Source organism: Sphaeramia orbicularis, chromosome 3, assembly GCF_902148855.1.
Source record: "Sphaeramia orbicularis chromosome 3, fSphaOr1.1, whole genome shotgun sequence".
Lineage (NCBI taxonomy): Eukaryota > Metazoa > Chordata > Actinopteri > Kurtiformes > Apogonidae > Sphaeramia > Sphaeramia orbicularis.
In genome coordinates this window covers 19,822,166-19,966,344 of record NC_043959.1, presented here as the reverse complement: position 1 = coordinate 19,966,344, position 144,179 = coordinate 19,822,166, and the positions used below count along the sequence as shown (strand labels likewise).

The following is a 144,179-nucleotide window of genomic DNA, read 5'->3' as shown; positions in this document are numbered from 1 at the left end:
CTGGTTTTATGAGGATTCTTTAAAAGGAATATAATTTGCGTGTTTTCCTCAAGATTTTAAAACAATGATGAGCTGGAGCAAGACAAAGATCATCTCTGGGGCAGATGGACATTCAAATAAATAAATAAATAAAAAATCCAAATTTCAGAAGGAGAAACTCACCGACTGTTAAAGACTGTTTTTTCCGGAAGATGTTTGTTAGGGAAAAAATGGTGTTTGAGTTTGAACAGCTGCATGTGAACAGGAATATTTATTTTTGTTGGCCATGTTAAGAGTTTATTTGGATTTTTTTCTGGAAATAGGGAAAAAACAAACATTAGTGTCTAAATACAAATATAATCAGTGATTCATCAGCCTCAGACTCCATCTATTTTACATCATGGATTGTGTTTTTAATGCTGATTTATCATTGCTCTGTCTGTCATTTTACCTTTTTATGCCTTTTTAACCCAGATCTACACTCACCATATGCCTTTTCTCTTTAAAACCTGTGACTTTTGGATCACATGAAAGGTCAAAATATAGAAATTGGCTCAGAGATGTTCAATGGAAGCATTTTATGCCTTTTCTTCTGTTCTGCTGATGCATAAAATCTGTCTTAACCTCCTCCGACTGATCCTTCTGTTCTGCTTCTGGATGCTTTTCCTTATCATGTGCTCCTGCATAAAGTTCATCCTTATCCTGTCTGTGAAAAGAAATAATAAACCATACGCTGCTTTATTCATGTAAAGGAGAGGTGTCAAATATGTGACCCACGGTCCAAAACCAGTCCACCAAAAGGTCCAATCCAGCCCATGTAGTGCAAAAATTACACTAAAGATAAAAACGGTCAGGGGTGTTGAAGTGGTTTTAGTTCAGGTTCCACATACAGAAAAATATGGAATAAAATAATAATATAATAACCTATAAATAATGACTCAAAATTTTCTTCTTGATTTAATGTGAAAAAATATTTACATTATACCTATAAATAATGACACCTCAAATCTTTCTCTTTATTAAATTATGAAGATTTTTACATTTACAAACTATCCTTTAACAATAAAATGTGAATAAACTGATTAAATATGAACGACCTGAAATGTGTAATTTTAACAATATTCTGCCCGTTATTAAAAGTTTTGTGTCTTTGTAGATCTGATCTGTAATGCACATGTATAAACGACAAGTTGAGACACAATATGGTTAAAATTGCACTTATTTTTCTTAAGAAATTTCAGTTTTTTCAGGTTATTCACATTTGTTTGTGAAAAAATGTTTTGTAAATGTAAATATTTTCATAATTCATACATTTTTAACAGTGGTGGCTGCTCGTCTTTCAGACAGGGGAAGCTCATTGTCGGCTTACATTAAAAAAATAAAAAAAAAGAATTAAGAAAATGCTCAGTGATCTTATCGTACCAAGTAGGCGTCTTTTTCAGGGACTGGACCAGTGTCCTCTCAATATCCATCAGAGCTAGGCTGCTTGGCCCAGTGTGTTGTGGGTGTAAGACCTCAGCCTTTATAAACAGATGCTCCTTTCACTCCGACCTAGCCGACAGTTTGATTGATTTAACTATCTACAAAACGATATTAAACTCGAACAAGAAATGATTAAATTATGTAACTGAAACAAGAAAACGCTGAAATTATGTTAAATTGAAACAAGGAAGTACAATGAGTGGGTTTTATTTACAGTGCAAGAAATGAACGAGTAATTTTGTAGTGGTTTCTCTCTTGATTTCACAGCAGAATGCGCGGCGGTATTAAACTGAACTGTGTCAGTGAAGAAGCAGATCTGAAAACAGCTGTCAATCAAACGGGATTCAGCCTTTTGACTGATCCTCCAATCAGCATTTGGGATTCTGGCGTCCAGCCCGGCCGAGCTCCGCCCACAGCTCCATTCACCCGCAGAGACGCCTGGCGTCCGGGGGCGGGTCAACATCGTGGCATTTATCCAATTACTGTCCAGTTTTGAGGCAATGAAAAAAACTGTTCCACTCAGTCCCATTGAAGCCCAGAGACGCCCGCAGTCTACGGACAAATGCACTGAGCAGAGATGGATGAGAAAACAGCGCAACGGGAATGGAGGAGAAGTGAACAACATCGTGTCCGTTGGTTTGTGATAAAGCTGATTCTGAACGAACTCATCTGTGAGATGAACGTGTTCTAACACATTTGTAGTCAATGAAATGTCAACACAGCCGAACATATTTAACCATTTAATTTTTATAATTTTAGGGGAAGCCGGGCTTCCCTTGCAGTCTATGAGAAATCGCCACTAATTTTTAAGTAATTCATCCGGGTTTTGTTGCTCTAAAAAAAAAGAAAATAATTTGGAGTTGTCATTATTTATAGGCTATTGTATTATTATTTTACTACTTTGACCCACTTGAGATTAAATTGAGCTGAATGTGGAACCTGAAGTAAAATGACTTGGACGTCCCTGCATGTATAGCATCTGTATGTTGAGCTCAGGGTGTTTTTGCTGTTCTTGTTACGGTGTCTGATCTCCATTTTGCAGCGAAAAAATGCATTCAGGGCTGAATACATATTCATGAGTTCATGGTTTGTCATATAAATTTGCAGAATTCTGATGACAGACAGAAATACATGTGCATACACAGAATTTGAGGCAGTCTCACGGGTAAACGGTTTGTTGTAATTAGTCACATGTGGAGGAACAGAGAGTCGTCGAACATCCAGAGGCAGGTGAACATTCAGTTACTGGTTTCATCCATATAGACTCAGTGGTACTTAAGTGTCAGTTCCCAGATGATTTTTTTTTCTCTATTTGAGCTTTCTTAAGTGACTTATCACCATTTATTGAAATATTATCCTTTGATTTAGCATTTTTTTTCCAATGAAAATCAGGTATGTAGAAGCCAATAATGTAATCAATAACGTAATAACGGCCGATAACATAATACATTTGCCATTTTTAAAACATAATAGGCCAGTAACGTAATATCTGGCCAACAATGTAATAAAAGTCCTGAACTGATAACGTAATAAGTGTTGGCCAATAACGCTATAACTTATTGGCTGGTTATTACGTTATTGGCCCAGTAAAAAAAATTATTTGTAAATGTAATAACTGAGCCAATAACGTGATAAGTTATTTATAGTAGAGTTACATTATTGGCCAAAAGCTATTACATTATCAGTTTAGGACTTTTATTACATTATTGGCCAGATATTACGTTATTAGCTTATTACATATTAAAAATGGCAAATTTATTACGTTATCGGCTGTTATTACGTTATTGGCTTCTACAAGGTATTTTCCTATATTTAATTTACTGATCATGTCCTTTAAGCATCATACTGAGATTACAATTGGGGGTTATTATATCAAAAACAAAGAAAACTTAAGAAAAAGTTACTTTTTCAGTCACTTATATCATTACCTGAACATAAACCCAGTGTCTCCATCCACTGTCATTGATCCAACTCCATGGGTTTTACTGGTGAATCAATGTTGTAGAAGATGGCGGTGTTTCCACAGTAACTACGGAGCCTCTGAGCGTCCAAATGGGTCATATCTGATGACTGTGAAAAGATGACAAACTGTATTTTACACTAATTATTTACCTGTATTGATAGGATTAGTGCACAGGTGTCAAACATGCGGCCCAGGGGCCAAATCTGGCCCGCCAAAGGGTCCAGTCTGGCCCCTGGAATGAATTTGTGAAATGCAAAAATTACACTGACGACATTAATCATTTTAGTTCAGGTTCCACATACAGACCAATTTAATCTCCAGTGGGTCGGATCAATAAATTACTATCATAGTAACATATAAATACTCACAACTCCAAATTTTTGTCCTTGTAAATGTAAACAATTTCATGTCATTTTACTGTATTTACACTAAAACAAACTAACACTTCACAAAAACATGAATAACCTCAACAAATATGAACATTTTAAAATGTCTGAAGTGTAATTTTAACAATATTCTGCTTGTTATTAAATCTTTTGTGTATTTGTTGATCCACTGTGATATATAAGTTATAATTTACACGTTTAAATGATAAACCGAGAGAGAATATTGTTAAAATTGCACTTAGGTTTCTTCATTTCAGTTTGTTCTGTTATTTACATTGTTTTAAAGGATAGCTGGCAGATGTAAACATTTTCATTGCATAATTGAACTATTTTCACTCTAAAACATAGAGGAAAGTTTAGAGATGACATTATTTATAGATTATTCTGTTATTATTTTACTGGTCCGGCCCACTGCAGATCAAATCTGGCTGAATGTGGCCCCTGAACTAAAATGAGTTTGACACTCCTGGATTAGTGGATCAACAGGTATTAAACAGTTTAGATCAGTAGATGGTTTTGGTCTCTGATGGTGCTTGAGTCTTTATGGGTAAAATGTGAAAACTTGTTGTTTTCAATGACCTAAAATGTTATTTTTGTTCATTATTTGCATATTTTATTCTTATTTAAAGCTTATTGTTCAGTTTTTTCTTTCTAAATTGCTTGACTGTGACATTAAGGTTAAAGAAAATGAGAAATTAAAGAAGATTTTTTTTTTTTTTGCAACTTATGACTTGTAGATATTATATTAAGAGGTTGATTTCACAATTCTGTTTGAAATTACAACTGTACGAAAAAAAAAACTGTACGACTGGAGAAAATATAAGACCGTTTGTCTTTCTGCTGCTTTTTCTTCTTCATTTGGTCAATTTGCTGACATGTAAAAGCAGATTTTCTTTTTCCGTGTCTTTATTTTATCTCATGACTGAAATAAATAAACTAAACTTAGTTTCCGACTGTCATGTTGGTGTACTTCTAGTCTTCGACCCGACACAGAAAACCACATCCTATCGTGTCCAGATCCGCCTCGGTCTGTCCCATCATCCCTCTGGATTTCCTCCCGCTGCTCCGCCCTTCGTTTCCCATCATGCTCTGCTTTATCAGAGCTTTGATGCAGTTTCAGGCTGCCGCTGCTGCTGATGTGGCTTCTGTTTCCTCTGACGATCCTAAGAGGTTTAACTGCAGATTAAATAAGACTGAATGAGGATAGATAGACCCAGAGCTCCTGCACTGTAGGTGAACTATATCTGAGTCGGAGGCAATAAATCAATGCACTTCTGTCTCCACTGGTGTGCATCATCGACTGGTTTGGAGAGAATCATGTTTAGACCTGGTGAGAGCCAACACAGGCCCAGATACCGCAACCGTAACTGCATTTTACCCTTTATTAACCCATCATTTCCTGGTTAAAACAAGTTAAAATGAACAGATGCTACTGAAGCAACAACAGATACAGTATCCGGTAAGAATATTAGAACCCAAAATGACTACAACAGGCAAATCTAAAATTGTTTACTCAAATAATAAAATAAATGATGGAGCCCTGACCTTCAATTCAGCCCAAATATTCAACAAGAAAAAAGAGCAAGAACTAACTGTGGGACGACACTGGTGCATCATCTGCTGAATAATAAACCCACAAAAACATAAAACATCCACCGGCAACAAAAGGCATCTACTGATCAAAAATGTTTAAACATCTGTTGATCTACTGATAAAATGCAGTTCATCATCTTTTCATTGTCACATGTTTTAGTCCTGACTGAACATAGAAAACATCTTAAAACTGAGAAAACGAACAATTTTAAAGAAAAATGAGGATAAAATGTACAAAATGCTTGTAAAATGAAAAAAAAAAAAAAAAAATGATGAGAAAATGAGCAGAGTTTTTCATTTCAGATTAATAATCCAAATTAATAATCCAGATTGATAATACAGATTAATAATTCTGATTAATTATCCAGATTAATAAACCAAATAAATAACCCAGATTAATAACCAAGATTAATAACCCAGACTAATAATCCAGAATAATAACCCAGACTAATAATCCAGAATAATAACCCAAACTAATAATCCAGAATAATAACCCAAACTAATAATCCAGATTAATAACCCAGACTAATAACCCATATTAATAACCAAGATTAATAACCCAGACTAATTACCCATACTAATAATACAGATCAATTACCCAGACTAATAAACAAAATTAATAATCCAGATTAACAACCAAGATTAATAACCCAGACTAACAATACAGATTAATAACCCAGACTAATGACCCAAATTAATAACCCATATTAATAACCCACATTAATAAACAATATTTTTTTAATTAATAAACAAGATTAATAACCCAGACCAATAATCCAGATTAATAACCCAGATTAATAACCCACACCAATAACCCAGATTAATAACCCAGAATAATAATCCATATTAATAACTCATATTAATAACCCAGATTAATAACTCAGATTAATAAATCAGATTAATGATACATATTAATAACTCAGACTAATAACCCAGATTAATAATCCAGATTAATAATCCAGACCAATAACCTAGATCAGTAACTCAGATTAATAACCCAGATCAATAACCCAGATTAATAATCCATATTAATAATCCAGACCTATAATTTAGATTAATAATCCATATTAATAACTCAGATTAATAACCCAGATTAATTTTGATTTTGCGCATTAATATGAGTCGATACAGCAGATGAGTTGATAACGTTCCTTATTCTTCTCTGTCGGAAAAGGAAGAGTAATGATGTTGATTGGTCTTGTTCATTTTATTTTTAACCTTCTGAATCCCCTGTTCTCCAGGTTAGCACGCTAAGGCTAATTAGAAAGTCTCATAGCAACCAGAACAAAAGGGAGTGAACCTTCAGCCCTTTGAGCTCCTGTTCTGTTTCCTCCGCCTTCACTCCTTCGGTCATAACACCTGTAAAGCATTTGATTTGTGCATAAGTATAGATTTACCCTGTTCATGAATGTGTCTCCATCTTTTATGTCCGTCATCATCGCTGGCGCTGTAATTATTGAAGGTCTAATTAGTCAGAGAACAAAAGGAAAGTGACCTCGTCTGCAGGTTCAGGATCATCTGAGCTCCTCATACAGACAGTCAGCAGACTTTTTCTGAAATAAACCACAAGCTAAAAGACACATGAATAAGAAATGGAAAAAAACTAAAAATATAGACACGCACAGAAGGCTTTACCTTCACTAAGTGGACAAAAGTATGTGGACACACTGAATTTCGGTGTTTCTTTTCTAACAGGGGTCTGGGATACAAAACAATAATGACAATAATGACATTATTTAGCTTTATATTGGGATAAATATCATCCACATGATATAAATAATCCATAACAAGTAAAAAAAAACAAAAACAAATTCACAATGTTAGTGAAGAAAAAGAACATAAAACACATTTGAAGGAAGAAGTAGTAGAAGAAGAAGAAGAAGAAGAAGAAGAAGGAGGAGGAGGAGGAGAAAATTAGAGGAACAAGAAGAAAAAGGAGGGGGAGGAAAAAGAAAAAGAAGAAGAGGACAAAGAAAGAGAAAAAGAAGAGGAAGGAGAAGGAGAAGAAAAAGAGACAGGAGAAGAAGAACAAAAAGAAGAGGGAGGAGTAAGAAGAAAAAGAAGAGGAAGAAGAAGAAGAAGGAGGAGGAGGAGGAGGAGGAGGAGGAGGAGGAAGAAGAAGAGGAAGAAGAAAAAGAAGAAAAAAGGCATTATCTTTTTCATATAAACTAGTGTTTCGTCTCTTCCTTTACATATTTGTATTTCTTTATTCTCTCCTCCAGTTCCATCTTTCCTTTGCTTAAAAATGATATTTATATATGTACGTTTATTTTGTCCTTGATTGAAATTGTAATGATGAATGATGTAGAAACATGTACGAGTTGTAAAAAAAAAAAAAAAAAAAAAATAATAATAATAATAATAATAAGTAATAATAAATAAATAAATAAATAAATAAATAAATAAATAAATAAATAAATAAATAAAGGTGTTTCTGCCTTGTTCTTAACTGTCTTCGATGCAGAATTGCAGCAAAAGTATTTGGTTCTGTTCTAGAGCTTCATTCATAATCTAATCACGTTTTAATAATAATAATAATAATAATAATAATAATAATAGTAATCAGTATTTTGGTCCAAATCGTTACTTTAAACCCACTTCTTCCCTTTTTAACCAAAGACAGTTTGATGGAGGGTCACTTCCTGTTTCATGGTCACATGGTTTCTTCAAGCCCTGCCCCTTCAGGAGATCAGCTGACCCATGTCTAATTCATTCTAATGTGAGAAATGAATGTGATTTTACTGATTTCAACCATTTCTTTTGCCCCAAAGTCATTAAGGAAATATTACAGAAGAACACCACAGAGTCTCTCAATATAAATCTCATATTAGTGAGAAAAAAAATGAGCAAAAAAATAACAAGAATGATAATAAAGCGGATACTAATTATGATAAAATACTGTTAGTTTGTAGTAAATGATCAGATATAATAGTATCAGTGACAGAAGACTGACAGGGACCATCTGACTGACGTTTAACTTTCCTACATTTACTGACATAAGCTCTGAACTGGACTTCTACCTGCAGTCCAGGACTTCCAGTGTGTATGTTTTTCAGATGTAAAGGATCTGAACATTTTTTGCAGCTCTCAGAGGACGACTATCCTTCCATCTCCCTCATCGCACAAAGGCAGTAATTACCCAGAAGGCCATTCAATTAAAGGAGGCCGTGCACCTACATGGCTCGTCGCTGGAAAACACAGAATCGTGGCTAATTAAATGATTCAACCCTGGACTCAAGGCTGTGTGCCAAGACACAGCGCACGGGGGGGGGGGGGGGGGGGTTACAGCCAACCTTCAGCTACACAGCTATGAATAACAAAAAAAAAAGGAAAAAGAAGAAAACACTATTAATAGAGTTTTGTGACCAGAAAGTGACTTATACTTGTATTTACACTGGCTTTTATTACAACTGTGTGACTTTTACTTCTTTTATCTTCTGGTTGTGTTTTTATTTTTATTTATCCTGTTATTGTCCATCTGTTTTTATCAGTTTTAGCATATTTTGTCTTATATTTCTATATATTTTTGCTGGTTTTATCATATCTTGTATTTTTACCTTATCTTTCTACAGTGATTTGGACCCACTGCCTTGTTTTAAATGTTACATAGAAATAAAACTGACCTTGATCAACAGCTGGTTCATATGATCATTATAAAACATACTGTTGCTCTAAGAATGACCAATAAATGGAATCACAGGAGGTTTGATGTTGTAATAGAGGGTATGCACGTGACGTCACCGCTAGCGGAAGTCACCGCGGTTCCGCCCACTGAGTGGCAGAAAGAGGGAGATGAGTGACAGCGCTGGCTTCAATACTGTCTAAACGGAAGAACAATATTTAATAAAAAAATGGGGAAGAGGTGTTGTGCGATTGATTGTATGAACAGGTTTGAAAAGCAGTCGGAGCTGTCGTTTTACAGACACCAAAAGACAAAGAAAAGAGAAGTACAGTCTACTCTCGTTAAACCGCCCGCCGTTATACCGCCATTTTCGCTCACCGCCGACCAAAACCATTGCACAAAAATCCCCAATGCATTATTCCATTAGCTACCGCCATTTCCGCCTATCGCCATCCGCCAGCCCAGTTCCATGCACAAACAACACTTATACCATTGATTTCCCGACCGTTATACCGCCAGCGTGATTGCCATCGAGTACACATAAATTTTAACAATGCACTGAAACAAACGCGCCAGACGCTGATCGCGACAAGCTACGAGTAGGTCTACGGAACGGCCACCGTTCATTTATCGCAGAACACTCAGTAGGTCAGGATGTCGGGAAGAGGACGTGGGATTAAGCTAAAGCCTCAAGATGATGGGGTGTCATTTCCCGACACGGTATAATAATGCTTAAAATGTTTCCCCACTTTAAATGATCCCTTACAACATAACAGAATCAAGATTTATTTAGAAACGCAATTAGAACGGGTTAACGGAGGCAGCACAGACATCATATAGTAAAGACATGCACATTATGGACGCAACCCGTTGTAACGCCATTTTCGCTATACCGCCAATTTGGCTGTGAACGGAAGTTGGCGGTATAACGAGAGTAGACTGTAGATGGATCCACAAATCCAGGAAACCAACCCTAGATCTGTGGATCCTGTTTGGTGTCAGGTAACATTAATTTATGCTGTATTTTTGGGTCAAATCAGACCTGAAATGATGTATTGTTTTGGATAACGTTACTTCTTAGTAAAGCTCTTGGTTTCATGATCAGATCTTTCATGGTTTTTGTCTTCATTTTGTGATTCTGAACCTTGTGCTCCTACATGATTAGTAAACTAACTTAAACTGAGGCTAACCCAGTTTTTCAAATATGGGGGAAACTGGAGAATAAAGTTACGACGGAGTATTAGGGCCACATAAGAAAAAAAAAACACTTGTCACTACGAGTATAAAGTCATATAATATCAATATAAAACCCATAATTTTATGAGAATAAAGTCGAATACAAAAAGAATCACAATGTTATGAGAATAAAGTCGTAGTTATAAAAAAAGAAAACTCATAATTTAACAAAAATGTAATTTGTTTATGAGATTAAAGTCGTCATATTCCAACAATGAAGCCATAATATTAGCAGAATCCAGTGGTCCCCTGCTGGTCCACAGCAGTAGTATGTGTGTTGTATAAAGTACTTGATCTGAACTAGACTCAGTAAATCTCCTCAGTCCCAGTAGATCTGTGGATCCTGTTTGGTGTCAGGTAACAGTAATTTATGCTGTATTTTTGGGTAAAATCAAACCTTAAATGACGTATTGTTTTGGCTAATGTTACTTCTTAGTAAAGCTCTTGGTTTCATGATCAGATCTTTCATGGTTTTTGTCTTCATTTTGTGATTCTGAACCTTGTGCTCCTGACAGTGGGACACTGACAGTAAATATCCTGCATATATTCACTGGGGTCAGTACACGGTCTACTGTAAATGGACTGTGGATCAGCTGGTTCTGGGCCCTAGTTTTGGACCCTGGTTGTCAGTGATGATGAAACCATGTGTATTTGTTTCAGGTCATAATAGCGCTGATCCCCTCCACCCTGGATGTCAGGATCCTCCATTTCTGTCCACATGTCAGTGTTCATGGACCACTTGTTCTTTGGTAGCTCATACAGATCCATGTCCAGTCCAATTGTCCTTCATTTAATTTCATATTTCATATTTTCCCGCTCTGGCTGTGTTTACTGCTATACTCCGTCATGTTGAGCAGGTTGGTTTCTGCCCCTCAGTCTGACTTAGAGGGGCGTGGCCTGGGGGGGAAGTGACATATGTGCATACCCTCTATTGTCTATTCTGCAGCTGCAGATGATTTATTTCCTGTTCAGACTTCCACATTTCACTCATATATTTACTCCTGGTATTAAAATTGGATCTGTATCCAGTTAAAAACATGTTAATTCAAGGTGTAAATGTGTCATAATTGGATTTCCATCTGTAGAACACTGGTGGAAACTAGTTGTGATGAGTGTGTTTTACCCCCAGTTCTACAGTGTTGCTCTGCCTGACTTGATGAATGGACAGACAGACGGATAGGTAGATAGACGTTTCCATTACGTAAAAGTACCTGAAATCTTGTACCCGGACCCGGTACTATTTTTTAGTATCTGTTTGCTCAAGGTTCCAAAAAGGGGTTCAGAGATACTAAAATGTGACATGATAACACTGGAGGCCTCTGATTGGTCAGAGACTTGTCACTGTGTCATTGTGTCATCAATGCGCAGCCTTCCATTTTTAACCCTCCAGTTTGGGACGCTGACAGTAAATATACCGGTAGGTTAAATACATCCATGATGACGGCCCACAAAATGACACCGTGGTCGGTCACAGAGGTTCATACGTTTCTGTCCTTTGTGGACGATGAAAAAATTCACTGTGAGCTTAAAGGGGTTGAAGATGATGTCATGGAAGTCATGCACAGCGTCGCTATGACGACCAGGTACTCTAAAGTTGATACTGTCCTGTAATGGAAATGGCTTCCAGGAATAGTACCTGACACCTGAGTTCAGCTGGTACCATGTAGTGGAAACGCAGTGATGGATGGATGGATGGATAGATATGGATGGATAGATGCCTTTTTTCACAGGTTCTGTTCATCATCTTTCTGAACCTTACAGGTCCAGATGTGATGCACCCACAGACCATCAGTATGTGACAGAAAAACAGCTGATAAATAACATTTCAAGGCTGTTTTCTTCAGGCTCAGATGGTGAATATTCACATTTAAAGCCTGAACACAGACTTCAGACAGTTTCTCCGTCTGCTCAGATTCACCAGCGGCGTCGACAGCGTCTCCATAAACAACGGTGACATCAGGGTTATCAGACTCCATTAGGCGCTTATCGCACATATATGGGATATATCTGCTGTGGAGCGAAGGCCAACAGGCTGAGGTCGAGGCGGTGTCTGGAGTCGAGTGGTTGTTGTTGACTCCAGGACAAACAACCGCCGCTGCCGACAGCTGTGGAGCGTCTGACGGAGGAGGAAACGTCATCCATTAGAGAGAAGAGACAAACTGGAACCAAAGGAGATGAAAAAACACAACAACAGAGTCCAAAAATACAGGAAAAACACTGCACTGAGCCCATAATACTACTGGTACTACTAGTGGTAGTACTACTGTTAATGGTACTACTGATACTGGTACGACTAGTACTGGTACTACTGGTACTGGTACTACTACTACTGGTACTACTGGTACTACTACTGGTACTGGTAAGACTAGTACTAGTACTACTGGTACTGGTACTACTACTACTGGAACCACTGGTACTACTACTACTACTACTGGTACTGCTACTGGTACTACTGGTACTGGTACTTCTACTACTGGTACTGGTACTACTACTAGTGGTACTGGTACTACTACAACTGCTACTGGCACTACTATTACTGGTACTAATGGTAGTACTACTGGCACTACTACTATTATTACTGGTACTTCTACTGGTACTACTGGTACTACTACTGGTGCTACTGGTACTGGTACTACTACTACTGGTAATACTGACACTGTTAGTACTGGTTCTACTGATACTACTACTACTACTGGTACTAGTGGTACTGGTACTACTGATACTGGTACTACTACTACTGGCACTACTGGTAATACTGACACTGTTAGTACTGGTTCTACTGATACTACTACTACTGGTACTACTGGTACTGGAAGTACTGGTACTGGTACTACTGATACTGGTACTACTACTACTGGCACTACTGGTAATCCTGACACTGTTAGTACTGGTACTACTGATACTACTTTTAATATGATTTAAGACTGGACCATTAAATTTTACTCATTTATTAAAACATATTTATTAACATTAATATGAAAGTCCAGTGCTCAGTAGTAACTATATTGATATCTGTAACCATTTCCATGTCATCAACCATTAATATTATGGACCATTTGATGTAAAGGCACATTTTTTATATTTCAAAAATTCAGAAATCAAAATATCTGAAAACTGTGAATAAACTTTGTCGACATTGTCCCGAGGAATTTACAACTACAGTTTGAAATGAATCCGACCGGTAGTTTTGCCGGAGAAGATGTCAGACAGAATTGCAAACAGTTTGCTAACTTTTCATTCAGTGAATCTCAGAGTGCTACAGTAGAAAAGGACAGATCCTTAAAAACATAAACATCAACAATTATAAGTCTTTTTAAATAGGTATGTTTTCAGTCTAATTTTAAAAGTGTCCAGGTTCTGCAGTTCTTTCAGCTCCACCAGGAGGATGTTCCAAAGCAGAGGTGCAGCAGAAGAGAAAGAGAAAGAGAAAAACAAAAATAAAAAGATAAAGATAAAGAAAAAAAAGAAGAAAAAGAGAAAGATTAAAATAATGATAAAGAAAAAGATAAAGATAAAAATAAAGAAAAAGAAAAAGAGAAAGAGAAAGAGAAAGAAAAAGAGAAAGGAAAAGATAAAGATAAAAATAAAGATAAAAAGAAAAGAAAAGTTAAAGATAATGATAGCTTTCCAGCAGCTGGAGGGTTAACTGTTAGGGTCTAAATACACAAATAAATGAACTAAAAACTAATAAAAGTGGGTTCAACAAAATATGACCCCTTTAAGAAAGGTGAAAAATAGAGAAAAATTAACTTGGGAGCTGACACAAAAGTAACACTGGGTCTTTATGGGTTAAAACTGTTGATTTTTGCTAAACAACAGTAGTTTATGCCGAGTTTGGGACGACAACAGGTACCGTGTGTTTACAGCAGCGTCAAACTTCATTAACATGTTTATTTGTTTGACAGTCGTGAAAAGGTCGCAGCGTCGATGGATTTGTGTCGGATGTTGACAGTCAGCGGAGCGATGCTGTAGATTAGTGTTTAATGGGACGCCGGCGCCCAGTAACTGCAATTACGGTAATTTTCCAAACCGCAAACCAATAATCAATGAATAACGAACAATGCAACAAAAGAGAGCAGGAACCAGGAGGAGGAAAAGGTCTATAGAAAAATGTAGCTTTTGTGCATAAAGAAGCGGCGAGGTACCAATCATCAGCCGCCATTCAACCCATCCTCTTGTGATAATCACGTATTGTTCACGGGGTCAAAGGTCAGCCCACTTCTACACTGTAAAGGAATGGACGCATTCAGCCGCGGATCCGACAGGAAGTAATTAACGTGGAAAATAATTAGCAGAAGCTTCATTATGAACCAGTGAACTTTACACGTAATTTAATCAACTTTTACAATCTGAAGTGACTGAAATTAAAACCCAAGTGGATCCGACACGAGAACAAACACAGAGACTGGATTTAGATCAGATAAAAAAAAAACCACAGGGTCATTTTGTCCTCATTAACCATTCACCGTTCTCATTAAAGAGTCAAATAAACCAGTCAAATAATAGACTTTAATGTCATCACACTGAAAAAGGAATAGGAAACAAATAAGGATTACCTTGAAATACTCAGAATTAATAGTGATAAGTAAGAATTATTCTGTTGTCATATATGGAAACAGTTCCATCTGGAGAGTCCTGAGCATAGAAATACATATAATAAAATAAAATCAGTGTGTTTTTATGTTTTCTGTCAGAATAGTGACATATTCAACATTGAATACTTATTATTATGTATCCATGAACTGAGAAATGTGTTTTAAGAAGTGACAATGTGTGTAGAGTTTTCAAACAGTGTGTTACAGATGTGCAAAATGTGCAAAGTAGAGGAGTTTAAATTTAGGCAAAGGAGTGACATATGTGATGAATTTATGTTTATTTACTAGTGATGTCCCGAGCTGGATTTTTTTGCGTCCAATCTGATCCGATTTTTTTTTTTAACATTAGTTTTGCTGATACTGATCTGATATCGATCCGATTCCAATTTTTGACAATGAAATTTGGATTTAAATTTGGAGTCATTATTTATAGGTTATTATGCTATTATTTTACTTGAGATCACAGCTGGCCTGAACGTGGAATGTGGGTCGGGTTGGGGCGGGTCAAAAGAATGTCAGTTTATTTGGGGGTCAGGTTGGGTCGGGTCAAATAATTCCAAAAAAGCCCTGCGGGTTGAAAAAAAACGACTCGGGCGTCACTAGACCATAAAGTGAAAGTGAAACCTATAGGCATTTCAATTCCACTAAGCTTCCCGCTGTTGTATAGCTAAAGGCGGCCATACTCTGTGCGATTTTAGAGACGACTTCTCACTCGTGCGACTCTTTCTGAGATGTGCCTCTGATCGTGTGTGGTGCTTGGTGCAGTGTACATGGGGTAAGGAGAAGCCATTAACACCAGCTATCGTGTGTTCACAAGGAAAACGGAGCTGTTTGAAATCCTGCTCGCTCCTCGTGAGGGTATCGCACTGTCAAAGCAGTGCCACGAGCCCATGGGCCTCAAATTCTCACACTGTGCATGCGCGAATATAATAATAGCCAGCTACTGTAAGCTAATTCTAAGCTAACAGTAGCTGGCTGTTGGCCTAGTGCAGTTTAGCTTTTGCAGCTTACCTCTAGTTCCCTTTGCTGTAGGATGACAGCCCATACTGTCCACATCTGGACAACCAGTTCCTGCACCAAACACATCGTCGTCTTTTCTTCTTTTTTGATTCCTCGCAGATAATGGCACATATTACCAAAGCAGCTCATTGGTTTTTGTTTAACACTACCATTTTGTGACTCACACCAATACACAATCGTCTATGCACTTTTACGGATTCCTTGGTATTTTAACGTTGTATTTCCGGATACAACACTGGAACGTGCGGTGCGTCCTCTGGTGTATGGTCCTACAGTGTGAGCAGTCAGGTCGCATACGAGCATCGGTCCATACAGTGTGAGAACATGAATCGTGAGCCTGACTTTACGATTGATTCGCACAGTTTGAGATGGAGCTGCGTGCAGCGATCGAAATAAGCGCACAGTGTATGGCCGCCTTAAATTTCCTTTTCCCTACCTTCAGAAACCTTAATTTGAGGGAGCAGGACGTTAGTTTAACCCCCCCAGAACCGGGCCTGGGTCGGCCCAATCTCGTGACTAAATCCAATCCAATCTTCTAAAAAATGCTGGATCGGCCGCTGATACCAATCTTTAGATCAGATGGGGACATCCCTATTATTTACTGAATGATGAGTTCAAATGTTGCATCTGGTGATGGTGCATTTTGTACTCACTTAGTAGAAGGGTGTTAGTAGGAATTATAACCCTGAAATGGAGTTTAAGGGACATAATGGTTTTACCCCAAACACTGACGCCACTATCGGATATCCTTCGTATAAACACGATAGCTAGGACAGATTGGGTTGGATTTCTTCTCCTTGATAACCAACATAGTGGACCCCTAGTGGAAGAACCCTATGGATTTCAGCTTCTCTATCAGTATTATAAGTCATCCACATGGGGGCGCTTTAGTGGAAAATCAGTTTTTTTACCTCTGCCAAGGAGGTTGTGTTTTTACTGGCGTTGGTTTGTCTGTCTATCCGTGTGCAAGATAACTCAAAAAGTTATGGACGGATTTGGATGAAAATTTCAGGAAATGTTGATACTGGCACAAGGAACAAATGATTAAATTTTGGTGGTGATGGGGGGGGGCACTGATCTGCCTTGGCGGAGGTCTGCGCTCTCCAAGTGCTTTTCTAGTTGGACATAAATCAAGCAAAAATAGGCAGACTGAGATCAAATTTAGTTCATTTTCATCGTCTTCCAAATGTCCATGTTCTGTCCACCATCCAGAGTTCATATGGGCTCATTTTCATTCACTAGGTGGAGTTTTGTGGGAAAAATGGGTTCTCTGTCCATTATTCTTCTACTATCGGGTCCATGTAGCTCAAACTGAGTTCATATCGATTGTTGAACCGTTCTCTGTCTTCATGCCACGGCCTCGAGTTTACATGATGTCATATTTTGACACCAGGTGGTGTGTTTTTTCCAAATGGTTGGGGGAGCAGAGGATTGGGGGGATCTTGGGGATATACCCTTGCTGTCGGCCCCTGACAGGGTAAGGCTCGTTCTCTATTGTTTACAATGTTCTGATTTTAGTGGCTGGGGCAGAATTGTAAAACTCATGTAAAAATGAACAACTTTTGAATTCTCACCAAATACAAATTGTGGAAAATATGTTGTGTAGATTTGTTGCTGGTATTATTTGGGTGGTCATTGTTTATGATATTCTGTTCATGCTTTCTTGTCTTATATTCCTCATTTAATAGGTCTTATTTATTTTATTTTTTTGTAATTTTGTTTGTTTTTTTCTTTCTCTTCTGCCCAGTTTACTCAGTTCTGGTTCTAGTTATTGTTACCAGTATAATTATCACTATGGTTGTTATTATTTGTATTGTTGATGTTTTCTTGTGAGGGTCTTTGCCACCTTCTTCTTCCCTCCCATGTCAGGTCCAGCATCCAAATGTGGTTCAACAAAACTCATAATAAAGACAGTAGAATATCAAGGGGAGCCTCATATACTTTATGAAGTTTCCCTTGGCGAAGAAAATTTGTTCAGGACCAAAAGGTAGCCAGGCTACCATTCTGCTGTTATGATGTTAAAAAAAAAATTGTGGAAAATAATAGGATCTTTCATAACATGAAGTGTAAAGTGTGTATAATAGGCTCACCCAGATCCTGGATGGTTAATGCATGTGTTATTGTTCTCGTCAGAGCAGAAAAAAACAAGACCAGGACAAAGGAACCGTGGAACCTTCCATCCTTATTCTATTAAATCTCTCCTTCAAACCTGCTGTCATATAAACTGCAATAACAAAAATATTTAGTCTGAAACGATGCTAAGTGAGGCCACATGGGACAGAGAAGAGTCTGGAAAACATGAGTCTGGTTCAGAGGATTAGTTCACAGCAACTCGTCCTAATGAGCTCCAGATTACAATAATAATACTGTATAAACACAGCATGTAGGGGCGCTAAGCCACGCCTACCCCCTGACAGTGGGTGGGGCCTGACGCAGAAGGCCTTCACTGGGTCTGGATCCACCAGACGGACCAAGGAGAACCAGACCAACACCCCGTCAGACCCAAAACCACCTCCACCAAAGGGATGAAGATACACAACAATGAGCCATCACATTTTAAATGGTGTTAATGAGAGAAAGTATAAAACTCAGAGGAATGGGGTTAAAATAAAGAAATACAGGTACAGAACCGTGCAAAAGCCATATTCTATTTTTATCTTCCATCAATAACAGATGTAAACTGTGATAATGCACAGATTAATACAGATTTAATGCACATTTTTACATTTTGCATCCGAAAATGTTCATGGAAACAGTAAAACTAGGCAAAATTTACTGAATTTTGCAATAGTTTATAGTTTTTTCTCTTGCTTGAGGTTGTCTTTTACCCATAAAGGAAATGGAAACAACATTCTACATTAAATTATGACATCGTGAACATTTAAGTCATGTGATCAATTATTGTGTTATAAAACTATGATTATCTGCAACTATTCCATCTGAAATCCACCAAAATATTTCAAACTGCACCTTTAATATTAGACACAAGGTGGAAAATATAAAACATTTACAAATAACCAAAGAAACTAAAGTGAGTTCATCTAAACAAAGATGTGGAAACCAGAGTTTGCAAACAGAATGTTTTTTTGTTTTTTTTTGGCAGAAACCATAACCTGTTTATAAAGATGTGATTCCTTTTCTATCCATTATGTCAAACTGAAGCTAAAATCAGTTAGTTTCGACACATCTGATGGATTCTGCACTGTGATTGGTCAGTACAGCTGTCAATCATCCAGCTTTAAAACGAAGTAACTTATTAAAAGCAAACTCACCATAAATCTGATCATATGAACAAAGATCAGTCATGTGAAATGGACCTTCAACGTCTGACATTACCTTTGGTAAAATCTGTTGAACATGTACTGTGAGTTTTTAATGTTGCTGAGGTCCAATAGAATAACATGGAGGGGGCGGGACTTAGGAGCAGTACTGTGACCAGCCAGTAGGAGGAGAAAAGATGCTTTAGTTTGACATTTAAAGTGTTCTCAGTGACCATCTTTATTTACATACCATCAGTTTGTTCTATTTTAGCATGTAGCGCTAACATACGCCTGCTAGCTTAGCCTCATTACTGTATTATTGGTATTTTAGCTTTGTGTTAACGTTCACTGTGTGCTTTAACACTTTGACTTGTCGAAGCCTTGAACATGTTCAGTCAATGTCAGATGCTCTGTGGTGTCGCTGTGATGCTAAGCGTGTTAGCTGATTACACATCAGTGCTAAACAAATTTACAAATAAGCAAAGGAACTAAAGTGTCTTCATCTAAATCAAGATGCAGAAACCACTTTGTAAACAGGATGTTACTTTTATTTTTTGGCAGAAACCACACTCTGTTTATAAAGATTTGATGCCTTTTCCATCCGTGATGTAAAACTGAAGCTAAAATTGGCTAAAGTTAGTTTGTTTTGACACATCTTAGGGATTCTGCACTGATTGGTCAGTGCAGCTGTCAATCATCCAGTTTTCAAACAAAGCAACTTATTAAAATCAAACTTATCAGAAATATGATCATATGAACCTTAAACGTCTGACATTACCTTTGGTAAAATCTGACTGGACATGTACTGTGAAGTTTTAACCCTTTCATGCATAGCGATCGCTACAGTGGACAGTTATTCTACAGCTGCTCTATTGTAAATTCATGGTTTTTGTTGTTTTATTTTCATATCAGCCAACACAGTGGATGCTTTATGCATTATCTCATACATTGCAATTCACACAATTACTGTAACTTTGCTGTCCTTGCTAAACCTGATCTGCAGTAAAATGTTTGAGTGTAAATCAATTGCTACTTGTTTTTAGACTGTAATTAACAGTTTTCTTAAACAAAAGGATGTGTTTTTTTGCATATTATCTCCATAAAGTGAGTAATAACTAGTATTAGAGTATGTTAAAATGTGAAAAAAACATCAGATTAGCTGCATTAAAATGTTTTTATTTCATAGTTTTCACACAGTATATCACTTTCTGTTATTGCGTTTTAAATACATGTTTCTTTGCTTCAAAAATTAAAAGCATGGTGCCCAGCTGAGTGGACATTTTTGTAACTCCATAAAAAATAGCTTCCTAAAAAATTGTAATCATATGCTTTTTCATGCCAAAAGAGGAATAAAAACACTAAGGAAAAAAAAATCTTGACTAAGGTTCTCATGATTCATGCATCAAAGAGTTAATGTTGCTAAGGTCCAATAGAATAACATGGAGGGGGCGGGACTTAGGAGCAGTACTGGGACCAGCCACTAGGGGGAGAAAAGATGCTTTGGTTTGACATTTAAAGTGTTCTCAGTGACCATCTTTATATACATACCATCAGTTTGTTCTATTTTAGCATGTAGCGCTAACATACGCCTGCTAGCTTAGCCTCATTACTGTATTATTGGTATTTTAGCTTCATGCTAACGTTCACTTTGTGCTTTAACACTTTGACTTGTCGAAGCCTTGAACATGTTCACAGTCAGTGTCAGATGCTCCGTGGTGTCGCTGTGATGCTAAGCGTGTTAGCTGATTACACATTAGTGCTAAAAAAATTAACAAATAAGCAAAGGAACTAAAGTGTCTTCGTCTAAATCAAGGTGTAGAAACTACTTTGTAAACAGGATTTATTTTTATTTTTTTTGGCAGAAACCCTACTTTATTTATAAAGGTATGATATACTTTTAATCCATGAGGTGAAACTGAAGCTAAAATTGGCTAAAGTTAGTTTGTTTTGACACATCTTAGGGATTCTGCACTGTGATTGGTCAGTGCAGCTGTCAATCATCCAGTTTTCAAACAAAGCAACTTATTAAAATCAAACTTATCAGAAATATGATCATATGAACCTTAAACATCTGACATTACCTTTGGTAAAATCTGATTGGATATATACTGTGAATTTTTAATGTTGCTGAGGTCTAATAGAATAATATAGAGGGGGCGGGACTTAAGAGCAGTTCTGTGACCAGCCACTAGGGGGAGAAAAGACGCTTTAGTTTGACATTTAAAGTGTTCTCATTATCCATCTTTACATACATACCACCAGTTCTCATTAGTTTGTTCTATTTTAGCATGTAGCACTAACACACGCCTGCTAGCTTAGCCTCATTACTGTATTATTGGTATTTTAGCTTCATGCTAACGTTCACTTTGTGCTTTAACGCTTTGACTTGTCGAAGCCTTGAACATGTTCACAGTCGGTGTCAGATGCTCCGTGGTGTCGCTGTAATGCTAAGTGTGTTAGCTGATTACACATTAGCGTTGAACGGCGTATGTGCCTTCACACAGCGGCATTAAAGCGTCCGCGTGCATCCACCGCCACCGCCGCTGCAGAGCTGGTGCTCATCTGTGGCCTGTGTTAATATGATTAGACTGGATTATGGTAATGTGAGGGGGGATCTGGTGGGTGTGGGCCGATGTTGAGCTGCTCTCGTTTCGGGGAACAGTTAATTGGTCGGGCTGCTTTGATGTTGTGGTGATGAGAGGGGGTTGATGGGAAAAAAGGGCTGGCGCAGGAGCTCGGCGACTCAGGCCCGTTTTATTTTTGGCCTATGAGGATCTGAGCTGGAGAGGAATGAAACCTGATGAAACCAGCGAGAAATGTGGCTGATCTGGAGCGGCGGCGTGGTGAATATTCAGATTGGACTCATGAGCGTTTCCTGCTGCAGCGTTGAGTCACCGCGCCATCGACTCCACGAATTTATCATTTATTAAAGGCTCCAAACACAAGACGCTTCTGTTCAGTTACCGACAGCAAATCCAGTTTATGGAAGAACAGGCTCTGTCTGCATTTTGAAGTTCGACATCAGAAAACGACATGTTAGCTTCGATCAGGGGTGTCAAACATACGGCCCGTGGACCAAAACTGGCCGCTAAAGGGTCCAATCCGGCCCATGAAAAGAAAAAATTACACTGAAAGTATTAACGACCAATGGTATTAAAACCACTTTAGTTCAGGTTCCACATTCAGACCAATATGATCTAAACTGGATCAGACCAGTATAAATACGAGCATAATAACATAAATAACTACAATATTTTGGTCTTTTACTGCATTTGAATAGAGTTTTTATCCATCAGTTCAGATCTGCACGGTTTCTTTTAAGCTTAAAGTTTTTACCTGTTTTATCTGTTCTTGTTTTTCCTCATGCCTATACTTTTTATTGCTTCCCTGCTGTAATGCTTTTAATGTTTAAATAAAGCACTTTGAACTGTCTTGTACATGAAAAATAAATATGCTATATAAATAAACCTGCCTTGCCAAAAAAAAAAAAAAAGTTAAATTATATGAAAATGTTTCAATTTTCAAACTATCCTTTCACAGAACGTGCGAATAACCTGAAATGTCTTCAGAGAAATAAGTCTAATTTTAATCATATTCTGCCTGTTACTAAATGTTTTATATATTTGTAGATCCACTGTGAGCTGTAAGTTATAATGCACATGTGTAAATGATAAACTGACATAATACTGTCGAAATCGCACTTATTTTACTTAAGAAATGTAAGGCTCGTGTTATTCACATTTTTTAAAGGATAGTTTGTAGATGTAAATATTTTCATAATGTAATTTTATTTTTTGGACTCTAAAACAGAGAAAAGTTATAATACTATTAAATACTCAATAACCTTTTTTTTTTTTTTTTAACCCTTTAAATGCCATATTTTTATTGTAAACAAAGCACATTTTTGGACTTTTTTCCCCAAAATACTAAAAAAAAAAACTGGATGTATTTGTTGTTTTTTGCATCCTTGCATGTGTCAATGATTAACAGTAACATTGGTTAATATGTATTATTATTTTTTTGTATTGGGTCAAATGTTAAATGCTAAATGTGTCAGTGTGCATTTTGTACTCACCTGGTAGAAGGATGTTAGTGTGCGAATTTAACGATGTTTACAATGTGTTGATTTTAGTGGCTGAGTCAGAATTTTAAAAATCATGCAAAAATGAACTTTTGAATTCAAACCTAAAGCAAATTGTGTAAAATAATGATCTTTTATAACATGAAGTGTAGTGTGCATAATATGCTCACCCGGATACTGGAAGGTTAATTATAAAAAGTCAGTGTTAATGATGTTGTATTTGACACCGTTCACATCATGAAACCTCTGAGCTTTAACCCAGTATCCGAGGGTCTTGATGTGCAAGTGTTAAATTTGCCGAATTGTGGAATATTGTTTCTCAGAGGCAAAGTAAAATGGTGAAAAAACTCCATTAGCTCGGAGTAAAACCTCCAAAACCAAACATGTTCAACCCTCGACTCCGACTGAACGCCGTCGATGAACCTTTCAATGTTTTCCAGAGAAATGAGAATAAGACTGAGATTCATAAGAAAAAATCTCGCAATTTTATTTGCATATAAAGGCAGCTAAATATATCACAATAAACTGAAAGAGGAGAACTAACATTTCCATGAATACAATCAGAAAGAGCGAGAGAGGAACAGAGCACGAAAAAGAGCATTTACAGCGGCGAAGTTGAGACGACTATTGGCAACATTTTTTTTTGTGCTAGCAAGATTGCATTGACACACAGTGCAAAATTAGAAAAAAAAAAAAGAAAGCAAACACATACTATCAGATTTACACTTTTAAGGACAACTTAACCATGTTTAGGCAGGCGTGATGTTCGCCTGTTGGATTGTGACTCTGACCAATTTTCCTCTCTCATGTCAACAGAACGTCTTTCCCAACGGGAGATTGATACGAAAACGCCAACGAAAAGAGCATCTGACGGGAAATCCAAAGAAACAAACCAATCATACGGGCGCACGCAGAAAAGATGCACCTTTTTTTGTCCAACACAACTTTTAGTACAGATGTTTTACAACATGAATATATAATATATATATATTTTATACATACATTTTCCAAATTAGATCTAAAATCCATAGTGGGTGGAAATAATTGGGGCTGGAATCGACAGCTGTCCCTGCGTCCGTCAGGTGATGATGTTCTTCTTCTTCTTCTGCGGGGAACGTGGGTAATAAATAAGGGCTCTAGCTGAAAATATTAAAGCTAGTTTAAGGCAGCGTCCCTGTCAGCCAATAAGAAACGACAAACGGACCAGAAAATGAAAACCAAAAGAAGAGCGAAAACACAAAATATCAGATGATACAACATAAAACCATGGCATCCATTGTCCGGCCAATGCAAACCAAACATAAAGAAATTGTACAAATTCACAAAGCATCATTTATCTTACAGATTTGACCAATATTTATCAAGAGCAAGATTGTTTAACCACAAAATCCCCATGAAAAGGAGAATACCGGCGTGGTTCTGGAACACGGTCGAGGTGGTTTTATGTCAAGATGACGGATAAAGAAACACACGGACGTCGTAGTCGGTCTCATTTCATCGTTTCTTCAGATCTTTTTAACACGTTTTCTTGTTATTACACGTTATGGTTCTTGATTATCTAATTTCCGTTTTTTGTGGATTTACAAAACGACAGTAAAATTTTCAACATGATCTGATGAAGGTAAAAACACAAACTGAACAGATTTGCAGTTCTCTCTAAACACTGTTTGAGACGTTAAATTAAACCAGGGGTGTCAAACATGAAATGGAAAAATTACAATTTCGCCAAAACTCTTGTTTTTCGATTAAAAGTTTTTGCGCTGGCAAGAGGTGGTTTTTCAGGTGTAGCGCAAATGGTATATCATGCAAACCTGCAACAGAAAGACGTATTTCCACAACTAGTCGTGTGAAAAAAACAAACAAAAACGTATCAAGCGAAGAAGAGTTTTAAAAGAAATATGGACACACCAGGAAACCGAATCATTTTTTAATTTAGTACAGGATAGAGGGGTAATATATAAAAATAATGAATATATCTGTAAATCAACACCATATTTACGTTGGTCACCATGTTTACGGAGTGACTTCTCGTGTCATCTCGTAATAATAAATAAACAAATCATTGCATTTGCGATTTAATGGAAAAACCAACATTACGCACTTCTGTTTTTTGACATTTAGTAAATATCGGTAAAGTTTTGCGCAGATGTCCAATGGAAAAGTGACTACTGACAGTCAAGGGTGTCACCGAGGCTCGCTATAATGTTTCAGTTCCAGATAAATATTAAATGTTTGGTGTATTTGTGATCTGTACATGTCCAAATGAGAACCTGAGTCATTATATTGTTAAAATTAATTTATTTTTCCTCAGAAATTTTAGCTTATTCACATTTTTCATTAAGGATACTTTGCAAATATAACAATTTTCAAACTGTAATTTGACTTTTTGCACTAAAACAAAGAAACATTTGGAGTTGTCATTGTTTCCTGAACTAACATGAGTTCGACACCCCTGAATTAAGCGGTTTTTCTGAGGAAACTGGATTGGATTCACTGTAGATGTGGACTGAACTTCAGCAAACACGTCTGAATGTTTAATCCTCATCTACGGATCCTCATACGATGACCTTAAAACGACCCTGAAATCAAATCACAATAACTGACTTCATTGTCTAGAATCAACTCATCACAGGAAAACAAGTGATTTCATCTTGAGATTAGAGAAAAATTAAGTCACAATCATAAAAAAAAAACTCACTTTATTTCCCGATAATGAAATAATTACCTTCAAGCTCATGTTAACAGTAAAATAATGACAAACATCTGTTCTCGGCTTCTGTCACATTTGCATCTCATCAAAATAAAAAAATGTCTTTAACACCTCAAGTTATTTGTTGTTTTAATGAGAAACTGTGGAAAACTGATGTAATTTGGTTCTTCTATTAAAATTCAATCGTTTTATTAGAAACGTTGATTAAAAACTGAACTTGATGTGTGATTCGTTTCTGATTTGATGTTTTTATTTCCATGGAAACTGTTCAGAGGTCGACTCATCACAGTGGCGTTACCATGTTTTATTGGCACAAAATAAAACAAACCCCCTGAACACCGGTATTCTCCTTGACCCCTCCCTCCCAGACAACCCCACCCCCACCCTCACCCCCCCCAGCTCCAAATCTTCTCATTTTCAACAACAGCTTAGAGAAGACCAAAAGTTTGCAAAGAAACACTTAATATTTTTTTTTGTTTTTTTTTTTTACTTGACATATTTATAGAAAAAAGTCGTTCATCCGTCTGACCTCCCCCCCGACCTTTGACCCCTGCCCTCACCCCCCGACCCCCTCCCCGGCCGCCAGGTCTCAGGAGCTGGAGGGGTTTGGCAGGTCAAAGACGATGGGGGGGTTGGTGGGCTGGAAGCTGACGGTGCAGGTGGAGGCGTTGATGAATGTCGTGTAGCCGTCGGTCATGATGCCGTAACCTGAGGAGGAGGAGGAGGAAGAGGAGGATGAAGAAGAGGAGAAGGAAGAGGAGGAGGAAGAAGAGGAGGGAGAGGAAGAGTAAGAGGAGGAAGAAGAGGAAGAGGAGGAAGAGGAGAAGGAAGAGGAGGAGGAAGAAGAGGAGGAAAAGAAGAGGAAGGAGGAAGAGGAAGAGGAGGAAGAAGAGGAGGAAAAAGAGAGGAAGACGAGGAAAAGAAAAAGGAGGAGGAAGAGGAAGAGGAGGAAGAAGAGGAGGAAAAAGAGAGGAAGACGAGGAAAAGAAAAAGGAGGAGGAAGAGGAGGAGGAAAAAGAAGAGGAAGGAGGAAGAGAAGGAAGAAGAGGAAGAGGAGGAGAAGAGGAAGAAAAGAGGAGAAAAAATGCAGAGGAAGAAGAGGAAAGGGAAGAAGAGGAGAGGAGGAGGAGGAAGAACAGGAGGAGGAGGGAGAGGAGAAAGAAGAGGTAGAGGAAAAAGGAGAGGAGGAGGAAGAGGAGAAAAAAGAGGAAGCGGAGGAAGAAGACAAAGAGGAGGAGGTGAATCATCGACAGATGTTCAACGGCCAATGATAACTAAGATCGAGCTGAAACAGTTAAAAAACGCAGCGACATTCAAATCTTCTGTGACTCATCGTCGACACATTTGATTTAAATTCACATTTATTCAAGAAAAACATGGAACAGAAGCAGTTTATGAAGAAAAATGACCGAAAAGACCACAGGTGGGCCAGGACCACAGGTGGGCCAGGACCGCAGGTGGGCCAGGACCGCAGGTGGGACAGGACCGCAGGCGGGACAGGACCGCAGGCGGGCCCAGGACCAAAGGCGGGCCCAGGACCACAGGCGGGGCCAGGACCACAGGCGGGGCCAGGACCACAGGCGGGCCCAGGACCAAAGGCGGGCCCAGGACCAAAGGCGGGCCCAGGACCACAGGTGGGCCAGGACCACAGGTGGGCCAGGACCACAGGTGGGCCCAGGACCACCAGTTGGCCAACAAACATGTGAGTAAATGTTTGAAACTTTGTTGATACAAACTTGCAGACATTAGTATCCGAGTCTGTACGATGCAGAACAGAGTGAAAAGACTCAATGAAACTGGATGGACACCATAATCTGATCCCTCAGACCAGAATCATCTAGACCTGATAGAACCACATGGTTCAGGACTACTGTGGAGGACCTTAGTCCAGATCTAGAATATATAGAGTCACAGACACAAACACCGGTTCAGACTTTATGTAAACTGTGTCCAGCAGCACCGTGGACTTCTTTGGACTCAGAGGCATCTAGAATGGACCAGGACCAGAAGACCATAAGCCAGGGTCTGTCATGGTCTGGGGTCAAAGGTCTCTTCTGTGATGCTCCGTTATAGATTTTAGCTCAACACATGCTGCTTAAAGACGACCAGACCAGACCAGGTAAAACCACACTGGTCCCATATTAAAAAGACCTGGAGAAGAAGAAGGTTCTGGTCCTGCACTGGACTGCTGTGGTCCTGCACTGGATGATGTGGTCCTGCACTGGATGATGTGGTCCCTATACAGAATGTGTCTTAGCCTTAATTTGGAGCTTTGAAATATTCTATTCTAACGCTTGCTAATGCCAGTGTTTGTGATGAAGCTTTAAGAAAACGGTTCCATTTCTTCAGTATTTGATGTTTAGTTTTTGTTCCTATAGATGATGTTCAGACACACAATTATTTTGGTTTTTCATTAATTAAACCACATGTAGAGATCTGTTATGGACCCAGAGTCCAGACCTGGAACCGGTTCTAAACCTCTGTATGATCCTGTGTGTTTTTTCTGCTTCGTACCTTCATGAATTCCTCCAAATGCGTGGAGTTTGGGTCGAACTCTCTTCTGCACCGTGTTGAGCAGCTCCACACAGCCCACCCTCTGGAGCTCCTTAGGAACCCAGTCTCTGAAACCTAAACAGAACCACACAGTGGACCACCGGGTCAGAACCGAACAGAACTCAACACAATTAAAACACAATAAACAGGTAAAATGACTAAACATCTGGATCATTGGGCTGCAATTAATGTTTATTTTTCAATTAGTTCATAGATTATTTAATTTTAAGTCAATGTTGTGAAAGGAAAAAAAAGCACTAACACAGCTTTTAAAGAGGGACAGTCTGTTTATTGTTGGAACAATTCGTTTAGAAAAAAATGTAAAATCCTAACTTTGAAATAATGTTATTTCTGGTCCGGAGTTAAAATGTTAAATAGAATGAACTTAAACCCTTCATGCATGAATTGTGAAAAAAAGTATCTAGATTTTTTTTTTTTTTAGATTGCTTCAATTACTCAAATTTAGGTTAAAGTTGAAAAGCATTTTTTTTTTAAAATACGGTTTTATTATGAAAATATTTTACCTCCTGAGACCCAGGAAAGTACAAGTTTTGGCTTTAAAAATAAATAAATAAATAAATAATTGCCTGTATTGGAACAGTAACAGTAACAGGCAGAATACTGTTAAAATTACACTGACTTCTCTCAAGACATTTCAGGTTGTTCATATTTGTTCAAGTTATTTGTATTTTTTGTGAAAAGGTCATTTAACTTTGCTTTTTTTACACTAAAAAGAAAAAAATACAGTCGTGGAAAAATTTATTAGACCACCCCTTTTTTTCCTCAATTTCTTGCTTGGTTGGCTTGATTTGTTTGGACAAATATATTAACAACAAAAATAGCTCATAGTAGTTTAATTTCAGAGCTGATATCTATGCATTTAACATGTTTTCTTGATAATAACCAAAATCACTTCAGTTCTCCCATCAATATCTATGGCATTGTACTGACAAAAACAGTGCTTTTAGACATTCCATGTTTTCTTTTCTGTCTGTTTTAGTCACATGATACACACAGGACTTAGTACCTGACTGTATAATCATTGTTTTGATGACTTTTGATGGTCTAATAATTTTTTCTGCCACTGTATGTAGCTGTCATTATTTATTGGTTATTATGGTAGTATTTGATCTGAGCCACTTTAGATTGAACTGGTCTGTATGTGGAACCTGAACTAAAATGATTGTTAATCTTTTAAGTGGACTTCAAAACTCACCTGTTCAGACTTGCATTTTCTTGAGCCTCTTTTTTTTCCTCTCGGTTCTTTTTGTTTTGTTTGTTTGTGAAGCGTCTTTGAGTATCCAAAAAAAGCGCTATATAAGTGTGATGTATTATTTTTATTGTTATTTTTATTTATTGAATTTACAAATTCATCCCTGGGGCCGGATTGGACCCTTTGGTGGGCCGGTTTTGGCCCACGGGCCGTATGTTTGACACCTGTGCTCCACATGATTTAAACCATTTCCATCCATTTTCATTCCATTTACAGTTTCCGTCTTGTTGCATCTTTCACAAATAACTTAAAACCAAAACAAACCACCTGGATTTTAGTCGTGATAACATTTCTGGATGCCCTACTCCTCAACCCCCCAACCCCCCCTCTGTCCCCCTCTCTCCGGTTCGTTCTCTCCAGTCGTTTTATGGCGTCTGTCACATTGGTGTGAAATCGAGTTTCCATGCAATCAAACAGCCACAGTGGCCGCCGAGCAGCAGCGAGCCTCCGTAGGCGAGAGGAAGAAATCACTCAATAAAGCCAGATGGAGAGTTCCAGAAATAAATATATATATATAACACAGGCCAACGAAAACAAGTGGGGCCAAACAACCAGAAGGAAAACTGAATCAGTGTGATGTGGGGAAAAGAAAATCTGAGAGCAAACAATATGTTGTTGGTGTTTCATAACCTGAGCAGCGATTTAACGCCTTGCAGACAGAGCTGCGCTGTGATTGGTCGGTCGGACTCACCGAGCGGGGGCCCGTGGGTCATCAGGATGTCGATGCCTTCAGGGACCAGGTTCCATTTATCCAGCAGAGACTGACCCCGAGGAAGGTTGAATCCCCAGCCGTTAAACCATGGAGTCCTGCAGACAGACGGACAGAAGGACAGGGGGATGGCTTAAATCAGGACGCCACCGATGGAGACGCATCATCACTAATGTCCATGGTTTAGTCACTCATTCACAGATTCAATTTAAGAACATGATAAATCAAACCATTCAATGTACAACAGGATTGACAGAGAGGACTCATATCTGAATATACACGATATGGACAAAAGCATGTGGACACGAATCTTTTCAAACAGGGGTCTGGGATACAAAACAACAATGACTAATGTCAGAATATAGTTTTATATTGGGATAAATATTGCATTGGTTAGTTTGGTTTCAATTGATTGTTATCATTGTTTCCAAAATGCCTCAGAGATGGTTTTTACGGAATTTCACTCAACATTGACTTTGGTTTTACATGTTGGACCTCTAAATTTCTAAAATATTTTCCATGCTCTAAGTAACAATTTTCTACCAAAACTAACCATCTACTTTCTTCACATCTCACTGAGGAAGAAAAATCTCCATTAAACTTTAAGGAAATATTGATGTTTATAAACTATATGGACAAAAATACTGGGACATATCATATCCACAGCTGTAAGATGATTTGACATAAAAACATCACTATTTTCTTAAAATTTAAGGGTAGATTTTTCTTCCTCAGTGAGATGTGAAGAAAGTAGATGGTTAGTTGAGGTAGAAAATTATTATTTACAGTCAGAGCATGAAAAATATTAGAGAAATTTATAGGCAGACCATTTAAAATCATAGTTATGGATACAAAAAAAAGAAAGAAATTAAGTCCAAACCATCTCTGAGGCATTTTGGAAACAAAGATAACAATTTAAACCAAACTAACCAATGAAATGATATTTATCCTAATATAAAACTATTTTATGACATTAGTCATTATTGTTTTGTATCCCAGACCCCTGTTAGAAAAGAAACACCTGAATTCAACGTGTCCACATACTTTTGTCCATATACTGAACAAATAATAACACCTCCAAAGTTTCTCTTTGTTTTAATGTAAAAAAAAAAAAAAGAAGTAAATTGACATGAAACGTGTCCACATGCTTTTGGCCAAGGTTAACTCGATTTAGACCAAAAACCAAACGACTGCTGCTTCCCTAAAAAGTGCATTTCTAAACAGCAGGGGGCCCCGTCATGCGTCAACCCCTCCACACCCCCCAACCCAATCCAAACCCTCCACTGCCCGTCTGCAGAGTGATTGACAGCAGATAGGGCACCTCCAGCAGTCAGCAGCTCCGAGTGACAGGAAGCATCAGGGGTGGATGGATAGATGGATAGATGGATGGAGTGGGTGAAAACAGATGGAGGACTAAAGTGAACTGTGCAGAGGTTAGATGCCGGATCAGGGGTGGGGGGTGGGGGGGCACAGGAGAAGAAATCGAGCAGAGGCCAGCTGATAAATTGAGCCTTCATTTATCACAATAGGACTAACGGCAGAAGAAGGATGACAACTGAGGAAAGGAAGATAGATTATCATCACATAATACCTCAGTATATAAGCTGACCCCCGGAAAAAAAGAAAAAGCTAAAGAAACCCTTTTAATTTTAATTTGCAGCTCTGTGCAGCCGATCGTGGTTACTCTGGGACGCGCCGCCGAGCTTCCAGTCACTTAGCGATGGAGCGGCGAATGGGATCTGACCGCGGGGAAATCAGGCCTCGGCAAACATCAATAGGCTTTGTTACAGTGAGGGATGGACCGTCCAGCGCTAATCAATATCTACTGCTCCACGGGAGGCACCGAGAGGGGCTAAACAGAGGCTGCAATGTGTAAAACATGAGGCCGCAGCCAGACCTCCTGCTTCATTTAAGGATCTCTGGAAATGAGGAGAGAAATCAGCGCGAGATGGGCAAAGGCAGCGGAGCGTTGGGCCGTGGAGGTACAGGGCCGACGCTCGGACCATGCAGAGCTGAGAAATGGACTCCGAAATGAAATGTGAAGAGCAGGCAGCCGAGCCAAGGCCACGGACTCCACTGATTAATTAGAACTAATCACACAAATCGGAGCTAATGGAAGTCTAATGGATTACTGGGAAGACTCACCACTATTCCGACACCGAGGCCGAGACACGAAGGAACCAAGAATCAGAGAAATGTGGCTTTGTGATGTTTTTAACGGACAAAAACTTACGTAGGACTTAAAGCTATTGTACGGAGGAGAATCTGTGTGTTACAATTACATTCATTTTGAAGACAAACCAATAAACTGATTGTCTTTGTCAAACAGACTCCTTTACATGAACCATCTGAAGTTAACGTTGACCAGGACCAGTCATGTGACCATAGACAGAATAGAATAGACTGTATTTGCCATTTGCACAGATACATCGCAGTATAGGTACTTTGGAATTCTTGTGCTTTACCCAGAGTCATGGAATCCAAAAAGACATGAACAAAAACTGAAACAAAACCTAAACACAGCTAAAACATATAAAAACAGTTATTGCACAGACAAATTAGGTGATGACGAATTTATCAGTCGATGAGTGGTTCATAATGTCATCGTGTTTGCTATGTACAATAATCCCTTTTGTTTAAGGAAAAATGTTTATTATATTGCTGATTACAACTCTTGAGTATTTAGTTGTATGTTTAACCCATACAGACCCAGTGCTACTTTTGCGTCAGTTCCCAAATGAATTTCTCTCCGTATTTAACCTTTCTTAAGTGATTTATCACCATTTATTGTAACATTATCTTTTTTATTTTGCATTTCTTCAGTGAAAATCAAGTATTTCCCTACATTAAATTCACTGATCGTGCAGACGTCGATAAAAACTCAGAGTAAAGTTGAGGGTTTTTATATCAGAAATGGAGAAAACTGATGAAAAAGTGACTTTTTCAGCAAAGATATCCTTAACTGAACACAAAAACAAGTGCCATGGATCCAACTCCATGGGTTTTACTGGTGAATTAATGTTGCAGAAGATGACGGTGTTTCCACAGTAACTACGGAGCCTCTGAACATTTAAATGGGTCACATCTAATGACCACGAAAAGACGAATAACTGTATTTTACACCAATTATTTACATGTATTGATAGAATTAATGGATCAACAGGTATTAAACATTTACATCAGTGGATGGCTTTGGTTGATAGCGGATTTTTGGGTTTTTATGGGTTAATAAACTTTGTTAGGTACTGTAACTGTTATGCACAAAATGCAGGGAAAAAAGTACTTTATTGCTGCTGCAATATTTATTGAATATTGAATTAAAGGTGTTTATCAAACTCGGTTAAGCCTTCTATTTGTTGTGCACCAGATGTTCTTGTTAAAGGAAAGAAAATGTATTTTATTGCTGTAATAAACATAAATACGAGCTGTTTTTTGCAGTTGATAATCTGACTGTTCCACTATTGAAACAGTCATTATTTGGAGCCCTACTGCACATGTGCAAACCTCCACAAAGCTGAAACTGCCTGATGTATGAATAGTGACTGGACTGATGATCTCAGTGTTTGTACTCACTAGGATGTGTTTGATCAGGACAAACCGTTCATGTGGTTGTTTTATTACAGTAGTGTTTTTTATTAGGACGAATATGACTTGAAACAGGATGTGAATGGTCCTTAAAGAGAACTGTCTAAATGAAAGGCATCAAAGGCATGCAAGTGAAAATACATTCCTGACTTTTTTTTTTTTTTTAACATAATGTTAGTTTGTACTTCTAAAACCTTTATCAAAATCACTCCCTCTTGATCTCTGCCTCCTTCTGTCAAATCACTAAAGGTAAAATAGTCACTTCAACCCATAATTCACTGCAAGGCCGTAACACCGCAATGCAGTGACTGGATTTGCAGGTGTGAATCCTCACTGGTCTCATGGTTCAGTTTCCATTCATCAGCCAAATAGACAGTGATTTTCAAGGCTTTTCAATGTTTTCTATCCTCAATTTTGGTCAAAGCAAATTAGAGGATAACTTATTACTGTATTACTGTGTTTTTAACATTTAGAGTGTCAAACATTGTTTTGTTGAGGCTGTGAATAGCGTGCATTTTAGAATAATGTCAGGTGGTTTGAAATGTTGTAGGGTGCTTCCATGAAACTGGTCCTAAAAACAGGACATGGAGGCTAAAAATTCAAACCAGATGTAGACTAATATTATGAAGCAGGTTTGGAAGGACTTTGGGTCTATTTCAAAAATAATTATTGACTGAGATAAAAGAGAAACTATTTTCAGATAAAACACATTTGTATATGATTTTACATTATATTCAATACAAAAATCTGCATGTAACACAGTCAAAAGGACACGAAAATTAAACGCTATTTTTTTTTTTCATATTTTTTCATTCTCTCACAGGTACATTTTGGGAATTGAACTCATTATTCAAGGCAGAGTGTTTCACAAAAATGGCCGCTGTTGCAAAATCATTTGCGATTTATATGCATTTAAATGGGCAGGTTTCTGTATGTAACACAAGCGGACACGATGGGTTCCACACCAAACCTGGAATGAGACTGAGATTCATGAAAAACCCACGTGTGGATTAGAAAAACCACTAGGATCGACACATTTAACAGTGTCTTTATTTATAGTCTCTATAAGACCATTTACAGACATGTTTTCAGATCAAATGCACTGACACCTGGGTAGTTTTTCATGTCCCAATTTTGGTCCCATTTTTGGCTCCAATATTTTATTAAAAATTCATTAATTATGGGTTGTCTCAAAACAAGAGAACAAATTTTTTTGCATTTATCTGAGGTCATCATTAGGTCCATCCTGGGGGGAAATATATCTAAATTTCCCTTTTATTATTGGGTCTAAAAAGCTGGAAAAGTGACAGATACCAAAATGAACCCAGTTTCATACAAGCACTCTGTAATACATGATTTACTATTTCTATTGTATAACTGACCGATACATTTCCAATTAATTTGCTTCAGGCATTTACTTTGCTGGTGGTTGTGATTTTTATATGTGTGATATAAAACATTCATTCAAACAAACTTTTTTCTTTTTTCCTCGACTCAAGATCAACACAGAAATCCCAATGTACCTGTTTGGTAATGTACCTGTGCAAATGTCAATAAACCCTTTAAATATTGATTAAACCAAACATACTGTTTGTAGAAGATTGGTTTGACACCTTCATAATGAAAGGAACATGTTCTCCGTGAGGCTCCTGCAAATCTCAAAGTGGAACGCTTACATTTCCCTGTAACGTCCCCGTTATGTCAAATCAAACGGCTCATGTTCACACTTGTGTCTACTTTGTCCTTTTCTTGTTGCAAAAATATAAAAAAAAAGGGGGGCTTTGTCTATACATATGTAACCTGATGGATACTAATTAGACACGATCTGCAGAAAGACCATCTATAATATAAGCAGCTGCACATTTTCAACTCCAGTACATAAATACAGCAAAAAACCCAAACAGTGTTATTGGTGTTTTACAAGCAGAGATGTGACGATGAACTGGTTTGATGATTCAGTTTTATTACGGCTCTGCGTGGTAATGCATCTTTGAAAGGAAAAACATCCACTCCTCTATTAACTTTACAATCCACATTAGTAGGACATAATTTTGTGCAGAATGCTAATATGTCCTGTCACGGCGTCGCTGCAGAATCCTACATCACGTTGCTTGTCTGAATGAACACCGTTGCAGAGTTGTGTTGTAGCCCTACTTCTAGAGCAGTGATTCAGAGCCATGTTGGCCTGGTTGGCCGGCTGCACTCTCCAAACACCGGCAGGGTATTTGTCTGCCTCTGGTTTTGACTAATAGCGACACGGCCAAACTTTGAAAAATGGCCCAACGCATTTATTTCCCCCCAATTCAGAAAAATAAATGGTGGTTTCTTGCAGCGAAAATAAATAAACATCTGGAGCGTTGATTTGGCTCCGTGTTTCACATGTTTTCTCCCACATAAACACATTCATCTGGGAGATGAAACATAACCCCGGACATGAGGCGTGGATCCGGAGCCAACCCCGAGGTCCTGCCTGAATGCAGAGCGCCACTGCAGCTTCGACGCCACAATGGCCCCATTGTCGGCTGTCTGCCTATGAAATATACCTTCCATGCAAGTGCATTTGTTAACCTCTGCCAAGATTAATGACATCCCGGTCACAGAAAGGAGAGATTGTTTCCTGTGTGGCTGTGACACAGGTTTTATTACACTGTACCGAGTGTGTGTGCGGAGGACGAACTGAATCTAACGCTGCCTCGCCGTCGCAGCCCGTTCACACATCGTCTGTACATGGAGCGGTGCGTGAGTGTGTGTGTGTGTTTCAGTGTGTGTTTGTCGTGGTCGGACGACACTACCGAGCCTTGACACTCGCCATCTGGAGCGTGTCGCCGTGGCAACAAAGGAGAAGCGTCTGGAGGCAGAAACAGTGGGAAGTAAAACGCTGTCACAGATATAGAAGCAGGAGCACGAGGAGAAAGAAGAGGTGAAAACCACAAGACAAAAAAAACAAAAAACTGAACGTGAGATAAGATGAAAAGTTGGGCTAAAGATACTGAACCTGTTTACACAACCATAAAAATCTGATAACTTAGAATAATCAGATCATATGTGTGTACATGCACTTCAAAATGTAATAATCGATAAACCCTGGATTAGTCGTTTCAGTCCATTATGGGATTCATTTCAGTGTATGCACTCATGTAGTGATGGTAGAATTAAACTCACATCTGACTGCACCACTTAAGTATTCTATGATTCAAATTTTTTTTTTTTTTTACACGTGCAGATGTAAAATAATGAAATAAATCAGATTAACGTGTATACATGCACAAAGACAATTGAGTGTTGAGGATAAATCTAGGTGTGTTAATCTGATTTCTCATAATCAGATTACTGCTGTTATCTGATAAAACAGATCAGATTATGCCGTTTCCATGATCACTAATAATCTGATAACTCCAGTAATCAGAGTATTAGCGTGGGTGTAAACAGGCTCAGTGTACGTCTGTAGACCTACATTAATGTAAACATATAAATGATGGGGCCTAAGACAGTCCCCTGAGGGATCCCATTCCCATTCAATTCAATGAAACACAGACTTATGAACACTAATAATTTGATAGCTCCAGATATCAGATAATGGTCGGAGTATCAGTGTGAATGTAAACAGGCCTGTGAAGCTTTGGTAAACATGATTTTTATTCAAGACGAGGTGAAAACCAGTGAAAACTACTTTTACATTCAACCTGCACTGATACACAACTGCCCTAACACAGATTTAACAAATTAATCCAGTCACAGTATCAGTCTATACAACTTCAAGGAGTGTTTGATGATATTTCGCATCCAATGACACTGAGCAGAGAAAGAACTCTAAAAAACATGACTGAATTTCAGGTTTTATACTTTTATACTAATTCAGATTTACATCTTTGAATTGAAAAAAACACTTAAAACGATCAATAATCCACCCAAACAATCCAACCTGAAGAGGCGTTTATGGAATAAATGTTCACGAACTCAACTCGCAGTTTTCCAAAAGACGCATACGAACCCAACAGAAGCACAGCATCACGACATGGTCACCATGGTAACAGTGCCATTAACCTCACCACCCCCACCCCCACCCCACCCTTGGGGAATCGAACGCGGGTTAAAAATCCTGCAGGAGAGTCTGGTTGGCGCGGAGGTGAGACAGACAGAAGCCATTAACCCCGTGTGCAAAATGTCAATATTCAATTAGTGCGGTGGACATCATTAGTGTGTTAACCCTCTGAACCCGGGACTGATCTCAGAGGGGTGAGACTAGGATACCCCCCCACCCCGCCAGAAAATAAAAGACCAGTACCAGACACCCCCGCGTATACCAGCTGCTGATAATCACTGGTATGTTCAAGTAAATATCCAGACTCCATGTTGATGTTGTTAAAATTTCACTTATTTTAAGAAATTTCAGAATGAATGTGATTTTTCAAGGAGAGTTTGCAGACATTAACATTGAAACATGTAATTTTACTTTTTTTCCACTCTAAAATATAGAGAAAAGTTTGGAGCTGACATTATTTATATGTTATTATGTTATTATTTTACTGGTCTGGTCCACTTCAGATCACAATAGTGCTGAATGTGGAACCTGAACTAAAATGAGTCGGTGAAATGTGCCTGTATTTTTTACTTTGATGTTAATAACATTCATATTTCCAAATTTTGTCATTTTTCTATTCCCTTGATACAGACATACAACCACACACATCATCTAATTATTGAAAATGAGAATCAGATCTCAACTAACTTACCTGGTTAAATAAAGGTAAAATAAATAAATAAATATGTCTAATAAACAGACTTCGACTTTTTTGTGAGTTGTTTTCCTTTCCTGATGTGGTTATTTATCTTTTTTGGGCTATTTTTGTTATTTTTTTGGCTTAGAACTTGAAATGAATAATGCGTCTTTCCAATGTGAATCAACCTTATTTCATTTTTCAGTGCATCAACAGACTACATAAAGTGTGATAAAAATCAAATATTTTGCCTGAAAGTTTAATTTTGCAATGAAAAAAAAAAAATTTGGGACAAACAAAAAATTCATTAAAAATCACAAAACTGACTCGAATGATAACTACTGGTTTAACAGAACCTTAATCTGAGCGTTCGTCTCTAATCGAGGCTCTTCAGAGGAGTAACTCGACTCCTCCGATGTGTGTGTGTGTGTGTCTGCTGTGTAACACGCCGCCAAACACACAGTGTGTTGTTAAGAGCCCAGATAAGATCGAAACATGCCTGCAGTAAAGTATGATCCTCTGCCGAAAAGCCACGGAGCAGATGCACCTGGGGACGAGCGACCAGGAGAGAGAGAGAGAGAGAGAGAGAGGGAGAGAGAGAGACACAGTGGTGAGCGATCCATCGTGTCTGACCTCTGCGTCGCGGCGGCCTGGGGGTCAGAGGGGGGAGGGGCCTAATTGATCAACCTGTCAGAACCAATGAGGAGGGCCATGTTAATGGGACTTTTATAAGCCCCGCGGGACGCAACACCTGACACCAAGTCTGTATGAGTATGTGTACAACGTAGAGTGTGTGAGTGTGTACAACGCAGAGTGTGTATGAGCATGTGTACAACGTAGAGTGTGTGAGTGTGTGTACAACGCAGAGTGTGTATGAGCATGTGTACAACGCAGAGTGTGTGTGAGTGTGTACAACGCAGAGTGTGTATGAGCATGTGTACAACGTAGAGTGTGTGAGTGTGTGTACAACGCAGAGTGTGTATGAGCATGTGTACAACGTAGAGTGTGTGAGTGTGTGTACAACGCAGAGTGTGTCTGAGCATGTGTACAACGCAGAGTGTGTGTGAGTGTGTACAACGCAGAGTGTGTGTGAGTGTGTGTACAACGCAGAGTGTGTGTGTGTGTGTGTACAATGCAGAGTGTGTGTGAGTGTGTACAACGCAGAGTGTGTGTGAGTGTGTGTACAACACAGAGTGTGTATGTGTACAGCGCAGAGTGTGTATGAGTATGTGTAAAACGCAGAGTGTGTGTACAATGCAGAGTGTGTGTGAGTGTACGATGTAGTGTGGGTCTGTGTCAGTTCGTGTGAGTCTCTGGGTTTGTGGGTCTACATGTGTGTTTGTGTGTGTCTTTGTGTGTCTGTGTACATATTTCTGAGTCCATATGCATCTCTGTGCGAGACTGTGTGTCCGTGTGCGTCCATGTGTCTCTCTGTGTGCATCTTTGTGCGTCTTTATGTGTCCATGTGTGTCTGTGTGAGTCAGCGTGCGTCTGTGTGCGTCTGTGTGTGTCTATGTGTGTCTCTGTGTGACTCCGTGTGCGTCTTTGTCAGTGCGTGTGCATTTCTGTGTGTCCGTGTGCGTCTCTGTGTGACTCCGTGTGAGTCTTTGTGTGTCCGTGTGCGTCTTTGTGTAATCCCACGGCCCAGGTAGCCTTATTAAAAGGAGCCAAGTGGAGATTCTGGCTGGCTTTTGACAAATGGCCTCTCAACACCAAGGCCACCTTTACAAACTTTGGGGACGAGGTAGACGGTGAAGTCACGAGGGTGAAGGGCCTGTGTGTGTTTGTGTGTGTGTGTCCCTGCACTAATAACCTGTGCCTGGTGACTGATGGAGTGTGGAATGGATTAATCTCACTGCAGTCATGCTGCCAAATGCTGAGGCGCTAAGGGTGAGGCACTAGACTTAGCCCGCTTAGGAAAGGCTAGAACCACGGGGACGGCCAGGGACACACATAAACACACACATATATATATATATATAAAACATACACACAGACACACACAAACACACACTCCCCAGGGTTCGTCTCCATGCTGAGACGCCGCCAGCTGCAGTTTGACCTGCAGGCTGCTAATGTAAAACAACTGCTGCATCAGCCGGCAGCAAACACAGCTGCTCCACACGACAAACACTACAGGTGTGTGGATGGAAACACACAAAACAGGAGCGTGTGTATATGTATGTGAGGACAGACACACAAAGACAACGGCAAATGCTGAACATCCAGAAATCAAGGAGCGTATGTACTGTCTTCACACACTGCAGCTGGAGGAACACTGGATTATCCTGAACAAACACTACAGCGACTGAACTCACCTGTAAGGACGGACACGGACACACACACACACACACACACACACACAGGGGATTGTACAGTCACTGTAACGGCATTTTATTTGTGTTCATTTTAGGTTAAGACTAACAAGTAAAAAAAAAAACAAGAAGAGCTTACTACACTGCAAAAATCTAAATGTTACCAAGTGTATTTTTCTCATTTCTAGTCCACATTTCTCATCACATTTAAAATAAGACATAATCACCTAAAGAGTAGCTTTTCAGTGAGATAAAATAACTTATTTTTAGACAATAGATCTTGAAAATCTTATTTAAAATAATCTTGCCAAGATAAGTTTCTCTCCTTCCATCGGCAGATTTTTTTTGGCTTGAATTAAGCAAAAAAATCTTGAATTGAGAAAAAAAAATCTGCCAATGGAACAAGTAAAAATTATCTTGGTTTTCAAGATTTTCAAGATCTATTGTCTAAAAAAAGTTCTTCTATCTGACTGAAAAGTTACTCTGTAGGTGATTCTGTCTTATTTGAAGTGTGATGAGATATTTGGACTAGAAATAAAAAAAAAAACCCACTTGGTAAGATTTAGATTTTTGTAGTGTAATACTGTCGCCCTGTGGCCCAACCCTTTGCCCCTCCTGCTCACTGATACCCTGCTGACCCAGGGATGAGTTTTGAGTCTTCACTTTCAAATTTTTTTTTAAAACTTCAAAAATGTGTAAAAAAAAAAAAAATGTAAAAATTGAAAAAAGGCACATGTAAAGAACGTGTGAGAAATTTGAAAAGAATTGGTTGAATAATGTCAGAGAAATCGGTTGGATGGACGGATGATATTCTATATATGTTTTATCTGTGTATATATCTATACACACCTGTATATATAGAGTATTTATACCCCTGACCTCTGATACGGGGTATAAACACCAGGGATGCATCAGTACATACACATATATTTTCTGGTATCAGTCAATATCAGTATCGTCATATTGTGTTATATGAAAGGGTATCTGAAGTGAATGTTCATTGTTAGCTATCTCAAAAGATCACGTATAATACTAGCAGTGCACTCATCACCCGGAATCAACGAGGGTACCTCACTTCTGGCTGGTAATGGCTGCTCCCATAGGTTCTACCCCCGCCTGAAATTCATATAATAAAAGGTCCAGTGTGGTGCATTTATGATGATTTTCTACTGAATTTGTGCCTCTCTGGCTTATACGTAACACACAAAGCACAATTAATGTTGTACACACCAAGGTTATTATTGTTAACGAAAACTAACAAAATGATGAAAACTAGAATTGAAAAAACATTTTCGTTAACTGAAATAAATAAAAACTATAATTAAAAGAAAAAAACGATGACTAACTGAAACTGTACTGTGTGCTTACAAATCTAACTAAAACGTATAAAAATTCTGGATAAAATTCCCTTCGTTTTTGTCTTTGTCAATGTCGGATTGATACGAAATCAATTTATTTCCCTCAAGCAATTTTAGCCGCTGATATTTAATGTTCCGTCACTTGCGGTCACTTGTGGTTTCCAGTCGTATTCTGGTCCCCACTCTACCTGGAAACATGGAGACTAAAGTTGGGAGAAAGCAGCAGAGTCCTGTCTGGGATTTATTTGAATACGACGGAGAAGAAGAGAAAAGACATTAAAAAAAAAAAAACAACAACAAAAAACTAAAACTAAACTAAAACGAAGGATTTAGAAAAAAATGAAAACTAATAAAAACTAGCAAACCTGCTCTAAAAACCAATTAAAACTAACTGAATTAGAGAAAAAAAAAGTCAAAACTAAATAAAATTAAACTATAATGAAAAATCCAAAACTATTATAACCTTGGTACACACGACCAGTACGGGTAGACTTTAAAGGTTTTTTCATTCATTAAAGGTGGGGTAGGAGATCCTGGAAAAATGGTTCGAGCAAGCTACATTTTGAAAATACCCAATTCAAAAGTCCAAATCCCTTTCTTCAGACTTCCCCCCGAAGCCACGCCTCCATTGTATTGACTGTACTCGCAGAGGGGGGAGGGATAAATGGCAGTTGAATTTGATAGACATATCACCACTCAATCATTTCGACGGGCCGGTTAAAATGATTGGATGGTGTTTTTTCAGTCCTGTCCATTCCACAGGTGACTAAAATTTTTTATTTTTGTGTTTTTGTGAGCATTTAATTAATTTGTTGCAATCGGGGTATGAAGGGGATTTTAAGCAATACAGTAAAAAAATGCTCCAGGAAAACATCTCCTACCCCACCTTTAAAATGTTTACGCAATTAAAGCCATTTGTACTATGCTTTATTCTATAATCAAATGAGAATGGCTAAATTCTTATCAATTCCCATCCCTAGAAGTCAGTTTTTAGTGATGTGGATGAGTCTGTGTGTGTATTTGTGAAGTACATGTAGTTGTTGTGGTACAAAAACGTGGCAGGTGCAGGAAACAGGTACAAACATGGAATCCTAACATGTCGAAATATGGATCTGTGGGGGGGCAGAAACCGGAGCTGAGTGGAATAAAGACGGGGGAACCAGAGAGCTGGCGATGATAAGGGGGGGGGGGGGGGTTCAAGACCCATTCAACCTGCCCAAGACACAGGGACAAGGGTCCTATTACCCTCCTCCAGCCTCCCGCAACCTCGCTGAACTTGATCCTGGAGAACAATAAAGGGCGAGGGAGGGTGAAGGGCCAGAGAGGGGAGGGGGGGAGGTTTAAAAATCTCTGGGAAATAAGCGAGCTTTTCTCAGCGACAATAACCGACAGGCGAGGTTTCATTCCAAGGACCGGAGTGTTTTCTCTGATGGATTCAAGCGGGACAAGGTGATCTGAAAAACCGGATAAATGGACTTCCTCCTTAACACAGGTGTGTTTTTCAAAGCTGCTTTTCTTTCTGCACCACAAAGACTACAGCTCCTGGTCCGCAAGTTAATTGGAAAAAAAAAAAAAAAAAAAAAAAATCACTGTAAGTTGCATTTATAAACAGAATTGTGAGAGCAGAGATGGAAATTGTGAAAAGGCCTATTGTGTGTTTGGCCTCTGGCTGTCATTTACCCATTCAGACCTGACGCTGAAGGTCTGCTGCTCTTCACACATGAAAAGAATTTACAACATGAAAAACGGGAAAATAATTCACACCGAGACACTTTCATACAAACTGTCCAAAAGTTAAAAGCTGGCAAAGGAAATTAGGACATTTATGACTTTAGTTTTTGATTTTTTTCCCCCCACAAAAAGACAAACCATATCCAAAAATTTCCGTTTTCTAATGGACTGTGCAGAGGATTTGAACATTAACTGAAACCGACAGCGACGGTGAATTAATTCATCCTCCGAATAGAAATATCTTTATATGAGTCATCTGGTTCATCTGCAGAAACACTGTTTATCTGAAAACCACTAAAAACACATGAATGAACGTCAGCGTCAGACAGCGTCACATGGAGTCTTGTGTTTTCGTTGCAAAATGCTGCATAAAATCAGGAATGAAGTGGTAAACAGATGATGTTTTCAAAGAACTGTGCTTGGTGACAGTCCTCTACATTCACCTGTAGTCAAACACATGAATTAATAAAGATAGTATATCGTATCGTTAATTCCTCATTGTTTGACTGGTGCTTTTTTAATGAAACCATCTCATTGTGTCTCATTCTTCTGCTATTGAAGCGGCTTATTTTAATTCTCTACTTTGGTCCTATATTCAATTTTCGTTTGTGTTTCATTTCATATGTTTCTAATTATGACCTTTTGTCCATAGCTTATTTTTAATTTAGTTAGAAAACATAATGAACATACAGTAGTGGAAAAAATTATTAGACCACCCCTTGTTTTCTTCAGTTTCTTGTTCATTTATAATGCCTGGTACAACCTAAAGGTACATTTGTTTGGACAAATATAACAATAACAACAAAAATAGCTCATATTAGTTTAATTTCAGAGCTAATATCTATCCATTTTCCATGTTTTCTCGATAATAACCAAAATCACTTCAGTTCTTACATCAATATCTATGGCATTGTACTGACAAAAACAGTACTTTTAGGCATTCCATGTTTTCAGTCTGTTTTAGTCACATGATACACACAGGAGTTAGTATTTGATCGCATAACCATTGTTTTTGATGACTTTTAATGGTCTAATATTTTTTTGCATGACTGTAGATGAATATTAACATAACTCAGACTTCCTGTTATGTTAGAGAACAGGGCGGTCAGTGTCATCTACCACCATCTACTGACCTGTTGATCCATTAATTCTGTTATTACATGTAAATAATTGGTGTAAAATGCAGTTTGTCATCTTTTCATGGTCATCAGATATGACCCATTTGGACACTGTTTCTTCAGTTTTCTGTTTTGATAAAATAACCTTTGAACTTACTGTAAAATACATGCTTTTAACAGGATAAAATAACAAACTGTGATAAATCTATTGCAAACTGCACACTTGTCACTTTATCTTATTCAACTTTTTTTGTTGTCATTTTTAATCACTGCAGCAATTTCTATCTGTCTCATCTTTTTTTTTTTTTTTTTTTTTTTTATTATATTTTGCACTTGTGCTGCTGTGACATTTGAATTTCCCTCTGTGGAGCAATAAAGTATATCTTATCTTAAATCACCAAGTTAAGCTTAGATGTTGAGGAAACTTCATATGGAAGTCACCACAAAATAGCAAATAGATAAGATGATGAAACTTTGCAGGAAGGTCACAGGATTGAACCAGTTGAAAACCCCCAGAACTGATTCAGACTCACATGTTCTCTGAAATTCTATTCCTCATAGTCTAATATAAATAATTAGACAATATTTAAACTGATTACACACTTTCCATTGCATCATTTGGATAAACTTATGCAGTTTCCATTATTTTCTGGACTAAAACATTGTGAGCCTAGACCTGACCAACTGAACCAACCCCAGATCAGAATACTGTCCCCACAGGCTTGGACTGTAGGCACTAGGCATGATGGGTAGTCACTTCATCCGCCTCTGGAACAGGGTCAATCTGGACTCATCCGATCACATGACTTTCCATTGAAACAGTCCAATCTCAACACTTCTATTTAAGAAATGAGAAGCTCCTTGTGCATCAGTTTAAGGGTTAAAGAACTGAAACATATTCATCACTGTAATAATTATCTAATGAAAGGATCTGAACTATTGGCTCAGTTAAATCCAGGACATTTTTAAGCTTGGCTGCGTCATATTTTACAACATATATCATCTATTTTCTTATCTAATCTATTATCAGGGAATCTGCAGGTTTGATGAAGCTGAATTTATTACTTTTTAAGACACTATTTCCATTGTCTTTGGTCAAATTTCAGACATTACATTCACATAAATAACAGTCCAACAGGTCTCTGGTTATCATACAAAAAAATGTACTGTAATGTTGGAAAAAATACATGAAAATGCTAAAAAAAAAAAAATTCATTATAATGCTCAAAAAAATCCACTATAATGTTCTACAATACACAAGAAATATGGTAAATACACACATGCTATCTACAGGCTTGATGAAGACAAATTTCTGACTTTTAAAGACATTTTTCTCGACATCTTTGGTCAAATTTCAGACATTACATTTCACATAAATAACAGTCCAACAGGTCTCAGCTATACACCAACATCCTCAGAAAATATAATAAAATGAACAAAAAATAAACTATAGTGCTCAAAAATTTCACTATAATGCTCTAAAATACACAAAATAAGCTAAATACACTACCAGGTCATCTGCATGTTTGATAAAGCCAAATTTCTGACTTTTGAAGACATTTGTGTCATTTTTGGTCAAATTTCAGACATTACATTCTCATAAATAACAGTGGAACAAGTCTCAGCTGTTAAAATGCTCAGAAAATACAATAAAATACACTAAAAAATACACTATAGTGGTCAAAAAGTACACTATAATGCCCTAAAATACACAAAATAAGCTAAATATACTATCAGGTTATCTGCATGTTTGATGAAGCCAAATTTCTGACTTTTTAAGACATTTTTCTCATCATCTTTGGTCAAATTTCAGACATCCAACGGGCCTCACAGTTATTGTGTTGAACGAGTCTGAACCATGTTTAATCCACTAATGTTCCATTTCCATTTGTCCATGACTAATGTTTGTGCTACTGAAGCTGCTAAAGCTCATACCTGAACCCATGAATAACTGATGGAGGCTCGACTCATTCCCATCTCTGATAGGTTCAAATGATGAACACTAATTACACTTTCTAATTCTGTACAAAGATTTACTAAGGGAATATAATAATAACATTTACTGTGTCTGTGGGATTTTTAAGACCTTTGAGTGTCAGATTTAAGGATTAATTATCAAATTAATTTAGGACAGTTTAAGACTTTTTAAGGGTTCCTGGACAACCTGAATACAAAAATGTTAGTTCCTTAAATGCATCCCCATTCGGAACAATGATTCCAACCAACTTCAACGATAAACTGCAGAAAAAATAAATGTTGGTTCTGCTCTATTTAGTCATCTGAGGTCATTCCAGTGAACCAGCACGAACAACTTCAAGGCCTTAAAACAGTCGACATAAATGGGATTCAGGCTTTTGTCACAACACCATTTATACTTGTGTGTTTTCTTTTCAAACGGGTCGAAATGTCTGCTGTATCTGCTATAACCCTATCAACCCTATCAAAACACTTCACAATTCAAGTTTCATAAAAAACATAATCAACTACCACAGCAGCACTAAAAGAAACCGGTTCAAACTAGTTAACCCAATACGGACTACCATTACAACAGGTCACCTGGATTTCTTTATGTAATTTTTGAAATCAAAGTGTCGGAAAATGTCTTTTTTTTGCCAATTCTTTTGCACCTTTTATAAATATACATATATTTAGAATACAGCTAAAATCAATAAACTACACAAACCAGAAATATACTGATAAAAACAGCGATAGAAACAGCAAAACCCGACAAAAACACAGGAAAATACACCAGCAGAACGCCAAACCAGCATTAATCAATCCCTTCATTTGTCCCCAATGGGGCAATTGCTGTGCAACAGTGGGTGCTACACAAAAAAACACATCAATCAACCAAATACATAAATAAATAATAAAATAAATATACTCATTCAGTAAGGGTAAACCGATCGGACAAAATTAACAGACTTAAAAGAAAACAAACAGACATGCAGATGCGCTCCCCCACTGCTGCTGGTCGCTGCGTGCACATGCGTCCAATGGTGTTATATACAATATTTACAAGATTTCACCTCTAAAACTTCGCTAAAACGCTTCTAAATGTCACAAAAATCTTCCATCTCTCTCTCACCGACTGCACTCTGCTGCTGTCTGCTCTACCCCTCCCCCTCATCCAATGCAGACCTCTACTCTAATGTGTTATAGACCAATAGAAAGAACCCAATCTCAGCTTTTAGATGCCGTTTGAATGTTGTCAATAGCGAGAACGGTTTGTGACTTATGGCAATTTGAATGACGTGAAATGCAAACTGTGTCGCCGGAGACACACATCATCTTAAAGGGGTCATATTTATGTAAACCCACTTTTATTAGTCTTTGGTACCTTTATTTGTGTATTTGGACCCTAATAGTTCGAAAAGTTTGAATATGAACCCTCTAGGTGCTGCAAAGCTATCTTTATATCGTGTGGATTTCTACAACCCATTTTAATTCCTTCTTAATTTGTTGCATTTTATAACTACTTACATTACGACATTTGCACATGTAAGGTCCAGACTTCCGACAAACATTTCTCTGAGCACTAGGGGTGTGTATTGGCAAGAATCTGGCAAAACGATACAAATCACAACACTAGGATCACGATACGATATATCACGATATACCATGATACTGTTAAAAGGGCAATTTATTGTTTCTTTGTTTTTTAAATGATTATTTCTTTGAAGAATTGAATTACATCAGAAATCTGCACAAATACTAAACATTTTTATTTGATCAGAACAGGATCTAATGCTATATCACAAAATTTTCCTGTGTTAAAACTTAAATTATGTTTTACAGACATTACAATTTAAGATCCTGTTTAAATGTTCATATACTATTAGTTCAGAACTAACATCAGAACATTATTTTTGTGCAATCCCAACAAAGGAACTAACATTATTTAATAAAAGTGTTAAATAATAATAAATAAAATATATAAAAAAAGACAAAACAAAAATGAACCTCCACAGTATCTGAATTGAATAAATACCTAAAAACACTGATACAGTACTTTTTAATATCAATACAGTATTGTGAAATGAAATATTGTGATACATTGCAGAACCGATATTTCCTTACACCCCTACCGAGTATGACACAGTTGTTTATCAGCAGCAGTGGTTGTAGTCCGTACTGAAAGTTTTTTTCCAAACTTTGAGCCGATTACCTAAAATGCTCAGTTGTCGGTTGTATTAACGAACACAAGAGGCTGAACAGGACGGAAAGCACGGTCAACAACCAGGAGGGGGCAGGGCCTGAAGTAGCTTATGTGCATTTAAAGGGCCAGCACTCAAAACGACCTTTCTGGAGTCATTAGTTAGAAATAGGGTTGAAGATGGACCTGTGGAGTTGAATTAATGAAGAATTCAGACCCAAGCAGAGCATTTACAGGGTGGGGAAGCAAAATTTACAATATTTTGAGGAAGGGATTGAAAGACAGTGTATGACCAATTAGTTTATTGAAAGTCATGAGAATTTATTTGCCACAAGAAAATTGACATAATAGAAAATGTTTTTATTCTATGTGTCCTCCTTCTTTCTCAATAACTGCCTTCACACGCTTCCTGAAACTTGCGCAAGTGTTCCTCAAATATTCGGGTGACAACTTCTCCCATTCTTCTTTAATAGTATCTTCCAGACTTTCTCGTAATAGTTTTGCTCATAGTCATTCTCTTCTTTCCATTATAAACAGTCTTTATGGACACTCCAACTATTTTTGAAATCTCCTTTGGTGTGACGAGTGCATTCAGCAAATCACACACTCTTTGACGTTGGCTTTCCTGATTACTCATATTGGCAAAAGTTTCTGAAAAGGTATGGATAATAGTGTTAGGTATGATTATGACATCAATATATGTTTGGTTTCAAAATAATTGACGCAGTGCCTGCTGAGAAAAAACAACTAAATGTTCATTGTAAATTTTGCTTCCCCACCCTGTACAGTTTATGGAGACCACAGGGAAATGTTGGAAAATGAAGAATTCCATTTAAAAAAGCAAAATATCACTCCTTTAAAAGGGTTAAACAGTCAAAACAAAAGGGGACAAACTTCTTCTACAGGTCTTCTAAATGCACAGACCAGTTTAGAGCAGTCTCTGACTCCGCTGCTGCAGCTCTGAATAGCTGGTTTCCTGTTCTGTGGAGTGGATTTCTCCTCCTACAGCAGGTCCTCAACAGCCCGACTTGTACCGACATGACACGATATGCCAACTCACTGCAGAGGTGGAGGTCAGAGGTCGCGTGGGGCGGCGTGGAGGAGTGTTCGAGGCAACAGGAAGGTCTGCGGGGTCGGGCGCTCATGGTACCGTGACTGCTGTTATTGTCTCGACCTTACAACGAGTGGATGTTAGCGAGGGCGACAATAGGCACAGGAAAGAACCCAAACTGGCATTGTTACGACTGGGTTTGGATACAAAGAACAGGAACGAACACAAAAAAAGAACACACAAAACTGGAAAACATACACCGACTAAATACACTGGAATTTATTTAACCTCTGTAAAAGACCAAAGAAGGCTGAAACCACCGATGGGATCGTTGGAAAGTACTTTTATTTCCAATTATATGCATTTGTAAAATTCATACTGCACTTTTTTTTTTAAATAAACCTGTTGTAGTTGAGACCAGAGGCTGTTTTTCTTGAATTATTTTGCACTGAAAGTACTTTATTCATTAAATATTGCAGTTAACCCTTAGGGGTCTGAGCCTATTTTGGCCGTTTTTGAATACTTTTGATTTTGCTTTTCTATACTAAATAAAAAATGTGTACTATACCCATGTTTGATTCTTTCAGCACAACTTCCTCTGTCTCATCTGCCTATTATTTTTTTTAACTTTAACCTAATATATCAACATAAAAGGACAAAAAATATAAAATCTGATTTGAAAAATGTATATAATTTATTACCTAAATAACACGAAGATGCTTAACGAACCTTTTTAAAGACTTTAAACATGAATATTGGTTCCAAATATTAGGTATATAAAATCAAAATTGTAATAGATTAAAACTATACTCAAATATTTGACATAAAAACATATCTTTACATAGACGTTTACTCCGGTCCTGTATATTTGTGACACGCTACAGCTCTTTCTAGGAAGCACGCAGAGTCCAGGTAAGTTTCAGATCGTTTAATGCAAACAGACAGCTACTACAATGGCTTCTAAACACACACACACACACACACACACACACAAGATGGAATAGATGCACTGTTTGTGAATGTGTAAAAGAAATTAAACTGAACAAAAAAGCGGTCAACAAAAATTACAGCTACCTAAACTTGCCTCTCTCCACTACCTATGTAACATATGGGTGTCATCCCAGTACCCATGTGACCCAAACCCTGCACATCACCGGGGCAACCAGACCAAACAAATCAAAAAACGAATAATCCACCAGTGACAATATATACGGCTCCTACATGTATTATTGATGTTCTAAACTCTGACCAGCAGGGGTCAGTCTGGTACCAAAACCACCAGCGAATCAACTACGTATCCACAGACTGTATTAGTCACTGAATAAAGTATAAAAATTATATAAAGTACTGTTTCCACACATTTGTATTAGGGTATCAAGTTTTCTTCTTGAAACTAAAACTCAGACACTTATTTTAACGTTTGCTTAAAATAACACTGTCTTATAATCTTCACATGCTACATGAGCTGATAGTTTACATCAGTATTTCTCAACCTTTTTTTGAAGAAATGAACCTCCTGCTGACCCCTGAAAAAAAAAAAAAAAAAATTGCAACCGAGTGGGGGGTGGGGTGGCGACAACTAACACCCCCAATTTCAATCTCAGCGCTCCCCTCTCAGCTTTCTCGTTCCAAATGCCCCCCAACGGTGTCCCAACTGGTACCACCCCTGTTGAGAAACACTAGTTTACATTATATCTCTGTTAGCTTAGCCCTGTTAGCGTAGCTCTGTTTTAAGACAGAAAAAAGCCACAGTAAAACCACTAATCACCAGTTTTCTGTTCAGTTTGTGTTGTCAGTAACTGAACTAAAGATCAGTTTGAATCCAACAAACAAGTTTAGAACTGTCACAATTCAGTCTGAACCATGGATCAACAAACAGCAACTTAGCAAAGGTAAGAACATCCCATAATAACTTTATACCTTCATAAGCCTCAGAATCAAACTACAAGAAACGCTGCTATTTCAGCATCAAACTCCAATGTTTTCATTTAGAGTCGAGTCCAGTGGAAAAAACAACAGCATCTAGTTTTATCACTTCTTTTCTTTGACTGTAAAAGTTGTTTCTTTCTGGTTCTCATGCTCAACTTGGACTTAACCAGCAGAATGTCTACTCCCTCTACTGGTCATATAAATCCTTGGCCCATCGTTGGAAAAAAAATCACAGCAACTTTGGCAGAACTTCACAGATATTTATTGTTAAGACTACAATGACAATATTTGGTCATAATGAAAGTAGATATACTACATATAGACCCTTCATCTGTGAGGAAGTAAAAATAGAATAGAATAGAATAGAATAGAATAGAATAGAATAGAATAGAATAGAATAGAATAGAATAGAATAGAATAATTTATTGTCATTGCATTGTACAATACAACAAAATTTAAAAGCTCGTCACTGGTCATTCACTCCCACACTCACCCACTTACACAGCCACACAGGCAGATATCTAAATAAATAAATAAATAAATGTGGAATTATTGAAATGAATTGAACTGCGAGCCATTTTACTAGATCAGAACATCCCAACTACAACTGGATTAATGTGAAGTAGAAGACACAATAGAAAACAGACCTTAACCTTTAAATACTTTCCATAAGCATCAAACAGCTCAGTTTCTATTAGTGGTTGTTTGTGAGACACTAATAACTGAACTGAGGTCAGTTTTATTTACGCTTCGAGTGTTTCGCCGCCACCTCTGGAGTCTAAATCCAGCGTGTGAAGATAAGCAGAGTCCGTCCTCAGCAGGAAGGAAGGGAAGTTGTGTGGGATGAGGTGAATGCTATCGGTGCCGTGCACACGCCTGGCCTTCTGTTTATGAAGCTGTCATTAACAATGTGATGGATGGACGGCGAAAGACGAGACGCAGCGCATTCGCAGACCGAGCGGTGAGGTCAGCGATGGCGGAGGACGAGTGGATGGAGGTATGACAGAGTGAACGAGTGTGGATAGAAAACAACCAGGGGTCTGGTTTTATATTTTTATTTAAGATTATATCATGCATTAGACATATTTGAGTAGGTATTTATAAGCACTTTAACATTGTGTATGACTAAATTTGGGGAGATAAAAAAATTTTTAGGTGAAAAATGTCCAATTACTGCTCGGTAACATGTGGACTTGAAACAGACATCAATTTTTTAAGCTTTACGTAAACATTCAAAATATGTGATTCTCAACAGAAATTAATATCAAGTAAGATAAAACCTTTTAGATATTATGTTCAACTATGCTGAAAATAAAATTTGGAGTAAAATATTCAAAAGTCTCTGTTTTATTGACATGAGAATGTGATCAGACATGGACAGGCTGCCATAGTAACATGTGGATGACTCTTTCCCATTGTATGCATCACCCAAAATGAATCCAATGATTATTACTTTCTGAAAAGTTTCACTCAAATATCTGAATTATAAGGAACTTGATAATTTAAAATGGGTATTTTTGTGGTAACACGTGGACAGGGCCTTTTAAGCAACTCACAAATGTTCAACTCATAAATAGCAATAATACTCACAAAATCATGAAAATCTAATTCTTGAAACTTAACAATCATCTATATAATCACCAGATTGAATACATTTTCCAAATTTAAATTTTTTTTTTAATGATATTTTTAGCATCAAATTTGAGCTATGGCTATGGTGTAAAAAGTACAATCGATAAAATGGGTTGTAACTTTTTTTCAAGTGGTATTTTAAAAAGGATAACAGTTCCATAAAATAGAGATCTGTAGCTAAAAAATGAGCCCACTTGATAAATGATGTGTGCAAATTTACCTTTTCACGTTGATGTTCACTTTCGCTTGATCGGACCCACTAACAGCTCTACTCATGAAACATCCGAGAGGTTTACATGTTCATATCATTGTGTAAATTAAACAGCAGCTTTTTACCTACTTTTGGGCATTTCTCAAAGATATATAAATAAAATGAAAAATTTACACGACTAACTAACTAGTAAATATTTATTAAATTTGAAAAAGTATTAGTGAATTACATCATATTTCAGATACTACTATCAGACATGGTGCATAAATGTGACACTGTGTTCGTGGTAACTGAATGTGTTTTGCTTTTCGGATGCTGATGTAACAAGACAAAGATGTTCATTGGCAACATGTTGTGAACAAATGATTAATCCAATAAGTGAAGCATCTGTTTTTCCATCTGAGTAAACCGCATGTTCTTCCATCTGATCCCAAATGACGATGATTACAAGGTCAAAACGTCCAAAATCAGTTTAGCGCTGACTCCAAGTGAAACCGTCAATGCTTTGCTGAGATGACGCTGTTATGAATAGACAGGCATGCAGGTGCATGTTGGTGACAAATTTAACTCATTCTATCCTGAAAAATTGTGTTTAATACATAACGGAGACTGACTGATGGACAAAGACACATTATTTAAAGGGCTCATATTTATCTAAACCCACTTTTATTAGTCTGTGGTTCATTTATTTGTGTATTTGGACCCTAATAGTTCATACAGTTTGAATTTGAACCCTCCAGCTGCTGCAGAGGTACCTTTATACTCATTTTGGCAAAAATCAAGTGGATTTCTACAACCTGTTTTATTTCCTGCTTAATTTACATTTTATAACTAGTTACGTCACGACATTTGCACATATAAGGTCAAGAATTCAGACAAACATTTCACCAGTTCGACATAATTGTTTATCAGCAGCAGTGGTTGTAGTAAAAAATGAAAATATGTCCAACCTTCGAGCAGATTACCTAAAATGTACAGTTGTTGATTGAACGGGACAGAGCAGCACAGCCAACAACCTGGAGGGGGCGGGGCCTCAAGTGGCTCATGTACATTTAAAGGGCCAGCGCTCCAAACCACCTTTCTGGTGTCATTAGTCAGAAATAGAGTTGAAGATGGACCTGTGGAGTTGAATTAATGAAGAATTCAGACCCAAGCAGAGCATTTACAGTTTATGGAGACCACAGGGAAATGTTGAAAATGAAGAATTCCATTTAAAAAAAAAAAAAAAGCAAAATATTACTCCTTTAAAAAATGCACCATGAATGCACTTAAAAACAGCATATTGGGAAGTTAAAACACAGTGTAAACAACACTAAAAATGTATTATGTATTTCTTTTGTATAACAGGATAAATTTAATTGTTTGTTTAGATTGTTTTTTCTGTTGGTTACCCTATCAGAACTACCATTATAACAGTCTGTCTAGATGTCTTTAAGCTGTTTTTGCAATAAAAGTAAAAACAGTGAAAAAAGGTGGGAAAAAAAAAAACAGTGAAGCTTGAAAAAAAAACAGCAAAACACAGTAGTAGAACACTCCAAAACCACGCTATCAATATGATATACAATTATTTACAAGAATTCACCGCTAAAACCTCACTAAAATGCTGCCAATAGTCATAAAAATCTTCCATCTCTCTCTCACCGACTGCACTCTGCTGCTCTCTGCTCTGCCCACTTCCATCCCTTCCCCTCAGCCGATGCAGACCTCTACTCTAATGTGTTATAGGCCAATAGAAAGACCCAAATCTCAGCTAAATGACAACGTTTGGATTTTGTCAATAAAGAGAATAGTTCAGGAGTTAGAGTAATTTGAATGACAAATTGTGGACTCCATTATCCATAAAGGAATCAATTATTTGAGGTATTTACTTTGTTGGTGCTTAAATTGTAATTTTTATGTCTTAAAAAATAAAACATGCATTCATCTTTGTTTGTTTGTTTGTTTATTTATTTCAAATTTGCATTAAAACCAAACAACAAAAGGAATATTTTAAAACAGTCCAACATTCGAAAAGGAGCGGGATGAAGTTTAACTTATAATCTCCCATCCCCTTACCCCATCCTTCTACCTACCCTAAATTCCTGTCAGATCCCATAAGTAACTGAAAAATCCTACACATTATCAGACTAAATTCAGACAAAATTGCTATACATATCAAGGATACAGTCCATTTTGCAGCTGCATTTCACAATAAATTAAACTCTGTCCCTTCGTAGCAGTAATAGTGTCCATATCAAAAACAAAAATAAACTGTCCATTTCATGACAATAATACACATATTAAAAACAAAAATAAATTATCCGTTCCATCTTTAAGATATTGAAGAGCTACAATAAGTGGACATGGATTTTTTAATTTAAAGCATTTTCTGGGCTTATATTTGCTTTATTTAATTGTGCTCCACTCTTTCCTTTTAACAGAATTAAAGCGTATCTGAAGCCATAAGAACCAGCTCCATGTCCAGACTCCAGAGCAGAGTGGTTTAATTAGCCTTGCTGAGCTTTTAAAGGACGTCTGCTGTCCAAACCAACACCTTGAGCAGTGTGATTGAGCCTTGGCCTTGTCCTTTTCCTTTTCACTCCCACGTATTCAATCATTAATGGCATCTTCAGACTAAAAGTTGCCTTCAAACTCAGCGGAGCTTGCGCCTCTTTGCTGTCGATCAAAACCCGAGCAGCACTTAGCATCTCCCCCGCCATCTCCAGCTGCGTTGTCATTGGCAGTATTACCAATTCAGCGGTGCTTTTTAGAGCTGAATTCAGCTGTGTTGGCGGACGAGCTGTACAGAAAAGAACGACCAGACAGGACAGCGATCTGCACTCGTGGCTGAAAATACAGAAGCTAATGCAGGGCGTCCACACCTCAGGCCACAGCAGCAGCAGCGGGGGTGGGGGGTGGGGGGACGCCGGGCTTCCTCTGCTCCTCAAATATTTATCCGCTCATAGCGTGAGGCGCAGCATGGGACGGAAAACAAGACGGAGTCCTGCTGGGCCGCCGATCCACCAGTGTACACACTCATACACACCAGGGCAAACACGGCAGCCGCAAAAAACAAACACACACCACACACCCTCAGGCCTGCGGAGGCGCTGATAGGACGCCGATGACGCCACTGACCGATGGACAGGTACAGCACTGCAGCCGGTTTGGGTTTGGGGAGCTGGGGGTGGTCCATGACAGATACCCCTCCCCCTGTATACAGCTGTCATCACACTGAAGGTCAGCATTTTTACCAACATTCAGCATTTTTAGGGATGAATCGACTCTTGGCTGACACAGATACTGATTTAAACTGACATTTGGGCTCCATAAATGACACCGATGTCAGTTTGTATCTTTAAAAAAAAAACAAAAAAAAAACCATGTGGATGATAAATATAGGTGCTCCTTCTGCATCAGACTTTTACATCCCCACGTACAAGAAGGAGCACTTCTGCAGGTAATTCCCCTCCACAGTCATCAGAATATACAACAGTTCACAGTCACCACCCCCACCATATCACTTTATATCACTATGCCCTGAAATGTGTAAATACAATCAGAAGTCTTTATTTACAGTACTGGATAGGAAGCATATATATATATTTTTTTTTGTTAAGAGGAAGTTCTTTAGCAAGTTTTTTTTTAGAGTATATATACGAACCTTAATGTCAACATAGTTACTAACCCACCTGTTTTGGTCTGTCTGTTTTTTGCCCCCCCCATTACACACCGCCACACCAACAGATCAATTCCACAGGAAACACTGGGCTTACTAATCCAATTCCTTATCAATTCTCCTATGAATTCCTGAGTGTTTTTTTGAGTAGAAAAAAAAAGTAGTTGGACAAGTCATAGAGGCGTTTGTTTGACCATTTTCATATCAAATCATTAACACTGTCACACATATACACTACTGTACACACACAAACAGAAAGAGAATCCATCATTTTCCTGAACTGTTTAATGAACAAATGTACATATTCTGAAAGAATGAGGATTTTAAAACATGTTAGGGTGATCTGATCCAGACTGGTCAGTGGTTCACTCTTGGTGAGTGACAGACCAATGACAACAGTGGCATATGGTGACAATACTCTCTAAATCCCGTTTTCTGGTTTTCCCTACGCGGCATCGTGGTCCGTGTGCTTGAACCTGGTCCATGCAGACACAATGTAGGGAAAACCAGAAAATGTCGTGCTGGGAAATGAGAGAATCTTTAAGAACAATTGATAATGCTGGAGGTGTACATTTCCGATGGACTTAATCAATTGGAACTAGCTACGATTCCTACCCTTGACCCTAAAACAATGTTGAGAGAAATTCAGTCCAAACCATCTCTGAGGCATTTTAGAAGCAAAGATAACGATTTAAACCAAACTAACCAATGCAATGATATTTATCCCGATATAAAACTATATTCTGTCATTAGTCGTTATTGTTTTGTATCCCAGACCCCTGTTAGAAAACAAACCCCAACGCGTCCACATACTTTTGTCCATATCGTGTAAATACCTGGTGTTTGAGTCCGACTGTGCATTAATTGATGAGACGTCGGCAGATTGTGGAGGATGAACTCTGCTACTCGTTCACACTCTCTAACCTGTTAAACTGTACCCAGCATGCCGCCTATTCATCACCACCTGCTCACCTGCCGCGCTGCTAAGCTATTCATTACGGAGGTGTCTAACCTGTGCTGCCATTAGCCGCCACGCCATTCATATCCTACGACTCAGCGCAGGTACGCCGTTAGCTGCGCGCGTGCTATTAATTCTGCAGGTACAAAGGGAGACGTGACCCCGTTTCAGGAGGCATCGGTGAGCGTTTGCCGCCGTCGCCATCACACGGCCGGCGTGCATTTAACGGGCCTCGCAGGAGAAGCGGCGTCGGTGTGTTTACACAGCGGCGTCTCTGAGCCTGTATTAATAACAGAGCCACTTAGCATTCACAGGCAGCGGCTCAGCCACGCTGTTTGTTTCACAGGTCATTAAATTTATGCCGCAGCCCTAATGTTCATTACAGCAGCAAGATGGCCAGGGGTCTGTGACGCTCGCTCACCGCCTTTAATCCCCCGCTGGATTCCCAACACCGGCGCTTGTTTCATCCCTCGCCCTCTCACATCTCTGCCCATTTGCTTGAAAACGGTTTCTCCTGCTTTAATTAAAAGAATAGCAGCAGTGTTTCCATGTTTCTTTTCCTTTTTTCCCTTTTTTTTTTTTAAATCCAGTGCATAAACACACAATTTCATTTCCAAACTCCACCTGCTGTGAAATCAAATGAATTCACCCTTTAACGTTTGTCTAAAATATGAAAAAGCTGCCTTTAAAGACAGTCGGACAGATCACCTTCAGCTGCCGATGCTTCATCACAACACAAACAAGCACAAGAGCAACAGTTCATCGATTACAGTCAGAGCTGCGCAATTAACTCAGTGGCAGGATAAAAAAAAAAAAAAAACAAAAAAAAAACTCAGCGGCAGGATGTGCATTTGTATGATGTGCAGTTTAAAGGTCTGGTCTGATCAAAGTAAACACAAAGAGAAACTAGAAAACATGAAACACCACAGACCTGGCATGCCTTTATTTTCTATAAAAGTAAAAGTTTGCATGTTTCAATTGGAAAAATCATCAGTAATTTGTGTATGTTCCATGATTACCAGACAAACTAATGCAATGTGCAACTGTCTGTTTTTCCACAACTGTTTGCTATGGTTGTATTAGTATTTTCTTGTAATATTTCTTATATGTGTACATTCGTTGTTGTGCTGCTATTAGAACCTCAATTTCCTAAGAGCTCTGCCCAAGTTTTATCTAATCTAATCTCTAAACCAGTGGGACGTTTGATCAATTATCTGTAACTTCTGGACAGTAGTGGGTTTTTCACCTGAAAATACTGACTTTGAACTGAAATAAAAATATAATTTCCACTACTTTAACTGTCAGTTCAGAGTCTGAGATTAATATTCAGTGATTCAGATTTATTACTTAGATATTCATCTTAAAAATAAACTGACTTCTCATACATTTATTAGGAGCTTTTGTATCCGTCTCTAAAAATCCACTATTGTTAAGTTAATAATATTATGTTTTTGTTGTTGTGTTTTTTTTTTTCTTTTTTTGTATGATTTGCCTGGTTTTCTTTTGTTTAATAGGTTTGTTGTGTAATTTGGCTTTTTGCATTGTGTTTGTGTGGTTCTTTATGTCTAAGAATATGCTTATGTAAATGTACAATTTAATAGAATTTAAAAAATAAAATAAAATCCACTATTGGTCGACTTCTAACTGAACTAATACCCACAATAATAATAATAATATTTCAAAAATCATGCAGCATTAATTAAACTTAGAGCTGAAATTAGCATTGATATAAACAGTTGTCAGTTCTGTAATTAATCATTTGATATCAATTTATATCAAAAAAATGAAAAAAGATGTTTTTAATGACGTCCTCCAGTGTCTTATTTGGTCCAGAACTCACACATGTTTAGTTTAGTCACACAGGAGGAGAGTGTCCTGAAAACATCAACATTTTTAACACTTATTTTATCAGTTATTGCAAATAGTATGAGACTAAATGATTTTCTTATTGTAGATCTAATCATACATGCATGATGATTTATTGCAAAAATATTAAATATGTTTGCAGGTTTTAGTTTCTGGAAAGTGAGAATGTCATGTTTTTAGGTTCTAAACTGCATGTGCTTTAAACACTTTCATGCTGTGGGATGTTAAAATGGGTATTTTTAGCCAAATTTGTGGGAAGAAAATGACATGTAAAAACTTGTAAGACTGGACACCTACTGGAAAAAACTAAATAAAAATAACAAAGTCGACTATTTTGTGAATTCATTCATTTTGTGAGACATATTTCTGTGTAGTCGGTCTTAAATCATGACTAACTGACACCAACTGTGTTTATTTTTGCTTGTATTTTCCTAAATATTGTTTCTAGTCATTGTGCTGCTTCAGTCTTCATCACACACCTCAAACATGGATGGAAATACTTAAAACACACAAATACAAACACACAGCCAGAAAAAAAAAAACAGAACTGTGTGGATTCTCAAACAGTGTTCAATCCCTTCATTAGGCCTTAATTCCACTGATAAAAACCACACACACAGTCCAAACTCAAACAGTTTAACCCAACAAACACACACTTTAATCTAATTAATCCACTTGGAAATGTGGTTGTTGGTGCAGCAGCCAGAGAAAACCATTCATCTGGATCTGTTTGGACACTGTGGACTCATCAGATAAAAATTCATATTTCACCTGAACAAAAATAGAACCGGTGCCCCTGTATGTCAGCGTCATGTTCTATCTGAATCAATCCCCAGTTGAATGTGGTTCTGTTCTATGTTCCAGTCCTGTGGTCTGGATGCAGATCAATCTAACAATAGAAGTGGGCGGGACTTTCATTGGTGGAGAACTCAACTCATTCAATCAAAGTCCATATAATCAGTGATCAATTGTAACTATATTGATATTTGTAACCATTTACATATTCTAAACCATCAAAATATGGACCACTATAAGGAAAGGAACATTTTAATATTGAAAAAGTTGATCAAAAATTCAAAAATCTAACCTAATCTAATCTTTTTAAGAATGAATGAAAGAGGGAATGTGAAAAAATCCAACACTGGAAAATGGAATAAAATGCTTAAAAAAAATCTTTAATGCAGTGTTTTTCCCTCAGTTTTCAGAGAACTTTGATGCTGCTTGGTTCTTGTGGTATCGCTAACTACGTTAACAAGAAGCTCAGGTAACAAAAAAAAAAAAAAAAAAAAAAAAAAAAAAAAAAAAGTTGAGGCTTTCCCAAGACCAGCTCCAACAATCTAATTAAAAATTAATTTAGGGCCAAAACTGCAAAGGTTCCTTGAGGAACTCAGAGGGAGCATCAATTACCAAGAGGTTAAAAGATGTCAAATATGATCTAAAGCCATGAAGAACTTTAAAAGTCATCAATAAAATCCAACAACAAACAGGGAACCAGTGTCAAGAAGCTGAAACAGGTTTAATATCAGCAGATCTATTCATTCTGGTTAAAGGTCAGTAAAGTTTGCAGATGTTTCAGAGATTTTAAGTCGAGACAAGTAAAAACACAGAGTCTGTTTACATGACCATAAAAATCTGATAATTGTTGGTAATCAGATATGATGCGTTTACATGCACTTCAGAAATATGATAATCGATAAACCCTTGTATAGACGTTTCAGTCCATTACCAGATTGCTTTTGGAGTACGTATGTAAATAGTGATGGTGGAATTAAAGTTCCTGTTACTGTCTTCAATGAACATTTGACTACGTAACTTCTTTCTTCTACAATTTTTTAAATCATTTTTACACATGTTCAAAAGTAAAAGAATGAAATAAATCAGATTAACCTGAATATATGCATGAAGATATCAGAGTATCAGGGATAAATCCAGATGTGTTAATCTGACTTCTCATAACCAGATTACTGCTGTTATCAGATAAAACAGATCAGATTATTCTGTTTATTTAATCACTAATAATCTGAAAAGTCCACAAATCGTATGATGATCAGATTTAGTGCGGATATAAACGGGTTCACTGAGGGGGCGTCAGGAGACAGAAGCATGTGAATTTTTAAGAGTTCAAATGAATTTTCATAGATGATAAAAAAGACAACAGCTTGAAGGGAAAAAAAAAGAAAAAAAAAGAAAAAAAAGAAAAAAAGCCCTTTCTGGTGCATATGAAGGTAGTCGATGTAACGTCCGCTGAACACATGAACACTCACACTCTGTGTGAGTGTCATTAAATGCATCTGCACTGTGTCGGGTTGTGTGACTCGCTAATTAAAGCTGACACCAGAGCCAGCCTGCCCCGGGGTCAAAGGTCACCACGCAGCCATCGACAGGAGCAGGTACCCCCCTTCTGTTTTAACCCCCCCACTTAAAACTCCAGCTCCGGACTAAAAGAAGAACTCCCTCCTCCGTGAGATTTATTCAGTGTGTGACACGAGAGGCAAAGAATAGAAACAGAGCAGAAAAGGAGGAAGAGGAAAGGCTTTTCAGACGCAACATATAGAGGAAGCGCACACTTCAGAGTCCTTTCATAGCCATGAAAGAGCCCAGACATCACAAGAAAACCCACCACCAACCATCCACTACTCAGTGTTTGCTGTTGACCTTTGCACGTCCACTCTGTTACAGCAAAGTGGAACCGGACCTGGAGCTGCTGAGTTTTCCTCAAGATGCAGCAGAAAAAAAAAAATAAATATAATGTGTTCAAAGAGTCTACATCTGCACCGGATGTGAAGGATCTGCAGAAAAACATTTGTGATGTTCAGAAAAGAAGAAGAAAAAACCAAAAACCAAAAAACGGAGTAGACGGCTCTCAAGCTGATATTTCTGCTCTTCAGGGTAGTCTGTGTCTCTGTCACTGTTAAATATTTGTTGTTTCTATTAAAATGTGATAATTTAGGGTGAGATATGAGATCACCCTCCATCATCCGACAAATGGACACCATTGTGAGACTGGCAGAAGGATAAAATATTCAATAAAATGAGTAAAAATGACCCAAATAATCTATAATATGAATAAAAAAGAACAAAATAATCAACAAAATTTATTTAAAAAAATGAACAAAATAATCAACAAAATTAATAAAAAATGAACAAAAGAATCAACGAAATGAATAAGAAATGAATAAAAAAATGAACAAAATAATCAACATAAAGAGAAAATGAACAAAATAATTAACAAAATGAATAAAAATGAACAAAATAATCAACAAAAACAAACAAAATAATCAACAAAAAGATAGCCTAATTAACAAAATAAATAACAACAAAATGAAAATATTTATTTTCTATGACACTAAATCTTCACGATGCTTTGGTCCAAAACTCAGAAAAAACAGAAAACATGCATATGTAAGACATAAAAAGAAATAAGATTTTTTAATGCTCACATCAATCATAAAATTATTGGCATAGTTAAATAGTAAATTACTTTTTTATACAGATGTAATTAAATGCACGTGAGTTTTGCAAAACATTTTTAAAAGTCTACATGTTTTAGCGTCTCAAAGGTCAGAATGTGGTGTTTTTCAGATATTTCAGAACTGCATGTGCTTTAAAAACCTTTGAGTGTCACATTTAAGGATTTATTATCAATTTTAGGGAGAATTAAGAACCTAATTTAGGTTAATTTAACACTTTTTAAGGATCCGTGGACACCCTACTGGACCAAACAGAAACTGAGTAAAAACACTTTGTGAAAAGCTTGAACCAAAATGTAACAAAACAAAAAAAAAAAACGATTTGAGTCCAAATGAGTGGAGGAGAATGTGAAGATAATGGACCAACTGAACAGACGATGATTTACAAGTTGTTAGATTTTGAAATGAAACGATTAAAAAGTAGAAGAAGATGTTTGATTATCAACCAACAGAACCCATTCAGCAGACGACGAAAGCAGCAAAACTTCACCCAAATCAACAACCATCGCTCTCCACAACACTGACTCCAAGTGATTTTTACCAAATCAATACCAGACTAAATGACTAATCTGCTGCTTTCTTTGGATCCATCAGGAGTGTGAAGAAAACGTCGAGACGATTCTCAAACTGAGCTGATCTGAAATCGAAATCAAAACAAACCTTTCTTAAACCAGACTGACCCTCAGACCCTTCCTCCACTTGTTAGTCATTCACCAATGAGTAAAAAACATGATGAAAATGTTCTTAAAGAGGGTTTTCAGCAGAATTCTGGGGTAAGTTTGGAGGAGATTTAGAACATTTTCAGCCTTCGATCAACTCAACTTTACATCTTCTATAGAAGGATCTTTGGATTTTCATTTTTTTATCCCTGGGTTTAGCACAGATACGGTAAATATATTTATATTTTTCATACTGATGGAGCCAATGTGTCGAAGTTCACAAACACTACAAAAATACTATAATCGACAAAACTCCAAAATCATCTGAAAAACTAAGAGTAAAAGGTTAAGAAGTCGACTCAATGAAAGAAAACTCAACAAGTAACAGATGAAACATTTAGGTACAGGGGTGAACAGAGACTGACTCTTATTCATATATTCATGTTATTATTATTATCTATTATATATTATTTTACTTTATTTTGACTTGATTTTCTTCGATTTCTTTGGTCGTATAAAAGTGACCACAAATAAAGTTTTTTGAATGGAATTTGCTGTTGATCAAAGTTAATTTAAGGACAATGAAAATCAAAATCAAACTAACAACACAAACTCCATTTAACAACATGCACATGTTCATCTGTGTTAAAAAAAACAAAAAAAACAAAACACAATTGGACACAGAACTGGACCCAGAACCAGCAGTATTTGAAATGACAAAACCAGAATCAGACCCTAAACTGGCAGCCTCTGAAACCATAAAACCAGAACTGGACCCTGAACCAGCAGCATTTGAAACCACAAAACCAGAATCAGCAGCATCTGAAACCACAAAACCAGAACCAGACGTTGAACCAGCAGCATCTGAAACCACAAAACCAGAACTGGACCCTGAACCAGCAGCATCTGAAACCACAAAACCAGAACCGGACCCTAAACCAGCAGCATCTAATATCACAAAACCAGAACCAGCAGCCTCTGAAACCGTAAGAACTGCAGCTGCAATGGAGAAATGAACCCAAATCAGTGAAATAATCTGAGTCTAGCTCCCGTTCTGTTTTGTTGTGTTATTGTTTTAACTGAATTTAATGGGCTGTAAAAGGAAATTCTAGAAGGGCAATATAGATATAATCACTGAAACTACCTATACCCATCCTATTTTTTTTTTTTTTTGAACGATTAAGGCTGTAATTAATGTATGTGATGGACATTTTCCTTTCCAATAAAAGATAATAAAAAAATGTAGTCTTTTGCCTTTTATCTAAACGTATATTTTTTCTTCCATGAGTGCATCCTGGTGACTCCAGACTTCATGTTGTGTTAAATGCTGTACGAACGATGTGTTCAGGGTGCATTGGAGATTTGATCTGTGTCACTCGGTGTTTGACAGAACCTCCAGACCTGGGATGTGGACTTGCGGCCCATCACTCTGCCTCTGACATATTGGGGTCTCGGGTTGGGAACAGGAGATGTGAGGTGGTTTTAAATACCCCTGTGAGGACCCAGGTCTGTTTGCACCATTGTATTGTGATATTTGTGACATCACACACATCCATCAGTTCGCCGTCAGTCACTGGGAACCGGTCAATGTAAACCAGTACCGGTCTGGAAGCCAACACACACCACATGCACACACCAACAGCGGCAGACGTGTTCAACAGATGCTCCACGTTTTCTATTTAATGCTCCATTAAGTAAAGGTGTCACATTTAACGTCGATAAATCATTATCTCATTAATTCTGAGGCTTTAGTCTAATTAATGTGACAGACAGTGTGAGGCCGACGTTTCAACAAGTCTGAAAAAACTTGTTTATCTGATGACGCAAACAACTCACTGTTAAAAATATGTGTAGAAACAGCAAAGAAAGAGGCTGAAAGAAAGAAAAAAGATAACAGGAAGAAAATGCTTAGAGTAAAACTGAATAAGAACTTCATACATTACCTTTATACCTCTACTGTAGCAAAAACTAGTTTAATAGCATCTTGTGAAAGAGAAGGTGAAAATGAATAAAATAATCGACAAAATGAGTAAAAATGACAACAACAAAAAAAAAAATTAACAAAAATGAACCAAATAGTCAACAAAATGCACAAAATAATCTACAGAAGTGCAGCAAATAATCAACAAAATGAATAAAATAACCAAAAACACAAACCAAGTGAAAGAAATTAACAAAATAAATGACTGAAAGCAATTAACAAAATAAATGACAAAAATAAACAATAAAATTAACAAAAATGAACCAAATAATCAACAAAATGAACAAAAATGAATAACATGATCAACAAAATGAGTACAAATGACAAAAATAAAAACACTAATTAACAAAATGAACCAAATAATCCACAAAATAATCTACAAAAGGGTAGAAAATAGTCAACAAAATGGATAAAATAACCAAAAACACACACACAAAAAAAAGACAACATGAACAAAAACGAACCAAATAATCAGGTTTGACTCAACTCATGTCAGCTGTTTCTAATGGTTTGTGCTGCTTCTTGTAATGGGGTCAAAGGTCAAACTAAATAGTGACTTTAACCTTTACAACACATTTCGTTCAGTTTTTTGTGTCTTTTGCACATATTTCCTGTATTTATTTGTTGTATGTTGAAGGAAAAAAAGAATGAAAAATAAATACGTATGATCTTTTAAATCCTCAAAACAACACAGGTAAAGGTGGAATAAGACTTCTGCATGGAACTGGGGTTAAAACAGCACCAGTCAAATGATGGAAAACAATGGGAAAACACACACTTTCTATTAGTTTGACAAACAGGTGAATGGAGATGATCACCTGATTATGTAAATTAATCATGTCTGATAATTGCAGTATGGCGATTTAGATGAGATACGAGCTGGGGCCTGAAGGTAAGGCTAATGTTAAGATTCAGGGTAAGGGTAAAGGTATAGGTAAGGTAAGGGTAAGGTAAAGATAAGGTTAAGGGTAAAGGTAGGGTAACATAAGGTAAGGGTAGGTAAGGTAAGGGTAAGGTAAGGTAAAGTAAGATAAGATAAGATACAAAACCTCTACATGTTAGACATATTTCTATAATTCTCAGTCGGAGTCTGAGGTCGTCCTCTGCAGCGATGGGTGGTTTTTGTCGGATCACGCCGTTTCATCAGGGTTAAAGCTTCCCCGTGCTGGCGCTCTGCAGACGGCGACCCGAGCGGAGTGTGTCGGGCAGACGGCCAACACAAACCGATGGACGCTGGCGCCAGTGAAGAGGTGACTTAGGGGTGATTAAGCTAAAAGCAGCCGACACAAATGTCAGAGCTCGGCCGTGGTGACAAATTCAATCAACATGGACTAAACACCTAAATATAGACACTGGACTGTCATTGTATACAGTAGATACTTCACGTTACTCAGCATCTGATGGGAAATTTTCAATTTAACTGGTTTCATATCTATTAATAATCAGCTTTTAGTCAAATACATCCAGTGAATCCATGTCTATTTTCTGTGAGTCTCTACCTGATATGTTTTTTCTTCAGGGAAATTTGTGTCTCAGTCTCATTATTTTATTAAATACTCGCAAATTCAATTAAAATTTTATGCCTTCTGGTGAGATAAGAGATTACCCTCCATCATCCAACAAAAAGCAACAGCAGAAAGATAAAATAATCAACAAAATGAGTTAAAATAACCAAAATGAGCCTCACAATGGAGAAAAATGAACAAAATAAACAACAAAATGAACAAAATAATTGACAAATTGAACATAAATGAACAAAATAATCAATAAAATTAACAAAATAATCAACAAATTGAAGAAAAAACGAGCAAAGTAATCAATAAAATGAACAAAATAATCAACAAAATGAACAAAAATGAACAAAATCAAAAAAATGAGCAAAATAATCAACAAATTGAAGAAAAAACAAGCAAAGTAATCAATAAAATGAACAAAATGATCAACAAAATTAACAAAATAATCGACAAATTGAACACAAATGAACAAAATAATCAACAAAATGAACAAAAAAACAAACAAAATAATCAACAAAATGAACAAAAAAAAAAAAACCCCATCAACAAATAGAACAAAAATGAAAAAATGAACAAAAATGAACAACATAATCAAACAAAATGAACAAAAATCAAAATCAATAAAATGAAGAGAAATTAACCAAATATTCAGATTTTATTCAACACATGCCAGATGTCTCTAATCCTGGGGTCAAAGGTCAAACTAAATAGTGACTTTAACCTTTACTACACATTCAGTTCTGTTTTTTTTTCGTGTCTTTTAAGGCTGTGATCATAAACTGATAATAAAAGGATCATAAATCGTTCTGAATGGGATCGTTTCTACCTGATAGTTCTGTTCTTCAGGGGAGGTTGTGTCTAATTACTTGGTTAATTTCTCCATTGCTATTAAAATATGACAATGATAAGAGTTCGACCTCCGTCAGTCAGATTAAACCCAGTCTGATCTTTACAGACTCAGGATGTCCATTCGACAAAAGGCCACTTCCTGTGAGACCCACAGACAGACCATAACAGCTTTTTAATGTGGTTTTCAGCTCCAACACCTCAACGTTCACTGGATGGAACTGTTGGACTCATCAAAAACTGATGATTTTAACACAGATTTAACCTAAAAACCACAGTTCAGATTTTATTTTGTTAAACTGAAGAATGACTCCTGAACGTCAGTGTCTCTTTAAAAACTTTTCCAAGTTTCGAGTTTGTCTGGTTGATTTAAAAAAAAAAAAAAAAAGGCTGACGTTTGGTCGTGAGTGAAAAATGAAGAAAGAGAAACAAACTAGAAACAAACTAAAGGCTGCAAGAAGATGAAAATGAGTTTAAAATGAGACCAAAAGTTTAGAGACGAGATGGAAATGTTGTAACAAATGAGCATAGAAACAATGAAAGTAAAAGAGCTAAGAGGACGGGAGACATAGAGATAAAAAATACTATATATAATACAATAGTACTCCTCTTCTTAAACTCGTACTCTTAGCACAATTTTCCTTTGCATGTATAATTTGCTTTGGTAATGTAAAGGTTTGTAATGTCAATAAAGCCTTTTTATGAATTTGATCAAATTTGATGTCTGAGTACATGTTTATGTAAATGTATAATAAAAAAAAAAAACACCAGCTGATTTTTATTTTGCTTATTTTGTCTTTCTGATTTAATGCCAATTTCATTTAATCATCTTAAACCAAGCCACTCTTTTTCAATCTTAGCAAGTTTCTTCTGGTAAAATAAAGGTAATAAATAAATAAATAAATAAATGAGTTATTCAACAAAATTAAAACATACATTCTCTATGTGTTTTCATGGACAAACAAACTCTGAAGATAAAAGAAAACTGTATGTCACGATAATGTTATTTGTAATTTAACACCTGCTGTTAGTTTCTAGTGCTGTTTAAGCATAGAAATACTTAATTTATACACAACTAATGAAGAAATACAGACATTTATTGGCATTTAACACCAGAACATGTCATAGAAACTAGGGGTGTGTATTGGCAAGAATCTGGCGATATGATACAAATCACAATACTAGGATCGCAATACGATATATCACAATATATCACAATATATCATGATATATCGTGATATAATAATGATACTTTGAGTAAATACCTAAAATTATCGATACAGAACTTTTTAATATTGATACAGTATTGTGAAATGAATCACGATATATTGCAGAACCGATATTTTCTTACACCCCAATAGAAAGTGTTTTTTTTGTTTTTGCTTTGAGATGAAATGAGATGAGATGAACAGATGAAACTCCAGTAGAAAGATTTAATGCAAATGATTTTAACACAAAAGTCATCACAAATAAATTAGTGGTGTTGGAAATGATGCAGAAATATGAATGTATTAGAGCTATTCATGAAGGAAAACTGTCCAAAGCTTCATTTTATCGTCATCCTGAACTTTATCTTTATTCATATTTATTTGTGTTGTAGTGACAGAGCGATGGACATAGAGGGAAATAAAACCCACAGATCGCTGCTGTTCTCCTCATCATGAAAACAACTGAGGATGCCAACAAACATCACTGGCCATCACACACACACACGCACACACACACACACACACACACACACACACTGGGCTGACCTTTACAGTGAAAAATGAATACATGAATAAAACTCAAATCTGTAAATGACAAATCTGCATTTGGCCTCCGGGTTTCCCCTGAGGTGAGTTTCAGAGTCAAATGAGGGCAGAGGGTTTAAACTGATGCCTCAGGGACGAAAACCCACGACAACGGAGACGACCACTGCATCGACATGAGGAGGTGGAGGAGGAAGAGGAGAAGGAGGAGGAGAAGGAAAGGCAGGAGGAGGAGGAAAAGAAGGAGAAGAAGAAGGAGAAAAAGGAGAAGGAGAGGAAGGAGGAGGAGAAGGAGAAAGAAGAGGAGTAGAAGAGAGGAAAAGAATAAAGGAGGAGAAGGAGGATAAGGGGAAAAAGGTGGAGGAGGAAGAGGAGGAGAAGGAGGAAAAGAAGGAGGAGAGGAAAGAAGTAAAGGTGAAGAAAGAGGAGGAGGAGGCTTAGGAAAGAAGAAAGGAGGAGGAGAAGCGGAAGATGGAGGAGGAGAAGAAGGAAAGAAAGGTGGAGGAGAAAAAGAAGATGAAGGAGAAGAATAAGAAGGAGAGGAAGGAGGTAGAGGTGAAGGAGGAGAAGGAGGAGGAAGAGTAAAAGAAGAAAGGAGAAGGGGAAGAAGGGGGAGGAGAGGAAGGAGGTGGAGGAGAAGAAGAAGCAGGAGGATGAGAAGAAGAGGAAGGAGGTGGAGGAAAAGAAGAAGGAGGAGGAGTAGAAGGAGGAGAAGAAAAAGGAGATAGTGAAGAAGAAAAAGAGGAGGAGGCATAAAGATCCTTCATCTTTATGCCTCCTCCTCTTCTTCATCTTCACTTTTTGACCACATCTTCATTCTCCACTTCTCTGAAACTGGTCTGTTAGATTCAGGTGCAAAAACTAGTTCTGTCTGTTGTACTAGTACATGTGAAAGCATCTTTCCAAAACAAAAACTACTGTGTTTTTGGAGCAAAAACTGGAATAATGCGGATGTAAATGTAGTCAGTGAGTCAAGAGGAAAGCAGAGGAAGAGGAGGGAGGGTAGGGGGTTGGAGGAGGAGGAGGGAGTCCCCAGTGGATGAAAACGAGGAGGAGGAGGAGGAAGCAGCAGCAGTTTGACCTTCACCCGGTGAGTTAAACTGTGGTCAAGGCCCGAATATCAAAGCAGGTCAACCCCAAAGACAACTGCGAAACTGGAAAAACCATGAAACTAACACAGCAGCAAAGACCGGCGATGTTCACCAAGTATGAGAAAAACTAAATGAAGTGGATTAGAAATAATAAAATGAACCAGAACACATGAAAATACATCTGGAGTGACATTAGACCACAAAATCTGAAGGAAACCGATGGAAAATGTAATCCAAGTCAGCGAGTAGGGGTGTGTATTGGCAAGAATCTGGTGATACCATACAAATCACAATACTAGAATCACGATACGATATATCACAATATATCATGATACTGTTGAAAAGGCAATTTTTTATTTTTTATTTATTGTTTTTTTTTTTAAGATTTTTTCCTGGAAGAATTGAATTACACCAGAAATCTGCACAAATACTAAACACATTTTTTATTTGACCACAACAGGATCTGATACTATATCACATAATCTTCCTGTTTTAAAACTTAAATTCTGTTTTAAAGACATTACAGTTCAAGATCCTGCTCAAATGTTCATATTCTATTAGTTCAGAGCTAACATCATAACATTATTTTTGTGCAATCCCAACAAAGGAACTAACATCTGCTTCTCTCTAGGGGTGTGTATTGGCAAGAATCTGATGATATGATACAAATCACAATACTAGGATCATAATACATTACGATCATGATACTGTTAAAAAGGCTATTTTAAATTAAATTTTTAAAATTATTTCCTTGAAGAACTGAATTACACCCGAAATATGCACAAATACTAAACACATTTTTATTTGATCACAACAAGATCTAATGCTATATCACAAAATCTTCCTGTGTTAAAACTTAAATTATATTTTACATTCATTACAGTTTAAGATCCTGCTCAAATGTTCATATTCTATTAGTTCATAACTAACATCAAAACATTATTTTTGTGCAATCCCAACAAAGAAACTAACATTATTTAATAGAAGAGTGTTAAATAATAATAGATAAAACATAAATAAAAAAGAAAAACACAAAAATGAACCTCCACAATATCTACATTTGAATAAATACCTAAAAACATCAATACAGTACTTTTTAATGTTGATACAGTATTGTGAAATGAAACATCGCAATGTATTGCAGAGCCGATATTTTCTTACACCCCTACTTCTCTCAGACAGTAAAAAGTGCTTTTAGGATGCTTCAAATAACCATTATTACATAAATTAAACATCCGAAATTATTAAAAAAAAACAAAAAAACCCTGAACAAACCAAGACAAATCTTCTCAATTTTGATGCCTCTGTGACATAAACCTAAACACATTAAATAATCTACAGCAGTGGTTCCCAAACTTTTTTGTCTCCTGACCCCATTTTAACATCACAAATTTCTGGTGACCCCGGACATTCAAAACGGAGATTTTTTTTTTTGGGCTAAAAATAATTTGTTTTTGATTATGTAATAGTTTGCTATACGATGTTGCAAATAAACTTTAATTTTAGAGGACATTTAGTATATATAATGTATATTATTATGGACGGAAGCAGAAAAGCCAGGTGTAGATTACTGCACAAAGTGAGAATTTGATTTTCCTTGGTCAGGATATGTATAGTCAGTCCAGCTTGGCTGACAATTAATACTGAACAAACAAGAACTCAAACTATGAATTATGAAAGAGCTGCAGCATCTGAAACCGACCACAATGAACATTTGACAGATAAACAGAACCACAGTGCTTCAGTTTCAGACTCACAGTTTGTCATGTCTTTTATGGATTGGGATTGTCTGTCAACTCACCATTATTTTTTATTAGTAAGCTTTTATTTTTTATTTTTAATCAATTTCTAGAACTTTCAGGCAAACCCATTTGAATTCCAGGCGACCCCACATAGGGTCCCAACCCTAAGGTTGAAAAACACTGACCTACAGGAACATATTCTTCCACTTCCTTTTTCTACATTTTTTTTGTGGATTTAGTCGTTAAAGTGACTCGGGCAGCAGCTCAGCGGTGTTTATCAAGCGGCAGTTACATGGTACATTTCCTGAGTGATGCTGTGGCGTGGCGGCTGGCGGTGGCGTGCTCGGCCACCCAGACAGCGAGCTGGCGAGCTGTTGATGAAGTGTGGGGTCAGTGCCGGGCTAAGTGAGACCTCACACCGGACAGACAGGCCAGACCTCAGGCCACCGAGGCATATGGGTGTGAACGAGGTGAAGTGGCGGTGGCAGTGAGGGGGGTGGTAGAAGAGGCGGCGGCCAACTGTCCACTCCACCTCTCACGAGACCTCCAGCTGTCACAACAGACACTTAGCAGCCCTTGGACTAAACAGCCGCCTGGGAGCAGAGGAGGATGAGAAGGAGGAAGGATGGTGGTAATCTGGACTTCCTGCTGCTGTGAAGGCCCAGAAACACCACGACCTGTGCCGCCACCTCCGCGCTCTCACCATTCCCGAGCCGACCCGCTGCCCCGCTAATTATAGCCGCTAAAGGATGAAGGTGTGACCTACATTAGTTATTTTAGGACCAGAGCTCGGCAGGAGCAGAGGGAGGCCCAGCGGGACGGCAGGCGATCAAACAACAGCCGAGGAAACGAAAGGCGAGAGGCAGGAGAAATGGGTCGGCTGGGGTCACGGCGAGAAACTGAAACACGAGGCGAGGCGGGAAACGATGGAGGGTTGTCATGTCAACAAACAGGAAGATAAAAGATCAGCAGATGTAGGGACGGACAACGTGGACAGACTTGAGTCCATTTCCAGTTGTGATGATTATGATGGCGGAGATGAAACTGATTTATACAAACCATTACATCTAACATGGGTCAGTCAAAGTAGATCTGTAGTCCCCCCCACGGCTGTGATTTTAGGTAAAAAAAACAACAACTATATTTCAGTCAATGATGAGATGGAGTAATGTTTAGGTCCTGTGTGAATTATTCCATCGTTTGCACACATGATGTTTGTCAGTTTACAGATAATTTTCCAAGTGAATAAAGTCTGAGTTTGTTTTGAAACTGAACTATCAGAAGAAGAAAATGTGTAAATACAAAGACTACACACCTGAAAGTTATGGAGGTGTTGTCATGGTAACAGTGTCTTTCCACAATCTGTTCAGTCTGAAGATGGAACCGTTAAACCAGACCGGAACTGTTAAACCAGACCAGAACCATTAAACCAGACCAGAACCACTAAACCAGACTGGAACTGTTAAACCAGGCCAGAACCATTAAACCAGACTGGAAAGGGTCAAACTCGACCAGAACTGCTAAACCAGATGGGAACCGTCAAACCAGACTGGAACCGTTAAACAAGACCGGATCCATTAAACCAGACCAGAACCATTAGACCAGACCAGGACCATTAAATCAGACTGGACCCTTGAAATCTCTAAGATTTTTACACCTTGATCTCAAATATTGAGGTAAAATATGCTGAGTACTGTGAGTACTTATCATTTTGGTTTTGTTGAAGTGCATTATGTACAGTGACAGATTCAGTCCACAGATATTTATCAATAAACTACATTCTTTCTGGTGTTTGTCTCCTTGTTTCAGTTGAAATTTTCAAAAAAACAAAACAAAACAAAACAAAAAAACAAACAAAACATTGAAATTCAGCCTCATCCTGCATCCTGGTTCTCTCCTAGTGGTAAAGAACATGTGTGCGACATATAGATATGGATAACAGATATAGATACCCACTGCACCTATTTGCAGTGGGTTTTAATACAAATGTGTGACTTTTGTTGTATGTTCTGGTTTGTGTTTTACGTAGATACTATATATATCCTATTATTGTGCATCTGTTTTAGTCAGTTTTAGTCTATCTTATATCTATTCTTATTTCTACTAGTTTTATCATATGTTGTATTTTTATCTATAACTTTGTACAGCAATTTGGGTATTTCGCATTGTTTTAAATGTGCTACAGAAATAAATTTGACCTTAAAATCCGTTCCTAAAAAAAGCTCCATGGCCTTCATTTTGTGCCCTCCTTTCTCTAAACACCACAATTAAACCGACAAAAACTGTAAAACAATCTGTGAGAGTCCATTCTGTACACAATGCCGACACAGCTGCTCATTCAGAGACCCCCATCCCCACCCCCTCCACACCTGAGTGTCCCGGTACCACGCGTATCACTTAACCCCGTGTCAAAACACAGGTGTAACATAAGCCCCGGGAGCAGACGAGCTGCTGCCTCATAAAAGAATGTGTGAGCTGGGAATAACCTGGTGCATGTAAAGGAGGCCCCAGAGCTGGAACCGAGCCAGATGGCGACACACCTTCAACACCACAACACCCAAACCAGAGGGGAGAGCCCACTCACCATGGCGTCCCGTATATCCGAAATCCCTTTATGGTGACGTCCGAGTCCTGCAGGTACACACAGTTTGTGAGCAGCGACTGGACATTGTCAAAGTCCTCTGGTTTGAGTTTGGACACGGAAGGGAAACGGTAGTAATCCTGCTTCACCAGCTCCGCCATAAAGTCCTTATCGAAGGTCAGCTCGTGGTTCCCGGCGATCACCACCTTGAACTCGTACGGGAGTCCACCTGCAGAGCGAGGAAAAGCAAAAACAGGGAAATTAAGTCAGTTTTACATCATTTAAACCAGGGGTGTCAAACATGCCGCCTGACATTTATCCTAAAAGAAAGCTTCATTATAAATATAGAAATCATTTAACCCCTGAGACATTATTTCGATGGAACGGGCTGAGAAAAAAGATAGAGAAGAATATAAGTCTGACAGGTTTTTACTAAATAAGGGATTCGGAATGTACATCAATAATAGATGTAGGATGTAGAATATCAGTGGTGTAGTCCAGGGTACCACTTATTTTTCAGTCATCATTGTGTATACCCACTCCTAAATCACTCTAATGTGCACCATTCAGTCGTATCTGCAACCAAATTGCCCATTTTTTCCCCTTGGATGGTGAAGCCATGACCTGCCCTACTCTGCCTCTAATTGGCTAGTACTCGCTGCCTTTACTGATTAGATTGGTTAACTTTAGGCATGAGGACTGATGAGCCAATCAGAGGCAGAGTAGGGCGGGTCATGCTAAGGAAAATATTGCTAACTAGCGCTGGCCACCTCTGAAACCTGACTGAACACCTCAGTTGATTGACAGGTCACTGCATGTCTCACTGAAAGATGCACGATTATTGGAAATGCGAATGAGATATGCAAAATAAACGTCTTTCAAATGAGTGACACATATCGAGAGAACCTACTTTCATGGAATACATAATTCTGAGGTAAGTTTTAAGGTGGTTTCAGAATGAGTCACTGTTTTAAACTACTGGCCATATGACTGCACATTTAGAGGAGAAGAGATGGTGTCACCAATAGTTAAACTGTGTGAGTAGGCTAACGTTATAAAAGGCTAACGTTACCCTATGTTTGCCTCATGTTGAATCCATTTCCATTCATGCAGCTGCTTATGTGACCAGTAATACCTATAAACTGCTCATGATCAAGTCATGATAAATGTATAATAATGAACAAATACTACTGATAGATTTTTGGGTAAAGTAAATAGAATAGTCTTACAAATCACTGTTTCTAAAACAGGGCGTTTTTATGGACTACTTAAAAAAAAAGGCAAAAATTGAGAGTATACCCACTTCTCCATGGACCACTACACCACTGTTGAACATGAACTGTGAACTGGAACACACTGAACAAAGATTTGAATTTTGCCCCAGTAGTTTTAGTTCTAGGCTCTTTTATTCTAAATCAGTCCAGCTGCTTTTTGACACCTGGTTGAACTCCAAAGAGCAGTTACACGGTCAAAACTGGGTAAAAACACAGTAAAAAAGTAAAGAATGCACCACTTCAAACAACAGTAAAAACAAAAAAGAATAAAGTGTGAAGAAGCTCAAACCGTCTATTTTTATAGTTAGTCGTTCTCACTCACTGCTCTGTGTTTTACCCCCATTACACAGGTGGCGGGGGGTGAACTGAGCATGCCCAAAAGTCTATGGAAAGAACAAGGTCTATTCTATAAGCAGGTTTTGAAAATTTTCGTATTGATCAAGTGGTTGAATTTCTATGAATACGAGGGCTGTTCAATAAGTTCATGGCCTCACCCAGAACAGAACAACACAGACTGATAATTTATATTTTATTTTTCAACATAATCTCCATTTACAGCAATGGACTTGGTCCATCGATATTCAAGCATCACTATCCCATCACGAAAGAATGTAACATCCTGTATTATAACAACCAGTATTTCTGGGTGAGACCATGAACTTATTGAACAGCCCTCGTATTTAAAATAAATCACACGTTCAGAATGAGCACCACATTTTTAAAATTCTAACCCAGCCACTAAAATCAGCCCAGTGTAAACAGTGTTAAATTCCTACACTAACACCTACCACCAGGTTCACATCAGATACGTGTTAAATTTATGCAGATTGCTAATTTTTTGTTACTTTTGATGACATTTTTCATGGTTTTCCTCATTTTGTTAAAATTGTTACAAACACAGAATTTAAAGGGTTCAAAATTTGCGAGTTATTGAATATTTGCTATTTTTGTTTATGGCGTATGCTCAGATGTCTATGGAAAGAATAAGGTCTATTCTATCAGCTCGTTTTGAAAATTTTCCTATTAATCAAACGGTTGAATTTTTATGAACGAGCACATTTCTGAAATTGTAACCCAGCCACTAAAATCAGCACAGTGTAAACAATGTTAAATTCCTACACTAACACCTAGCACCAGGTTCACATCAGACACATGTTAAATTAATTCAGATTTTAATTGTTTTGTTACTTTTGGTGACATATTTGTTACATTTTTCATGGTTTTCCTCATTTTGTTGAAACTGTTACAAACACAGCATTTAAAGGGTTAAAAATTTGAGTTATTGAATATTTGTTATTTTTGTTTATGGCTCAAGTTCATGAATTAGAAAAAAAAAAAGTTAAACAGACTGTATGAAAACAATTGTGACATTACTCCAGCGCTGCGCAGGTTCTCCTCGGCAGCTGGTCAGCGTTTTCCTGCTGACGGAGCAGTTCGCTGTAATATTTCTATCGCCCTCCCTCTTGTCTGTGTAACCCTGCGCTCAGATCAGGGCAGGAAGAGAAAACAGTGTAACTGGAGGGAAAAGCGCCTCCGTTCAGACGGTCGCAGAGGTTACAACCACAGCTGACGGCTCTGTTTGACCCCCGCGGGCCACCGTCCATCTCTGGGCGGCAGCAAAAGGCATGAACCCAAACTAAATAGAGAAGAACATCTATTAGGATTCTCATCGCCTCATCTTTCAACGGGAGTCCTGCCCTTTCCTCTCTCCTCCATCCAGGTGATTTGTCCTGGGTCTCCTTCGCCATCAGGAAACCAACTCACCGCTTTATTCCAGCCCATCGAGCACCGCGCTAAAGCCTCTGGCCTTCATCACACACATTCTACCCAAAAATTTATGTTCTTCCTCCCATGAATTCTTTGTTTTGGAGTTTACGGTCAAGTTCTGTCCTTCATTTCTGTGCTTTTCAGCCCCCTGAACATCCTGGCAGAAGACCCACTATTGTGATAATTAAAGGATTCAAGTTTCATCTGTTTGTCTGTAACTTGATTGGACTGCCAGACCTCATTTACACCTGGACTTAGAATACGATAAAAAAGAAAGGACCAGAAATTATTCAGAAAAACATTTCGAATGTTTCTGTATGTCAGCGTCATGGTTCATCAACAACCAATCCCCAGTTGAATTTGTGAGGTTGTCAGGTTCTGTCTCCGATGTTAGAGTCCTGTGGTCTTGATAGAGCAGAAGTGTGCGGTACTGTCACTGGAGGAGAACTCAACTAATTCAGTCAAAGTCCACATAAGACCTCTATCAGTGATCAATAGGAACTATATTGATATCTGTAACCACTTACATGTTATAAACCATCATATGTAAAGGCACATTTTTTCATTCATCTTCTGAACCTGCTTTAACCTCACTAGGGTCATGGGGGTCACTTGGAGCCTACCCCTGGTACTTGTAGGCAAAGGTGGGGTACACCCTGGACATGCCACCGGTTCATCGCAGGGCTGAACATATAGAGACAAACAATCACTCTCACATTCACACCTATGGGCAATTTAGATTAACCAATTAACCTATCAGTGCATGTCTTTGGATGGTGGGAGGAAGCTGGAGTACCTGGAGAGAACCCATGCAGACACATGGAGAACATGCAAACTCCACACAGAAAGGTCCCACCCCCATCGACCAGTGTTGGAATCAAACCCAGGACCTTCTTGCTGTGAGGCACAAGTGCTGTCATGCACTGTCCCACCATGTCGCCCTCCACACATTTTTAATATGTAGCTTCCTTGGACAATATCTACAAAGTTTGTTCGCAGTTTTGAGAAAATTAGATTTTTTAATTTGACAAATTATTGAAATATTAAAAAAGGCACATTTTTAAAATTTCAAAAATTTGTCGGAAATCTAAAAACCTTATTTAAAAAAAGGCACATTTTTAATATTTCAAAAATTTAAAAATCTTATTTAAAAAAGGCATATTTTTAATTTAAAAAAAAAATTGGCGAAAATTTTAAAATCTTATTTTAAAAAAACCCACATTTTTAATATTTCCAAAACATCGTGAAAAATTTAAAAAATCTTATTAAAAAAAGGCACATTTTTAATATTTCAAAAATTTTTTAGAAAAATTCAGAAATCTAAATTTTTCAAAACAGAGAACAAATTTTGTAGATATTGTCCCAAGGAAGCTACATATAAAATTTGAAATGAATCTGATAAGTCTATGTACATCCACGGTGTCCACAGGTTGGACGACAACTATGGACACAACCAGTCAGTAGTCCGTTGTTGTGTGGACAGCTATTTAGAAAAATTAAGGTTGTGAAGGTTCTTTCAGACAGAACCTCCAACATCTGTTCATCTGTGTTCAATTATTTCTCCAAATGATGCCACTGAATCATCTTGACCAAACGTGGTTTTTGATAAAAATCAGAGAACTGGATGGACAAGACCAACATCCATCCATTGAACAACCTTTCATGACTAAAACAGTGTGATTTGGATAATATAAACATTATTAAATCACTGCTCATTGATCTCTGATTCTGCATTTATGGCGGTGAATATCATATTTCTTTTTATTTATGGAAAAAAGTTCAAGTTAATGCTCACATGAATACTCTCCTCACCTGATGCTTAGTTCTAAACACTGATTGAAAGATAAAGTCTTGTTTTGTTGTGCACTAATTGGAAAACGTGAATTTCTAATCATTTGTGTTGATGCAAAATGACAGCTAATTTTCTGATATTTGCATTTTTAATTTACAGTGTCACTTACAATGTAATTTAATTACATGTGTGATTTGCTGGCTGTAAAAAAACTGCTTTTTTTAGCTTTACACCATGGAAAAATAACTAAATGAAATGTTGATGCTTCAGATGCAAGTCTGCCGTCTTGACAAAACACTTCTCTGCACGCACTTTTGTTTTCATCCTCCTCTGTTTCATGGCTCCGTTTGTGGGCGAAGAATAAAAAATAAATCTCGGTGCATCACTCCTCAGACTCTCTGTAAGATGTATCACAGTGGCAATAAAAAGCAGTAGAAATTCCCAGTAGAGTAATGGAGATGGAGTTGTTTGATGGTAATTATGTTTTCCCCACCTTTTCCCCGCCTCGCGGTGTTGGCGGGATGATTCGCTTCAGGTTTACAGTGTGTGTCTGTGTGTGCGTAAATGGATGCGTGATCCAGTTATAGTGCTGTGGGACCGGAGAGACGGCGCTCTCATATAAGGTTAGACTGGAATTTATGATCCTGAGACGCGACAAGAGCTAATTTAGAGCAGCGGGAATGAAACTTATAGAGCGGGGAGCCATGATTCTTTCATTTTCAGCATTAGAGACACACACTCCGGTTCTCACACTGCACACACACTTTAGAAGAATGTGTTATCTATTTTTAAAATGTGTTTTGGCTCAAACTGTTGTGCTCATTTGTTTTACTTAGTCTGATCTCAGATTGAGGAATCGTGCACCCGCACCTCACCGTTTTATTGGTTTATTAATCCAATAACTTTTATTGGGCTGGATTTCTGTCTCATAGATAAAGATCAGTGCTAGTCCTTCCCAGATGCACCAGAGCAGCGTTTTTTTAATCTCCAAGTAGAGAAACCGAATATTCAGTGTTTATGATCCAGCTGAAATTCAGAGGGTCTGCCCAGTGGAAAGAGGAAACAAACTGAAAATCTACAAATGCCATAAATTACACAGAGACGCTAAAAACAAGCTAAAGAGTTAGCAAATGTAACAAAAAGCAGCTAAAAACATGCTAAATCCTTGCTAATTTTAGATAAAAGCTAAAAATAATCTAAAAACAAAATCAATTTTTCCAATAAAGGATTAAAAACCCCCAAAACATTTCAAAAACAGAGAAGCTAAAAACAAGATAGAGTTAGCAAATTTTATGAAAAGATGGTAAACACATGCTAAATCCTTGTCAAATTTTACAGACAAGCTAAAAATATAGAAACCAAATACATTTTTCCAACAGAGCATTTAAAAAGCCAAAAGAATTCTGAACTTTACAGAGAAGCTAAAAGCAACCTAAAGCGTTGTGAAATTTTACAAAGAAGCTAAAAATTTGCAACCCCCCCCCACTAAATTTTACAAATACAGCTTTAAAAAAAAAACAAAAAAAAACAAAACAAAACCCAAAAACAAGTATCACAGACATGCTAAAACCTCACCAAATCTTACAGAGAAGTCTAAAATAAACTAAAAACTCCAGAAATTTTTCAGATAGAAGGTAAAAACAAGTTAAAATTCCACAAATTTTTACAAAGAGAATATGAAATCAAGCCTTATAACGCTACATAATGTCCCCTTCTTGTTGTCCTCATCTGGACACTGATACCATCTCCACTTCTTGCATATATGTGTATTCACTTCTTCAGATTAAAAGCCCAGTTTTCTCATGTGACTTGATGGAACAGTATTTCATCTGTATCATCAGTATCTAAGTCAGCGACCGGCTGCTGCTGAAGGTACATAAAGGAAACGCTGAGTCATGAACTGTGACGTTTTCAGCCTCCAGATCTGAACAGAACCCAACACCTGAGATGAGGAACGGATGATTTAACACTTTAAGAGGAGGAACTGAACCGACATTCTGATCTCAGTCAAACCACATTGTTTTCATTCTTCCTCAGTTTATTTAGTATTTCTTTCTCTTCATAAATGTCAGCGTTCATCCCTGTTTCTATCTAATACGTCATATTGAAAATGCAAATACAAACATCTGGAAGGAAACTCAGTCCACTGTGTGAAACACTGCACCGTCATTTCCTTGATCCTTGTCTTCTAATCTTTGTTTCCTGAAACCTCGACTCCTAAATCCTCATCTCCTGAACCCTTATTTCCTAAATCCTTATCTCCTGAATCCTTGTCTCCTGAATTCTCATCCCCTGAACCCTTGTTTCCAAAATCCTTATCTCCTGAACCCTCGTTTCCTGGATCCTCGTCTCTTAAATCATTGTTTCTTGGATCCTCATCTACTGAATCCTCGTCTTCTGAATCCTTGTTTCCTAAATCCTCATTTCCTAAGGCCTTGTCTCCTGACTCCTCATCTCCTGAATCCTCGTCTCCTAATTCCTCATTTCCTAAGGCCTCGTCTCCTGACTCCTCATCTCCTGAATCCTTGTCTCTTGAATCCTCATCTCCTAAGGCCTCATCTCCTGACTCCCCATCTTCTGAATCCTCGTCTCCTGACTCCTTGTCTCTTGAATCCTCATTTCCTGGATCCTCATCTATTGATTCCCTGTCTCCTAAATCATCATTTCCTGAGACCTCATCTCCTGACTCCTTGCTTCCTAAATCCTCATCTTCTGAATCCTCATCTCCTGACTCCTCGTCTCCTCTGGGAACAGGACATCAGATCTGGATCTCCACCATCAGACAGATCGGGTCAGGGAAACCTCGTTCCCCCGCATCGATCTCTATTGATCTGCTCCAAAAGGGCAAACAGCTGCCCCCCCCTCCTCCTCAGTTACATCCCATCTCCGGTTTTCTAAAACAGGCTGTGGTTCCTCTCCTATCATCTGAAACAGCATCAGCCTGGTGGTTATTTTAATATTTCACTTACCGTGGCCTCAGCAGCTCTAACACCGTCTGTGTTTGTTTAACCTCATTTAACCTTTGACCTTTAGTGAAGACGGACACTTCAGTATCAGTATGTAACTGAAATAAACTCTAGTGAGCCCAGGTTAGAGCTCAGTGTTCTCTGTGAAGCAACATTTTAACACAAATACAATGTTAAAAATGCCTTAACTGTAGGGGTGTAATGGTACAGAAACATTTCTGTTTGGTGCGTTTTTGGTACAGGGGTCCTTGGTTCTGTATGTTTTCTATACGTTTTTGGTACAGGGGTCCTCGGTTTGATACATTTTCTATACGTTTTTGGTACAGGGGTGTTTGGTTCGACACATTTTTCGTAAAGTGAAGGAGACCAATTTAATTACAAAAGCTTTATTGAGGTAAAAATGCAACATATTCTGAACAAATAAGTGTCACTATACAGCTGAAGTTTTTATACTACTGTGTGGGTCTTAACGGTTAGGTGGTGTCAGTGTAAATCTGTTATGAAATTTGATGTGTTACCCCGAAATATAACCGATCCTCACAAAACAATGGCGGCACTCCTGTTTTGGGGGAATCCAAGATGAGACCATAGTGCAGGCAGAGGGTCTTCAACTCTGTCTTTGTACCTGTGACGCTGCTCTGCGCTGCCATACTGGTTCATATTCAGCATGTGGATAGTGCGTGGAGCGCTTATGCTGCGTTTCCACTACACGGTAGCAGCTCAATTCAACTCGACCCGGCCTTTTTGCATTTCCATTATGTAAAAGAACCTGGAATCTGGTACCTGGTATCTGGTACTAGTTTTTTTTTGTATCTGCTCGGCCGAGGTTCCAAAACGGGGGAAGAGATACTAAAACGTGACGTGTAAACACTGCAGACCAGTGATTGGTCAGAGAGTTGTCTCTGCGTCATTGTGTCGTCATTGTGTCGTCATTGTGTCGTCAATGTGCGATCCGCCATTTAAAAAAAACAGATGCGGAAGTCTACAGTAAATATACCAGTAGACTAATCCATGATGACAGTCTGCAAAACTTCACCGTGGTCAGTCGAGGAGGTTCAGACATTTCTATCCTTGGTGGCCGACGAAAAAATTCTGCACGAGCTTGACGGGACAACACGCAACAATGAGCGAATTTATCAACAACTCTCTGAGGAGACGTCACGAAAGTTACGCGCCGCATCGCTGTGACGTCCAGGTACTCTAAAGTCGGTAGTATCTTGTAATGGTCTCCAGGAATAGTACCTGGTACCAGAGTCAAGTCAAGCTGGTTCCAAGTAGTGGAAACGCGGCATTAGACGTCCATCTAGGATAAAAATATTGCACATGGGTTCCACTTGCGGCCACCCTGCACATACTGCATGCGTTTCGCTTTAAGGTTCTTGTGGAAACTTAAGGCAAGTGTTTGCGTTCTTCACATAGGCTATATGTATTTGTTCAGTACACCTTTGAATTTGTATTGAAGACCCTGAACCAAAATAGTTCGGTACAAAAACCAGTGCACCGTTACATCCCTACTTCTGAGGAGAATATTTTAACAGATCTGTAATTTTTTTTTCCCTGAACTTTGACCAGTCTGCAAGGCACTGACCCATCTTTAATTAAAACACTTCTAATACATTTCCGACTCCATTTTGCCTCACGTACCAAACATAAAAACCAAAGAGCTCGGTGTCTGATCTGTGACTGGTTGCAGCAGTCCACTGCTTCACACAAACTTTATTATACATCAAGGAAAATACCTAATTATGTGTATAATAAGCCATTAAAATCCCCTTTCCCATTTCCCTTCTGTCATCACAGTTCCTCCTCCACGTCTGCTGCTTCTCTGCCTCCTTCAGCAAGAACAAAACACACAGAAAAGATGACCTTGGACCAAATATCCAACCTTTCACATTCACTTTGCTTCATTATTCACATTCAGAGTAAAGCTCAAACCTGCTCAGTAAAAACCAGCAACCTGCAAAGCAAACAAAAGACTTCAACAGAACTCAAACAAAACAGCCTGTATTACATCCTCAGTGATGTACAGCATAAAATATGTACAGTAGGGGTGTTAAACATACAGCCCACGGCCCAAAACCAGCCGCCAAAGGGTCCAATCCACCCCATAGGATGAATTTATGAAAGGCAAAAATTACACTGAAGATATCAACAAGCAGGGCTGTCAAACTCACTTTAGTTCAGGGGCCACATACAGACCAATATGATCTCAAATGGGTCTCAATGGGACCAGTAAAATACAAAGAATAAAATAAAAAAAACTAGAAGCACTCGGAGAGCACAGACCTCCGCCAAGGCAGATCAGTGTCCCGGATTTGGAAAGTTTCAGGAAATGTTGATACTGGCACAAGGAACAAATGATTAAATTTTGGTGGCGATTGGGGGTGGGGGGGCCCACTGATCGGCCTTGGCGGAGGTCTGCACTGTCTTTTCTAGAAAAGCATTCGTAGAGCACCCCACCCCCGATCGACACCAAAATTTAATCATTTGTTCCTTGTGCCAGTATCAACATTTCCTGAAATTTTCATCCAAATCTGTCCATAACTTTTTGAGTGACTTTGCACACAAACAGACAGAGAAACCAATGCCGACAAAAACATAACCTCCTTGGCGAAGGTAATAAAAAGAACAAATATGAACAAAATATAGAATGTCTTAAGTGCAATTTTAACAATATTCTGTCTGTTATTCAATGTTTTGTGTTTTTGCAGATCCACTGTGATCTGTAAGTTGTAATGAACATGTGTAAATGATAAACTGAGGCAGAATATTGTTAAAATTGCACTTGATTTTCTAAATACATTTCAGATTATTCATGTTATTCACATTTTTTACAGGATAGTTTGTAGATGTGAACATTTTCATTATGTAAATCTACTTTTTGGAGTAAAACTACATGATCAAAGTTCAGAGTTGTGACAATTTGTAAGTTATTATGTTATTATTTTACTGATCTGGCCTGTTTGAGATCATATTGTTCTGTATGTGGAACCTGAACTAAAATGAGTTTGACCCCCCTATTGTAAAATAAAGTTGAAGTGTAAAGGAGAGTTCTTTTAAAACATTAATTCAGCAGTATATCACCTCATATTTAGTTTATTTACAGTCTTTGGAATCTAAGCTGTGAAGTGGCGAAGCTCCAACAACACTTTGTTCAGAATGAAAACTCTGACATGAAGTGAATTAAACTACAGCAAAGCTTCAGAACTTCCGACCCGTTTGTGTTGAGCGTCTGAAAACTGGGTCAGCGTTGAAGCCGAGAGCAGCCGCCGCCATGCATGAAGCGGCAGACGTTGACTTGCCGCTCTCATCTCAACAGGGGGCGACTGTTTGATCCAGACGCAGAATCTGAGCAAAGTCAAGCTTTTAACTACTGTTTTTACTCTGGAGGAGAAATCAGACATGAAAACAGTCTGGGTAGGAATGCAGACATGTTTACGACTTTCTGTCTCATGTCAGATACGATCAAAAACCTGGTTTAAAATGTAATACCGCTGACGAACACTAGATGATGCTGCAAAAAGGCCTGGATTCCACAGACACTGAACATGGCTCTAGGAATACTCATTATTTTCCAGGAGTTAAACATATTTTTATACTCTAAGTGTTTCATCCTCCATCTTTGAATTATTCCTCCATTTATAAGGCTTTAGGCTTTGATTGACAGCTCCTTCACCCAATGAGTTCATCAAATTAAACATTTTTTTCCAGACAAACACTAACATGACTGTCAAAGTTAGCATTTAGCATTAGCCTCCCCATGATCTTTAATGCTAATACAGCTTTGCCCCTTTTGTCCAAATATGGTCACACCTGGCTGCAAAAAAAGCCAATATAGCAACAACCAATCACCAAGTTTGTCAAAGCCACATGCCTCGTCTTCCACTGCACTACTTACCTTTTAACCATTTTTTTTTTCTCTCAAGTTTTGTGAAATGTTGTAATGTTTTTAACTTTGTCAGCATTTCCATACACATATTTTTAACATGCAAATGGAAAATGTAAGTAAAACCACCTGTCAAAGTCCCATCTCTTCTGCTGTGCATCATGGGAAATTTAAAAAAAACATGAATAGCGGTCAGACAGTAGAGAAATGAATAATGCATCACCATTTACATTTTAGATGTTTAGCAAATTTGAGGATAATTTACGAACAAAGAAAGTTGCAGTTTATGAGAAAAAAAGTAGTGAAGCATCTATTTTTTTGTTAAACAGCTCAATCACCTGAATCTCTAGTTGTGATACACATCATTAAAGCCAAAATAGCAGGTGTTTTGGTATATTTTACCCTGATATTCAGATGTAAAAGTCTTAAAGAGGTTAAACGGTTCTGGTTTGATTTAACAGCTCCAGTCTGGTTAGGAAAGTCCCGGTCTAGTTAAATGATTCCAGTCTGGTTTAATGGATCTCGTCTAGTTTAACAGTTCCGGACCAGTTTAATAGTTTTAGTCTGGTTTAACAGTTCTGGTCTGGTTTAACAGTTCCGGTCTGGTTTAATGGTTCTGGTCTGGTTTAACAGTTCTGGTCTGGTTTAATGGTTCTGGTCTGGTTTAACAGTTCCCGTCTGGTTTAACGGTTCCGGTCTGATTTAACGGTTCCGGTCTCGTTTAACGGTTCTGGTCTGGTTTACTGATTCCATCTTCAGACTCGGAACAGACTGTGAATAGAGACCATTACCATGATGACGCCTCCATGTCTTCCAGGTGTCTTTTCTTTATATTTACAGATTTTTTTCTGATACTCCAACAGTTTTTCAACAAACTCAGACTTTATTCACTTGGAAAATTATCTGTAAACTGACAAACATCCCGTGTAAATGATGGAATAACTCAGACTGGATCAAAGTGACTCATTTCTCCATTAACTGTAAAAAATATTTTTGCTGAAATAAGTTCCTATGGGGCACAGCTAGAAAAGGGGCGGGGCTTCAGCTCTGTATGTGTGAAGTGTGTCGAGTGGTGTTTGTGGACTGGACCCTGTGTTGTGTTTGTCTGCAGTTTCACACACAGACAGAGGCTGGAGGCAGAGGTCAAAGGTTAACTGTGGTAGAGTGTTAGGTCAGAGGGTTAAAATGGACACTTTAGAGCAGCAGGCTGTGGGTCAGGAGGGGAGGGGGCAGTGGCTGTGTGGTCCCGTGCCATGCCGCCCCCCTCCCCCTCCCATCCAGCGGTGTGCAGATAAATGCGTATGCGTTGTAAGCAGCTTTCGTACCTAACCAGTCGTTGAACTTCTTAACCTCGGACGGCAGCCCCAGCTCAGTGAAGTCGCCCATGTGCAGGAGCACGTCGCCGTACGGCATCTGGATACCGTCCGTACGCGAGTGTGTGTCTGACACACACACAAACCTGGTGTGTCCGGCCGGTTTGGGGGTGTCATAGGGGATGGGGTCCACCCTGGAACACAAACATGGAGGGAAAACAGAGCATGAGCCACAGCGTCCTGCATTTACAGAAAAAATATCAACCGTCATGTGACAAATCAACACTGGTGACTGAACAGATATTAGAACATTTACACAAATCTACATTTTACAGGTGAAAATCTTACTTCCTGTTTTCAACTTTCACCACTTGATGCTGATGTGCATTCAGCTTGTGATCACTTTAAATCATCAGATTTGAATAGATTCTAATGTTGTAAATATAGTGAACACTTACAGTGATATTAATTTTTTATGTGGGCATTCTTAGGTTTTAAAGCAACACAACAGACTTCTTCAGTCCGCGGGAGGTCCTCCCAGCCTCAAACTTGAATCTGCAGTGCGAAAAACTGACCGCCGCCGAGGCTCTCAGAAGTGGATCGCAGAAGCCGGTCATTCTCGGAATATTAACTTGGAGCCACACTCAGCCATAGGTGATACTATTATCAGAGAACAAATCTGGACACCAGACACTGAACCTTTGTCAGTGTCGTTGTGCCCATTTTACCTGCCCCGGGAGTTCCTTCCTGGGCACGTTTTAAAAAAACAAAACAAAATAAAAACATCCTGCCCCCTCAAATTAAAGTTTGCAAAGTTTCAGGAGGTAGGAAAAAGGTAAATGAGCTTCACAACAGCAGGAGACTTAGAGGAACTAGTAACGTATGTTAAGTTTCACTTTCACTTTGCAAAGGGAAATGTCTGTTCTACCTCCCACACTGTATTTGATGTTGTACAGAGATGGCAGACTATCTCACAGGAGGCTCCGAACTTTATAGTGGGTGATTTTAATCATGTCTCACTGAGGCAGACCCAGGTAAATTTCTATCAGTATGTCTCCTGTCATTCCTCAGGAAGTTTGCCAGCATCAGTGGCTTGTCAACAAATGAGTATTACCAAGATAAGAGATTTTACGACAGTTGCTATACATTTAATTAAGATTACAACTATATTGGCCAATGACATTAATTGCAATTATCTGTAAATCAATTAATCCTCAACTCAAATTTCAACACTATTAAAGTGCCTCAACATTGGCAGCGACATGTTTCTTATTTAGTTAAAAGAAAAAACCCAGGAATTTTTACCCAAATGTCTGCAACGTCTAGAACATTGTCACGTTTTCCATCTCTGGAGGCTGCAGGTACGAGTATCTCATCTTTTCTATTTCTCCATGAAATACACCGAGCCATAAAAATGTTATTTATGGCGACGGTTGCCCTCGATTTTATTCAGGCATTTTATAATTTTAACATTATTCTCCGTGAGCAGAGCTGCAATTTAAACAACATGCCCTTTTCACCCCTTTGCTGATATTTTGAAAAGGTGCACTCAATAACACACGACGCATATTTTTTAGGAAATGTATGCTAATTTCAGAGCAAATAGCAGAAGGGGGCAAAAGCGGAGCCTAAAAAATATCATTTGTTGTGATAAATAAATGACACGGTGCACGGAATAATGCAAGAGGCAGAGGAGAAAGCATCTGAAAGGAAAGGGAGACATTACAGCAGAGGAAATGTGTGTTTTGGACGGAGTGATCAGGGAGGTGAATTAAGGCATGCCATGTCCTCTCCATCCATTATCTAAAGAAAAAACACTTAGACCCAAGTCTGGCTGCGAAAAAGCCTTTGATTCAGGCTTTTGTTCGATGTTAAAAAGAAAGAAAAACCCGGCATTTTTTGTGAGTGAAGGGAAGGAGCAGAAGAAAAACGTCTGCTCTGTAATTGAAGTGTACAACGTGCAATCTGCCGCCGCACCATTATTCCATTAGAAGGGATGTCACTCTGTCGACATCACACGCAATCACAGCCCGACACACACAAACCGAAAATTCACACATCTATGAACGCAGCACGGACCGATGTGGAATCAGAAGGTTTTCAGACGGCGTCAGTAGAAAATGCACAAAGTGGAACTTTGTGTTTACGTTGTGTTCGGTTTTTAAGGTCAGTGACGGGACGGATCGCAATCTGTCAGCCTTCTGGGATGTAGTTGCAATCTGTGTGTGTACCATGACCACACACACACACACACACACACACACACACACACACACACCGTTAGTTTTCTGCTTCTTCAGCACATTAAACACAGACAGTATACATGATGAATGAAAGGGTTGATGTTTGTGTTGTGTGTTTTACATGTTGTACGATGATGCATTTGGGGACTGAACTGAAGACGTACAAGAGACTTTGTCATTGTATTTTTATACAATCACATTTGGGTGCACTTCCATAAAAGATACTCAAAAAAACCCCCAAACAAACAAAAAAAAAAACATTCATATAAAAACACACAAAGCAAAGTGCATTTTTACAGTCGGTCAGTTAAATATTTAAGTTGAACTGAATTACCCAATGTGGGACAAATCCATCCATCCATTATCATCCATCCATTCAATATCACCATCAGTCCATTATCATATATCCATTATCATCCATCCATCCATTATCATCATCCATCCACCCATTATCATATATCCATTATCATCCATCCATCCATCATCATTCGTCCATTATCATCATCCATCCACCCATTATCATATATCCATTATCATCCATCCATCCATCCATCCATCCATCCATCCATCCATCCAATCAAACTCATTAGTTCAGGTTCCACATTCAGCCCAGTATGATCTGAAATGGGCCAGACCAGTAAAATAATAACAGTGAAAAAAGTTAAATTACATTATGAAAGTGTTTTATATCTACAAAGTTTCCTTAAAAATGTGAATAACATGAACAAGCTGAAATTTCTTACGAAAAATAAGTGCAATTTTAACAATATTATGTCTCAGCTTATCATTTATACAGTCATCTGTCAACTCAATAACTCATCTGTCACTTTACTGTTGCACCTTTATTGTTTATTTATCGTCTGCTCAACCCCCCACTGTTTATACTTAAACTCTGTTTACAGTTATATTCTGTTTTTATATTTTTTCTACTATGTTTATTGTTGCACCATGGGGCCTTAGAGTTTTGGTAACTTCAGTTTTCTCTTTTCTAAATGATGAATATCCTGACAATTAACCTTGATACTAAAAATATCTTTGATTGTTCATTAGAGTCAAGTGCAAACCCTTAAAATAAAACTATTAAACTGTATTTCATTATAAAACATATTTAAAACAGTCTTGAAATGGCTGGAATTCTGGACTTTTTACATCCCTACTGGCCTTGAAAATAAGAAAAAACTCTCACATAAACTCATTTATATTCATTCATAAAACAGGAAATCTGCAGCGCTGCTTTTTACTGTGACTTCAGGAATAAAACCACAGTTCAAATATGGCATCTCAGCCCCTAGTGTGATCTTATGTGCAGTTAGATCTCGACCTGGACTTCCTGAAACCTGCACCGACGCCGACTGTTTGTTGTTTTCACCTGATCTCTGTTTTGAGTCCAAACAGCTTATTCTTCGACCTCAGCTCAAAGGTCTAAAACTACAGCAGCCACAACGAAACGGCCACAGATTAACAACATGCACAGTCTGGAGGAAACAACACTGGAAAAAAGAAGAATGTACATACACTGAAGAGCTGGTATCATGATTATTATCAGGTTAAATGTCAAATCAGGATTTTTTAAATGCATATTTTTAGTTTGAGTACAAAGTTTGTGGTTTTAAGTTATTGGTAAAAAGCAAAGATGCAATGAAATAAAAAGACACAACAATATGAAAATGATGTAAAAGATGGAACAAGATGAAAAAAAAAAAGCAAAAAATGTTTCAAGATGAATGAAAGACTCAAAATGCTAAATAAGATGAAAATGAGATATAAGAAACAACAAAAAGTGTAAAAGACAAAAGGTTAAAATGATGTCAGATACAGAACAAGGCAAAAACTGATGCAAAAGAGAAAAGCAAAACAAACATGACGCAAAAAGTAAAATAAGATGAAATGAGATGCAAGAAAAAATGAAACGATGGAAAAGACAAAAGGTGCAAATGATGTAAAAGATGAAATGAAGAAAATGTCAAAAGATTCAGACAAAAACACTCATTAACATTAACCCATAAAGACCTAGTGTGACTTTTGTTTCAGTTCCCAAATGAAATTTTCTCTCTATTTAACCTTTCTGAAGTGAGTTATCATGATTTATGGTATTTTGTACTTTGGGAATTTTCAGGGAAAATCTGGTATTTTCTTATATTTAATTTACTGATCATGTTGATGTTCATAAAAGCTCAAATTAAAGTTGAGGGTTGTTGTATCGGAAAAAGAGAAAACTGAAGATAAACTGATTTTTCGGCAAAGATATCATTAACTGAACATAAAAGAAGTATCTCCATCCACCGTCACTGATCCAACTCCATGGGTTTTACTGGTGAATCAATGTTATAGAAGATGACGGTGTCTCCACGGTAACTACAGAGCCTCTGAACGTCCAAATGGGTCAAATCTGATGACCATAAAAAGATGAAGAACTGTATTTTACACCAATTATTTACATGTATTGATTGGATTAGTGGATCAACAGGTATTAAAACAGTTTAGATCAGTGGATACATTTGGTCTTTAAGCGTTAAAAAACTAAATGCAGGTTGTGGATGTTATGAAACAATGAATTGTGCTCATTTTTCAAGTATTGCATTTTCTTCCCATTTCATAAATATTTGTTGACATTTATACCACATTTCAAAGTTTTTTTTTGGGTTCATTTTTTTCCTCATTTTACATGTATTTTGTACATTCTTCCTTAAAATGGTCTATTTTTTTGGTTAAACCTGTTTTTTATGTCCTGCTGTAAATAAAACATGACCATGAAAACCTGACAAACTGTATTTTACACCAATTATTTACATGTATTGATAGGATTAGTGGATCCACAGGTATTAAACAGTTTAGATCAGTGAATGGTTTTGGTCTTTAAGCATCAACTTCATTACACACTTTGAAAACTATTAATAAGAAAATACTGAATTTAGCAAAAAGAAACGTTTCGTGCGTGTTTTAACACTGAATGGGAATAAAATAAACCTTGAAAACAACAGAAAAATGCAGATTATGAAATATGCAATTATAGCAATAATGATAATGATGGCTTTAATCGCCAGCGAGACGTCATGAGGATTCTCCTGATTGAGGACGAAGCACATGGCATGACCAAACACACACGTATGCACACACACACACACACATATTAAAACAAAGGCAGGAGAAAAACAAGCTCCATCTCCTCCCCTTCCCTTTGAGATTTAATCCACCCTGAGAATGTAAGTAAATACCAGCAGCCCCTATCAATTAGAGCAGGACCGAGCCAAGAAACCTTCATGACGGCACTGCATGCACTCACAAACACACACAAAGACAGGGCCCCCGTCTTTCCTGTTAACATACAACTGTAGAACAATCCAGAGGTTCATTAGGAATGTATGCGGAGTTCAGGAGTTCAGCTGAGCAGCGCCGGCCTCTGATCTATTGTAAACGGAGACGCTGAAAATGAAAAGTGCTTCTCTTCCCACAGCAGGTAAAAGAATATTCTGAACGGTGTCAGCGTGAAGGTTCCTGTTAACATGTCTGAGCTCTGGTGTGACATCCAAGGCAGACTGCAGCAGCGGCGGGTTTGGGGGTGGGGGTGGCGGTGGAGGGGTGCTAGCGCTAATGCTAATGTGTAGGAGCAGGAGCCCACTCTTAAATCCACCATGACACCAGAGCTGACACCGAACTAGGTCTGAGTCTGCACAGATATCTGCACCGTGAACCCACGTCTGATCCTTCGACAGCGGGAAACCCTCAGCGTGTCGACTAGAGCTGAAATGTGACGATAAAAAGAAGAAGAAAAAAGAACCACCCAGATTTACTGTGAAAACCAGGACCAGGTCTGAGTCTCTGCTCCACAGACAAACTCAACCACTCTGCTCCACTTTCAGCTTCAGCTTTGGCGCAGTTTCCTCCAACATCACTGAATTCACTGGGTATGTTCCACAACTGTTCACTGATCTCAGACCAGTTTGTCGTTTTTCACTCTGACTACGACTCCATTTGGTACCAGATATGCTCGGATGATTCCATTTGGTGGGTTGAGATTTATGTGAAAGGACTAGTTGACAAACAGTTGGTCGACTGATGTAGTAGTTCAGAAAAGTCATCAAAAGGTGAAGATTTTTGACAACTTTTCTGAACTGCTAAACTAGTCATTTAGTAGTCGTACTGCTAAATTAACTAAATTACTACTAAATTAACTAAATTACTAATAGTTTCATTGGTTAAACTAAATTGCCCATGGGTGTGAAATGTGAGAGTTATTGCTTGCTGATCTCTGAATGTCCAGGTCTTTATTGAAAATGAGAATCAGTTCTCAACTAACTTACCTGGTTAAATAAAGATTAAATACAGAAAGAAATACAGAAAGACAGACAGAAAGAAAGACAGAAGAACAAAAAGAAAGAAAGAAAGAAAGAAAGAAAGAAAGAAAGAAAGAAAGAAAGAAAGAAAGAAAGAAAGAAAGAAAGAAAGAAAGAAACTTAGACTGCTAAATTACTTGTATAGTAGTTCAGAAAAGTTGTCAAAAGTCGTCACCTTTTGGCCAAATTAGTTTATTAGAAAGTTAGAAAAAATGTCACCAGTATTCACACAAGTAGAACATAAAGATGAATGATGAATTAAAAGTAAAATTAACTCATGTCCGGGTGAGTTTGTCCTTATCCAAGTTAGCCCACGACTAATTTAATCGATAGATCGTTATTGATGTGATGCACCTTTGTTTAAGGATAAATGTTTTTTTTTTAATTGTCAATTGTAACTCAGGTTTAGTTGTTTAACAAACTTAGTTTGGCAGCGGAATTGTTCTGCACAAAACACACTTTTGTTTAAGTGAAAAAGTATTTATTGTTGCTGCAATATTTGTTGAATATTGAATTGAATATTTGTCTTGCCTTGGTTTAAACCAGCTCTAACTGTAAAGTGTCATGACATAACTTCTTACATGTGACACTATATAAATAAATTGTATTGATTCTAATTGTTGTAAATCACATGTTCTTGTTAAAGGAAAGACAATGAATTTTACTGTTAAAATAAATATAAATAAGAACCAATGTTTGTTTGTTGTTGCATAATCAGTCATAATCTGACTGGTCAACTATTTAAACAGTCAGTAGTTGCATTAGTTGTAAAACTGGAAGTTGTTGGTGTATTTCATCTTTGCGGGTGAATGTTCAGCTGATCAGTGCCGTTTTTCTGAACAAAATACTCTTTTGCTTAAGTGAAAAATATTTTATTGTTGCTACAATCTTTGTTGAATACTGAATAGAATACTTGTTGATCAAACTTTGTCATGCATTCGAACTGTTGTGCACAAAATGTCTTTGTTCAAGGAAAGCAAATGTATTTCATTGCTGCAATGAATATAAATAAGAGCCTTTTTTTTTTTTGCAGTTCGAATCTGACTGGTCGACTATTCAAACAGTCATTAGTTGTGGCCCTAATGTGAATATGAAGTCTTTAAGAAACAGATCAAATAATCAAATTAAGTGTTAAAAGATGAGACTGGATCTGACTCCAGAGTGTTTCCTGCCCTGCACAACGGCGACTAAAATGACAAATTTCACTGTTGAGGTATTCAACATTTTGCACTGGCATAGTAACACAGTGTCACTGTCACCATGGTAACTAACTTTCACTCCTGCCTCCATGTGCTGCTCTGTCTGTCTCATCTTTTGCCGTTAATAGTTAACGGTGTCGAGGTTATTCTTCCCTCTGAGACTAAAGGATGTGGTCTGAAGGCTTCTGTACAGATAGTGGAGGGACCCCTGATGTAAACCACGTCCAGCTGTGTTCGATTACACCAGCATCGGCCTCGGAAACTGATAGAGGAGACTCTGAACACAACTGGTTCAGTGATCCACTTTACTGGTCATGTGCACTAAGTTCTGATGGACTCATGAAACACAAACCAGAGACAGGAAGTCAGATACATGGAAGAAAAAAATATCAAAACTAAAATGATCAGTATTAAAGAAGAGAGGATGAACGATCCATGTAGTTCAGATCTCCACTCAACTCTACTAATGCTGCCTTCACATGCTATGGGAATTGTGATAAATACTAGTTACAAACTCAAAAATTGCACGTGAATCCCCCCTCACATTGTATTTTCCTCTAGAGAACTGGGAAAAATTTGATAATCAAGCTGCCGAGAAAAAAATAACCTTTGACCTTCTCAACATGGCAGAGAGCAATGAGGCTTTCATGGTGAATGGTAAACAATTCTTTTATTAACATTCTGCTGCTGTTAGCTGATGATTTTGCACATTTATATTATAAACAATTTGCAAAAAAAAAAGTTTCAAAACAAAGTGCTGTATCACATTAATTAACTTGTCCAAAACTGTTTGACCCCAGTAGCAGGTCACCATAAATTGTGTGTCAGACATTTTTCATTTAAATACGACAACAAAAACACTTCAACACAATGCACTAAGAATTTTTAATTCACAAGTGGAAAGGAACGTCTTCCCGACAGCACCTGAAGGCAGCGTAAGTTACAGCAGGTAAGTAAAAGAAAGAAAGAAAGCAGAAAAAAATGACCGAACCAGGATCAGGATTCTTCTGAAACATTCTCTAAACCAGTGGTTCTCCACCTTTTTTTTAACAAATGTCCCCTTATGTCATCATGAGCCTCTTTGCATTTAAAGGGCCAGCGCTCCAAACCACCTTTCAGGTGTCATTACTCAGAAATAGGGTTGAAGATGGACCTGTGGAGTTGAATTAATGAAGAATTCAGACCCAAGCAGACCATTTACAGTTTATGGAGACCACAGGGAAATGATGAAAAATGAAGAATTCCATTTAAAAAAAAGCAAAATATCACTCCTTTAAAGGACCTCTATGGGCAGGATAACAGAGGGTTAATTATAAATACATCACATGAGACATCGAAGCAGTTAATTCTGTTGTTGAACTCTAGACACCAGATAAAAAGCACCAATAAAAACACCAGAACAGTAACAGTGAGGATATTCATCCCCACAGAACAGACGTCTGCATGGCTGAAACCCAAACCTCCTCATAACACAGAGGATATTCTATCTGTGAAGTGGATGAACTAACCTTTAAGAAACTATTAAACTAATGCTTGATGGTGGAAGCAGCGGAAGGAGATGGTAACGTTATTCACATTAACATAATGCAAACACAACTCATCCATCGACATAGTTTTCTGTTGTTGCTTTCACTGCTGCTGTTTTAATCATCAGCGTTTTACAGCACAATGTACAGTACATTAAAATTCAAGCACCGGCAGCGAACGGAAACATGCATTCATTTTCTTTGGCAGATTTTCTAAATAAATACATGCACATTCAGGGGGTGATGGTATTTAAGTTAAACACAAGACCTGGGAGCCAAAGGAAGGAAGGAAGAAATGACAATGATTTGTGTGATTATTAACCCATATAGACACACTAGTACTTTTGTGGCTGTTCCAAACTGGGTTTTTTTGCCTCAACATTTAACCTTTCATCAGTGATTTATCACCATTTATGATGATGTTATCTACCTGGAATAGGCTCCAGCACCCAGTTCAGAAGATGAATAAATGAATTTAGAATTTTTTTCAGTGTAAATCAGGTATTTTCTTATAAATAATTCACGAATCAAGTAGATGTTCATTAAAGCTCAGAGTAAAGTTGAGGGTTATTATATAAAAAAGACAGAAAAGTGAAGAAAAAATGACTTTTTCAGCAAAGATGTCAATAACTGAACATAAAAACAGGTGTGTCCATCCACTGTTAACTTTTCTTAAGTGATTTTTCACTATTTATCATATTAGCCTCTGCATTTTGAATTTTTCAGTGTAAATCAGGTATTTACTTATATTTAATTCACTGATCATGTAGATGTTCATTAAAGCTCAAAGTAAATTCAAAGGTTATTATATCAAAACAGAGAAAAGTGAAGAAAAAGTCACTTTTTCAGTCAAATCTCTCATTAACTGAACATAAACGCAGTGTGTTCATCTGCTGTCATTGATCTAATTCTATGGGTTTTACTGGTGAATCAATGTTGTAGAAGATGAAGGTGTTTCCATGGTAACTACGGAGCCTCTGAACGTCCAAATGGGTCATATCTGATGACAATGAAAAGATGAATAACTGTATTTTACATCAATTATTTACAGTTAATGATACGATTAGTGGATCAACGGGTATTAAACAGTTTTAGATCAGTATATGGTTTTAGTCTTTAAGGGTTAAAACACTAAATGCAGGTTCTGGATGTAAGGAAATAATGAATTCTCCTCATTTTTACCTCCGCCAAGGAGGTTATGTTTTTGCCAGGGTTTGTTTGTCTGTTTGTTTGTTTGTTTGTTTGTCTGTCCGTTAGTGAGCCACATAACTCAAAAAGTTATGGACAGATTTGGATGAAATTTTCAGGGTTTGTTGGAAATGGGATAAGGAAGAAATGATTAAATTTTGGTGGTGATCGGGGGTGGGGGGGCCCATGGGGGGGGCCACTGATCAGCCTTGGCGGAGGTCTGCGCTCTCCGAGTGCTTCTAGTTCAACTATATTATTCATTTTCTCCTCATTTTATAAATATTTTTTGAGTTTTACACCACATTTAAAAGTTTTTTTGGTTCATTTTTTCCTCATTTTACATGTTTTGTACGTTCTTCCTTACAATACTCTATTTTTTTGTTTGAACATGTTTATGTTCTGTCATGCATAAAATGTGACAGTGAAAAGATGACAAATTGTATTTTACACCAATTATTTACATGTACTTAAAGGATTAGTGGATCAACAGGTATTAAACAGTTTAGATCAGTAGATGGTTTTGATCTTTAAGCGTTGAAACACTAAATGCAGGTTTTGGATGCTATAAACAATGAATTCTGCTCATTTGTCAACAATATTATTCATTTTCTCCTCATTTTATGAATATTTCTAAATTTTCATACCACATTACAATGTGTTTTGGGTATTTTTTTTTCCTAATCTTACATATATTTTGTATATTCTTCCTTAAAATGGTCCTTTTTTTGATTTAAACATGTTTTTTATGATCTGTCGAGAGTAAAATGTGATTATGAAAAGATGACAAACTGTATTTTGCACCAATTATTTACATGTATTGATAGGATTAGTGGATCCACAGGTAGTAAACAGTTTCAATTAGTGAATGGTTTTGGTCTTTAAGGATTTAAACATTAAATGCAGATTCTGGATGTTATAAAACAAAGAATTCTGCTCATTTTCCAAGTACATTGTTAATTTTCTCCTCATTTTATTAAAATGTGTTGACATTTGTACCACATGTCAATGTTTTCTTGGTTCATTTTTTCTTCATTGTACAAGTATTTTGTGCTTTTTATCCTCATTCTTCTTTAAAACGGTCCAAATACTTAGCTTAAAAATGTTTTTCATGTTCTATCATTAATAAAACGTGACCGTGAAAAGATGACAAACTGCATTTTACACCAATTATTTACATGTATTGAATGGATTAATGGATCAACAGATATTAAACAGTTTAGAGCAGTAGATGGTTTTGGTCTTTAAGTGTTCAAACACTAAATGCAGCAACTACTATTCATTTTCTCCTCATTTTATAAATATTTGTTGAGTTATAGACCACATTACATCTTTTTTTGGTTCATTTTTTTCCTCATTTTTCATGTATTTTGTACATTCTTCCTTAAAATGGTCTTTTTTTCTTAGCTTAAACATGTTTTTTATGTTCTGTCATAAACAAAATGTAACCATGAAAACCTGACAAACTACATTTTACACCAATTATTTAAATGTATTGATAGGATTAATGGATCAACAGGTATTAAACAGTTTAGATCAGTGGATGGGTTTGGTCGCCAGTGGCTGTTTGGGTCTTTATGGGTTAATGGGAAAAGAAAACAACCCCAAATGCTAAAAGTTGAATAAATCACACAAATAGTAGCTTTGGGAGTTAAATGTTGAGATAAGAACGACCTCAGATGAGAAAACGACACAAGGCTAAATGAGAAGCCGTAATAAATCCTGAGCGTCGACTAGTGTTGCATGGACGAGGCAGATTGCGGTGAGGGAGTAAACGGGGTGGCGGGGGTTTGATGGGGGGGGTTTACTGATGACTGGAGGAGGATATTTCATCTGACAGAGCTCACTTGGCTCTGTGGCCTTTTGGAAAAACACACAAGCAAAAACGGGGTCAGAGTTCAGGCCCGAGCTCACTACTTCAAACACGATGCTTCACTCGCAGCAGATAAGAAGGTCGCCGTCGCTGTCACCGGATGCCACGTAACTGCCATGATGGATGGATGGGTGGGTGGGGTTTTGAGTCGTCGCTCTATTCTCTGAGAAGCTCCTGAGTTTTCCACAAAGTTGCCAACCCGTCCAACTACAACGCCTTTACTTCACGGTTTAGTCCTGATCCCAAACTATGGAGTAAAGCAGAAAACTTCCAGGAGAAGCTGTGCATTCGACAAAGAGTCTAAATATTACAGGATAAATATAGTCCAACAGCAGGGGTTCCTTTAAATACAGTTCACAGCAGCTGTCCGCCACCGCAGATTTAGACTTTTATGAAATCCTGTATCATGAGGTCAAATTACAGGACTCTGAAGAGGGAGTTTACAACGGATACAACAAGTGGACATGCATCAGACTGAAGGCATTAGACCCTCCTCCCATTTAGAACATTCACAATGACAGTCATGGATTTAAATTAAAAAAAACAAACAATATAGAGCGTTTTTTTTTGTTGTTTTTTTTTTTATAAATTGACTGCGTCAGAGATTAAATGTGCTAAATTTTACACACTTTAATAAGATGAACTATAAAACAAATGACAATGACAAAACAATTTCAATGTATAGAACTGACATGCTCTGACTGAATAATAACTTTCTACCACAACTAACCATCTACTCTCACATCTCACTTAGAAAGAAAAAAAAATATCAATGTTTATAAACTATATGGACAAAAATATCGGGACACATCATGTCTACAGCTGTTAGATGTCCTGTTCATGATGATTTGAGAAAAAAAAATCAATATTTCCTTAAAGTTTAATGGTAGATTTTTCTTCCTCAGTGAGATGTGAAGAAAGTAGATGGTTAGTTGTGGTAGAAAATGATTAAAGAGGGGCAAACAAGTACTTAGTCAGCCACGGATTTTGCAAGGTCAAGTACTTATTTTCCACCATAATTTACAAATAAATTCTTTAAAAATCCTACAATGTGATTTCCTGGATTTTTTTCTCATTTTGTCTTTTATAGTTGAAGTGTACCTCTGATGAAAATTACAGACCTCTCTCATCTTTCTAAGTAGGAGAACTTGCAAAATCAGTGGCTGACTAAATACTTTTTTGCCCCACTGTATTTACAGTCAGAGCATGAAAAATATTTTAGAAATTTAGAGGTAGAACATTTAAAATCATAGTCATGGATTAAAAAAAGAGAGAAATTCAGTCAAAACCATCTCCGAGGCATTTTCTAAGCAAAGATAACAATTTAAACCAAACTAATCAATGCAATATTTATCCCAATATAAAACTATATCATGACATTAGTCATTATTGTTTTGTATCCCGTTAGAAAAGAAACACCTAAATTCAACGTGTCCACATGCTTTTGTTCATATCATGTATATAAAACATTACTGATACCCATCACTGACATGTAAACGTACACACTGGTGTTGGTGTTTTTTCACCTTCCAAAGCCTTCAGGACACAGTTCGTGATGTTTAACCCCCCCCTGCCTCCCCCCGGTTGTGCAGGGGTTAATGAGGTCACCGACCCCAGGCCACCCCCCCCCCGCCCTCACACACAGCGGCGTCTGGGTCCATTGTAGCCCTGATACCACCTGCCGCGGTGGGATCAGCCCTCAGCTCCACGTCCATGCCGCTCTGCTGTTAACCGAGTCGTCACGCTAATGATTTGTCATCAATAACCTCTGCGGTGGGGGGGCACCGCCTTAAACCTCCAGGGTCAAAGGGCAAACATGGGAACAGGCTCCTAATCAACTAAAGCTGACCTGCGAGCAATAAACAGGATGAAGATGTGGACGACGACGACCGCTCAGAGACACGGAAGGACAATCAGAAAGAGACGAGGTGCGAGTTATTGAGGATTTAATGATTTTTAACCTTTAACGACAGCGAAGTCCAGTTGTATCAAATGGTTTTCTATGTTTTTCTACTATTTGTAGTAGATGTCCCATGAAAATTTGATTTATTAGACTTAAACCTCTGCATTTATTTTCTCAAAAGTTTCCCTACATTTGTGCATATTGCATTTTTCAAATAAGAATCTGTTCATTATCACAATAATTACCACAATTTTACACAAAAACTGGAAAACCTACAGGGTGGGGAAGCAAAATTTACAATGAACATTTAGTTGTTTTTTCTCAGCAGGCACTACGTCAATTGTTTTGAAACCAAACACATATTGATGTCATAATCATACCTAACACTATTATCCATACCTTTTCAGAAACTTTTGCCCATATGAGTAATCAGGAAAGCAAACGTCAAAGAGTGTGTGATTTGCTGAATGCACTCGTCACACCAAAGGAGATTTCAAAAATAGTTGGAGTGTCCATAAAGACTGTTTATAATGTAAAGAAGAGAATGACTATGAGCAAAACTATTACGAGAAAGTCTGGAAGATACTATTAAAGAAGAATGGGAGAAGTTGTCACCCGAATATTTGAGGAACACTTGCGCAAGTTTCAGGAAGCGTGTGAAGGCAGTTATTGAGAAAGAAGGAGGACACATAGAATAAAAACATTTTCTATTATGTCAATTTTCTTGTGGCAAATAAATTCTCATGACTTTCAATAAACTAATTGGTCATACACTGTCTTTCAATCCCTGCCTCAAAATATTGTAAATTTTGCTTCCCCACCCTGTATATACTTTGCTCTTCAAATTTTCTGAATACTAAAAAAATACATATATAATTGGGAAAAATGTTTTTAAAAAATATAATAAGAAAATAAATAAATAAGACATATAACATGAAATCATTTTTTGTGCACCAAAATATAATACAAATGATGTCTTTCAATCCCTGCCTCAAAATATTGTAAATTTTGCTTCCCCACCCTGTAAGACAGAAAATAAGCAACAAAAACCTTAAAAACAAAAGTTGCTGAAGAAACACACTGAACATAGACTCAAATGAATGAAAAGTCGGTATCTTCATTGGATTTGACATTAATTCTGGTTCAGGTGGTGCTGTATCTAAGCCTTATAAAAACAGGGAAAAAGGGGTTTTCTATGTTTGATCTGGAAAATAAATGAAATAAACAAAAAAACAGCAAAAGGCAGCACTTAAACGTGTATTTGTACAGAAAAACATGGGTGAACATTGAAAAATAGTAGTTTTTAGTTGAAAAGATATAAACACAGTGTATGTATAATGGGGAAAAATGACGATAATGATGCAGAGTTGTTGTTCATTTCATTAATTGAACAAAAACACAGAATAAATACATGAGCCAAATTCTAGGTGGTGCTAAGTCCTGTTTTACAAGCACAAATCTTAATTCGCTTGCACTTTTTTTTGTTAAATTTCTGAGATAATAAATTGCTGGTAACGTTGTCCTCTTTCTGTTTCCTACAGAGACTGTATAGCTTTACAAAAAAAAAAAAAAAAAAAAAAAAAAAAAAAAAATCAAGTTTTGTCACCAAGTTATGCTATTTTACTGAATTTTTACACACAACTGAAAAATTTAGTTTGATTGAAAAATATTGAAGCTTTAGGGACAAAATACCAAAGGACTGATGGATGGAGACTGATGGACAGGCTGATCATTACATCTATCTGCATTATACAGCAGGGGACGGCAAAGGTCAAAGGTTATCTAAGCATGTGTCAACTGAAGCTGGAGGGCAATTTCAGGAGCGAACACAGCTTTAAAAAAAAAAAAAAAAAAAAAACACACACAAAAAACCCCACTAAAACCAAATTCACAATAAAGAACGGAGGCTGACTTTCATGTGTGTGAGTGTGAGGCCAAAACGCCTGCACACAGAGCAGTTACTGCCCCTCCACCGTCTTTATCGCCGTTTCACGAGAGGCATCAACACACAATACACCCCATTTCCTCAATATAACCCCCTCCCCCCGTACAGACACACACCACGTTCACTCATCCACGGTGCAATAGCATTTCTGTGAGAGGAGCAGAGCCTCTCTTATCTTCTGCGTTTCAGCTGTCTGCGCTAATTCAATAAACTTCAGAGGAACAAAATGAACACAGGAGTAACGGGGTGGGGGAGGAGTGGCGGAGGTGGTGGGAGTGGTGGTAGGGGTGGTCATGGGTGGGGGTTGGGGGGCAAAGAAGGAGGCAAAGGTGGCACAAGAGAACAAGAAACCAGGAAAAGACACAAATAGAATTTACACGATATGGACAAAAGTATGTGGACACGTTAAATTCAGGTGTTTCTTTTCTAACAGTGATCTGGGATACAAAACAATAAAAACAAACGTCATAATACAGTTTTATATTGGGATAAATATCTTTTCATGGGTTAGTTTGGTTTAAATTGTTATCTTTGCTTCTAAAATGCCTCAGATGATTTTGACTTAATTCCTCTCTCTTATTTTTTATCCATAACTATGATTTTAAATGTTCTTCCTCTAAATTTCAAAAATATTTTTCCTGCTCTGACTGTAAATAATAATTTTCTTCCACATCTAACCATCTACTTTCCTCACATCTCACTGAGGATGAAAAATCTCCCATTAAACTTTAAGGAAATATTGATGTTTATAAACTATAATGGACAAAAATATTGGGACACATCATGTCTACAGCTGTAAGATGTCCTGTTCATGATGATTTGAGATAAAAACATCAATACGTCCTTAAAGTTTAATGGGAGATTTTTCTTCCTCAGTCAGATGAGAAGAAAGTAGATGGTTAGTTGTGGTAGACAATTATTATTTACAGTCAGAGCATGAAAAACATGTTAGAAATTTATAGGTAGAACATTTAAAATCACAGTCATGGATAAAAACAAAACACAATTTTGAGAGAAATTAAGTCAAAATCCTCTCTGAGGCATTTCAGAAGCAAAGATAACAATTCAGACCAAACTAACCAATGTAATGACATTTATTCCAAATATAAAACCATATTATGACATTTGTTATTATTGTTTTGTATCCCAGACCCCTATTAGAAAAGAAACACCTGAATTCAACATGTCCACATACTTTTGTCCACATAGTGTAGATGGAAAACAGCTAAAGAAAATAAAGAAAATACGAGGACGCTCTTCGCCGCCTCCCCCTCTGCATTCACACAGACCTCCCCCCTCCTTCTCACTGCTCCATAATGGCCGCACTCGCCACACAAAGCCGGCATCGGAATATCGGCACCGGAGAAACCTTCCGGCACTGCGCTGGGAAATAAATTGCTGCTGCTAATGCGCCTTTCATTACGGCACAGCCCTTAATTGTGCTGCTTGACAGTCTGCCTGGCTGCAGGGTGATGGGAAAAAAAAAGGCTGAAGACACGAGTGGGCTAAGACTTTCAAATGGGGGAGGGGGCAAGGAAAAAAAAAAAAATCAACCTGCAGATCACTGTAAGTATGTGTTCACCTGTATGGATGACATTCTTATAATGTTTGTGACAAAAACTGGAAAAAAATGTCACTTTTTGACCTTTCACTGAACACATCCTCAGCTGTAGAATCTAAATATTTATAAGTGCACTGTAGTAAAGCAGTAAGCGAAGGAATCAACCCCTTTCACCATGTCAGTAAGCTAGCATTTAGCGTTAGCTCAGCCACAAATGACTCTCACCCCTCATGGTCTTGCAGCTCCGCCCCTTTGCCCAAATATGGTCACCTCCAGGTCCAAAAAAGCCAACAAGACAAGGACCAAAAACGCAAACCTCTGGCTCCAAAACAACTATTGGAGGACATCCCAGTGGGATTTCCCTTTGTTTCTGAGGAGATTAGCTGCTATAGAGGCAGTTTGGGAGTAATGGGATTTGTAGTTTCTGCCCCATGAAAATTTGATGTATTTCACTAAGTTTCCCTAAATTTGTGGAAGATCTTTGGGGGTGGGGGTGGGGTGGGGGGGGTGTCCTTTCACAAAAAAAACAATACATTTTTCAATTAAGAACCTGTTCATTATCACAATAATTACCATAACTTTGCACAAAAATTGGAAAACCTAAATTATTGAATTAAATTAAGATCTTTTATTGTCATTTTTACCACACACTGAAATTCAACCTCTGCTTATAACCCATCTCTTGAACATACAGGGACACACCACACACTCCAAACTAGGAGCAGCGGGCTTGCCATAGCAGGTGCCCGGGGAGCTAATGGGCGGTTAAGTGCCTTGCTCAAGGGCACATCAGCCACCAACTATTTCTGCCAGTCTGTGGAATCGAACTGGCGACCCTTCTGTCACAAGCTGCCTCTCCAGCCCTCTGGGCCACGGCTGCCCCCCAACACAGACAATAAGCAACAAAAATCTTAAAAACAAAACTTGCTGAAAAAACTTACTGAACACAGACTCTGACATATGAAAAGTCATCATCTTCATTGGATTTTACATTAATTTTGGTTCAGGTGGTGCACCTAAACCTTATAAAGGGAAGCGAAACCCTCTGTTCTTTGGTAAATACAGAAATACTCAAAAACAGTACTACAACTTCAGTAAACATACTGAGTTACAATCCATAATATTAAATAACAACTGATAATAACATTCAACAAATGGATGAAATTAACCCATAAACATCCACCATCGACCAAAACAATCTACTCAAGTAACCTCTTTAATCCCTGTTGATCCTAGTGGATCAACAGGGATTAATACATGTAAATAATATCAATACATGTAAATAATTGGTGTAAAATACAGTTATTCATCTTTTCATGGTCATCAGATATGACCCATTTGGACATTCAGAGGCTCCGTAGTTACCATGGAAACATAGTCATCTTCTGCAACATTGATTCACAAGTAAAACTGATGGAATTGGATCAATGACACTGGATGGAAACACAGGGTTTATGTTCAATTAATGACAGATTTTGTATAAAAAGACACTTTTTTTTTTTTTTTTTACTTTTCTCTGTTTTGATACAACCTTTAAAATTACTCATGAACATCTACATGATCAGTGAATTAAACATGGGAAAATAGATGATTTACAATTATTTAAGAAAGGTTAAATAGAGAGAAAAAATCATGTGGGAACTGCCACAAAAGAAGCTCTGGGTCATTACAGGTTAATGCTTAAAAGTCCACCAACATTTTGGATCAATGCATGCGATGACAGTAGATGGAGACACAAGTTTTTATGTTCAGTTAATGATATATTTGCTGAAGAAGTCACTTTTTCTTCAGTTTCTCTGTTTCTGAATTAATAACCTTCAACTTTACTCTGAGCTGCAATGAACATCTACATGATTAGAAAATTAAATGTAGGAAAATACCTGATTTGCACTGAAAACATGCAAAAATAAAGCAGATAATATTACAGTCAATGGTGAGAAATCACTTATAGAGAAAACTGCCACAAAAGTAGCCCTGGGCCTTTATGGGTTAAGGCTAAATCTCTCATATGTCACACATCACATCCTCAAACTTAAGAAAAACTACTTTACTAAATGATTGCAGGTTATTTTCCATCCATCAACTAATCACATCAAACCAGCATTTTCTACCTCATTATTTACACGAGCTGTTAACTTAAACTCTTCTGAACACACGCTCTACTCACTGAGCGGTGAACTTGTCATGTTAAGGAGACGCAGACTCGAGCATCGTGGGCTGGGTTTCATATTGAAGGGGTAAGTGACGACGCGAGGGGATCGGACCCTCTGATGCCAATGTCCAGGGCTTCGACGCCCCGACGTCTAAAAACATCAAAAGAGCTTCGACGTCAAAAAAAAAAAAAAAAAAAAAAAAAAAAGGACCTGTCCAGTGTCAACTGTCACTTAACCCACGTCCCGCCGCTGCTGCAGCAGGTCAGGGGTGGAGAGGGAGTTTAATCAAGGGTTCTCCTGTTACAAAAGCACCTCACTCGCCTGCAGACGAGACAGAACGAATGGACTGGAACTACTACAGACCGAGAAGAGGACCATGAATGACAGAAAACCAACGGTAAACTGGATGTAGTACATGTAGATGAGGTCCCTAGAACCAGAAGAGTTGGGGAAGACTGCATTTCAATATGCTGCCTCCTCTGCATGGAACACCCTGCAAAACAACCTAAATCTATCTGAACTTGTTACTATCGGTGAATTTAAAGCTATTTTAAAGGAGCGGGAAATCAATGAGCTTGGTTAAAGTAATTGATCATTGTAATATGATTGTCACTATCGATTGTAAGTTTTTGTATTATGTGTTGATAATGTCTTGTCTTGTCAGAAACCGTGTGTTCTGCTGCTTTTCTTGGCCAGGTCACTCTTGAAAAAGAGATCTGTAATCTCAATGAGGCTTTTTACCTGGTCAAATAAAGGATATGTATATGTAGAGTCAACTATAATGAGGAAAGATAGCCTAATACACACTTACATAACACTAAACAAAGAAAAGAACACAGTAAAGATGATAAACAGGGTTTTAACAGGTGTCTACAAATTACATTTAAAGGGCTCATATTTCTCTAAACCCACTTTTATTAGCCTGGGGTTCATTTATTTATGTATTTGGACCCTAATAGTTCATACAGTTTGAAGTTGAACCCTCCAGGTGCTGCAAAGCTATCTTTACATTCACTCAAAAATCGAGTGGATTTCTACAACCTGTTTTAATTCCTGCTTAATTTGTTACATTTTATAACTAATTATGTCACGACATTTGACCATAAAAGGTCCAGACTTCTGACAAATATTTCTCAGAGTACGACATAATTGTTTGTCAGCAGCAGCGGTTGTAGTAAAAACTGAAAATATGTGCAAACGTCGAGCAGACATCTTTTTTTTTTTTTTATCCACATGACTCTAGTTGTGGAAAAAGGTCTTTTCGTTGTAGTTTTGTGTGGTATACCAATTGCGCTACACCAAAAAAAAACACCTCTTGAAAGCGCAAAAACTTTTAATTAAAAAACGAGAGCTTGGGCCAAATTGTCGTTTTTCAAATATGTAAATCTTTATGCGCAAGTTATATATTCGTGCAATTTGTCAATAAAAGCGACTAATGACACCCAGTCCGACATCATTTAGCATCAAAAAACTCAACCCATATTCTGCAGGTTAAAGGGTTTAAATGTAGTAATTCTACTGTCAATTACTGTCACATCCAACCAATTCTACAAAGCCCTATGAGGCAACCTTGTTGTGTCATAGGGCTCTACAAATAAAAGTGAACTGAATTGAATTGAAATATCAAAAAATGATCTAAATTCCCATTAGTGTTTCGAATAAAGATCTGCTGGTCTCCCATGGTGAGGAAAACTAACACCACAGGGCTGTTGAGCAAGGCATCAGAAAGTAACCAGACGGAATGAGAACCATTAAGAAACAACTTGGAGTTTTTTGTAGCATTGATCATTTCTTTCCTGCTACTTTTTATTATACGTACACTTGCAAATATTCTGATTCTAAATGATGAATGTATTTCCTCCTTAGGGTCAATCAAATGAATGTGAATCACAACAAAACGTCAAAAAAATATCAAAATGAAAAATGTAAAACTATTAAAACCTTGATCAGAAGTGGAGTCGACCTTTGGATTTCGTCACAACAAACACCTTTTCTACCATGAATCAATCACTCAGCGAGGTGTAAAACCTTCAAAGCTCCAGTTTATGGGAATGCATGGAGGATAAAACCGACAAGGACAGAGGACAAACCAAAGCTATTTGAGGCTCGACAACAAACAATTAGAGCCTCTCTATTGTAGCTCAACAATTAGTTCCATGTGGAGAAGCAGCAGAAAACCTCGAATGAAGCAGGAATGGAAAAAAAAAACAGAAGCAAAGAGCGGAGACGAGAGGAGAATCTTCAACACGTTCTGGTTCCTCAGAAAGGGAATCATCGTGTGTCGGCTGGAAACGCTTTAGTTGAAACCAGACGACCACAAACCAGATCCGGCTCTGGATGGAGTTTCACTTCAGGTTGTAACTTCACCACAAACTAATCGAATAACAGTGACATCCAGAGGCCTGGATCTACTGACGCAAAGAGTCAAAATAAACGGGAAATCCAACTGGTGTCTAGAAAACCATGACAGATAACAGGTGGCCGTTGTAGTAAATAAGACATTAAACAAGAAAATGATTAAATGAGTGAAAGTAAAACTGAAAAATGACGTTAAATAGAGCTGCACGCTTCCATATGTTAATCATTTTGCTCATTTTGATGTTAATATCATTAGCTATAGTTATCAGTGATGTAGTTATTTATGTTGGTCATAGAATTATTCATTTTTCCTCATTATTTTGTTAAATTAAGACTTATTTTGTTCATTTTTTGTTACTTTTGGTGACAATTCCATTCATTTTTTCATTGATATTCCTCTTTTTTGTTGAATTGGTTAATTTCTTCCTCATTTTCTGGATTATTTGGTTCACGATTCTGATATAATTCTAATTTCTATAATTTCCACTTTTGTTCATTTTGGTGATAATTTTGTTCGTTCCTCTTATCGGTAAATTATGCTGTTCATATTTTTGTGCAATTGTTTGGAATATTATGTTCATTTTGTTGACTTAATGCTGATTTTCTTCACTTATTTGCCCATTTTTGTTCATTTTGGCGTTAATATCATTAGCTATAGTTATCAGTGTCATAGTTATTTATGTTGGTCATAGAATTCATCCATTTTTCCTCATTTTGTTAAATTAAGACTTATTTTTGTTCATTTTGATTATCTCATTCACTTTTATTGTTTGATAAAGTTTTCACGAATTTTTTTCTGAATTTGTTCACTTTTTTGCATTATTTTGTTCATTTTATGGTTTCAGTGCTTATTTTGTCCAGCTTTTTCATTGATTTTATCATAATTTCCAATGTTTTCCCATTCATCCTCTATCATTTTGTTGATTTATTGCATTTTTCTTTAAATTTATGTGTCCATCCCGGATTTCTCAACATTTAATTCGAACCTTCACTGTTTTTGAACTTTTTTATTCTTTATACTTTAACCATCTGATTAGAAAAAAACATCTGTAACACTTCACAAAATAAAAAAAAAAAAAGATAAATCAAAGAAATAGTTGACAGATTCATTGACACACATGCTAAATCAACAGCAGTTCATCTGTTTCACTGTATAAGCCACAAAAAAACCTGGTGAATCAATGTTTTTTTCCAGTAAATTACTTGACACAGGAAGGTTACGCGTTTGTTTGCGAGTCACATTTATGTTTTGCAAAATTAAGTCGGTAATTATGGTGCATTTTCATCTTCAGTTTGACCCCGACACTGAAAGTTTGAAATAAACAAGGTTTTTTGAGCAACGTCAAGAAAATGAAAAAAAGAACACCATCCTGGACAAAAACACAGCCAGTTCTGTGTTGAAAATGGAGTCACATGAGCAGCGAGCAGTGGCAATTACCAACACGGAGATGGAAATGTCCCGTTTAATTACCATCCGTCTTCCTGGGTCATGTGACTCTGCATCATTCCTCCTTCAATGACACATTTATGGAAACGACACAAAAAAAACCCACAACTGTAAAATCTGCATGACTCTGGAACTGAGGCCGTTCCTCTCACATGCAATAAAAATATCATCCAAAACAATTTCCTCAAACACTCACACACTTTCTCCAGAAGAAAAAAAGGAAATTAAAGGAGTTCATTAATAAAAAACAGAAGGTGGTTGGACTAAACGTGTGAAGGCTGAAAGCAGTTTCCTCAGCGGCTTGGATTTCCACGTGCGGATGCAGGCGACGGCGCCATTAAATGATTCATACTTACGAGCTGTTTAATTATTCAGAGGGCGGGAATAATTAACAAGGCATCTGGAGGAGAAGGAGTTTGTTAAATGGAGATTTTTTTTATCCATTTCCAAAGCTTTAACATTAATGCAGTGAGCTCAGGTGACTGGAGTGAATGATGTTTTAAATAAAGCAAATAATGGCACAAAAGTCACTTGTTGGTTTCTGCAGGAATAGCTTAGAAAATGAAATGATGACGTAACACTGAATGATCTGGACAAAACCTTGTAATGACCAATAAACCACATTTTCTTCATCATTATAATAAGAATAAGAAGGGCTAACTAAATATTTAATGGTGTTTTTAGTCGTTCACTAAATACTAATTAACCCTTAGGTGCACCAGTATCTGGACCCTCCACTTTTGCATAAATGGGTCAAAATGACCCATGTTAAAATCAATGTGTTTTTATGACACTTTTTTGTCTTTTTTTTTTCTTTTTTAAATAATCATTTGTATTATATTTTTGGTGCACAAAAAATGATTTCATGTTATATGTTTTATTTATTAATTTTCTTATTATATTTTTTAAAAACATTTTTCCCAATTATATATGTATTTTTTTTAGTATTCAGAAAATTTGAAGAGCAAAGTATATATATACTATATAATATGCAGTCACAGAAAAAAATATTAGACCATCCCTTGTTTTCTTCAGTTTCTTGTTCATTTTAATGCCTGGTAAAACTAAAGGTCCATTTGTTTGGACAAATATAATGATAACAAAAATAGCTCATAGTAGTTTAATTTCAGAGCTAATATCTATCCATTTTCCATGTTTTCTTGATAATAACCAAAATCACTTCAGTTCTTACATCAATATCTATGGCACTGTACTGACAAAAACAGTGCTTTTAGACATTCCATGTTTTCTTTTCTGTCTGTTTTAGTCACATGATACACACAGGAGTTAGTACTGGATTGCATAACCATTGTGAGTGATGACTTTAATGGTCTAATAATTTTTTTTCCATGACTGTATATTATATAACAGCAATAGAACAATGTCAACAATGTTGACTAAAGGTAGAGTGAGTTCAGATGTAATTCTATTGTAAATGAATGCGGGTCATTTTGACCCACCTATGGAAGCTTGGTGTAGTAATACAAAAACTACAATTTCATAAAATCTATAAAGTCAAAAATGTAAATCACGTCAATATCACGTTTTTGACAAATACCTGGAATATGAAACAAAACCAACTTTTCATTGCAAAGATCTTGCAAGAACCCAACCTCAGCAGGTCATTTTGACCCACTTATGCATCTAAGGGTTAAAAAGGTGAATCTGCTGAATTAATTTACATATAATCACATATGTCAGTCCAGCTCTGTGGATGACACAGCTGATATCAATAATTATCACCTTAAATGCCAAATGATTATTTCTTTCAAGATGAAGTTTCAGTCATGAATGAAAGATAAAGTCAGTTTTATCTGGTTTCAAATGAGTCATAGATCATGACAATAAGAAGAATAGAAGAGTTAAGCTATCTACAGATCTATCCAGGGCACAAATAGATGCAGTGTTTGCAAAAGAAGCAGATGATGGATGTATTTGTCAGTGAAATGAGGGGCTCTGTCTACAACTAGACAGAAAATGAACACAGACTATGACACAGGATCAAAATTACTAGAAAGAACCAAAAATAAGAAGAACATGGACAGAATGATCTAGACAAACTAAAATGTTTGAGCACATGGAAAATAGTTGAAAGTTTATTTGTATGTCATAGAATGTAATTGTTTTTCATTATAAATATGATAAAAATTGCAAGTCCCTTTTTTATTTTTTAGAATAAAACACTGTTTTAAGCATTTATTATATATAATAAAGATAATTAATGACTAGATATTGAAAGTTAAGATGGTGCAAAAGAATTGGCTAAAAAGACATTTTCTGATACTTTAATTGCTAAAAAAAAAAAAACCATAAAGAAATCCAGGTGGGCTGTTATAATGGTAGTCCTTGTAGGATTATGAGTCGCCTACAACCAGAAAACTGTGATTCTACGTCCAAACACCGTCTTGACCTTGTGGCTAAAGTTGAACATATTCACTTGGTTTAAGTAGAAATTCACTGTATCTGTGACTGGAACTCAAAGTATGTTGGGTTTTCCCCATTCGTCTAAATTTTACTCGTCACTAGAATCACGTGAGTGAAAACAAGCTGCTGCTGCACATTCATCAGTCTTAGTTTCTTTAATGGACGTGAAGATGGGGCTTTCCATCACATTCTAAGCCTTTTCATCTGTATGTTATAAACGGTGAAAACGCTGTTACTCAGATCATGGATTGTGAGTCTACCTCAAAAGACCCTCGTAGGATGTTTGGGCCACGTCGACCAGACTGGATTAAATGTGAGAAATAGTGACAAATACTAGGACGACGTCTTAAAAGAACTGAAATAAAGACAAAGGTGGATGATTTAGTAAAGCATCCTGTTTCAGAGGCTTCATGCAGCCAGCGTTCGTCACGGTCCAGACTGCTGCTAGTTTTCATTTTAAGTCCATGTTCTGGACTCGTGCAGGTTTTTCCTCGATCCAGATCTCAGAGTCTGGACTCTTTTTGTGTCTGTGCTGCCGTCTGGCCTCAGACTCCGGCTCAAATTGGATTCGAAGCCATTAGTGTCCCAACTCGAAGCATATGTTCCGAGTTGGTGAGCATTTCATTTCACGAGACGTCGACAACGAGAAGGAGGAGGAGGAGGAAGGGGCTGAGGCAAAAAAAAAGGAGAGGGAAAAAGAAAAAAAAAGAAAACACAGACGCCGCCTCAGAAAAATAAACCAGACACAAACAGCGAGTCTGTGGCTCAGTGACGGAGTAGAGACGTCCCACGCTCCGACCAAAGAAAGAAACTTTGACTTCAGGGTCACGTTCCACAGAATCTGCCTCTAATACCATCATATGTTCCTGCATTAGATCCGTCAAGGCCTCCTCCCTTTAACGGCCTACAAACACAATCTAAACCAAATTAATATAAAAACCAACGTATGATCATTAAAACAGGCTGCTGGAGGAGGAATTAAAACATCTAATTTTACTCATTTACACTTTTTAAAGGTGAATATTTTTCTGTTTCTTTTCTCCTCTGTGACTTGTCGACAAAATATGACATCAGAGAACATGTCCAGCTTCTGGAAACACTGACATTATACTAATACTAATCATTTACACACAAAACTAATCAGCAGATTAACCAAAAACATAAAACATTGTTAGTTCCCGAGCTAAAACTAACTAAATGAAGCAGGTTTTTGTGGATGTCTCCTCAAGCTTTTCCAAATCTCAGAAAAATGTCACAGCACTGAACAAATTTAAATGTCACTTTTCATTGTTAAACTTCTTGTTTTCCTGCAGGAGGAACCCAAACCCCCTCCACGCATGATGCACCTCAGCCGGACTGATGATACATGAACTCAGCTCCCATCAAGACAAAACACACATGTCCTTAATGCTCTAAAATAATAATAATAGTACATTACACTTATATAGTGCTTTTTTGGACATTCAAAGACGATTCACAAACAAAACAAAAGGGCTAAAGAAAATGCAAGTTTGAACTGGTGAGTTTTGAGTAGTGATAAGAAAATAAGAGTTAAGAGCTGCCTTAAAGTCTGAGTTGAGGATACTGAGTCAACATCAGTCAAGATAACATCAATGCAACTGAAACTCCAAATAAGAACCAACAACAAAACCCAAGTAGCTGAAACCCATTAAAAAAGTGAATATTAGGTTCTGCTCATTGGTTCCCATTAGCCCGTTTGGCAAAAGCTAGAACACTAACGTCACAACAGGGAGCTTTAAAACAGCCAAAAGTAGGAAAGAAAATGACCAAGGAAATGAAAAACATCAGGAAAAACTACAATAACGATCTGGGTGATAAAACGACAACAGAACTTTTGCTTTTCATAAAACTCTATAACTTTACTTTGCAATGTCAGTTATTTTATCAGATATTAAAGAAAATGTCTTCAGGGTTTATTTGGTTTTACACTGTCAGTGGAGTTGTTTTATTTTACTTCCATGTCCTCATATAATGTGTTCAGGTACTTTTTCTCTGTTCCAAGCCGTTACATCTCTCCTCAGCTATTGTGCTCATAAATAAAGCCAGACAAAAGATCACAGTGACCGTGACCTTTGACCTCTGGCAGCCAAATTTGTTTCAGTTCCTTCCTCCAACTGAATATTTAGGCATAATTTGGCCATTGTGTCAAACCACTAATGGTAATAGTTACTGACCAGGGAATGACACACTTTTCCTTGACCCCAGCTCCAACATGAAGCCAGTGCAGATGTGTTGTAGCTGTAATACCACTGATGACCACTAGGAGAGATTCCAAAACACTGGCTCCCATAGACTTACACTGACCTTCCCTCTACAAATACCCTTTTTCCTGTTGAGTCGGACTTTTGGTTTATTTAGTAAAACATTTTTTTCCTGGCATCTCCACTGTATTTGTGGTTAAGAGGTTTGTTTGTTTATCTGTTTATTTTGAATATTGCATTAAAATCAAACCACAACAGAATTATATAAAAGAAAGTCAAACATTTGAAAAAGAGGGGGATGAAGTTTAACTTATAATCTCCCGCCCCCTTACCCCATCCTTCACCTACCCTAAATTCCTGTCTGATTCGCTGAGCAACTCAAAAACCCTCACATATCAGACTAAATTCTGACTATACACAAAAGACAAAATTGCTGTACATATATCAAAGATAGACTCTGTCCATTTTGCAGCAGCATTTCACATTAAAATAAACTCCGTCCTTTTCATAGTAGTTCCACTAACAAGATGTAAAATGACTTTGTTTTGCTACATTTACCACAAAGTTTAGCATTTTACCAAGTTGGTAAGATAGTGATTAGCATTAGCTCACATCTGCCCCTCAGGCTCCTGTAGTTCAGCCCCTTTTGTCCAAATATGGCCACTTCAGACTCCAAAAAGCCAACATGGCGACAGCCAAATCACAAAATGGTAGAAACTGAAGGATGACATTACTGCTCTACCGTCAACTGATATAAATGCATCTAAGAAGATTTCATGATGACACTTGTGAATGTTCTACCACTAGAAATAAGAAATATCCTGAGGTTTTACACTCCAGCCACTAAGAACTCAGATTGGCTGACATTACAGGGGCATTTTTGTCTTTTACACATAAAACAGTGCAGGTTTCATGAAGCCAAATTTATGACTTAAGACATTTTTCTCATCGTTTCTGGTCAAATTTCAGACCTTCCAGTCACATAAATAACAGTCCAACAGGCCTCATAGTTATTGTGTTGAACCGGTCTGAACCATGTTTACGTTACGCATTTGTCCGTGACTAATGTTTGTGCTACTGACATTCAAGCTGCTAAAGCTCATAAATGAACCTGTTGGGTAATGACTTATTATACACCAACCTGCAGAAAAAATACACTAAAAAACAAAAACAAATGCACTAAAATATGCAAAAAAGGTACAAAAAATACAATAAAATATTCAAAAACTATGCAAAAATACACTAAACACACAAAAACTATGCTGAAATGTGAAACCCTCCACCTATGAATGATTGCTGGATGATGAATAATTATACACCAACATGCTAAAAATAATGATAATAATAAAACAATAGTAAAATAAATAATACAAAAAAATACACTAAAAACCACAAAGAAATGCACTAAAATATACACACAATGCAATAAAACAAACCGCAATATTCAAAAACTATGCAAAATACACAAAAATGCACTAAAATATGAAAAAATTATGAAAAATACACAAAAATACACTAAAAACCACAAAGAAATGCAATAAAATATACAAAAAAAAATTAGTAAAACACACTGCAATATACAAAAACTATTCAAAATACACTAAAATGCACTAAAATATTTTTAAAATTATAAGCGAATACACTAAAATATGCTAAAATGTCAACCCCCACACCCATGAATGACTGTTGGAGGCTCCACTCATTCCCATCTCCACGAGGATCAAATGACCAACACTAAAGATTTACAAAGAAAATACAGTAAATATCATTGATGATGTGTATTGGAATTTTTTAGACCAGTGAGCATCAGATTTAACAATTAATTATCAATTTTAAGGATAATTGGACAATCACATTTTAAGACTTTTTAAGGATCCGTGGACACTGTAAAGCCACAAATAACCGTCAGACGTTTTCAGGTTTCACTCAGGACTAAAAATCTGCGTGTAAACCCTGATTGGCCGTCACCTTGTGTTCATTTCAGCCTCTAACGTGTTTAAGCCGCAGCTCAACATTTGTGTTTTCATACGTAGTTCAGAGCGATACCTTCCACTCTGCACAAAAGGAGCTGCTGTACTCCATCACAGAAATCTAAATATTCTGTCCGTGGGGGAGGGGGGCATTAGCTCGGATTGGATTTCAAAAGGCTGCCAGCCCCCCCCCCCCCCCCCCCCCCCGCTGACATTTTTTTTCCTCCTTCTGCTTTCAGAGAAGCAACAACTTTATTTATGTACAAATAGTGTGGATGCAGAGAGAGAGGAACATTATCTCTGAAATCTAAACAAGGCTTTACTTTCCCAGAACAGAGCGTGGATTCTATAAGCACTTAAACATGAAGGGGGGTGGGGGGGGGTCCCAACCAACCCGCTTTAAGAATGACAGGCTAAAACACTGCAGGCTCTGTGGAAGCCAGGAAACAGCCTAATGTATTTATCCAAACACATATCTGCTGAGCCCCCGCGGCCCCCGCTTCCTCAAACACCACCGGACAGCAAAAACTCAACAAAGTCACTGAAAACCATCCAAATTATCAACGTTTATTCGGTTCACTTTAGTGTTAGGTGTGTTTCCATTAGGTTTCACCAGAGAAGATTCCATGTAAAGGTTGGATGAGGTGGTTTTTACCTTTTTTTAGAAGGTGTTAAAGAGCACGAGAGGACGTGGAAACACCTTTTTCTAATACATTCTGACATATTCAAAATTAAACTCATGTGATGTCCAGCACAACAGGTAATATGGACAGAATAGAATAGAATAGAATGTCATTGTAACACAAAAAGTACAACAAAATTAAAAGTGCCATCCAATCTGTGCATCATGTATAAAACCTACCATAAAAATACTTTTGGGTGAAATCCTATTTTATTCATATTTTTATAGGAGATATTATTCCTTGGTCTTATAAATCCCAGACATTATCAATGATAACAGATGTAAAACACTATCAGAATGCTCCACTTCTACTGAAAACCATTAGAATTATGACAGTTTATTTGGTTCACTACAGTGATTAGGTGTGTTTCACTGTAGAAGATTCAAAGAAGAAAAGCTTCAACTTCATGTAAAGGTTGGTTGAGGTGGTTTTTACTTTTTTTGAGAAGGAGTTAAGGTGCAAAAAAGCACGTGGAAACACCTTTTTCTAATAAATTCTGACATATTCAACATTAACCTCACATAATGTCTTGAACAAGTAATATGAATAGAATAGAATAGAATAGAATAGAATAGAATACAATACAATAGAGTAGAATAGAATAGAATATCTTTAGCGTCACTGTAACAAGTATGACAAAATAAAAAGTGTTATCCAATCTGTACATCATATATCAAACCGATACTTTTTATATTACTATAAAAATGTGAATAAAAGCAGCTAAAATAAATAGGTTTCAGGTAAAATCCTACTATTTCAGTTGCTTTTATTTATGTTTTATAGAAGATCATATTATTCCTTGGTCTCATTCACATTATCAATGAAAATAGATGGAAAACACTACCAGAACACTCCACTTCTTCCACTGAAAACCAGCAGAATTATGACGGTTTATTCAGTTCACTACAGTGAGTAGGTGCGTTTTCATTAGGTTTCACTGTAGAGGATTCCAAAAAGAAAAGCTTTGACTTCATGTAAAGGTTGAATGAGGTGGTTTTTACCTTTTTTGAGAAGGAATTAAAGTGCAAAAAAGGATGTGGAAACACCTTTTTCTAATAAATTCTGACATATTCAACATTAAACTCATGTGATGTCTAGTACAACAAGTAATATGGACAGAACAGAATAGAATAGAATAGAATAGAATAGAATAGAATACATTTATTGTCATCGGACCTGTCCATAGATGCGCTACAACAGTGGCAAACGCACAGCCCGTGGGCCAAAACCAGCCCACCAAAGGTTCTAATTTGTCCCACAGTATGAATTTACAAAGTGAAAAATTTTTACTAAAGTTATTAAGAGTCAAAGGTGTCATACTTGTTTAAGTTCAGGTTCCATAGTATAATGACCTATAAATAATGACTCCAAATTTCAATCAAAATTTAATTGTAAAAAGTCAATATCGGATCGGTATCAGCAAAACTAATCCTAAAAAATCCATATTGGGACATCACTAATTATTATTATATTAAGTATTTCACATCAGTTTCAAATGGTGATGATTAAAAACAGTCGTGTTTCATCCACATTTTTTCGTATCATACAAATGTTGATGGAAATGTCTGATAAACGTCTCTTATTATTGATTTTCCTTCAGTAAATATTTTAATTTTACATCAACGTTTCAGTTTCAGAGGCAGAAAAACACACAGTCTGAGTGTTAAAGTACAGAATTATAACTGAGCTCTAAGACAATAGCTCCAGTCCTGTAAAAACACTGAAATCACACACAAAACAAACCAAGTTGAGAGCAGGAAACCTTGATAAGGCAGAGAAATCCCACAACAACAACAGAAGCAGTAGAAACAGACAGTCTGAGTTCACTACAGCACAAAAATCATTACAAACAAACACGTAAACGGCATCTTAATTAATAGAAATGTGTCTAACACCACAGTACAGACCCTGAAGGATGTTTTACTATTAAATATATGCATCAACAACAGCCCAGTAACAGTCACCACCTTCTATCCACCAAACATTTCAGATTACAGAAGAACACAACACAGCATCAGCAGACACACTGAATGTTTCAGACCAGGAGTGTGTCTGGAAACCCACTCAAACAGTTCCTGAGTAATGAGAAGAAAAGAAATAATGCATTATATATGTCCTTCTGAGTTCGTCTGTGGTTCTGCGGATGTTCTGCCGGTTCCTTTATGTTAAACTGAGGTTAAAAAAATAAACTTAAAACTGTCTCGGAGACGTCAACAAGCACAGATGGAAGCAAATGTAGAAGAACTTAGTGTCAGAAATAGTTAATAATTAAAAGGATTTTAATTTATTAGTATTTCCACTTAAAATATTAAAAACAGTTCCAGTGTCCCTGTGCGTCAGCGTCATGTTCTATCTGAATCAATCCCCAGTTGAATGTGTGAGGTTGTCAGGTTCTGTTCTATGTTCCAGTCCTGTGGTCTGGATGCAAATCAATCTAACCATAGAAGTGGGCGGGACTTTCACTGGAGGAGAACTCAACTCATGTAGTCCAAGTCCATATATGACTTCTATCAGTGACCAACAGGAACTAGATTGATATCTGTAACCATTTACATGTTATAAAACATCAAATTACTGCATCTATTACACACTTGTTACTTCATTTATTCACATTATATATATTTTTCTTTTTTTCGTCACTTTAAAACATTTTTTATATTTTTTCTATCTTTTATTTTTCGATTGTATTTAATACATATTGTCTTGTGTTGCTGTACATTTGAATTTCCCTGTTGGGTATCAATGAAGTCCATCTTACCTTATCTTATTTTATCTAAAAATATGGACCATTATAAGAAAAGGCACATTTTTAGTAATTCAAAAATTCATCAAAAATGCAAAAATCTAAATTTGTCAAAACTGTGAACAAACTTTGTAGACATTGTCACCAAGAAGACAAATATAATATCTGAAATGAATCCGACCAGTAGTTTCAGATGTTTGTTGAAAATTGTTGAAGATGATGACGCTGGACACAACGCCTTCGTAATCGCTCATGTCATATCAGCTGATGGATAAAAAGCTGCTAAAATTACCAATGAATCCACCAGTTTCTTAACCCTTAGGGGTCTGAGCCTATTTTGGCCGTTTTTGAGTACTTTTGATTTTGCGTTCATATAATATATAAACAAATGTGTACTATACCAATGTTTAGTATCTTTCTTTCAGCACAGCTTCATCTAGCTCATCTGTCTATTATTTTTTTCACTTTAACCTACTATACCAACACAAAAGGACAAAAAACACAAAAAATATAAAATCTGATTTGAAAAATGTATATAATTTATTGCATAAATAACACAAAGATGCTTAACAAACCTTTCAAAGACTTTAAAAGTGAATATTGGTTCCAGCTAGGTATATAAAATTTAAATTGTAATAAATTAAAACTATAATCAAATATTTGACATAAAAGCAAATCTTTTCATAGGCGTTTTCTCCAGTTTTCTCACCCCCCCGGACCTCCCAGTTTCCACATCTGGTTCAGCTGGGGGTCATTCTCACCCTTACCTGTAATGCTAATGCAGTCTGTGGATTAGAATCCGAAGATTCGGACAGTTTTTTCAGTTTTGAAAAAGAACAAAAACTGACAAAGAAATGGTCAGAAGTATAACGCCCGCCCCACCTCATTTTCATACTTTTATTCACGTTTGTTTACTCCGGTTTCTAAACGTCATATCTCCAGTTGTATTTGCTCTATCAACATAAAAAAAAAAAAAAAAAAAAAAAAAAGAAAAAGAAAAAGAAAAAAAAAGGGAGAGTGTTTCAAGTCCGCACTTTCAAATGCGATTATCCACAGTGGTCTACACGACCAACTTCCGACGCTATGACGTGTTGAAGATGTCATGTGATTCAGTCACAGGGCTGTGACCCTGGACCCCAAAGGGTTAATGAAATGATAAATAAATTGTTTGATCATCTGTGATAATCAGTGTCTCTATAACCTATTCAACTAAAGCAGTGGCACTAAACCACGTCAGCAGTGAAAACCTGCTTTAAACACAGAAGTTAAAACAGATCAATAACAACATCTTCAGTGTGTTGTGTCACTTCCAGTCCCATCTGCAAGTGAAAACACCATCATATAAACCAGAGGTGTCCAACCCTGGTCCTCCAGATCCACTATCCTGCATGTTTTAGATGTATCCCTCTTCCAACACACCTGATTCAAATGATAAGTCGATCATCAAACTGGGCTGAAGCCTGATAACGGCCATCAGGTGTGTTGGAAGAGGGAAATATCTAAAACATGCAGGATAGTAGATCTGGAGGACCAGGGTTGGACACCCCTGTTATAAACACACACGGGTCACAGCGTCCTGACCCGGCAAAACACAAGAGCATCACATCCACGCAAAGTCCACGCCACCATAAATAAAGCAGGAGGCGCCGTAATGCAGGGTAAGTGTTTGTGTGATGACAACATGTGTAACAGCCACAGAGTTCGACCATGAGGGGAAACAGCAGCCAAAAAAACGCACCATGGACGGCGTTTAACTCTGCAGAGCGTTAAAGAGTTCACATAAAACCGGATGAGGACAAACAGACGTCCAACTGGACTCCACAACGTCCAACACTCAGTAAAGCTGCAAACAGACTCCAGTGCATTTTACAGACCAGTATCAGGACTGCTCCACGACTGTTCAATTCTATCACCGGCCACCTTTTCCCATTATTGCAGAAAAATTAAACTCTTTATGTTCTTTAATTTCTGGTTGTTTACATTTTAATGTCAAACCCCCAGGCATAGTCTTCGGTTTCATCACCAGGTGCACAGTTGTCTGAGATGGACTATTTTTTTTTACTGTTTTAATTAATTTAATTACTTTTTCCAGGCCTTGAAAACAACATTTAAAAAGTTCAAGACGTTACTTTTAAAGCACTGATAATAAAAATACATGACTTGAGTTTAAAAACAGACCTCTACATTAATTTACTACTGTATAAGAAGGAAAACAGTGTATTTTTGCTTCTAGTAATCTAAAATTGTGCAAAAATGCAGTGTTTTACATTGAGAACAAAGCCAGAAAGCAGCAGTTAATCCTCCATGTTCAACATTTTTTCCAGGGTTTTTGTCTGAATCCGATAGGTTTGTTCTTCATTAATTTCCTTACAGACTAAACTCAGGGAAACAAAAAGGAGGTGGATTTACAGTCAGTTTTGTCTGAAATTATTCTAATTTGGCCAAAAGGTGAAGACTTTTGACGAGTTTTCTGAACTTTACATGACTTTTTCACGACTGTACAAGCCCGTCGAATGTGTCTGTGTGTGTAATGGGGCTGCAACGACTGGTCAACTACTAAATTAGTCTGTAACTAATTTAGTTGTTTTGGACGAGTTCTGACAAGTTCAAAAAAGTCTTCACCTTTTGACGACTTTTCTGACCTACTAAATCAGTCATTCAGCAGTCCTGCTACTAAATTAGACGACTAAATGACTAATTTAACAGAACATAAAGATGAACCATAAAGTAAAAGTAAAATGAACTCATGTCATGGTGAGTTTGTCCTTATCACAATTCAACTGACAGGTTGTTAGTGACATCATGTAGTTTTGTTTAAGGAAAAATGTTTATTTTATTGCTGCCACTCTTGAGTAATTAGTTGTTTAACAAACGTAGGCACTGGAATTGTTCTGCACAAAATAAACTTTTGTTTAAAGGAAAAAAAAGTATTTTATTGCTGCTGCAATATTTGTTGAATACTGAATTAAATATTTGTTTAACATACTTTGTCATACATTCTAACTGTTGTCACCAAATGTTCTTGTTAAAGGAAAGAAAATGCATTTCATTACTGCAATAAATATTAATAAAAGCCATTGGTTTTTTGCATAATCAAAAAAAAATCTTCCTGCTACCAGCCTGTAGTGTTTTATGTATGCATTTTAGCTGTGTTTTTGTAAATATTTTATTAATGTTAATGTTTTTAGTGTTTTGACTGCCCTGTTTGTTTAATTTTAAGGTTTTTAGCTCCTTTTCCTTCCCCCTCTGAAGGCCCTACCTTTTGCCACAGTTATAAATAAGAATGTTTTCTGAATCTGTGCCTGATTAAATAAAGATTAAATAAAAAAATAACTAAAACACTGTCATAATCTAACTAGCTGAGTATTGAAATAGTCATTAGTTGCAGCCCTAGTGAGTAAAACCATAGGTGTTTGGGTTATTTCATCTTCGTGGGTGACTGTTCAGCTCATCGGTGCTGTTGTGGTACTGTCGTGGTACTGTTGTGGTGCACTTACATGTGGACGTGTGGAGGCTGGAAGCGGCTCTGGTTGATGTTGTAGTGCGTGAAGGCCTGCGTGGGGTTGGAGCTGTACTCGTCCACCGTTATGGTCACTTTGCCATGAGCCATCCTCCCGCCGTTTGGACATGAGACGCCGTTCAGTTCACCGGGGTTCAGCCGCGGGCCGTGCAGCGCTCATCCTTCACAGCCGCTCAACAAGCCGGCCAAGGTCTCCCCCGGCAACGACGGCGGCAGCAGCGGCGGTGGCGGCGGACGCAGCAGCCCGGCCTGCCGACTCGACGACGACACACTGCAGTCTGCACAAACACACACATAAGGCATCAGCATGAGAATCCACCACAGAACAGAACAAAACCTCAAACACTTAAAGACCAGGAAAAAGAAGAAAATGTACTTATTATAGATCATCAAACACAATTTCACTATCAAATATATCTATAGTAATCAATTAATAACTTAATCAATAAAATGTCCCAAAAGCCCCACATGTCTTCAAATGTCCTGTTTGGTCCAAAAGCTGAAGATACTTGAGAACACTGACTTTTAAAATACAGCAAATTTCCTTAAATACCTGAAATTGATCATCAATCTGTGACAACTAATCGATTAATCTTTGCAGCTCGAATCAAAAAGTGTCGAAATGAGAAGAAATACACATGAATGAACAAACAACGAAATGCACAAGAAAAACTTAGCATCGAGTTGATTCTTATTATCTATATTAAAGATTAGAGCTGAAAATAATTATTTACATTCTATGGTGATTGACTGTTTTTTTTAATAGAATGTCAGAATAATCCATAATACAAAGACGCTCAGAGGAAAGAAACATGAAAATATCCACATTTAACAAGAAAAAAAAAGTTATGAAAATGCTTGTGGATAAATTTAATCAGCAACAAACAATCCATGAAACGTGAAAAAACTCGACATGAAAACAGTTAAAATGTGCAAAAACTGAGGACAGCTGTGGCTTGAAGAAGATGAGAAAAGATCATTTTAATCTTGACACTAAAATTTGTTAAAATAGAAAGACTAAAAAAACCTCCACGATTAATGGAGCAGCGACAACTACTCTGAGAATTAATGTGAGGCATTTAAAAAAAAAAAAAGGTAAAAATACTCAGATTGTTTTTGGTTTTTCCTCTTTTGTGACAGTAATTAGACCATGTTTGACTTGATTATTTAAGGGCATCATATTAAACTCAAGACTGGTTGATTAATCAAGTAAATAATCAACGAATTAATCAGCAGCGGAAACAACTGTTAGTGGATCTGATTAAGAGATTTATAACCGTTCAAACTGGAAAACAGTAAAAAAAAAAAAAAAACACAAATAAAACCATCCTAAAAACCAGGCGACAGCTGAAACAGGAGGTTTATCATATAATCAGTATTTAAACCTGGAGCTGAAAATAATTCTTCTCATTCTAGAGCCAGAAGTGTTTTAGTTTGGACTATTTAAAAAAAATCCAGAAGAAAAAGATGTTTAGAGGAGAAATAAACCTGAAAATATCCACATTTTAGAAGCTGCAGAGTCTGAACTGTTGATTAATTTATTAATTAACAGACAATTAATTAATGTTTGTACTGAGGAAAATAAAGTAACATAAAAATAGGATTAAACTGTGCAAAAATGATGATGGTTGTGGCAAAAAGAGCTAAAAACCCCCCCCCAAAAAAACACAATGATAAAGACTTGTCTTTAAGCACAAAAACCAACTCATCAATTAGCCAATTAACTTTGACCTTTAATCACAGACTACTCTGAGAATTAATCTGAGGAATTTAAAAAAAAAAAAGGGAAAATACTCTGATTGCAGGTTCTTAAATACAATTTTTTTTTGTTTTTTCCTCTTTGTGACAGTGATTGGACTGTGTTTGACTTGATTATTTAAGGATGTTGTGTTGAACTCAAGACGTGTTGGTTAATCAAGAAAATAATGGTTCTGATTAGGAGATTTATAAGAATTCTAACAGTACAAAAACACAAATATAGCCATCATTAGGAGTCGGCGACAGCTGAAAGAGGAGGTTTATCTTATTATCAGCATTTAAAACTCGAGCTGCAAATAATAATTCTCATTCTAAAACCAGAGTTGTGTTTTAGTTTGGAGTACTTCAGAAAAATCCAGAAAAAAAAAAAATGTTTAGTGGAGGAATAAACATGAAAATATCCACATTTTAGAACTGTAAAGAGAGTCTGAACTGAAAAAACACTTAAACACTGTCAATTAATTTGTTCATTAATAGATGATCAATTAATGTTTGTGCTGAGGAAAATAAAGCAACATGAAAATATGGTTAAACTGTGCAAAAATGATGATGATTGTGGCTGAAAGAGATAAAAGTAAATGATAAAGACTTTTTTTCAGGCACAAAAACCAGCTCATCGATTAATCAATTAACTCTCACCTTTAATTGACGACTATTCTGAGAATTAACTTGAGGAATTTCAGAAAACATCCTCAGATTGCAGCTTCATAAATGTGAATATTTTCTGGTTTCCTTCCTCCTCTGTGATTAAACTGAATATTTCTTTGAGGACATCATCGTGAACTGAAAGAAACACTGATTTACAGCAAAGTTTTAAGTAAAAGACAAGAAAATAACTGACGGATTAATCAGCCGTGGAAACAATTAGTTGAAGCCAAAGTAAAAAAGATGAAAAATAATTAAATATACCAGCAAATGTTCATATTATCTGCAATAATTACACACATATATATGTCAGATTGATGAGAAAAACCTGCACGAATACACTGAAAGTGTCGGAAAAAAAAAATAACACAGAGCTAAAAATCCCCACGTCGAGTCACAGAAACATCTTTTCATTATTATTCATTATTCTAACGCTCACACACACACAAGCTAAAAATGCAGCTAAAATGTGAGGGGAAAATATGCACAAAACAGAAATAAATTCCTCATCAAAACACTCTAATTAGCACAATGGTAATTTCAGCCAGAGAATAAAATTAGATGAGTTAGAAGCGAGCACAGGACCATGGCTTTAAAAATTAAAACTGTAAATCTGGAAGTGGTGCTGGTGTTTTAATTGCTGCTCAAACCCATTTTATTCCAATGGAAGCTCATATAAGATGTAAAAATGACTGCAGGCGCCGCCGTGGAGGAGTTTATATTAAAGAAACCTGGAAAGAGAAGCTGCACGGTGTCAAAAAAATAACAAACTCTGCATGGAACGGGTCCACAATTAGAGCTAAAGTTGGTGCTGGTGCTGTCGGATCTGAACTGAGGCAGAACTGCTTTTATGCGTCTCAGTAAAAAAAAAAAAAAAAAGCAGCTTAAATAAATAAACGGTGCATGTCCAGAGCTCACTCACCGGCTTCTGGCTGCGTCTCCTCCTCGGCCGACCCCCCCTGACTGACAGGAAAGTGGCCACCGTGGGCTTTTTATACCAGACCTCCTGATGCACCCACTACCACTAACAACAACAACAACAGGATGATAAGAGGAGGGGGGTGGAAAAAAAAACAGCCCCCAATTTTACAAATGTTTCATGCATTTAGGCTGGAAATGAACACATCCACAGCTCCACATGCAGAAAAAAGGAGGGAAAAAAGCACAGTGACTTACAGAATGTGAGTGTTTTTAAACAACCACCAGCGGCCAAACCCACTGACTGATCTAAACTGTTTAATACCTGCTGATCCACTTCTATTATCAATACATAGTGTTAAACGCAATTTGTCATCTTCTACAACACTGATTCACCAGTAAAACCCATGAAAGTGGATGGACACACTTAGTTTTGTGCAATTTTTTGATGTAAACGTCACTTTTTCTTCACTTTTCTCTGTTTTTGTATAATATCATTTGGATTTACTCCGGGCTTTTAAGAAAATCTACACAATCACTGTATCAAATACAAGAAAATATGTAATTTACACTAAAAAAAAAAAAGCAAAACAAAGCAGACGGTGTTGTAATAAATGGCGATAAATCACTTATGAAAGGTTAGATTTGGAGGCAAAATTCATTCTGAAGTCGACACAAAAGTAGTTCAGGGTCTTTAAGGGTTAAGCAAACATCTCCAATTTAGAATAAAAAACTGTCCTATTTCCACAAAAGCATTGATTTATTCTTTCTGGGTCAGCTGAATGCTACCTCCTATTATGTGTGCAATGAATTCAAGTCATAAAGATTTATGCCTCATTTCCAGCAGCAGCAGCAGAAGCAGCTCGACTTTAAGCAACTGGAAAGGAAATGTTCTGCTGTTGGATGCACACATACACAAGTTTGCAAGAAGAAATGCACTTTAAATAAGGCACAACCTGCAACCTGGGGAACTACTGCTGGTTATGTACCCCCCCACCCTACACACACCCCCTCCAACACCCCCCCTCCCCTCCTCCTCTGGCAAATACAGGCCGAAAATCTGATCTGTGTGCAGCATGGTTCAGTGTTCGGTCGGTGTGTGTCTGTCTCTACCTTCTTGCTACTGTAGCAGCGACTAGCAGTGTAGCTTAGCCGCTAAACCTGCCCTGGTCGTGGATGGGGGGGGGGGGTTATATTCTGCACGCCGGAGCCTCGGTTCTAGTCCTTCCTTTTCTCCAGGTCCGTCCGTGAACGTGGAGAGCCGCGCACGGACACGCCACAAAGCTAAGTTCACGAGTGGGAGCCAGCCCCGGTGCAGGAGCAGGGGGCGAAAGGCGAATAAATTGACCCTTTCCGTGTTCGGATCCGCGGTGCGTGCTATGCCCCGCCGCTCGGTGTTAACCCCCCGCACGAAAACAAAAGCTCCGTGCTATCCTGAACTCTGCTCCTGGATCCGGGGGAAAATAGCAGCCAAAGGTGGCGAGTGTCACCGCACCGCCGCGCTAACCTCTGGCTCTTCCCCGTAAATGACAACCGCCTCTTAACCGACGGCTTTGTGTCAGAAACGCCGCTTTCCCTCCCCCGTCTCCCCGCTCTGCCCTCCCTCCCTCCTCGGTTCTCAAAGCAAAAGCAGAAAGGTGGTTCTACCTTCGTCGTGTGGGGCTTTTTGTGCGGGTTTAATCCGGCCGGAGTGGAGTGGAGGAGCGGTGTCGGGTCGGGGTCGCCCTCTACGCGGCGGCGGCGGCGGAGGAGGAGAGGGGACGCGGGTCCATGCGGCAGGCGGCCGGCAGAGGGGCAGCGGGGCGGCGGGCAGCCTGGTAGCGGCCGTCCGGGGAGGCAGCGGCGGGGCTGGGCGTGTAGGGCAGGAACCTTCGACCCGGCGGGACCTTCGGCTGGCTCCTGTGGAAAGAAACCAGACAAGAGAGCGAGGAGGAAGAGAGCCGGAGAGGCGGGCGAGAGCGGCTGACAGACTGCGGGGGGAGAGCGGGCTCGATGCGTCGGTGCGGGAGGGGGGGGGGGCCGGAGTGCAGTGAGTCGGAGCTGCCGCTGGGGTCAGAGAGCAGGAGCGCGCGCAACCCCCCGCCACCTCCCGTGCGCGAGCCCTCAACGGCGGGCACACGCGCGGCGCCACATTGGGAGCGAGCGAGGGAGAGCGCAGTCCCGCGCTCCCACCGGGATGCGTTCATCGACTGTGGGAAATTAGGCGGTTCACAGAAAGCGTGAGAAGTTGGCTGGAAACCGATTCTTTTCGTGTGGATTTTCATATGTTTTCGTACAGCAAAAAAAAAAAAAAAATCTGTCAGGTTTTTTTTTTTTTAGTTTATGTAATCAATATTTCCGCTTTCTGTAACACCTCCAACTACTTTATTTACTTTATTATTAATATATTAAGCAGTCATCATCAATTACGCTATTCATTCATCCTAAACTTCTCATTTACTTTAAATCAAGGCTTTTCGCATAAATAATAAAACTTTACACTTAAACTGATCCAAAAAAAAATTGAACTGTGGCTCTATATAATTAAAATTTGAGTGAATTTGATTGCACTTCATGTAACTTAATCTGAAAACAGAACTAAAACAATTTCTTTAAAGTAAAAAGCTAATTAAAACCACTTGTGCACTTGTAAAACTAGCTGAACTAAACTGAAATGAGAAAATTCTAAGTTATGTGAACTTAATGAACTTAAACTAAACTAATTTAATAAAGTATTATGTACATGTATAGGCTTTGATGTGTTTCATTTATCTGTAGTTACTTCTTCTTTCTATTTATTTGACCCCTTGTATGCTACAGGTTTAGCAACAAGAGCTGATTAAAGTGTTTATAAGATAATCTGATATAAATAGTCAACAGAGGAACCATAACATCATCTGTTGGTTTCTGAAGTTGGTAGTTTGTGATTTTCTACCACCAGGTTGGTCACCAGGTTTTGGAGCCAGAGGTGACCATATTTGGACAAAGGGGGCGAGGCTTCATGGAGTCAGAGGTGAGCTGATGCTGACCGATAGTTTACTGACTCAGTAAAATGTAAAAAATCCTCAAGCACTGAGCTACAAAGTCATTTTACAGTCTTGTTAATGGAACCTGTCAACCACAACTACAGTCAAGTAAATATGTTTTATTAAATAAAGACACGGCCAACATTAAAGCTTCTATTTGTGTTCGCTTTTAAATTTTGGAGGAAAAATTCAAGATAATTCAGATCACATATTAGAGGGTCTTAATAATAGATGAGATCAGAATCATTCCTTATAAAAAAAAAAATTAATTAAAAAAATGACTGACTGTGTTTATAGTGAGAGAGGCAGAGTTTTATTGGAGCCAATCACAGTCACCCCCAGTGGTCATCAGTGGTATTACCCCGCCCCTTGAAGGGAAGACAAGGGGTATTGGTTTTGGTTCAGTTTGTTTGTTTGTTTGTTAAGACTTTAGCAGCAAAACTATTGGTTGAATTCATACCAAATTGGGTTTGTAGATTGTCAGTGACCCAGAATAGATGTCATTACATTTTGGGAAAAATAGGTCAAAGTTTAAATTTTTAATGAATTTTTTAAATCTTTTTTTTTTTTTTTTTTCCTTATGTACTTGTGATGGGCAAGATTTCACATCTGTAGCAGCAAAACTGTTGGTTGAATTCATACCAAATTGGGTTTATAGATTGTTAGTGACTAAGAATAAACGTCATTACATTTTGGGAAAAGTAGGTCGAAGTTCAAATTTTTTATGAATTTTTTAAATCTTCTTTTTTCTCCCATTTACTTATAATGGGCGAAATTTCCCATGTCTATAAAAACATACATTTTGTGTAAATTTACTTCAAACTTGGCACACCACTGCCTGAAAATACAGTTTCAAATATCTCAGTAGTCAGTTCTTATAATATGGAAATAGATTTTAAACTTGCACTGTATAATTTGAGCACAGATTGGTCTGAGCGGGCTGGCACCGCAAAGACCCTTATGAATAAATATGTACGTGATGATCATGATAAACTTTACTTTGAACAACATTCAGTAACAGGCAGAATACTGTTAAAATTGCACTTAATTTTCATTTAGTTGATATTTGTTCAAGTTTTTCACATTTTATTGCTAAACAATAGTTTGTTAATGTAAAAAAAAATTTCATAATTTAATGGAGGGTTTTTTTGCCCTAAAACAAAGAGAAAAAGTTGTAGTTGCCATTATTTATAGGTTATCATGCTATTGTTTACTTCTAAAAACAATCACAATGGACCAAAGTGCTGTACAGAAAGATGAATAAAACCCAAAATAACAGAGTAGAATACAAGAATAGATTAAAAATAAGTAAAAATACAGAAGAATAGATAAAACCTGAATAAAAGACGAAAATACAAGAATAGATTAAAAACATAAAAAGCTGTACTATTAAAAACAACAACAAACAAGAATAATAAACCAATACCAAATAAAACAACTGAATAAAGGCTTGAGCTCACATTGGTCTGTATGTGAAACCTGAACTAAAACTAGTTCAACATCGTTAATTAGTAATATGTTCAGTGTAATTTTTACAGACAGATAGATAGATAGATAGATAGATAGATAGATAGATAGATAGATAGATAGATAGATAGATAGATAGATAGATAGATAGATAGATAGATAGATAGATTTTGTTCTGCTTTCTATCTTTTTTTTTTTTAACTATTAATTAGATATAATTACATACACTTTACCAACCTTCAAAACATTCCCACAACAACCTCAAGAATACATTTTCATCTAATTAGGCCTAATTAACTCTGAAGTTACGGTGTACAACGAGCACCTGAAGGCATCACCGGTCACTTTTCTCCTGTGTTCACTCTGATTCCTACATTCAGCGTTTTTCCTCTGTGTTTGTCTGCTTTTGGCCTTTGAGAAAGATGTTCGACCAATATGTTTACTCGGGGCTACATGGCATCCTCCCATGGCATAATAAACAGCTTATTGATTTTATCCCATGAAACCTCATGCAGAATGCAATATTTTGGCTACTGCACCTTGAACTCAGCACATGCCTTCTAGTTCGTATCCCAGCAGGAATACTGACACTAATTGATTGTCTGGAGGAAGAAAGTGAAGCCTTGACATACCAAAGATGATCTATTTTGTTTGGGTTTTTTTTTTTTTTTGGTTAACACTCTGAATTATTGTTACACCTGAAAGCCACATATGTCGGCTTTGTATCTACGTGAGCATCAGCCAATACTCAAGTTCCCACACTGACATGTTTTATACTAATTCAGTGGAAGTGTTGACCTGGAATATGCATCATAAGATCACAGATGTGTGGGAAAATAGTACAGGAGGTGTTGTAAAATCTATGATTAGAAGACAACGTGGCCCCGTTGGGTTGAGGAGTAAACAATACTAATGAGTACCTGTGGGAGTCCTTCATCCAACCTGAAATGGGGCAGCACACTTTCCAAACTGGGAGAACCCTGCACTCGGATGACTCGGTGTAAAATATTTTTGCTTTTCAATTTTTATTTCCCTAAATTATAAATGACATCTGGCAGGAAGTGTTGACATGTCCCATGTTTACTGACACGTATCATCACATGTTCACCTGTGTTACCCCTTCAGGATTTTTCCTCTGTGCTGACTTTGACTGTTGTTTTGTCCTTTTACTGGATGATCCAACATCTGGAAAATAATCCATTTGACTAATACTGACACATTTATAGTGCTGATGAGTGAGGTACACTGTCCCTGAATAGATAAACAAATAAACTACATCTGCAACCAGTTGGGCTGTAAGAAAATATCGGTTCTGCAATATATCACGATATTTCATTTCACAATACTGTATTGATATTAAAAAGTACTGTATCGATATTTTTAGGTATTTATTCAAATATAGATACTATGGAGGTTCATTTTTGTTTTGTTTTTTTTGGTTTTCTTTTTTGTTTATATTTTATTTATTATTATTTAACACTGTTTTGTTAAATAATGTTAGTTCTTTTGTTGAGATTGAACTAAAATAATGTTCTGATGTTTGTTCTGAACTAATAGAATATGAACATTTGAACAGGATCTTAAACTGTAATGTCTGTAAAGCATCATTTTGAGTTTTAACAGAGGAAAATTTTGTGATATAACATTAGATCCTGTTCTGATCAAATAAAAATGTGTTTAGTATTTGTGCATATTTCTGGTGTAATTCAATTCTTCAAGGAAATAATCATTAAAACAAAAGAAACGAACAAAAAATTGTCTTTTTAACAGTATCATGATATATCGTGAATCGTACCGTGGTCCTAGTGTTGTGATTTGAATCGTATCACAAGGTTCTTGCAAATACACACCCCTAGCAACCAGCTGCCATCACAAACAAACTAACCTGAACCCGACCATCACCAAACAAAGTTCAAGACAAAACTTTATCTTTCTCTTACAAATGGAAGAACATTTCTACCTCGGCTTTATGAAAAAGACACTGAAATCAAAATAATAACATCTTAAAGCAAACGTTTTATTTTACTTACTTAATTTTCACAAAAAAACAAAAAACAAACACATAAATACATGTTGGTTAAATACTGTGATGGATGGTTACCAAAAACCCTCAAGGGGCTTAACAAGTGGCAACCTTAGGATTGTAAAGGTTATTAACAACAGCAATTAAAAATATAGAAAAATATTTGCAAGCTGCACTAAAGTACATTTTCAACCCATGTTTAATCCTTGAAGACCTAGATCTATTTCTGTTTTGGCTTTCATTGATTTTTTTTCTCTGTCATTTTTGTTTTGCAGCCCAGACCCCTGTTAATAATGGATTAACAATGGATTGGATTTTTGCTTTTCAAGGCATCCAAAGTGCTTTACAGTATCATGTTATGTCATGTTAGAAAAGAAACACCTGAATTCAATGTGTCCCAATACTTTAATAATAATAAAAATAATGATAATGATAATTTATCCTCTGCTTTTGCAGTGAAAAGCAGGTATTTTCACGTACTTTATTTATTTATCATGTAGATTTTCATAAAAAGGTCAGAGAAAATGCTAAGGTTGTTACATCAGACCAGAGAAAATGACAGAAAAAGTAACTGTTTCAGCAAAATAAATCATTAGCTGAATACATTGAACCAACCAGACTCTATTCATTTAGATTTTGTTTTATTTTATTTCTTTGTATGTTAGAAAGAAAGAAAGAAAGAAAGAAAGAAAGAAAGAAAGAAAGAAAGAAAGAAAGAAAGAAAGAAAGAATGTTGGTATGTAAATGAGTTCAAACCCAGGGGTCGTACAAGCTGCCATGTTGCTTCCAGTCAAGTCACTGTGATTGGTCGGTATAGCTGTCAATCACCTGTTTATGGCATCAAATAACTTACACAAACAAAATGACTGAAAAGATGATGATCTGAATATCAGCTGATTTGATCATCAGTCTCATGAGATCAATCCAAAGAGTCTAAGTTAATTGGACATGGAGTTTTGACTTTGGTCTAAGTCCATAGAATAACATGGAGGGGGCGGGATCTATGAGCTGTACTGCACCAGTCAGTGAAGACGTTTTAACTGCAGATTAGAAGGGTTCAGTTAATTTTGCCACAAAATCAATTTGGCTCACTTTTGGCTCCAGCGATGGGCAAAACTTTAGCCAACAAAACATACAGGTGAGTTGTGTTTAGATTAAAATATGATTTTACAGCCTATGTTGAAAGCAGTGGATTTCACTGAAAAGGAATGATTTGTAAAAAAAAAAAAAAAAAAGGGATTGTAATTATTACAATAAGAAAAAAAAAATTTTTTTTAAATGAAGAAAATAAACAACACAATGAACCAAAATAAAAAAGATAATGAACAAAATGAAGAGAATAATAAAGGAAATTAACAAAAAAATTATCAAAAAATTTGGGAAAATGATTATTAAAATGACCCAAAAAACTAGTATGTACATCTAATAACACTTTATGATATACATATGTATTGAAAACATCAGCTGACCAACACATTTGACATTTGTTTTACAATTCATCTTGTTAAAGTATATAAGATTTCGCACATTTAATCTCTGATGCAGTTAATTAAAAAAAAAAAATCAGTTTTAGACTAGTGTTAAGTGAAAAAGCATGCAAGAGTTGAACAAATTGAATGTTCAAAAGAAACAAAAATTCATTTAGTCAAAGAGGAAATTATAAACAGATGACTTGTAGAAAACTTGTATAATTTCCTTTGTTTCCACTAAAGGAGAGAAAATGATAAAATGACATTTGTGCACATCCACAGTGATCAGAACCAGTTTAAAGGAAAATGAAAGAATTCATTTGTCAGCGCTCGGCCTGTATCTTTTGCTTCACTGATGGGATTTTTGATGAGAAAGGCTTCATGGGACAGTCAATAATGGACTATCTGAGGGGCTGTGCCACATTTACATGTCGAGGCAGAGGTGGGATTTTCTAATTTTACTGACATGCTTCAATTTCCCGGGCACACACGGGCCCATCATCGCGCCACAACAGCCCTGCGAGTCATTTCCATTTGACTTTTCTCTTATCTGCACCAAAAAAAAAGCGTTTCCATCTAGTAGCCGGCGGGTGTTAATGTGAAAGCTGGGTGGAAATTTTCAGTGGAGAGGCCACATTTAAACATTTGACCAGCGTTTGTTCTGCGACTGCATATAGAAAACTGATGATAGATAGGGGACCAAATGTCACCCAAGAAATGGCTTTTGCTATGAATGTTTTATTCAGCTCCGTGTCGCGACGATCACATTTATACAATAGAAAATGTAAATGTTATGCAGAGTGGAAGGAAAACTATATATTTTATGACCTTCTATAAAAGAGGGTAAATGACTTTCCATCCAAATAAGGCAGAAATGAAACACATCTGTAAAAAAAGGGAAACGGCGGAGCTTTCAGGAGGCAGAGGGTGATATTCACTTAACCCAGCGGCCCAGGCGGTTCACGGGCTTCAACAGGAGCAGATTTACACCGTCCGTCCCGCCTGCCTGGTGTGGATAAATAAAAGTGGAAGCCTGTCTGTCTGAGAGGCCCGTCCACACACAGACAGGTTCTAAATGTTAATGTCATTCAGATTTATGGAGGCAGATAGACGGCTGCACAGGCTGCGCTGGGAGGGGAGATACTGTTTGTGTCATTGAAATGCACACAGACTCAAACGTTTGCCCCTGAGCCCGAAGCCCGGAGGTTTAGAAAAACCAGCACAAAGATGTAAAGAGATGGGCTTTTCACTGAGACTGGTGTTGGGGAGGTTAACTCTTACATTCTGAATCTGATTTAGACTGGATTAACCTCAGCAAGGACCAGCCCTGGCAGCTTCGTCCATATGCATTTCATCAAACATCAGCCCCTCAAAGGGAAGCTGTGGTTTTTGGTAGTTCTTCTAGGTTCAACTGGACTTGTTTGGCTCTTCTGAAAATGTTCTGTCTCTCATCCTTTATCTTTATCAGAGGGGGAGTGTGAGAGCGAATGAATAAGTCAATAATGTAAAGAGCTTTGAGTGCCCAAAAAAGCACTATAGAAATGTAATCCATTATTATTATTATTATTATTATTATTATTATTATTATTATTATTATTATTATTATTATTATTATTGTGAGAGATAAAACATTTTCAAAACAGTGAAACAAGCCCAGTTGAACCTAGAACTACCAAGAAGAACGATGAGTTTATGACTTAACCTGACTGTGCACGTTGAAGAAACACAAACACACCGACACTGTGCATCAAAACAGATGATGACTGAGAATGTCTACTTTTATTTCTATGATGTACGTCTGACTGCTTTGCCTCAAAGGAGTGATATTTTGCTTTTTTTAAATGGAATTCTTCATTTTCAAACATTTCCCTCTGGTCTACATAAACTGTAAATGCTCTGCTTGGGTAAGGCTAATGACATTCATTTTGTCTTCTGTTAATGTAATTATACTTTTCTTTTTTCTTTGGTTCAGACAAGGCATAGTTTTAAGATGTTACCTGCTTGACAGTTTCTAAACATCTAAAAATTATACCTTGTCTGAACAAAAGAAAAAAGAAAAGTATAGCTCTGCTTGGGTCTGAATTCTTCATTCATTCAACTCCACAGGTCCATCTTCAACCCTATTTCTGAGTAATGACACCAGAAAGGTGGTTTGGAGCGCTGGCCCTTTAAATGCACATGAGCCACTTCAGGCCCCGCCCCCTCTAGCTTGTTGGCTGTGCTGCTCTGTCCCGTTCAACCAGCAACTGAACATTTAAGGTAATGGGCTCCAAGTTTGGACATATTTTCAGTCTGGACTACAACCGCTGCTGCTGATAAACAATTATGGAGAAATACTGGAGAAATGTTCATCTGAAGTCTGGACCTTATATGTGCAAATGTCATCACTTAACTAAATATAAAATGTAACAAATTAAGCAGGAATTAAAACAAGTTGTAGAAATCCACCTGATTTTTGCCAGAATGAATCTGATCTGCCTTGGCAGATGTCTGCGCTGTCCCAGTGCTTTTCTAGTTTGAAATGTAAAAAAATCTCTTTTCATGGTCATCACAAATGACCCATTTGGACGTTCAGAGGCGCTGTAGTTACCGTGGAAACACCATCATCTTCTACAACATTGATTCCCCAGTAAAAGCCATGGAGTTGGAACAATGACAGTAGATGGACACACTGGGTTTTCATGTTCATTTATTGATATCTTTGCTGAAAAAGTCCATTTTTCTGTTTCCCATATAATAATCCTGAACTTTAATCTGAGTTTTAATGAACATCTACATGATCAGGAATTAAATATAGGAAAATACATAATTGACATTGGAAAAATGCAAAATGCAGGGAATAATATAATAATAAATGGTGATCAATCACTTAAGAAAGGTTAACTCTAGACAAAAAATCATTTGGGAACTGCCACAGAAGTAGGGTTGCATATGCGTTTTAGATTTCATTTGACAGGGAAAATCCTCCAAACCTGAACCTAAACTACCCCAACCCAAACCCAAAACTAGGTCAGCGGTGACCTGGTGGAAGTTAAGAGGTTTAATTAGACATAATCTTTATTGTCCCAGAGGGAGATTTGTTTGCTTCGGTTACATAATACAACTCCATGTCACCGGTTCCTCTCCGGAGAGAAAATCAAAGCTATACCTAGTTAATTTTATTAGCGCACGGTGCTTTTGTCCAGTCAGGCCTGAAGAGAAGAAAAGACTGAATGAAAGCCAAGTGGATTCATTCTCCTGCTGTTGTGATGGACTCAGTAATATGCAGGCTCACTTTCAACGCCAAAGGCAAGAGGAGGACTCACAGGAGAGGACTCGCTCTTTCCACACGTTTAAACTTTAGCAAACTGTAAAAATAATACAATCACTTTATTTTCCCATGAGGCGCAGCTTTACCCACAACCATTCAGCACAGCCGGCCTCGTTCGCCGCTCGCTGTCTCTGCATGTGTGCGAGGCGGTCGATACAGTATAAATTAGGAGAACACCGAGTCACGCCGGCCTCCATGTGGAGCCCCCGACTATTAAATCACGCTAATTGATTAGCTGCAGTTCAGAGGAGGACGCCGCTGCTGCCGCCGCCGGACCCTCAGCCGCTTGTTCAGGTGACGACCCCGACACCTACGCTCACAATTAATCCACTGCTTAGGGTTTTTATCACCGATGCCACTTCCACCCTGTCGCCTGCACGTGTGAAATAATGATAAACTTTATTTCGAACATAAGTAGCAGTGGCGGAGCTAGAAAAATGGAAAAGGGGGGGCGCAGAAGAATGGTGGGGGTTCAAGGGGGCGAAACAAAGCAAAATGAACATTATAAATACTTCAAATCACATAAAACTGTATTTTTTAAGTATCATACATTAATAAAACAAATACAATGGAACCCCACTAATGTGACTGTTGGAACCAAAGCAGAGTTGGCTTTAATAAGGTTGGACTCAGTCATGACACTGAATTCCATTAGGGTTAGGGTTAATGGAAGCCGAACCCTAATGGAGAGCGCAGACCTCCGCCAAGGCAGATCAGTGCCCCCCCCCCCCCCCCGATCACCACCTAAATGTAATCATTTGTTCCTTGTGCAGGTATCAACATTTCCTGAAATTGTCATCCAAATCCATCCATAACTTTTTGAGTTATTTTGCACACGGACAGACAGACAGACAGACAAACCGACGCCAGCAAAAACATAACCTCCTCGGTGGAGGTAATAATTTAGAATTAGAACCAACAGGATCCAGTCCAGGTCTAGGCCTATATTTGACACCTGTGTGTGATTTGCTCAGTCACTGTCTGTGTTCAAACATATTTCATACTCAGTCCATTCAGTTCTATTGTTCCACTGTATAGTAATACATTCATTCCTTCTGTGGCTGCCCGTTTGCTTTTCATGCAGACCCAAATGCTGCTGGAATAGACAGTTGTCTCATCATGATTAGACTTTAGATTTAACTGTCTTTAGACTCTCGTCAGTGCTGTAGTCCTGGGTATACAGCAGTATGTGGAGTGTACCACTTATTTTTCAGTCATCATTGCATATACCCACTTCTAAATCCCCCTAATGTGCACCAGTCAGTTGTACCTGAGCCAAATTGCCCATTTTTTCCCCTAGGATGGTGAGGCCATGACCCGCCCTACTCTGCCTCTAATTGGCTAGTACTCGCTGCCTTCACTGATTAGATTGGTTAACTTTAGGCACGAGGACTAATGAGCCAATCAGAGGCAGAGTAGGGCAGGTCATGCTGAGGAAAATATTGCTAACTAGCGTTGGCCACCTCTAGAACCTGACTGGACACCTCAGGTGCCAGTGCCACCCCAGTTGACTGACAGGTCACTGCACGTCACATTGAAAGATGTGCGATTATTGGGAACGTGAATTAAATCAGGTTGTAGAAATCCACTCGGTTTTTGCCGGAATGAATATAAAGATAGTTTTGCAGCACCTGGAGGGTTTAAATTCAAATTGCATGAACTATTAGGGTCCAAATACACAAATAAATGAACCACAGACTAATAAAAGTGGGTTTAGATAAATATGAGCCCTTGAATACTTTGTTTTCAGTCTGTGTTTGGACATAACCATCTCGTTTGCGTTCTCAGCTGATCTGAACAAGGACCTGCAGTGTCTCCGAGAGGCGTGGCCACCATGTTGGACTGTGATAACCCACCTCCTCTCTGGGTAAATGTATCTGCAGTGTGTGTGTGTGTGTGTGTGTGTGTGTGTATCAGTCAGGATGCGTTTCATCATTCCATTCCCTGCTGTGAGAGTTGATGGGGTTTCCCACCGAGGACGTGCAAAACGACGCCAATGAGTGATTTGTGTTGTTGTGCATGTGTGTTTGTGTGCGACAGAACCAGAATACAGACTGTATAATGTGGACGTGTGTGTCTGTGCGTGTGTGTTACGATTATGCTTGAACAGGTGAGATAGGAAGCGAGTCTGATTGAAAACCCTGGCGACGCAGTCTCATGCTGCGACTCTCATTTTGACTGGAAACCCATTTGATTGTTGCTGTGTGACTCATTTCGGCGTCTGTCAATTTCTGAAACTCTGCCTCCTTCGGTCAAACATCTTTTTATGTCGTCGTTGTTGGATGGACAGGGGACATCAGCCCGCTGCAACAACATGAAATGAAACCAAAAAAAAAAGCATCTGAGAAGGGATGTAAATTCAACACACCCACAAAAGACCCATCACCTTTTAAATCTGAACCTGGACTCCAAAATGTAGACCAGGGGGGTCGAACTCCTTTCTGTTGAGGTTCCACATTCAGCCCAATATGATCTGAAGTGGTCAGACCAGTACAATAATAACATAATAACCTATAAATAATGACAACTCCAAACTTTTGTCTTTGTTTTAGAGTGAAAAAAGTAACATATATAATGAAAATATTTACATCTACAAACTGTCATTTAAAAAAATGTGAATAACATGAACAACCATGAGTGCAATTTAACAATATTATGCCTCAGTTTATTGTTTATACATGTGCTGTCAAACAATTAAAAATTTTAATCAGATTAATCACAGGGTTGCTGTACATTAATTTTGATTAATCACAATTAAATATCATTCATTTTTAATCAATATTAATTACATTTCCTTTTTGCATGAAAAAAACTAACTGAAGGAAGAAGGGAATATATCTGCACTTAACAGGTTTATTAAACGCTTTCAGGAGTTTCGACAAAACAACTTTAAACAACTCTTCCGTCTTATTTT

The 144,179-nt window shown here is 37.6% G+C and overlaps 1 protein-coding gene across 2 annotated transcripts; it reads right to left on the bottom strand.

Moving 5' to 3' along the window:
* Window positions 1-25,921: 25,921 nt before the first annotated feature.
* Window positions 25,922-132,017, bottom strand: mpped2a (metallophosphoesterase domain containing 2a). Of its 2 annotated transcripts, none has more exons than XM_030130735.1 (7): window positions 131,639-132,017; window positions 126,648-126,948; window positions 89,394-89,575; window positions 76,387-76,612; window positions 30,445-30,560; window positions 28,442-28,555; window positions 25,922-26,635 (listed from the first exon to the last, which is right to left on the bottom strand). In XM_030130735.1, exons 2-7 carry the CDS (start codon window positions 126,758-126,760, stop codon window positions 26,517-26,519), a joined length of 870 nt encoding a protein of 289 aa, XP_029986595.1. In that variant the 5' UTR covers window positions 126,761-126,948; window positions 131,639-132,017; the 3' UTR covers window positions 25,922-26,516. The 2 variants fall into 2 exon arrangements, with proteins under 2 accessions (XP_029986595.1, XP_029986604.1); XM_030130744.1 differs by lacking the exon at window positions 131,639-132,017 and adding an exon at window positions 131,105-131,221.
* Window positions 132,018-144,179: the final 12,162 nt, after the last annotated feature.

Coding starts and splice junctions, on each gene's coding strand:
- mpped2a (XM_030130735.1), bottom strand. CDS start 126,760: ATGGCTCATGGCAAAGTGACCATAACGGTGGACGAGTACAGCTCCAAC. Junction 30,561..76,386: donor CGGATATACGGGACGCCATG/GTGAGTGGGCTC, acceptor GTCTGTCTGCAG/GACTCCATGGTTTAACGGCT. Junction 26,636..28,441: donor ATTTGGAGGAATTCATGAAG/GTACGAAGCAGA, acceptor CCTCCTCCTCAG/GTTACGGCATCATGACCGAC.